Here is a 104,423-nt window from a genome sequence, read left to right as displayed (position 1 = left end):
GCAACCTATGGAATGAGAGAAAATATTTGCAAACTATACATGCATAATATAAATTCTTATATACAACTCAATAAAAAAGAAGGCAAAGGACCTGAAGAGACATTTTTCCAAAGAAGACATCCAAATGGCCAACAGATATATGAAAGATGCTCACCATTACTAGTTAACAGGGAAATGCAAATCAAAACCACAACCTAACATTATAAAAAAGATACGAGAGAAAAGCTGGCACAGATGTGGAGAAAAGGGAACTCTTGTGCATTGTTGGTGGGAATTGAAATTGATGCTGTCATTATGGAAAACAGTATGGAGGCTCCTCAATAAATTAAAAAAAGAACTACCACATGATCCAGCAATCCCATTTATGGGTATATAATAGAAGAAAATGAAATCACTATCTCAAAGAGATATCTGCACTCCCATGTTCATTGCAGCATTATCACAATAGTCAAGATATAAAAATAACCCAAGTGTCCATCAACAATGAAGGAATAAAGAAAATGACACACACACACACACACACACACACACACACACACACACACACACACACTTGAATGTTATTTAGCCATAAAAAAAAGAAAATCATGTCATTTTCTACAACAGTGGTGAACGAAACTAGAGAGCATTATGCTAACTGAAATAAGCCAACTAGAGAAAGACAAATACTTTATATTAAGAAAAGCAAAACCTTTGTAAACTAACCTGTTTGTAATTTGGGGTTTTCTTACCTGCTTTTAAATTTTTGAAGACATGCCACTGAAATTTATGCATTCCAGGTAATCCATGATCCACAAATGGGAGGAATGGAAATACATAATCCCTGCCTTCAAGGAATTGATAGAAGAGTAGGAATTTGATAAGCAGAGTTATAAAGCACTGACCTTTGAGACCTGGATCCCTTGCCTACCCAATGTCACACCTTCCTGATATCCTATAGACACCTAAAGGGTAATGGTTTCAAAGGTACCTAATTAATAACAAAAGACTACTTCAGACGCTAGTGGAATATGGGGTTCATTAAATACAATTTAATAATTAAAACAATAATATTTTTGTGCATGCTTTCTGGAAAAATATCTTATTACTTTATTCTTGTCTTATTCACCTTTCTATTATAAATTATATTTGAACTTATGCACCAAAGGTTACTAAAAAGAAAGGGAGCAATGTTATAAACAGAAACAATAAATTACTTCCCCAAAGCTATTCAGAAAATACTAGTCAAAACTGGAATGAGGTTTCCAAACACACTGTCAGTATTTAAATATTTCAAGGTCAAAGTCACATTAAGCAACTGGTCTTAGATATTTTTAGCAATAGCTACAAGTAAGATTTAACAACACTGGTCAGTTCTAGAAAATGTCATGTCATACACTGATTATTATCTTGAAATTCATTGAGAAATCCATAATCATAAGGGCTTTTAAACTGCCCCAATAAATTCAATAATAATAATAATCCTATCTAATAAAGAGGGAATATGCTAATCGGCTGCCACACCCTCACAAGATGGCAGCGCCCACAGCCACAAGATGGCGGTGCCCAGTCCCTGCAGCATCCAGCCTCATCCAGCTTCAGTCCCCCAGTCCCCTCATCCCCGCCTCATCCAGCTGGAGTCTCCCAGTCCCCTCAGCCCCACAGGGGAAGGCAGTTGGGGGCGATCAAGCCAGCAGGGGAGGGCAGTTGGGGACAATCATGCCAGCAGGGGAGCAGTTAGGCGTCAATCAGGCCAGCAGGGGAGTGGTTAGGGGCCTATCAGGCTGGCAGGCGGAGTGGATAGGGGCAATCAGGCAGGCAGGCAGGCGAGTGGTTAGGAGCCAGCAGTCCTGGATTGTGAGAGGGATGTCCAACATCCCCTGAGGGGTCTCAGATTGGAGAAGGTGCAGGCTGGGCTGAGGAACAATCCCCCCCCCCCCCCCCGCCCCTGTGCAGGACTCTAGTAATAGTAATAATAATAATAAAGGAGCCAACAATGTAAAGACATAGGGGCAGAATATCCCTGCTAGTGGGAATAATATGTGCTCCATCCTGGTACAGCAACATGCCTGGACAGCCAAAGAACAGGGAGTGGTTGAGAGCAGGTGGAGAAGTAGGCAGGAACCAGATCACACAAGAGATTTCTACTAGGATAAGAAGTCTGGATTTTCTGGATTTTCTGTTGAGCACATAGGAAAGCAGTGTGAATTTTACAGGGAATAATATGTGAATGTTTATAAGCTTTTACAGTTTCTTAGAATCATGAATCTTCAGAATTTGAAAATATTTCATTTCTTTTTTTAAAAATATATTTTATTGATTTTTTACAGAAAAGAAGGGAGAGGAGATAGAGTTAGAAACATGGATGAGAGAGAAACATCGATCAGCTGCCTCCTGCACACCCGCTACTGGGGATGTGCCTGCAACCAAGGTACATGCCCTTGACCGGAATCAAACCTGAAACCCTTCAGTCGGCAGGTCGATGCTCTATCCACTGAGCCAAACCGGTTAGGGCAAGATTTCATTTCTTATTTATGTATTCTTAATATGTGTTTTCATTTTAGAGAGAGAGGAAGGGAGAAGCGGAGAGAGAGAGAGAAACACCATGCAAGAGAGAAACTTCAATAGGTTGCTGATCAGGGATTGGACCCAAAATCTGGCCTTGTGTCATAACTGGGAATCAAACCAGTGACCCTTCCATGTATGTGATGACACTCAACCAACTGAGCCATAGGGGCTAGGGCAGAACTTGAAGAGATTCTAGCGTTTACCTGCAATAGTTTACTTACATATGAAAAACAATGAAATCTCAAAGATAGCAGGAGATGTATCTAAGGCCATACATAGTACAGATAGAGCTGGGACCTGACCTAATTTGGGGACAAGAACCAGTTCTTTCTATTCCAGCACTCGGCCTTGCCATTGTAAGCTGGTACTGATGAGGAAGAATTTAGAGCCTTCTTTTAAGTCTCTTTGAAAAACTTTTCCTAAGCTACAAGACAATCTATTAATAGAAATGTGTAGTCATCAAGCTTGAAAACCAATTAGTGCAAAGTCCTTGCTAATGCTCTGGGGAAAGTTAATACTAAATTGGGGTGTAAACTGCACCAGTGTCCCATGAACCCAATTACTTGTCAGTGAGCTTGTGCACCTACTATTGTAAATGCCTCACATATAATCTTGGAGTCAGACTTTTATAACTTACTAGGACCTGGTGCACAGATTCCTGCACATTGAAAGAAAATTAATTAGAAGGTGGGGCAGCGGGGAGTACCAAGAGCAACCACCTAGGGTGATTGGGGAAGCTGAGCTACCGGCCCCTATAGGTTACTGACCACACAAAGCCACTCCATTAACACAGGGAGGCAGCCAAAATGTGGAGACATCAAAGTATGTCACAAGTAGGAGAGATAGATGAAAGCAAACTAATGGACGACACAGTGTTCAGAACCATATTTATAAGGTTACTCAAGAATCTTCTAAAAACCGCTGAGAAACTTGAAGAGACCTTCAAGGACCTAAATGAGAATACCAAAAAAATGGAAAAGGACCAGTCAGAAATTATGCATACACTGTCTGAAATAAAGAATATACAGAGTAGACCACCGCACCCGAAGAGTCAAACCAAAGATCTGGAATATGAGAAAGAAAAAAACACCCAACCAGAGAGGCGGAAAGAAAGAAGAATCCAAAAGTGTGAGGATAGCATAAGGAGCCTCCGGGATGGCTTTAAGCGTACCAATATCCGAATTTTTGGGGTGCCAGAAGAAGAGAGAGAGCAAGATACTGAAAACCTATTTGAAGAAATTATGACAGAAAACTTCCCCCACCTGGTGAAAAAAATAGACTTACAGGTTCAGGAAGCACACAGAACCCCAAACAAAAGGAATCCAAAGAGGACCACACCAAGACAGACACATCATAATTAAAATGCCAAGGGCAAAAGACAAAGAGAGAATCTTACAAGCAGCAAGAGAAAAACAGTTAGTTAACTACAAGGGAGCACCCATACGACTGTCAGCTGATTTCTCAACAGAAACTATGCAGGCCAGACGGGAATGGCAAGAAATATTCAAAGTGATGAATAGCAAGAACCTACAACCAAGACTACTCTACCCAGCAAAGTTATCATTCAGAATTGAAGGGCAGATAAAGAGCTTCACAAATAAGAAAAAGCTAAAGAAGTTCATCACCACCAAACCAGTATTATATGAAATGCTGAAAGGTATTCTTTAAAAGGAGGAAAAAGAAGCAAAAAGTAGGGAGAACATATTTGCAAATGCCATCACTGATAAAGGTTTAATCTCCAACATCTACAGGCAGCTTATGCAACTTAATAAAAGGAAGATAAATGATCCAATTAAAAAATGGGCAACTGACCTAAACAGAATATTTTCAAAAGAAGACAGAAGGAAGGCCAAGAGACACATGAAAACATGCTCAAAGTCACTTATTATCCGAGAGATGCAAATCAAAACAACAATGAGGTACCATCTCACACCTGTCAGAATGGCTATCATCAACAAATCAACAAACGACAAGTGTTGGCGAGGATGCGGAGAAAAAGGAACCCTCGTGCACTGCTGGTGGGAATGCAGACTGGTGCAGCCACTGTGGAGAACAGTATGGAGTTTCCTCCAAAAACTGAAAATGGAACTCCCATTTGACCCAGTAATCCCACTCCTGGGAATATATCCGAAGAAACTAGAAACACCAATCAGAAAGGATATATGCACCCCTATGTTCATAGCAGCACAGTTTACAATAGCTAAGATTTGGAAACAGCCTAGGTGCCCGTCAGCAGATGACTGGATCAGAAAACTGTGGTACATCTACACAATGGAATACTATGCTGCCATAAAAAAGAAGGAATTCTCATCATTTGCAGCAACCTGGATGGAATTGGAGAATATTATACTAAGTGAAATAAGCCAGTCAATGAAAGAAAAATACCACATGATCTCACTCATTTATGGATAATAAAGAATATTATAAACTGATGAACAAAAAGATAGATACAGAGACAGTAAAGCAACAAACAGACTTTCAAATTACAGGGGGAAAGTTAGGGAGAGGTGGGGGAGATAAGAAATCAAACGAAGGACTTGTATGCATGCATATAAGCATAAACAATGGACGCAAAACTCTGGGGGTGAGGGCATGTATGGGTGTGGGGGGGTAATGGTAAGATGTGTACACATATAATACCTCAATAAAAAAAAAGTAAAGATAAAAATTATGAACAACAAATACATATCTATCAACAAGTGATTCTAAAAATCAAGTGAATTAAAAATCTGAGGAACAGAATAAACTGGTGAACATAATAGAATCAGAGGCATAGAATGGGAGTGGATTAATAATTCTCAGGGGGAAAGGGGTGTCTGTGTGGGGGGTATGGGAAGAGACTGGACAAAAATCATACACCTATGGATAAGGACAACGGGGGGGAGGCAAGGGCAAAGGAGGAGGTGGGAACTGGGTGGTGGGGAGATATGGGGGGAAAAAAGGAGAAACAATTGTAATAATCTGAACAATAAAGATTTATTTTAAAAAAGAAAAAAAAAGAAGGTGGGGCAGGAATAGGCAAGATGGGCCAGACATGCCCTGGAGCCAACCTCCTTCGGTCTGCAGAGTGAGCAAGGTCCCTCCAGCAGGTGGGGTCCCTCAGCCTGGTCTATGGGGATCGGGCCGAAACCTGCTCTCGGATATCCCCCGAGGGTTCCCGTAGTGCGAGAGGGCACTCTGCAAAGTTGCTGTCATACAGGGTGTGGAACACAAACGCAAGTGTGCAGTAAACCAGATTCGGGGCGACAGTGCCCCAGCAACAACATAACCCACGGCCCAAGGTGGAATCGCACGGCCCCACAAGGAATCGGGCTCCCTCCTCTCTGGTTTCAGGGTGCGTCACCTGAGAACTGCCGCTGCCAAGTCACTGCAGCTCAGCAGCTCCTGTGTTGAGCATGTGTCCTTTGGTGGTCAGTGCATGTCATAGCGACTAGTTGGATGGTCAGACACTTAGCATATTAGCCTTTTATGTATATAGATAGGACCTCTAGGTTCATTAAATCTAATATTTTTTAATTACTTTATTGATTAAGGTATCCCATATTTGTCATCAACCCCACCCTAAATCTAATATTTTAACAAGGAAATTAATTTATCTGTGTTCCTCTTTGAGGACTCCTTCAGTGGTGTTTTCTTTCTTTCTTTTTTTTTTTTTTAAATAAGATACCATCTACTTATTTACATGTTATTTACATTGCAATTTTGAGTTTGAGATGCTCAGAATATTTGTTGATGGTGGTAGGATTCTTTGTTTGAATGTTATTAACAACTTAACTGATTGATTCATTAGGAAAATATTGAATGAGCATATTTGCTAATAGTCTAACAAGCCTAAAGGATACAGTGGTGAATGAGATAGAGAACGTTCCTATCATCATAAAGCCTGTGTTCTTTTCCATTACATTTATCAGTTAAAGAAACCCAAGGATAAAGATAAGGGGAATATAAGTGTCAGAAGTTTTCACAGCCATTTGAATGAACATCCAATTGTCAAGAACGCAAGTATGCCATAGTTGTAGCCAGCAAGATGGTTGCTATGAGCTCAAAGCTAAATTCCTAATGTTGTAACTATGTGGCTGTAACAAAAAAGTTATCTTTGCTATTTTTTATTGTCCATTTCTAATTTACAACAAGTTTGGACTTAATCTTACTATTCATTATTCTGACAAGCATTTATTGTACACCTATTATGTAAGAGTAGGTATAGCCTGAAATAAGATACTAAACATGTAATTAAAATAATAATGAGAGGTGTGGGTAGGTGAGAGAGGGATAGAGAGAAAGAGAGAGAGAGAGAGAGAGAGAGAGAGAGAGAGAGAGAGAGAGAGAGAGAGAGATGAAAGGCAGGTTGAGAAAGTGATGATGTTTCAGCTGAGACCTGGAGGATGGGTAGAAATGAACTTCGTAGAAAGTGCAGAAAAGTGGTCAGAGAAGGAAAGAGCTCCAGGCAGAATTAAGATTATATGAGGGTGTCTAAGGCATGATGGAGAGTTCCAGAAAGGACAAAAGACCCATGTGCCTAGAGCTGATAGGTGAAGCTAGAGAGGAAGCCAGTGCCAGGCAATGCAGGACCCCATGAGTCCTTGCAAAGACTATGTACCTTATCCTGATATCAATGGGAAGCCATTGATGAGTTTTCAGGAAGTAAATGAGATACTTAAATTTGTACTTTATCGAGAAACCAAGATGGCGGCATAGGTAAACACCTAAACTGCTGCCTTGCACAACAATTTCAAAACTACAACTAAAAGACAAAACGGACATCATCCAGAACCACAGGAAAGCTGGCTGAGTGTAAATTCTACAACTAGAAGGAAAGAAAAAAGCACACGAAGACTCAGAGGAGCTGCAAAAGGCTGAGGTACGGAGACGTGCGCGCGGAGAGGACTGGCGGCTGAGTGTCTGGCTGGCTTTCTCTAGCGGGAGGGAGACGGAAGCTCCCGACTGCACTGAACCTCAGTTCCGACTGTACTGAATCCCAGTTCCGGACAAGACCCTGGGGACTCAGACTCATACAGGGGGAATCTGGACTGTCAGGAAAAGAGAAAAGCACACGGAAACTCAGGGGAGCTGCGAAAGGCAGAGGTCTGGAGGCGCGCGTGCGAGTGCGCACAGAGAGCACTGACTGCTGAGTGTGCCGCTGGCTTTCTCTAGCGGGAGGGAGACGGAAGCTCCCGACTGCGCTGAACTCCAGTTCCGGGCAAGAATCTGGGAACCCAGACTCATTTGGGGAGAAACTGGACTGTCTGGCAGCGGGCAAAACTCGAGGGCGGCTTTCTCTGAGGTGCTTGCAGCGATTACCATGGGACACCGAGACCCAGGGGTCTCATAGCGCAGGGCTGATGGGAAGCCAAGGCTGCTCTGCCCTGAGACTCCACCCCATCCAAGCTGAGCACAGAGGCTTTTGCAATTTTGCAAGTCTTGTCTCATAAGAGTGTTTCCAGCACAGAAGTTCTCTCAGCGTAGACACAGCTGATCCTCACAGCCACTTGGCCTGGAGGTCAATTCCTCCCAGAGATACCAACAACAATCAAGACTTAACTACAACAAGGCTGTGCACACAGTCCACAAAGGGGTGCACCAAGAGTGTCCACCTCAGGTAACTGGGGAGGCTGAGCCACTGGGCCCTATAGGACACCTAGCACACAAAGCTACTCTACCAACTCAGGGAAGCAATGAAAATGCAGAGACAAAGAAACAGATCACAAACGAAAGAAATGGAGGAAAGCAAACGACTGGATATAGAGTTCAAAACCACGGTTATAAGGTTTTTCAAGAATTTCCTAGAAAAGGCTGATAAATTTAGCGAGACTCTCGAGGATATGAAAAAGGACCAACTAGAAATTAAACATACACTGACTGAAATAATAAATATTATACAGAGACCTAACAGCAGACTAGAGGAATGCAAGAATCAAAGATTTGAAATACAAAGAAGCAAAAAACACTCAACCGGGAAAGCAAAAAGAAAAAAGAATCCAAAAAGTTGAAGATAGTGTAAGGAGCCTCTAGGACAACTTCAAGCGTACCAACATCAGAATTATGGGGGTGCCAGAAGAAGAGAGAGAACAAGATACTGAAAACCTATTTGAAGAAATAATGACAGAAAACTTCCCCCACCTGGTGAAAGAAATAGACTTACAAGTCCAGGAAGTGCACAGAACCCCAAACAAAAGGAATCCAAAGAGGACCACACCAAGACACATCATAATTAAAATGCCAAGGGCAAAAGACAAAGAGAGAATATTAAAAGCAGCAAGAGAAAAACAGTTAATTACCTACAAGGGAGCACCCATATGATTGTCAGCTGATTTCTCAACAGAAACTATGCAGGCCAGATGGGAATGGCAAGAAATATTCAAAGTGATGAAGAGCAAGAACCTACAACCAAGATTACTCTACCCAGCAAAGCTATCATTCAGAATTGAAGGTCAGATAAAGAGTTTCACAGATAAGAAAAAGCTAAAGGAGTTCATCAACACCAAACCAATATTATATGAAATGCTGAAAGGTATTCTTTAAGAAGAGGAAGAAGAAGAAAAAGGTAAAGATAAAAATTATGAACAACAAATACATATCTATCAACAAGTGAATCTAAAAATCAAGTGAATTAAAAATCTGATGAACAGAATAAACTGGTGAATATACTAGAATCAGGGGCACAGAAAGGGAGTGGACTGACAATTCTCTGGGGGAAAGGGGTGTGGGGGTGCGGGAAGAGACTGGACAAAAATCGTACATCTATGGATGAGGACAGTGGGGGGGGGGAGGTAAGGGGAGAGGGTGGGGTGGGAACCGGGTGAAGGGGAGATATGGGGGGAAAAAAGAGGAACAATTGTAATAATCTGAACAATAAAGATACATTAAATTTTTTTTAAAATGTACTTTATCAATAATTGTGGCGGTGGAGAATAGATCCAGTATTTGGAGACCAGTTAGGATACTGTTCTATTCTAGGTGGGAGATGATTGTCTGGATTAAAATAATGTCAGTGAAATGGAAAGTGAACCTGAGTGAGGATTGTTTTGGCTTTGGAGCAGGAGGAAGTAGATCTGGAGAAATTGTAAGAAGGCCCTCCAGGTTTCTGGCTTGAGTGGCTAGGTGAGTGATAATAATGCTGTCCAGAAAATAGAAAACACTGAAAAAGGAGTGAGAAAGAGGTGTAAAAAAAAAAAAGAAAAAAAAGGGACTTTTCCTTATTTATCATCTCAAGTACCCTGAGAGGTAGATATTGCTTTCTAGGTTTTAAAAGAAAGTCTAAAAAATAATACAAACAGAGCCACTTTATATGGAGTCAGAGTTGCTATCCCAGAGGAACTATCTTACATGCCTTATTCCTCAAACCTTTAGAATGCTAAAAGTAGGCGAAATAACCTTTGGACTGGGCCTAAAGCAGCATTGCATTCCAAACAATTATTTGCAAAAATAACAGGAAAACAGACATAAAAAGACACATAATAACCTGATAAGGTTATTAATGAAAATAAAGAGAGCTAATCTATATTAAAGATATAGCACAGTACCTGCACCATGGTAAGCACTCAAAAATGGTGAGCTATAATCAGCATCCTTATTATTCTTATCTATAAACTGGAGATAACAAAAGCTACTTTGGAAGCCTAAGAGGATTAAAGGAGATGAAGTATGCAAAGTACTTAGCACAGTGTCTTCCGTGTGGTGAATACTAAATGATTAGCTATTACTATGAAATTGATAAGCAGACCTAAGCATTTAACTTTATAGCAACCTGGGAGTGATAGAGGGATAAATTGTTTTGCTCACATTTATGAAATAAGATAGATTAAATTCCATTTTATTTTGTTTTAATAATATACCACATTTCCTTTTCCCATTCATCAGTTGATGAATACTTAGGTTATTTTCATATCTTGCTATTGTGAATAATGCTGCAGGGAATATTGGAGTGCAGATAGTTGAGATGCCAAAAATATGGTAGTTTTATTTTTTGAGGAATCTCCATACCATTGGCTATACCAATTCACATCCCCACCAGCAGGGTACAAGGGTTCCCTTTTCTCCACACCCTTGTCAACATTTCTTAGCTCTTGTCTTTTTGGTACTTGCCATCCTAACAGGCAACTTATGACTTTGATTTGCATTTCCTTGATGATTAGTGGCATTGGGTGCCTTTTCATATACCTGTTGGTCATCTGAGTGTCTTCTTTGGGAAAATGTCTCCTCAGGTCTTCTGACCATTTTTAATCCAGTTATTTGTTTTTCCACTATTGAGTTGTAAGAGTTCTGGTGAAACTTACCTTATGTATTTTGGTTATTAACCCTTATCAGATATATAGTTTGCATATACTTTCTCTCATTCCGAAGGTTGCTTTTTCATTCTGTTGATGGTTTCTTTTGCCATGCAGAAGCTCTTTAGTTTGATATAGTCCAACTGCTTAACTTTTGCTTTTGTTGCCTGTGCTTTTGGTGTCGTATTAAAAAAAATCATTACCAAGACCAATGTAAAAAAGCTTACCCCTTAGTTTTCTTCTAAGAATTTTATGAATTCAGGTCTTACATTTAAGTCTTTAATCCATTTTGAGTTGATTTTTGTGTGTGGTGTAAGGTAAGGGCCCAATTTCATTCTTTTGAATGTGGTGGTTATCCAGTTTTCCCAACACCATTTATTGAAAATACTATCCTTTCCCCATTGTGTAGTCTTGGCATCCTTGTCAAACATTCATTGACTGTACATGCATGGGCTTTTTTTTCCTGGGCTCTTTATTCTGTTCAAATGTTTTATGCTAGCACCATACAGTTTTGATTACTATAGCTTTGTAATATAGTTTAAAATCAGAACATGTGATGACTCCAGTTTTGCTCTTGCTCTAGATTGCTTTGGCTATTCAGAGTCTTTTGTGGTTCCATATGAATTTTGAGATTTTATTTCTATTTCGGTGGAAAATGCCATTGGGATTTGATTCTGACCATAAATCTAGAGATGTCATTGGGGAGTATGGACATTTTAATTATATAAATTCTTCCAATCTATGAACATGGTGTATCTTTTTACTTATTTTGTGTCTTGTTCAGTTTCTTTCATCACTGTTTTATAGTTTTCACTACATAGATCTTCCATCTCCTTGGTAAAATTTATCCTAAGTATTTTATTGTTTTTTATGCTATTATAAATGGGATTACTTTCTTAAGTTTTTTCAGACAGTTCATTGTGTATAGAAAAGTAACTGCTTTTTGTATACTGATTTTGTATCTTGCAATTTTACAGAATTTATTTATTCTAATAGTTTTTTTGGTGGAGTCTTTAGGATTTTCTAAACATAAAATCATATCATCTGCAAACAGACAATTTACCTTCGTTCTTTCTGATTTGGATGCTTTTTATTTCTTTCTCTTGCCTAATTACTCTAACACTTCCAGTACTATGTTGAATAGAAGTGATTACAGTGGGCAATCTTGTCTTATTCCTGATCTTAAAGGAAAAACTTTCAGCTTTTCACTGTTGGGTATGATGTTAGCTGTGGGTTTGTCATATATGGCCTTTTTTTAATGTTGAGGTATAGTTCTACACTCAATTTATTGAGGATATTTTTTAATCATTAAAGGATGTTAAATTTTGTCAAATTCTTTGTTTCTATTGAGACTATCATATGGTTTATGATAATGTTAATATGGTGTATCATGTTTATTGATTTGCATATGTTGAACCACTTTTGATTCCCAAGGATAAATCTCACTTGATCATGGTGTATGATGCTTTTAATGGGTTGCTGAATTTGGTTTGCTAGTATTTGCTGAGGGTTTTTGCATCTATGTTCATCAAGAATATTGGCCTGTAATTTTCTTTCTTGAAGTGTCCTTATCTTGCTTTAATATGAGTTTAATGCTTGCTTTGATATGAGTTTAAGTTGGAAGTGTTCTCTCATCATTTCTAAATAATAACTCCCCAACTCTGTCTGATTCCAAAGCTAGTAAGTGCTTTTGGCAATTGCTTAACACAGGTCTCAACACTGGTAATAAAAATGGTACCATCGTTTAGGTACCATTATTGTCTGAATTTTTCCAAGAAGGAAATTGAGAAAAGAAGGCTCAGGAGGTTAATTGGTCTAAAAATATGGAGCTGATAAAGGGCAGTGTCAAGACTTCAGCCCAGGTTACTCTGACTCCAATACCTCTGTTCTTAACCTTTATTTACATGATGGATACAATATTGGGTTACGGTTTCTCAATTTTTAAAAAATATTTTTATTGATTTCAGAGAGGAAAGGTGAGGGAGAGAGAGATAGAAACATCAATGCTGGGAATCATTGATTGGCTGGCTCCTGCACACCCCCTACTGGGGGTTGAGCCCGCAACTCGGGCATGTGCCCTTGACTGAACTTGAACCCGGGACCCTTCAGTCCACAGGCCAACACTCTATCCACTGAGCTAAACCAGCTAGGGCAGCTTCTCAATTTTAATAGGATTTTTCAGTCCCTGGATCTTTTCCTTAACAATCATTTTTTTTTTTATCTTGCTAGTACCTGGGACAAAATTAGATAGTATTATGATGACAGTTCATTAAGGTTACTGTTCTTTTTTGTCTTTCAAATAGCAGTATATCATAAAATCAAATATTGATGAGCAGAATTGTGGTTACCAGGGGGCTGGGGGAGAGAATTAGGAGAGTTGTTCAATGGTATAAAGTTATCCTATATAATAAAAGGCTAATAAGCAAATTGTCCCCTTGGGAATTTGACTGACCAGGAGTTCGACTGCTCGGGAGTTCGACTGCTCGCTATGACGTGCGCTGACCACCAGGGGGCGGCACAGTATGAAGGAAGGCCCCAGTTGGCAGCTGGAAGGCCCCAATTGGCCCTGATCACTGGCCAGGCCTAGAGACCCTACCCGTGCACGAGTTTTGTGCACCGGGCCTCTAGTAGTTATATAAGATGAGTAAGTTCCAGAGATCTGTTGAACAATATAGCACCTGTAATTAACAATAAAGTATTGTGTGCTTAAAATTTGTTAAGAAGGTAGATCTCATGTTACCAGTAAATGTTCTCACCAAAACAAAAACAAAGGGACTCAAGGAAACTTTGAGAAGTGATGGATATATTTTTTACATTGATTTTGGTGTTGGTATCACAAATGTATACATATGTCCAAACTTACAAATGATTAATTATGTGCAATTTTTTTTGTATGCCAATTAAACCTCAATAAAAAGGAAAAACGTTGACTGGCTTCTTAATTTAAAAATTCAACAAATGTATTAAGTATGTGTATGTACAGGATACTATGCTAGCTGCTAAGGGAAAACAAAGATGAATTAGGCAGGGAAGCTTCCTTCAAATTGCTTATAATTTGATTTGCAATTTGGACTGCAAATTGAAAAAAGAATCCAAAAAGTTGCTAGAACACAAGAAGAAGGTTTAGAAAAAGAGCTCAGATCTTCATGGATAGGAGAAGACATTTGAACTGGGCCCTGAATAATGGGAAAGATTGGTCATGTAGAGAACATGAGGATGAAGGTGCACCAAGCAAAGGTGACAATGTGAAACAGGTGTGAAGAGTGGAAATCTTGGGGAGCACTTAGGGAGTCATGTTTCTCTCAAGAAGGGGGAAGTAATAAGAGATGTGGCTGGAAAAGCAGTTTCTAATAATACCATGAAGTTCATTAACTACTAAGGAGAGAGTTATTGGAGATAAGAGTTTAGAGGCATGGAGAGGTAACAGTTACTCCATAGTGACAGCCAACAAATCCTGATGGCTTTAACTCTGTCAGGCTCAGCAGGATGGAAGGAGGAAATAAAAATTAAAAACATTTAATGGACAGAATGTATAGCATTTGGCAAGGACAAGATGGAAGTAAAAGAGGAGGTCAGAGATGGTTCAAACTTTGATTTTCAGTTAGGAAGGTATACAAAGAAAATACAGCAAGAGGAATGGATGTCAAAAGCAAGATGATATTTTGGGGACAGGTTAAGAAATAACAGCCAGAAACCATTTTACTAATTAAAAGCACAAAATTATGTTCTGAATCCTACAACTGTGCACGAACATGGGGAATACATGTGGAACCAAAGCAGCAGTATGCAGAGCATATTAAAACACAATTCATATGAAGCAACACCTCTGATGCTGGAGGCTAATTCCAGCATGTCATAAATGCAAGAAGTTCATCAAAAGGGTGGTGGACCTTGAGGCTTCAGCAGGGCTGAAGATACATATTATTGCCTGTTGGAATGGCAGAAGGCATTTCCGCACACCTAAAGATTTGCATATATTATTGCCTGTTGCCAGACAACTGAGGGCATTTTAATCTACATGTTATTGCCTCCTGCCGGCCAAACAACTGAACAGCCGAAGGCAGTTCCCCCAAAACCGACAATGCCTCTGTATACTAAACCTTAGCCTCTGATATGTATATATGCTTTGCCTTAGGGCAATTTGTGTTAATAAAGAGCGAAGGGTCCGAAGATTCAGGAGAACTTGGTTCCTACAGCTAAGCTCCTCTGGCTCCCCCATGGATTACAAATTTATATTATATTTCTAGTCTCTTTATTAATTTACGCCGTAGCGCCTTCTCCAGATTCCTGAACCCTTCCAGATGCCGAGAAACACCCACTGACATTCCTCTGATATATCTAAACCAAGTGACTTTAACTAAACATTTGAATAACAACAGTTGGCTGTCTTTTAAATTTCATCTCCCACTCATCTTAACTTCTCTTCTCAACCCACTATAATCTGACCTCTCCTCCCAGCACTTAACTGAAATTGCACATAAAAAGATTATAAATGATTTTCTCATTGCAAATCCAAAGAGCACTTAAAAATTATTTCTATCAACATTGTATCCTATATAATAAAAGTCTAATATGCAAATCAACTGAATAGTGGAACAACTGGTGGAACGACCAGCTGCTATGACGCACACTGACCATCAGGGGGCAGACGCTCAATGCAGGAGCTGCCCCCAGCCACAAACCCCAGGCCAGCCAAGGCAGGTGCCAGAGGGGGCCCCCCTAAGTTGCCCTGCAGAGGGAGGCGACCAGCAGCGGTGGCAGGGGGTGGGGCCAGCAAGCGGGCAGTGCCAGGTTGGCCAAGGCGGGTGCCAGCAGGGGCTCCCCAACTGCCCCACCGGTTGCCCCAAAGATTGGCCCTGACTGTTGGCCAGGGCTAGGGACCCTACCCGTGCATGATTTCGTGCACCGGGCCTCTAGTTTTGTTATAAAAGTCAAATAGTTCTCCAAAGTATATAAAATAAAAAAGCAGTTCCCAACCATGTCTCCCTATTTCCAATTGTTAGTTCAGAAAGGCAATTATTTTCAACTCTTTTAGAAGCTTCTTCTGAGAACATAATAGGATTATGCCTATTGTTTCTTCATTTTTGTGTGTGTGTTCTGATTGTGTTGGATCTACTCTCTACTGTTCTCTATTCAGAGAAACTCACCTGTATGAACAACATCAATGGGTTTATGAATGGTCCCTTTGGCTTTCAATTGAGTTGTTCTCTAGTTGGGAGAACCTCCCCAAACCTTCCGTCACCTTGCTCCCATTTGGACTGGACACTCTCTAGTTGTCCTGTGACTTCCCATTTCCTGGTTTAATCCTTCAATTTAATGGAATACATCTTACAGTTACTTCCTGATATGACAAATGAAATTTAAATATTTTGAGACTTCAATATTTGAGAAGGTTATACTTCACCCTCACACCAGATTGCTAGATATAGAATTCTAGATGGAATAGTTTTCCTTAGAATTTTAAAGCTGTTTCTCCATTGTCTTCTGGTTTCCAGTGTTGCTGTTGAGATGTCTGAAGCCACTGTGAAATGGGATTCTTTTTATTGAATGTCCCTTGAGAGCCATTGACTTTGCTGCTGGAACAAATGACCTTCTCTTTGGGAACTTTCCTTTGGGCATTTCTTTGACAATTTTCTCCCTTATATTTTCCAAACTATTATAGCTTCTTTAACTCTCTTGTACCTCCTGACCTGAATCTTTAATTTTGTCATTTATCTTCTATTTTATATTTGTTATATTATCTACCATCTACTTTCAAAGAAATTTTTTCTGAATGTTATCTTCTGATTCTTTTGGAACATTTTTTACTTTGTCATATTTTTAATTTTCAAGTAATATTTTTTTTTGTTTTCTGGATGTTCTTTCTTTTGTAGATTCCTATTATTCCATAGATACAGTATCTCTTCTTATTTTGCAAAGATATTAATGTTATGCATTTTCAAACATTTATTTTGCTCCCTATATCCTCAGAGATCCCCCTATTAAAGAAATGCTAGCTATTTTGGTTCTGTCTTTCCATCTTGAAGGCTTTCTTCAACTTACTAGTGATTTGGGGCTCCTGGCTCATACGTTGTATTTAAGGGTGAGAAAACAAAAAGCTGCTTGGAAATTGTGAGGGACAGAGCTAGTTAACTGATGGCTTCATTGTAGGGTGGTCTAGCTGAGCTCTTTTAGTAACTGCTCAGAGAGAAATCCCCCAATAGTATGGCTACCAGTGTTTTTGAGGCACAGCAGAAGCTTGGCAAGGGATCCATGAGTCAGAATGTGGCACTACCTCAATCTCCTTGTTTTTGGTGTACCTCCCTTGCCTCAGGTGTTTCTCCTGCCTCCAAATCTAGTGCCTCCACTAGTAAACTTCTAGACTTCTGCTGGGACAAGGAAGTGGCAATCTCCCAGCTGCATCAGATGTACAAGGAAATTTGGCTTTATAATAGCTCCCTTAAAATTTTTCACTTAGGTCTTCTTCTTCTTCTTTTTTTTTTTTTTTTAGCTCAATTATATTTCCACCTTCAGAAGTACCTGGCATGTCCAATTCCTGTACTTTTTTGGGGGCTGTTGCTCAAATTTACCTTCTTCTAGGTTGTTCCATTCTAGCTGATTTAATAAGTCTCTCTGAAAAGGTGTTCAGAAAGTCGGAATGGACTCCTTATTTTTCTTCCAAAACAAACAGGAACATTCAAAATCCTTCTACTGACCTTTCTGCTGGGCTCAAAGATAGAGTCATTTTTTTTCAAAATATGTATTTTATTGATTTTTTTACAGAGAGGAATGGAGAGGGAGAGGAATAGAGAGTTAGAAACATCAATGAGAGAGAAACATCGATTCAGCTGCCTCCTACACACTCCCCACTGGGGATGTGCCTGAAACCAAGGTGCATGCCCTTGACTGGAATCGACCCTGGGACCCTTCAGTCCACAGGCTGATGCTCTATCCACTGAGCCAAACCGGTTAGGGCGATAGAGTCATTTTTAAAAAGTAGATGTATGATTTGGAGGCCTCACTAAAAATCTGAGTTTAAAGTTTGAACAGAAGGCATTTTGTAGCCCTATTATTTATATTTAGCTTGATCAATCTCCCTCCCCAATCTCAAATATGATGGGAAGCCTGGAAGGGGGAAAAGTTACAAAATATTACCCTGAAAAAGTCACATAGGTGTGTGTTCATACATGCACGTGTCTGGGTATTTTATGTGTATGCACACTTTTTATGTTGGTTGTGGGCAGTCACAGTCTTGTTGCCTGTAGGTATGTTTATGGACAGATAAATATGAGCCCATGGAGTATGAAATTGAGCAGCTTTAAAACATGTCCCCAATTTGTTGGGGAGAGGTGAGGGCTCTACATTCCCTTCTTTTGAATCTGAGATGGCTTTTGTGGCTTGCTGGTAGCTAGTAGAATAAAGTGCAAGTGATGTAGCACGACTTCTTAGGATAAGTCTGAAAAGGCCATGATTCTGGTCCTTTCAGACACTCACTCTGAGGGAAGCCAGATGCCATGTGAGAAGTCTGCCATGCTGGAGGGATTGGGAAGGCTCTGGTTCATAGTCTCAGCTGAGCTTCCAGACAGCCAACAGCCAGCATCAACCGTCAGCCACAGAGTGTACCAGCTTGGATGTCCAGCCCAAATAAGCCTTCCAATGACAGCAGCTGCCGTTGACATCTGATAAAGAGACTCAAACAATAAACTGGCCAAGCAAGCCCTGCCCAATTTCTGAGCCACAAAATCAATAGCAAAATAAACTGGCTACCTAAGCCACCAAGGCTGGCATAGCACATTCACTCACAGAGCAGCAACAGTTACCTAGTTTATCAACCAGTTTAGAACAGAGTGTGAAGCAACAGGAAAGAGATGTGGTAGATAAACGTGCCCAGATAGGGTACAAGCAGAGTGGAAGGACCATAGTACCTACCTTTTGTTTTCTGCAGTGTTCATATGTCCTAACCCTCTCTGCTGTGCCAGTCTTCTCTGCAGATGGTGTAGTTCTAAGGACCAGAGGGAAGAGTGAGTGAGGGGGGTTTAGCAGATTAAAGGAGCCAGAAACCAACATGCATCTCTTCTGTCAGAGAGATGTGAGGACACGTATGTCTGGTCATAACTGTGTCTGGTCATTAGCTGGCTGAGTAGCTAGGGGTTTATCTTGTACAGAGACTGCATGAGGCCATAATGAAGCTATAATGGGTGTCACTAGTAGGTGGCCAATTTAGGGATGACATTGTTGTCAGACTAGAAGTAGTACAATTCATGCCTTCTTAGTATTCAAAGGTCACTTGGTCTACCTCTTTCTATCTAAATATAGCACTTTCATCTTTTCCATCCTTTTTAAACACATATCCATTTATATTATGTGTAACATGTCTCATAAGCAAATTGTGTGTACATTTCAGTTTCTCCTATTTTCTATAGCAGAATGAAATATCCATAAATCATACAGCAAACACATTACAGCAAGTCCCAACGAGCAAGCACTTATCAGATCAGGTTGGTGATGTTCCACTAATTGGCTAATAGCAAGTCATATGGCCAAGCCCACAGTCAATGTGGGACAGGTCTACACAAGGGAGTGGATACCATAAGGCATGATTCATTGGGACCACTACTATAATAGTCTACCACTAACACCCGGCTAGGCCATGGTTTTCAGCAATCTGTTGGGAATGGGTTCTTAGTGAGTAGTTTTTCCAAATCTCACTTCCCAGGACCCCACCCCAAGCCCAGTGAGTCAGAATTTCTTGGGGGTAAGAGATATAGAGGAAGGTGGTGGTAATACCAAGAATTCGAGACTGAAATAACTGCAGAGGATTCCAACACACACGGGGGAATATAGGGTTTCAAAGACAAGAAAGACAGTCTGTGCACTCAAAAAACTTAGTTTCCACAGAGTACATTCTTTAAAAAAAAACCACCAAAAAACATTTCCATTGATATCCGAGAGGGAGACGGAGAGATAGAAACATCAATGTTGAGAGAGAATCACTGATTGGCTGCCTCCTGCATGCCCCCCATCAGGGATGGGGCCCAAAACCTGGGCATGTGCAATGACTGGGAAGGGAATCATGACCTCTTGGCTCAGAGGTCAACGTTCAACCATTGAGCCAAACCGGCCAGGCCAGAGTACATTAATTGTCATTACTATACCAGAGACCTTGAGAATTAAAAGAAAAATTGCTTTCCATGTTTAAGTTAGAGCAGTGGGTCTCAAACTTATGCGTGCATCAGTATTAAGTAGAGGGCCTGTTAAAACACCGACGACTGAGCCCAACTCCCAGTTTCTGATTCAGGAGGTCTGGGTGGAGCACATGAATTTGCAGGTCTAACAAGCTCTGCTGTCCAGGGACCATACTTTGAGAACCACTAGGCAGGGAGGTTTAGTGAATATATTGCACTTACATGTTTACAGCACATCTACTACAACCCAGGGCTTGGTCTGGCTGCAGCAGCAGCAGCAGCAGCGGATATAATAAGGATAGGATTTAGATCTTGATTATACTTGAGCAGATTTAGTCTCTAAGTGGATCTATTCCCTTAATAAGGGAAGCCTAGGTGACAGCAAGACAGGTTCAGATGAAGAGAGAAAGGAAAGCGTGGAGTAGGCGAGTCTGAGCTGAGTCTTGAAAGATGCCTAGAACCTGGACATTTGGAAATAGTGGAGAATCGCGGAATTCTTTGTTTCGGTATAGAGAAATCACACAAACCTTGAGAAAACACCGGGGAAAGGTGTGTGACACTCGCCTCCAGCGCTCCAGCATCAACCATCTGCAAGCTGCTGGCATCGGAACGAGGAAGGGTGTTGTTCTCAGTGTCAAGATGTCAGCCTCAAACCCTCCTTGGGAAGGGGTAGAACTGGCCGCGCCCTCTCTTGGGAGCTCCCAGAGCGGGTGCCTTGGAGACCGAAGTGTCTGTCCGAGGCCACGGTGGGCGCTGGCTTGGCAAAGAGCGCAGCTTGGGCGCTTCAATCTCCCAAACCCTCAGTGGGGTGCTGTGACCCCGCGAGGCTCGGAGCGGTAGCGCGGCTGTCGGGGCGGCCTGGCTGGTACCCTCCCGGCCCACGTCCGGAGAGGGGGGCGCAGGCTGGGGCTCTGTTCGGAAGGAGCCTCGGATTTAGGCAGGGCGCTAGGGCGGGCCGGGTGACAGCTGCACTACCCGGCCGGGCGAGGGGTTCAAAGCTCCCCTTCGCTATTTCCATCCCCAGACTTAAAGGTGACGGACGCCAGCACAACGGGGGCGCGCCCTCTCTGCCTCCATTTCCACGCACCGGAGGGGGTGCGCACGCTGGTGCACGCTCCGCACAACCGAGCGCGGCCCGCGAGTCAGAGGACTACGCCTGCGCGGCCCCGCCCCTCCCGGCCCCGCCCCCTGCCTTGGCCCCGCCCTGTTACCCCTTAAACCACCGCTAGAGGTACTGGCGGCGGCGGCTGCGGCCTGACAGCGCGGCCGCTTCGAGGGCGCGGAAAGCGATCGGGGTGGGAGCGAGCGCTGGGAAAGCCGGCGGGAGGGAAGGGCGGCGCTGGAGGAGGGCGGCGCGTGGCTGACTCATCCCCCTGGAAAGGCAGATCGACAGGCACCAACCCCGCCGAGCCCGCCTGCCCGCGCCGCTCCTGCTCCGCGCGGGAGGCGCCCGCCCGTCCCCGCCCGCCCCCCCGCCCAGCCCGATCGCCTCGCACAAAGTTTGTCTCGGCAGAGGGACCGGAGCCGCCGCGGGCCTTTTGGAAGGGGTCGGGGACGGAAGAGAACGCGGGAGCCGTGCGGGCCCGGGGAGTGCATGGTGCCCGGCGCCTCGGCTGCCCGTCTGGAGGACATCGGGGCGGGGTCGGCGGAGCCCAGCTCTTTCTAGCCTCAGCCTCGCCCGAGATCGCCCTCCCGGACTGCCGCGGGGGTCCCCGCGCCCCAGCCCGCCATGTCCCGGCTGCTGCCGCTGCTGCGGAGCCGGACCGCGCGCAGCCTGAGGCCGGGCCCGGCCGCCGCCGCGGCGCCCCGCCTGCCGTCCTGGTGTGGCTGCGGGCGGGGGCTGCTGGCGATCGCGTTCCCCGGAGGCTCCCCCGGCGGCCCCCGGGCGCTGGGCACCCACCCCAAGGAGCCCATGGAGGCGCTGAACACGGCGCAGGGCGCGCGCGACTTCATCTACAGCCTGCACTCCACCGAGAGGAGCTGCCTGCTCAAGGAGCTGCACCGCTTCGAGTCCATTGCCATCGCCCAAGGTAAAGGGGATGGAGAGGGGGGTCAGCCCGGGGGCCTGGCGCCCTCCCCTGCCCCGCCTGCCCCGCGAGCCCTGCCGCCCCTCGGCCTGGGACCCCAGCCATCGCCGCCGCCGCCCCACCCGCCGGCCCCCCTCGCCGGCCTGGCCCGGCGCCTGGGACGTCCGAGGTGGGGGGAACTTTCCGCCTCTTGAGTGTGCCCGGGGCAGGTGGGACCGGAGCCGATCTAGCCTGGCAGCCAGGGCCCACGCTGGGCTGGCTGGTTCCTCCCCAGTCTCCGAAGCCCGAGCTTCAGCCCAAATGGCCAGCCGATCCTGTTTTGATTTTGTTTTGATTTGCTGTGTGCCTCCCCTTCCCCAGCCCCCTTGTCACTCGAGGCTTTCGTGTGAACCAGCAGCCGCGCAGGTGGCATGCCTGCTTCCCCCGAAAGTGCTGCGAAGCCGAGAGGAAGAAACTTTCTTGAATGGTCGTGGAACGAAGATGTCTGGGGGCCCAAAAGAAGGGATGTTGCTTCCTAAGGCAGAGATGCCCTCGGCTGCTTGTTTGCACACACATCTAGTTTCATTTGAGCAGCGGAAGGGAACATTTCCCCGGGAAATGGAAAGAATGGATCAAACCAGCAACTGCAGATACATACTTGCAAGCCCATATTAAGTTCGGTGCTTCGCGAGTTAAACTCCAGTTTTTGTTGTTTCCCCAGAGGTTGAAAGAATGAAGTAAACAAGAAGGTATTTTTCTGAGAATCTGTGGCTCTACAAGAAAAAGCAGACTTCTGCTCAAAAGTAATCTGCAACGGTGAAAGCAAAGCTATTTTTAAGCCAACACGTTAAAATAGGATATTTTTGCAACCAGTGCAGCATGCTGGTAGGTCAGAATTTGAGTCCAGCTGCAAAAGCTAACAATTCATAAAATCAAAGGGATGAAAGGAGCAAAAGATAAAATCATTCCGTCTTAAAATATTTGCCATTTAAATATGGTAGTATAGACAAAATACATTGCTACTATTTTATATTACATTCTGATGTGTTTGAACATTAAAAGTTTACACACACACACCCCCAAAGTTGGTGGGTACATAATCATTCTGTAGATTCCTTAAGTTTACAGCATATTGCTTTGGAAGACGGTATTTGATTTGCCACAGGCACTTGAAGGTGTTTCTTTGGCCTATGCACAGGAATGGAGGAGAGATTTATCTACCTCTATATGACTTACCTATACTACTTCTTCAAAAACTTTTTATTAGTTGTATCTTTTTAAAAATATATATTTTTATTGATTTCAGAGAGGAAGGGAGAGGAAGAGAGAGATAGAAACATCAGTGGTAAGAGAGAATCATTGATAGCTGCCTCCTGCATACCCCACGCTGAGGATTGAGCCTGCAACCCGGCATATGCCCTGACTGGGAATCTAACCGTGACCTTTTGGCTTAATTGTATCTTTTAACCACTCCCCTCCCTCCCCACTAAATTCAGGGAATTGTGGACCAATTTATACTATTGGGTGATTCAAGACAGTGTCCACCCACAGTGCTTTTACAGGAAAAATGTCACATTGCAATCAATTCATTTTTTTAATGTATAATCACATTATATTAAATCATAATCAAATGCTAGCATATTTTGTAAGCTATGTGTGTACTCAGTATGTGGTTTTAAAATATTCAGTTCTAAAAATGAGCTCCTTGATACAATAGCCACTCACATGCTGAAGTTCTCCATGGGCAAGACTATTTGAACACACATTTGACCTGTCTAAGTAATTTCTTGGAAATTCTATATTATCATTGTTACAAGATTGAAGGGCCCTATTAATATAATTTTATGACAATTCTTGAAAAAGCATGTCCTGGGTAAATTTTACTTCATACCTATTGCACATTGCAATAGATATGCTGCATTTTACAATGAAGATAGTATTTTGAAGTTTAACATAGTTTTATGTATGCTGGAAAGGACCTATAAACTTCAGTCAATGGAGATTAGTTAGATCAATTATACTTAATAAGTATGAATGTTATATGAGAAAGAATGCTTATCTCCTATTTATAAGCTAAAGAACTTCAAAGTTTAAGTAAACTATTTTTGCCAATGTTGATGACTAAATTATTGCTCTTTGACTCAAATGACACTTAAGTGATGCTACTGGTTTCATTTTTAAGACAGTTTTAATGTTCTTTATTGTTTTCAATATCAATACATATAGTTACTATGGAGATAACTGGAATCGAATCGTTACTAATAAATTACCTTATTCATTATTATGTTGCAAATGAATGCAGCTCATTACATTGCTGAAATCAACATTTCTTTTCCCAGACAAACAAAAAATTCCTGTTTTTCTTTTATTGTTGCTTTTTCAATACCCGATTCACGTATTAAATGTGTGTGTGTACTTAGTGGATTTTCTAATGAAATAAATTTTTGTTAAAAGGGCTTTTTCTTATTGTAGGGAATCTTATGTGTTCCTGGGAAGGTTTCTTGTATGATATTATGACATGTTTTGGATTTGGTGTGGAAACATTACAAGAAAAAAATCATCCATGCTTTGATATGTCAGTGGAATCTACTGCTGAAATTTGGTACTTTTGCCCTTATCTTCCTTATGAGTTTATCAGTAGGCAAGTGATATAGTCTGTGACAAGATAAAGCATTAGATTCATAAAATTGATTTATAATAGATAACCCCTACTTTGTGGGATGTCTTATCATAGCTACTTAGGATACTGAGATTTTTAAATTACAAACTGATTTCCTCCCCAATTTAAAAAAAGTTGGTATTCTCAATTTACCTGCTCAACCTGGTCTTTTTCCAGAAACAGTTCATATCCTCAGATAGTACATTGTTATTTGATTGTTTTTACAAGTAGGGCTGGCAAGCTGCCATCATTACAGTTGCCTTTAATTTTAGCCAAGATTTTCAAACAAATTTGTCTCCCACTTTATGCAATTACAATTTCTATTTATAATTATTTTTAAAAACTGGTTCTAGGACCCTCATGGGTACCAAAATCTGTGGATGCTCAAGCCCCCTCTATAAAATGGCATGCTATTTGCATATGACCTATGCCCATCATCCCTGTGTACTTCAAATCCTCTCTAGATTACTTCTCATGCAATGTAAATGCTATGTTAATAGTTGTTACAGTATACTGTATTGTTTAGGGAATAATGACAAGAAAAAAAAAAGTCTGTACATGTTCAGTACAGACGTAACCATCCTAGGCCTAACTACTTTGTACATGACAGCAACCGTAACTCCCTACCCGCGCCCCCCCCCCCCGAATATTTTTTATCTTTGATTGGTTGAATCCCCAGATGCAGAGCCTGCAGATACTATGGGCCGAATGTACAGCAATTTGGTTTTTGAAGGATGGGCAGTGGTATTGCTCATTGTATTAGTTGTACATTGCTGTATTACAAACACCCCTAACTATAATGGCTTAAAACAAACAGGTATTGTCTCACAGCTTCAGGAATCCTGGAGCAGCTTCGTGAGATGTTTCTGACTCGAGTCTCATAAAGTTGTAATCAAGCTTTCAGCTGTGGCTGCATCGTTTGACATCTTGACTGGGGTTGGAAGATCCATTCCCAAAAAGGCTCATTCACTCAGCGGTAGGCTGGAAGTCTCAATTTCCTGCCATGCGGGCCACCCCCCAGGGCCACCTAAGTGTTCTCAAGGCGTGGCAGTTGGCTCCCTCCAGGACAAGAGATTACATAGTCTAAATTGGAAGCCACAGTCTCTTATTACCCAGTCTTAGAAGAGATAGTCCATCTCTTTTCGTAGGAGGGTACTGTACTGGGTGTAAAACCGGGAGGCGGAAGTCGTTGGGTGGATCTCAGAGGCTGCCTTCCACACTTATTTAAGGTGTTGTAATTAATGTTTGCTGGAGAATTACATAGAGATAAGAGTTGGCTTTGGGGAAGGCGCAGCAAAAGATTTGATTTGGAAAAAAAAAAAAGGAGCTTCTTGGGGAATATTTTTGTTAAATATGTACTTAAGTATTTTAAAAATGAGATTCTTTTGACATATAACAAGAGATATATTGCAGTGAACAGAGCAGTTTTTCTATCAATGTTAGATCTTTTTAAAAAAATATATATATATATATTTTTATTGATTTCAGGGAGGAAGAGTGAGGGAGAGATAGAAACATCAGTGGTGAGAGAGAATCATTGATTGGCTGCCTCCTGCACGCCCCACACTGGGGATGGAGCCCGAAACCTGGGCATGTGTCCTGACGGGGAATCAAACTCTGACCTCCTGGTTCTTAGGTCGACACTCAACCACTGAGCCAAGCAGGCTTTCAATGTTAGATCTTAATTAGCTTGCATTTTTTCTTTTTCGCCATATTAAGTGGTAATTGTGTACATTTAGGTTTTTTGTGGGTTTTTTTTTACCATTTATCTACATCCACATAGGCACACCATATATATAATTCTAAACTACGTATAATCTTGTAGTTCCTCACCTTTTGTGATTACTTAAGTAGATGAGGAGCTTCGTTTTAAGAACTTGCCATATAGTAGAAGGGCTTTGTCAAATGAAAGGCTGCAAGATAAAAAGCTGATATTAAAGTGGATATCTAGAATACTTAAAAACAAGATTTTTCATGGCGCTATGACCCAGTAGGGATCTTGGACTCTTAAAGAAAGTATCTCCATTTTTCTCAGCCTATTGTTCAGGATTATGGGAGAAAATAGCCACTCTGTTAAGGTATTAACTTCTGGGATGAATTGGAGATAATTTCAGCTTTTGCTGAAAGAGAATGAGAACAAGGGTAAGGAAAGCAATTCATACTCTAAATTCAGATGCGTGAATAAAGATATTTCAGTGCCTTCCCTGAAATAGTATAAGAGGAACAAGGGAAGTAGCCCCAACTAGACACAGCAAGAAGAGAAGAGCCAGGGTGAGGATGTGAAGTGTGAATTGAGTCAGGAGGAGTGAGAGATATCTAAGAAGCTTGAGAGCTTCTATATCTTGGGCCTAGATAAGTTAAAACGAAGCTTTGCCACAATCAATTATTTTACTAATATGGAAAGAACCTAATATATCAGTATATCCCAACAAGCTTAATTCTGAATACTTTAGAGTTATTGGGCATGTTGGAGTGGCCTCTATTACTAGGGATTACTGCCAGTAAAGAACAGATAACACAAATAAGATTTTTTTTTTCCATTATAAAATGGATATATGCTATTTAACAGTCTTTAATCATCACTGACTGTTACATATAACTTGATGTCCAGAGTTACATGTGATTTAAAACAACAACCATTCTATTATATCTTTTGATTTTTGTGGATCAGGAGTATAATCAGGGCTCAGCTGGATAATTCACCTGGTTCATGTGGTATCTATAGAGGTCACTCTGTAGAATTCAGCTGGAAGATGGGCTGATTACAGAGTCCAAGATGGTTCCGCTCACGTCTGGCACTTTGGTGGAGATGGCGGGAAGGCTGGGCTCCACCTCAACCGGTGGCCAGAGTAGGTGCATGTGACCTCAGCAGCGTATCAATCTCAGCATGCTGTAATAGCTAAGTGATAGACCACGGTCCCAGAGAAAATGTTCCAAGAAAGCTAGTTAGAAACTTTAAGACTTTATATTGGTTTCATATTGCTGCTATAACAGATTACCACAAATTTAGTGGTTTAAAATAATACAAGTTTATTTTCTTAGCAGTCTGGAGTTTTGAAGTCCAAAATGAGACTTAAGGGGCTAATAAAAGCATCAGCAAGCTTCCTTCCTGGAGGCTCCATAGGAGAAGCTCTTCCTTGTCTCTCTTCCAGCGTTTGCCATTCCTTGGTTCCTGTCCACATCACTCTGATCTCTGTTTTTGATTGTTATGTCATCTCCTTCATTGACCTTTTCTTGCCTCCCCATTATAGTGACCCCCGAGATCACATTTAGGCCCTGGATAATCACATTCTCTCAACATCCTAATTTAATCACATCTGCAAAATCTCCTTTGCCATACAAGGTAACATACTCCAAAGTTGGAGGATTGGGTATGGACATTATTCAACCTTCCACCCGACTTGTTATGACCTAGCTTTGGAAGTCCCAGAATGTCACTGCTGCTGGTTGAGCAAGTCACTAAGACCAGTCTGGATTCAAGGGAAGGGAAATTAGGAAGAGGTATTCCATGTAGATGGCCATGCTTAATAGTCGTAATTTATTACTTTCTATCAGTGCATTTAAAAAAAGAATAAATTTCTGTTGGAAATCTTGTATTACATCTTTCTCTATTAATACATACCATTAACATATTGGGTTTTGTTTATTTTAAGAAATTTGAACATTAGTTCTTATGCTGAGTGCTAGTGCAGTGATTTCTTTTATATATTAGGCTACGTGGGACTCCCTCCTCCATGTCAGGATTTCTCAGCATTGGCACTGTTGACATTTTGGGCTGGATACTTCCTTGTTGTGGGGGCTGTCATCCACAGTGGATTTTCAGCAGTGTCCCTGTCCTCTACCCACTAGATGACAGAGCACCCTTGTACCCACCTCACCCCAATTCTGGCAACCAAAAATGTTTCCAAACATTGCCGAATGTTCCATGGAGAAGGTGTGGGGTGGGGGGAAGAGGAGGAGGGTAGCAAAATTGACCTGGTCAAGAGCCATTGCTTTATATGAAATGCTGTAAGCTGCTGCTGCTTCAATCCTCTACCTTGCCTCTCCTCTTCTATCATACATGGATACTTGCTGTTATCAGTGTATTCTCTTTGCTTCTTGCTCATTGCTTTATTTTACATTTATTTGTCTCTGGATAAGGTCAGAGGATAACTCCTTACTTCCCTATCAAACTCCTAATCTCTCTATCAAATAAATGAGCTTTGTGATAACTGTTTTCCTTGATTGCGATGTCTCTTAATTTTCTAAGTTCTTGACTAAATTCTAAATATTAGATACTTAGAAAATATGGCTTCAGGTAAGTTGAACACTGCTAGAGTGTTTGATTCACTAGTAATTAATTTGGTGTTGTTCATCTCAGTAGTCACTTATTGCTAACTTAAGCAATCATGACAAGCAAGTTTTTATAAACAAAGTTGTGGATAGGAAAATTGAAATAATATAAAGTCTGCTACTTTACAGGGGCATCCAGAAGGTCAGTTGCAACTAAAGATAGTGGGTGTTTTTAAATGTTGGGGATGATCTGATATTGAACCATTAATAGTTTCAGTTTTTCTAAAAATAGGGATGAGTTTGCATAACCACACTTTTGACTGGTTTTCTTTGGCACGTCAGTGAAAAGCTAACTGGAACAAATAAAAACCAATCCCTGAGTGAAAAATTTACTAGCATTTTTCTCAAGTCAGCTGAATTAATTAGTATGTAGGTTTATAGGACTCTTCCCTATAAACCTCATAGGTTTGACTCATAGGTTTATGTCTGCTTTAAGTTAATGAAAACAACCACATTAGAAACAAGAAGTTCGATGTTAAAATGTAATAACTTAGTTACCTCAGATCTTCTGGTAAATGAGAGATCTTCTAGACAAAGGACTTTGCAGGTCACGAGATGTCATTCCTCTTAAGCTCTTAAGCATTTACTTTGATAGCTTTTGTTGGAAGCATTTTTCTCTGCCTTAATGAAAGTATAATGAGCACAATTTAGCTTCTGCTAGATGCCAGAGTTCTTAAATACTGTATTTTAATACAGTAATATTTTGGGGGGCTACTTCTATTTGTAGATATACTACTAGTCATCACACCACATGCCATTCCAGTTGGCAGGCTCTTTAGACTCTGTCATATAGTGGTAGTGAAATGTGCTGGACTTATAGTAACCCTCCCCCATCCCTCAGTGCCTGCAGACTATTCTACGCTGTTCTCATTCATCCCTTGTGGTTGTGGTAAACTCTTTTCTGCTGTGTAAGGAGGTTTGCTTCTTGGCATCTTTTTTATTATTTTTAATGTCTGCTCTTTGTTACTCTTCCATGTGTTTTTTCTTTCTTTTCTTTTTCTTTCATTCTCATTTTGTTTTTGATCCCCCTATGCTTCTCAATAGGGTTTAATCCTGATATATGTTTCAAGGTCATAGACCACTATCCTTCTTTGTCTTTCCAGCTAGCCAATTGCTTCTATCACATTATTGATCTTTGATGCTCAGATCTCACATTGAAGATATTGTGAGTACTTTTGCTAATATCTGTATTTTGGCTGTTCAGAGGATCATTGTTTTAAGCACCTGATTAACTGAGATATTACTATTTTGGGATCTTAAAGTTTCAGGGAAATTTATATTAGAACTAGTGGCCCGGTGCACAAAATTTGTGCATGTTGGCGGGGGGGGGGGGGGGGGGGGAAGGGTGTCCCTCAGCCCGGCCTGGCCTGCACCCTCTCCTATCTGGGACCCCTCAGGGGATGTCCCACTGCCAGTTTAGGCCCGATCCGCTTCTAACCACTCACCTGCCTGCCTGCCTGATTGCCCCTAACCACTCTGCCTGCCACCTGCTCGCCCCCACTCCACCCCCCCCCCCCCCGCTGGCCTTCTCGCCCCCAACTGTCCCACTTGCCAGCCTGATCGCCCCCAACTGCCCTCCCCCCCGCCGCCGGCCTGATCACTCCCAACTGCCCTCCCCTCCTGGCCTGATCACCCCTAACCACCTCTGCCTCAGCCCTGCCACCATGGCTTTGTCTGGAAGGACGTCCGGAAGGTCTCCCAGTCTAATTAGCATATTACCCTTTTATTAACCTTTTGCACTCGGATGTCGAGTGTGACTCGACACGGTTAGCATCGGTAGCAGCTCGTATGTCGAGCCACACTCGACATGTAGTTTCACTGCCGGGGGGGAAGGGGGATTTTTGTCTATTTTTCCAGTATCTTTTCTTGTTTTCATTAGCATGAAAGGACAAGTAAAATGTAAATGCCGTCTCAACTGATGCCAAAAAAGAAAAAATGAAAAACCGATAACGCATGTGAAATTTATTAGGAAACTAGTACATGATCTTGTTGGAGAATTCAGAGATGGTACACTAACTTCCAGGGGTAGATTATTATCCACTAACTTAGAGCAACATTTAGATGGAAAGCTCCATATAATCACACCTCACCCTAACAAAAAACACAAAGATTGTGTTGTTTGTTCTAACAGAAAAATCAAAGAAGGAAGAAGAGAGACGATTTATATTTGCGAAACATGTGAATGTAAACCAGGTCTTCATGTGGGTGAATGTTTAAAAAAATATCACACCATGAAAAATTATAGATATTAAAATTACTCTTTGAATGTATCAATAATTTGAAATATAAAAAAATCCAAATAAATAAGTTTGTATGAAAAGAAACTCCAGTTTTTTATTCTACTGCCACGCTTTGTAAAATCTGGGGTATTTAAAAAATTAAATCCCGAGTAGAATAAAGGAATCGAGAAAAAAGCAAGCGAGTGCAAAGGGTTAATATAGATGGTTTTCTTATTTGGGTTAGTTTAGATTTTCTGTTTTCTTTCTGAGTTTTAGGGTAAATTACTTAGTACACTGTATGGTTTAAAACATTCGTACTTTGAAAAAAAGCCTAGTATTTCATAAAACTACTTCTGAATTTCTATTGTAAAATGGTTATTATATTTTATAGAAGACATTCTGCAGCTACAACTCTTGCTGCTGCTAACACCATCTTCACTACAATTACTTAGCAATTATTAAGTATTTGCTATGTGTCAAACATGCTGAACTAAGTGAGTTTTCATGTACTTATTTTATTTACTTCTCATGGAGAGAGAAGGAATGATCTCTATTCTATAGATTAAGAAATTGAGGCCAACAGGAGTTTGCCCAAGATCCTGCAACCTGTGTGGCAGAGTGGAGTTTTTAACTTAGCTTTGTTTGACTCTAAAACTCTGTTCTAATTATTACACCCTTCTGGATATTCATTGCTGGTTTTTTTAACACATGATCGGAAAAAAGGTTACACCTCAAATGCTCAATAAAAGTTACATATCTTAGTCTATCTTTTAACATTCAATACAAAAGCAAATATGGCATTTGCATAAGCAAAATCAAAGTAAAATCAGTGTGCAAAAGAAGTTTATAAGTTGTTTGAGGAATTTGGAAAAGTCAGAAAACTAGTATTTGTGACAGCATAACTGTCATATGTTTCTAACCTTTACTCTAATTTTTCTTTAGATTTTTGAATGAGTTTTATAAAAAATATCTAACATATTATTCATTGGAAAGCTTTACAAGCTTTGAAAGTTTTATTTAACAAATACTTGTTACTCTCCCTACCATCTATAATAATAAAAGGGTAATATGCTAATTAGACTGGACATCTTCTGGACGTCATTCCAGACATCCTTCCTGACAAAGCCGGGGCGGAAGGGAAGCTGGTGCCGGCAGCCGGGGGAAGGAAGGCCCACTCTTGAACAAATTTTTGTGCATTGGGCCTCTAGAATAATAGAATTAATTAACTTGGCATAATACTCTCGTCAGACTTACATTTTTTGAGAGAGGAAAGATATGAGTAATATAGTAAATAAATTAAATCATTATATATAATCTGTGCTGCTAGAATAAACAGAATGACACTTATTTAGATAAGGCGATCTGCGAAGGCCTTTGTGTAGGTAATATTTAAACTGAAAAGAAAGGTTCGAGAAGCCGGTCATTCAGACAGCAGGAGGAGAGCATTCTGAGGAGGAAAAGCAAATACCAAGACACTGAGATAAGAAGGGACTTGGCATAGCATAGGAATTGACACAAAGCATGTATGGGTGGAATTTAATGAACAAAGTGGAGCGTGGAATGAGATAGGCAGGTAGGCAGAAGCCAGATTAGTCAGGGCCTCTGTAGGTAAACCTTAGGAAAGCCGTTTGAAGGTTAAGCCCTGGAGTGAAATAATGGGGTGTAAAGAGCACTGTGGCTGACTAATGGACTAACTGCAGGTTGCAAATGCATAAGCTCGGAGACCACTTAGGAAGCTGTTACAGTAGTCTAGGCGAGGGGTGATGGTAGTTTAGACTAAGTGGCCACGGAGATGAAGAAAAGGAGGTGGATTCAAGATATTTATTTGAGCACGGCCAGCATGGCTCAGTGGTTGAGCGTCGACCTATGAACCAGAAGGTCATGGTTTGATTCCTGGTCAGGGCACTTGCCCGGGTTGCAGGCTCGATCCCCAGTGTGGGATGTGCAGGAGGCAGCTGATCAATGATTCCCTCTCATCATTGGTGTTTCTATCACTCTCTGCTTCTCCCTTCCTCTCTGAAATCAATAAAAAAAAATAAAAAAAATATTTATTTGAGAGTCAACTGATGGAACTTGCTGATGGGTAGAAAGGGGCAGGTAATTAAGGGAAAGAAAATAGAAAGTGAAGACTTAGGGTTCTGACTAGTGATTGAGTAAAAGATTGTCCTAATAATTGTGAGGGAGAAGTCTGGGGGCAAATAGGTTTCAAGGGGATGGAAATTAAAGTCTTAAGTTTGGACATGTCAAGTTTAAGATACCTGTGTGAATGTGAATGGAGATATCAAGTAATTAGGTGTGTGTGTGTGTGTGTGTGTGTGTGTGTGTGTGTGTGTGTGTGTGTTGTATTTATATTACAAATCTGAACTTATAGGGAAGTTTAGGCTGAAGATGTGAGTATGGGTGTCAACAATTGTGTCTAGATGGAAAAGAAGATCCAGGAGAGAACTCAAAAACACCAATGTGTATTGGAAGGGAAGAGGAGGAAGAATCAGAACTAGAAGGAGACTGAGGAGGAGTGTCCACAAAGGCAGGAAAAATACAAGAATGTGTGTTCCAGAAGCTAAGTGAGAAAGACAGTGGGTTGATTTGATGCTTTGACTAAGTCAAGTGAGGGAAAGGCTTGGGGGCAGGGGTGTCGGAAGAGGGTGCTTAGGATTTAACACAAAAGAGATTGGTGTTTTTGTCAGAAGTGTTTCCTTTAAAATATATTTTTATTGATTTCAGAGAAGGATGGGAAGGGAGAGAGAGATAGAAATATAACGATAAGAGTCATTGACCAGCTGCCTCCTGCTTGCCCCACATTGGGGAGCCTGCAAACCCCGGCATGTGCCCTGACCAGGAATCAAACCCTGACCTGCTGGTTCAGAGGTCCACGCTCAGCCACTGAGCCACGCCGGCTGGGCTGGCAGAAGTAGTCTTATAAGAACTATTTGGGAAGAAGCCAGATTGTAGTCAGCAGAGGAGGGAGTATCAATAAAGAAGGATTTGGCTCTTTAAGTTTAAAGGGAACTTTGGATAGTACTACTATAGTAGCTTTAGTATTACTGAGATTATGCCTTTACTCATTGGTCAGAGGTCTAAACTTATTTTAACTACTTATTACTAGTATACTCTTTTTTTTTTTTTACAGACAGTCCTGTGTAAAATTCTAGTTCATCAGAGAAAAATAAAATATCACAGGTTAGCAAATCACACCCCTTTTTAGCAGCACTTTGTAAAAATATGCAGGCCATTTAGCAGGTAAGATCTTTTCATTTTCTTTGGTAAGAAGCTTATGAAATCAAGAAGATGATTTGAACTCCGTTTTTCAAGTTAAAATACCCAAGAGCTAGGGATACATTTTTTTTCCTGGGCTATAGGATTTTCAGTGCTAAAACTGAGCTAGTCCCTGGCAAACTGGATGATTGGTCACCTTCCCCGACAGTATTTTTGCCCTTCTCACAGACTAAAGCCTTTGACGCATAGGAGAGATTGAAAAAGGGATCCAGGTAGAATTTCATGTCCCTTCCGCACGACTGCTTTTCCACTCCTGAAGGTCTGCACCAAAGTGGACACTTTCTCAAGATTCTCTCTCTCATCACTTTTTGTGTCTAGTGGGATTTCTGGTGAGAGAATCTGCAAGGAAGTGCGGACTCCCCCAGTTCATCTGCATGCCAGTGCCTTCCCACTGTCCCCCAGCCCGCGCTCTGCCTTCACCTGCGCCCTCACTATGCTAGCGGCACCCTTCTTAAGGTGCCTGGTTGCATCGATCCCAAGTAAGCAAGTGCTCACGTCCCCTGTCCCCTCTGTCCTTGCAGGTGCCTGCCTCTCTCTTAATTTAGGCCAAGTTGTTTGCGCTGTGACTTCAGCTCTCTTACGGGTTTGGTTCGAAGTAAGTCATGAATTTGAACTTAGTTTCACTGTAAGGGCAGTGGCAGTGATTTTTGTAGCTCTCTGCATCCCACAGTGGAAACTAGAACCTTGCTTCACAGAATTTAAAGTACATAGGACATCATCTGGGAATCTTATGGAAATACAGCTTCTGTTTCAGTGCGTTTGAGACAGGGCCCGAGAGTCTGCATGTCTAACACGTTTCCAGGGATTTCCGTGTTGCAGGTCCAGGGATCCTACCCTGAGTAGCAAGGTTCTAGCAGGTGGTTTTGCTTTCTGTTTTAAGGTGGGAAAGAGGCGAGGTCACATAGAAAAACGTAGGCACGCTTGAATTGTGAAAGGGAACAGGCAGACAGATGTGAGGGTGATAATGTGAGACGTGGCACATTTGGGGAGCTGGCAGGATTTTATGTTTGTGTGGGAGAAAGATCTTAATGGTTTAAAAAACATTATCCTAGCTTTTTTTCCCCCTTCTTCTCAGAGGGCCTCCTTAAAGACAGTAGAAAAAAAATGTGAATTGTTAATACTGATTTTATAGGTATACAATGAGAACTTTTTAGGGTATTTGTGCTTTTCCCACTTCACATTATTTCTTACGTTTTGAAACAATCTCAAATTTATAGAAAAGGTTTAAGTGTAGTACAGTAAGCTCCCCCTCCACTCCCTCCCCGCCTCCCCCAAATCACTTGAGAATATGTTGCTGACATGAAGCCATATCATTCCTGTCATGGGTTACGGTCCTTGGGAAGCAGTCTCTGAGACAGAGATTAGCATAAGACATTTATTGGGGAATACCGTGTCCCAATAAATGGAAGCCTTAGCTGACCCTGTGGAGGCTTCTGGAGATAGGATGGCCCCTCAGTGTTGTCCCGAGTTGGGGGAGAAGTCTCTCTCCCTCTGTGAAACTGAGCTCTTGGGTGTGGACTGCCCTGGGCAGGGGGCAGGGCTGCGGGTGCGGCGGCATTCTCCAGGATGAGGGGGTGTTGGCCCTGCTGTGGAACTGCTGCCGTTTGAGACTCTCCAGACCTGCAGCCGGAGGAGCCTGGCTGGAGAAGGCGCACTCATTATGGACGTAAGTGAGGAGGTTGTGATGAAAAGGATGCAGATGTTCCAGAGGAAGTGACTCTGGTTCAAACTTCACACTAGAGATATTTTATGACATTGAGAATACGAAGGATAAAATGTATACGCTAACCCACGCTCACAAAGGAGTGTGGCAACTCCCCAGGCAGAGAGAGGATGCCGGCTCCCCATCGTGAGAGGCTGAGGAGTGCTAGCCCTGTTCAAGCGGCCTTGGATCACCTTCTCTGCAAAGAGATGACAAAACACGTTAATCAGTGTTTCTAATCTTTTACATCATGGCATACTAAATAAACTAGTTTTATTATTTCCAAATTTTCCTTTATAATTGTCAGTAGACGAGTCTTTAAAATGTTTTATTGTGATATAGTTGACATACACTGTATTAGTTTCAGATATACAAGATATTTATATATATTGCAAAATGATCACTACAATAAATCCAGTTAACATCCGCCACCATACATAATTCCAAACTTTTTTTTCTTTGTGAGAGAGATTTCAATGTTTGGGGAAAAATTTTTTTAAAGGTCACAGAACAATTGTAATTTTCTCCATTGCTTATTAAGATGTTGCAGTTTCAGCTTGCACCGTCATTTTAATGGTCCCACACGACTGTGCAAAGGGAGAACTACCTATATTCAAGCATGCTTCACTTCAAAATTTCATATACCCTTTTTATTTACACATATTTTATTTACTTTATCACTTGAATACATTTTGATTTTTAAATATTTTTAGCATGCAGATTTCCCAAACCTGAGGTAGCCATTATGAAGACGGCGAAGAAGGTATCATCAGCAGAGACCCCTGATAGTTTTGGTATAGTACAATCTTAACAGTATTGATTGTTCACTAGATGTTTATTGCAGATAGCAAAGCATCTATTTAACAGAACTTCTTGACTTCTTGCTGGTTTGAAATAGCATGCTTTAGTTATAATGACAATTTTTTTTTTTGGCATCATTTTGGACTACCTACAAAATATTTTTTATTATCTAATCCTAGATTTTGTGGATATGATAGAATAATAATTGCATGTTTAATTAACTGAAGGATTAAACGTATGACCTTAACAAAAGACAAAATTACTTATATTTAAATAGTGTATTTTAAAAATTGTTGCAGTAACCCCGGCAAGGGACGCATAATGAGCAAGAAAGATGAATGAGTAGGGAAAAGGACCACACAGGGAAACCTTCAGAATATTGTAAAGAGAAACTGTATTTAAGTAACTAAACTTCAAGAAAATATATTTAAAAAATATATTCTTGTATAATTTGAAAGCCTTATATAATTTCACTTTAAGGCCATTCATGAACTTTTTTTTTAAGATTCAGTCTCCATACAGCTTGATATCTAATTTATGTTGCATTCTGTAGTGGTGGTGGTACTGGGAGAATTGTATTGAGTGTGTGTGTGTGTGTGTCTGTGAGAGAGAGAGAGAGAGAGAGAGAGAGAGAGAGAGAGAGAGAGAGAGAAAGATATATATATATATATATATATATATATATATATATATATATATGGAGAGAGAGAGAGAGACAGATGGGGGAGGGAGGAGGTATAAAAATAAATATATCTCTGTTCCTATTTTATTTTTTACTACTGTTTAATATAGATACACTAGAGGCCCAGTGCACGAAATTTGTGCACGGGGAAGGGGTGTCCCTCAGCCCAGCCTGCACCCTCTCCAATCTGGGACCCCTCGAGGGATGTCTGACTGTCCGTTTAGGCCCGATCCCGATCCCCCTCACAATCCAGGACTGCTGGCTCCCAACTGCTAGCCTACCTGATTGCCCCTAATGGCTTTTGCCTGCCAGCCTGATCACCCCCTAACTGCTCCCCTGCCAGCCTGATTGACGCCTAACTGCTCCCCTGCCAGCCTGATTGCCCCTAACTGCCCTCCCCTGCTGGCCCGGTCACCCCTAACTGCCCTCCCTTGCCAGCCTGGTCGCCCCTAACTGTCCTCCCCTGTAGGCCTGGTCCCTCCCAACTGCCCTCCCCTGCAGCCCTGGGTCCCCCCCAACTGCCCTCCCCTTCTGGCCTGATTGCCCACAACTGCCCTCTCCTGCTGGCCATCTTGTGGCAGCCATCTTTGACCACATAGGGGCAGCCATCTTGTGTGTTGGAGTGACAGTCAATTTGCATATTACCGCTTTATTATATAGGATTGCCTAAGAAGTATAACACAGTATATAAAAAGGAATCAGACCTAACTGGTTTGGCTCAGTGAATAGAGCATTGGCCTGCGGACTGAAAGGTCCCAGGTTCAATTCCGGTCAAGGGCATGTACATTGGTTGCGGGCATATCCCCAGTGAGGGGTGTGCAGGAGGCAGCTGATTGATGTTTCTCTCTCATCGATGTTTCTAGCTCTCTATCCCTCTCCCTTCCTCTCTGTAAAAAAACAATAAAATATATATATTTTTAAAAAAGAAATCAGAAATATTTTGTGGACCAATTGAAATTTTAAAAGGATAAAGGGTACATACAACTTAGTTTTCTTAGGCTTTATAGGGGGTAGGCAAAAGTAGGCTTACAGTTGTTAGTATGGGAAAAGACATGCAGGTTAAATCAATGATTTAATACAATAAACTGTTTCACATACTGACAGTGTTTCACATATTCATATACAATTGATTGTTGGTTCTTCTATATTTTTATTGAGAGTTTACTTCTGAAAGGAAAATAGAAGAAGAGAATGAGAATACAGGATTTGGACTTGGCTATGTGTCTTTGAGTAAGTCACTTAACATCTCTGGGCTTAAGTGGCTGCCTCTTCAAAGCGGAGAATTAAGTCAGTATTTCTCAGTGGGCATCCTGCTGGCATTTGGGCTGGATAATTCTTCATTATAAAGGACTTTCTTGTGCATTATAGGATGTTTAGAATTCCTAATGCCAGTAGAATTTCCCAGTCATTATCACATCCCAAATATCCCTGCATTTCTGAGCATCTTGTAGGGTGAATGCGAACCACCCCAAGTTGAGAACCACTGGTGGGTGGGTTTTAAGAATCCTTTTACTGCTCACATTCTATAAAATATTTTTATTTGGGGAATGATTCAAAGGGGAAGAGGTAATGTATTGACTGAAAAATCTCTGCTCATTCCTAGTATAAAGCAATTTTATTTATTTGTTTATTTATTTATTTATTTATTTATTTATTTATTTATTTATTTATTTATTTTTGTTAATCCTTGCCCAAGGACATTTTCCATTAATTTTTAGGGAGAGTGGAAGAGAGAGGGAAAGATAGAGGGAAACATCAATGTGATGAAACACATCGATTGGTTGCCTCCTGCATGAGCCCAGATCAGGGCCTGGGCCGGGGAGGAGCCTGCAACCAAGGTACATGCCCTTGACTGGAATCGAATCCGGGATCCTTTGGTCCGCAGGCTAATGCTCTATCCACTGAAGACTCGAGAGCCGCGGTTTGCCGCTCAGTTGACTAATGAGTTTGCTGACCACTGGGCTAGGACAAAGCAATTTTATTTTTAAATGAATATCTTCTGGGGCTCTGTGTAACTATACCCACAGATATATCTACCACTTACGATATTCCAAGATGAATTATTAATTTGCCCTAACTCACTTTAAGTTTTACATCTATAATATAATACAAAATCCATAATTAAATGATTTTCTAAACTTATTATAGTGCTATCTCTATACCTAATAAGTTACAAGATCTGTTTTTTAAAAGTTGTATTGTTTTAATGTCTTTTTAAAAAGAAATATCATTGTACATAGTAATAATTCTTTTTGTCTTCCTTTGGCATGAAGGAAGGGAAGGAATATAGCCTCTGTATAATAAGTAGTGTAAATAATTACCCCAAGTACACAAGTTAGACATGTAAAAGCAACCACTAATCAATAGTATGTTTGATTATCTTTTTATTTTATATTTTTTAATATATTCTTATTGATTTCAGAGAGGAAGGGAGAGGGATGGAGAGATGGAAACATCAATGATGAGAGAGAATCATTGATTGACTGCCTCCTGCACGTCCCCTACTTTCGGGGATGGAGCCTGCAACCCCAGCATGTGCCCTTGGCCGGAATCGATCCTGGGACCCTTTAGTCCACAGGCCGACACTCGATCCACTGAGCCAAACCAGCTAGGGCTATGTTTGATTATCTTTAAAAACTTTATGGAATGACAGCTATAAGAGAAATAAATTATTATACCCCTAGTATTTACTATTTCTTAAGCCAGAGGTAAACAATTAACAGGTGAGTGTATTAATGAGGTTAGTAAAGATGATGATTCATTGGGCATTATCACCAAATCATTACTACTGGGCAACTCCTGTTCTCTCAACTGTCACACCAGGGGTCTGCCTCAGCCCAGGAACTGGTTCGCTGCCCTTAGGTAAACTGGATTGCAGTCTAGGTTGCAGTGAAGACCCAGGTCGCATGATACATACCCCAGACGGTTAATGAGATGACAGTATTATGTGATCTACATAGAAATTTCTTCACTCCATAATGTGCATGAAACTTTTAAATACTAAGTAAAATTACAAAATCACACTCAAATTCTCTTTTGGGGGACTGGGGAGGGGGCCTTAGCTAAAGCATATATATTTTTAAAAATAATTTAAAAATCCTTTTATAATTATAGTCTTAATTTAAAAAGACAAAACCTGTTGATTGAAATTTAAAAAGTTGAGTTCCTTGCTATTTCTAAAGAGTATTTTTAGTTTTCAATTTTGAATGTCAGTTTTTATATTTCTTAGCCATATTAACTTATTTTAAAATACTGCTGTGTAGCTTCATAAACCTCTTTGGTGCATGTCTTTTTTTGGCATTCAATATGATTTGCTTAAATTGTTTTGCATACAGCATGATTTGTACTTCAAGTTTGTATTTTTTAATGTTATGTATTATAAATTTTACGTTATCCATTGGAACTTTTGGTTCTATTAAAAGTCTAAGCAGTTATTTATAATGTTCAGAAATATAGCCCCCAAATTGTTTCTTAAACATGGTAGTTTCATCTCTGTCTTTTTTATAAATCTCTTATTAGGCCAAATAGTGATTTGTGTGACACTTTATTGGGAAAATGGTAGGGTGGGGCCTGGAGCAGATATGATTAGGTGATCAAAAGGTCAGAAAGTAGATAATTGGGCACTTAAAGAGTATTTGTTTTCTTGTAATTAAAGGACTAATTCGTGCATTAAGCTGTTCCTTTTATGTCATTCAGGGTGAAGTTGCTTTGGTATTTACTACGTCTATTATAAATGATTTTGAATTTTTCCCTTGATTTGTGACCTTATATTTGATGTTTACTAACTTTTTCTTCTGTCACCTCCCTTTTTATTTTAAGCCTTTTCAATTATTTTTAAAATTTCAGATAATTTCTATTTGAGCATATTTTCATTTACGCCTTCAGTATAATTTTGAATATAATTTTATCTGCTACTTCTAATACTTGAGTTACTTTCGATTGGTCTCCATCTATTGTTTTTCCTGAGACTGAGTCATGTTTTCCTGTTTCTTTGTGAAGTAATTTTGAATTGTACCCTAGTCATTATTGTGATTATTGTGTTACAGAGACTCTGGATTCTGTTTTATTATTTAAAATATAGATTTTTAACATTTGTTGTAGCAGGCCATCAATGGTTAGGCTTATACTACAAGCTCTTGGGCTGCAGCTTAAATCTTTAGTTATTTTACCCTTAGCTAGGATTTTTTGGGGTTTTCCCTGCCACATGTGTGTGGCTCATAGATCAGCCATATACTTGAACAGAATGTATATACAAGTTAGGACTCCTCCATTCTGACTGTTTTTTCCAGGATTCCCCTCTTACTTTCTGGTGCTTTGGTTACTTTGTACCCTGTTCACTGCTTCTTCAGACCAGGAAGTGTGAACGTATTAGCATTTAGTTGTCCTACATGCTGTGAATTGAGGCATGCCCTTAGGCCAAAAGCTGCAACAAACAGGCAACTCACTTAATACCATGCCTCCAGAATTCTGAGTGTTGATTCCTTTCCAGAATCAATCTATTTTTGGTCATTTTTCAGTGCTTTCGGTTAGTTATTTGTTTATATTGTATTTTAGTCTATACTTTAGAATTGTTCTCCAGTGGTCGGCAAACTCATTAGTCAACAGAGCCAAATATCAACAGTACAATGACGGAAATTTCTTTTGAGAGCCAAATTTTTTAAACTTAAACTTCTTCTAACCCCACTTCTTCAAAATAGACTCTCCCAGGCCATGGTATTTTGTGGAAGAGCCACACTGAAGGGGCCAAAGAGCCGCATGTGCCTCGCGAGCTGCAGTTTGCCGACCACGGTTCTAGGCAGAAGGATTGGTCTGATAGAAGCTTATTCAGCCAGTGTTAGAAATAGGACTAGAATTTTTTAGGTAAAAATAGTTGGAAAATATGGTGTGTGGTGAAGTACAATCTTAATGTCATATTATTTAAAAATATTCAGGAAAAGAATAGAGAAATTATGATGTATACTAGAAATTATGATGTAGAAATTCGTGCACTGGGGGCGGGGGAGGGGTGGGCGGGGGCAAGGGGGGTCCCTCAGCCCAGCCTGCAATGACGCAAGTGTTCCGCGCCCAGCCTGGTCAGAGGCCCTCTGTGGCCGGGTGCAGAACACTTGCCTCGTCGCCGGGGCAATAACACAAGCGTTCCCCCCCCACCCCCGGCCACTCCATGCCTGCTGCCCAGAGGCCCTCTGCAGCCAGGGTGGAACACTTGACTCGTCACCGCGGCAACAAAGCAAGCATTCCACCAGGCTGCTCACGCTTCCCACTCTCAGTGGCCACCCCCCCCCCCCCAGGAGTGGGGGACTCCAGCGGGCCTGAGAGGACTGGGCGCCGCCATTTTGTGGCTATGGGTGCCGCCATCTTTGTGGCAGAGTAACGGTCAATTTGCATATTCTCCTCTTTATTAGATAGGATAATACACACTGTAATGGAAAAGAATTGGTTTTTCTGACTGCAAAGTCTGCTGCTGACTTCAGATTTGAATACATTTCCAGTGTAAGTGTAGATAGTTTACCTATGTCAGAAGGAACATATGTAAGGAAATAAAGCTTCTAGGGTTTATTGTGACTATTTTCAGGGAGGTTATATTAATAGCCATTGCATTTAAAAACCTGTATATTTTGATGACACCTTGGGTTTATTTTCAAGATTGAGTTCCGTTGTTACATCTAATGTTTTTTTACTTCTGATGTATATATTTTGTTTTGATTCAGTTAATATAGTAAACAAGATAACTTACAGTGTCAAAGTCCTCAAAATGATCAATTTATAATTAAAAAAATTTTGATGGCTACTTTCCATAAAGTTTATATTTTGCATAAAATTTCCACTTCCTAGGAAATGTTCCTTTCATATTTCCTCTTATTATTCCTTTGGCTCTTTGTGAAGCAGGAGGCAGAATCTGGGATTTGATTTTACATTCAACTCTGTGCCAGTGGTTTTCCTTTCTGCTCTATCTCCTTCACTTTACATTTCTTTAAAAAGATTATTTTTCCATTACCTTTAATTTTTTAATCCTTCTGTGCAGTCAGAAAGACTAGGCTACTATATACATTATTTGCTTTTTTTTTTTCCTACTGCTGCACATTATACATTCACCTGGTCCTAAACCTTAGGAGTTGTAAAATATTTTAAATATTTTGGTCAATATGTAGGGAATTTGAAGAAGTAAAGGCAAGGACACTACATACTCTTAGCTACTGGGAAGGTCCTGCTTGATGAATTTTTAGATGTTTCAAGAAGTTCTAGTCCACTGACAAGGACTTCGCGCAGTGTCAGACCTGGAGTGATGCGTAGAGTAATGCAGCTAGCAAATACTTCTATTTACTTCACCAGAAAACTCTGTGGACTACAGTGGTATTCTAAATTCCTTTTTAAAAATTTGGAAAACTATTTGCATACCTTAAAGGTAAATTTTGCGATAATAGGGCAAGTCAAAGTATAAAGAAAATATTTTAATCAAACGTAAAACTCTACAAAGATTAGTATATCTTTATTACTTAACCCTTATAAAAGAGGGAAAAAACCTTAAAGTTGAATTCTTAGAACTTTCTGAATAATACAATAATTGATTAAACTCTAGGTTTTAGTGTATTTCTTATTATAAAGCCAGATGATATTATATGCTTTTTAAATAAAATAGCATTCACAACTATGAACCATACATTTTTATATAACTAATATATAAAGATTTATTTAGTTCTCACATTGTCATAGATTATAAATAAATATTTTAGAAAATGTATGTCCAGTTTGTAATGTGTTTCATTGGAAAATCTGGTTGTATTATTTTACTATTTTTAAATCTGGTTGTAATGTGTTTCATTGGAAAATCTGGAGTAATCCATGGTGTGGGTTCTTCTCTATAGGTTATTGATTAATTCTGTGGGATTGGATGAGGATGAAGAAGGTAGAATTCTCTGCCATTTTACCATAGCCTATTCTTGTGCTTATATAAATGGTGAGGTGGTTATTATTTTTTTAAATATATGTTTTTACTGATTTCAGAGAGGAAGGGAGAGGGAGAGAGAAATAGAAACATCAATGATGAGAGAGAATCATTGATCGACTGCCTCCTGCATGTCCCCCACTGGGGATCGAGTCTGACTGGGAATTAAATCATGACCTCCTGGTTCATAGGTCGACACTCAACCACTGAGCCACACCAGCTGGGCATGAGATGGTTATTATTATGAGATTAGATAGCTTGCTTTTTTGTAACTATTGTTAATTTTTAGATTTAATGATGTCACTTGAAGATATTTACTTTGACATATACTTGGGGAAACCTTGTGTGTTTATTATGACATATATTATAAATAGTATATTGTTACTTGTTGAATAACACCCTGCTTTTTTTTATTATGTAGGATATTCTATATTACCTGGTAGTATAGGTTTCAAAACTCAAAATATTTAGTATATCATCAGGGAGATTAATTAAAGAACAGAACACAATCATTGTTATAATATATTACTTTAAAAATATTATTTTACTATTTTTAAAAGATATTTAGGCCTATTTGAACATTCTTTTTCTTTAATATTTTTATTTTTCTTGATTTCAGGGAGGAAGGGAGAGGGTAGAGAGAGACAGAAACATCAATGATGAAAGAGAATCTTTGATCGGCTGCCTCTTGCACGCCCCCTACTGGGGATCAAGCCCGAAACCCAGGCATGTGCCCTTGACTGGATTCGAACCTGGGGCCCTTCAGTCCACAGCCAGGGGTCCTCAAACTTTTTAAACAGGGGGCCAGTTCACTGTCCCTCAGACCGTTGGAGGGCCGGACTATAGTTTAAAAAAAACTATGAACAAATTCCTATGCACACTGCACATATCTTATTTTGAAGTAAAAAAACAAAACGGCAAAAACACCCGCATGTGGCCCGCGGGCCGTAGTTTGAGGACGCCTGGTATGCTCTATCCACTGAGCCAAAACCGCTAGGGCTGAGCATTCTTTTTTTCCAGTATTAATGCTCATTTGCATGTAAATTTCTTAAGTTACCTAGGATTACCATCTTTAAGAAGGGTAGCTATATTTTTGAAATTTTAAAAAATGTTTTTATTGATTTTTAGAGAAAGGGAGAGGGAGAGAGAGAGGAAAACATTGATGTGAGAGAGAAACATCAATCTGCTGCCTCTCACACGCACCCCTACTGGGGACCCTATCTGGATTGAGCCCGCAACCCGGGCATGTGCTCTGACCAGAATTGAACCTTTTGGGGCACAGGACAACACTCACCCAACTGAGCCACATGGGTCAGGGCTATTTTTGAAATGTTGAAAACTGCAATGAATGTACACAGGCTTGTTACATAGATGCAAGGACTTAAAAAACGAAAAGCAAATGATTTACTCAGGGTTATAGACTCCATGACAGGCTTGTAACTAAAGTTTTCCAACCTTGTATTTAATCCATACTAAATAACATTTTCTGTATAGCTAATTTAGGTCCATTGACCAAAAGATAATTTATGAATAAACTCTGATATTTTCCTAGCTTTGTAAATCTGCTGGTGTTTGCTTCATTGTAATACAAAAAGAGATCATGCCATCGTAACTAATTCTTGCCCCACCCCCTTTTCTTCCCCTTCAGAAAAGTTGGAAGCTGCACCACCCACCCCGGAACAGCTGAGATACGGTAACGGTTCTATAACTGTTAAATAGTGTGCACCTGTATCTGGGACTTGAAATCACTATATCATTTATTGGTAGTACAAGAGTCAATACATTAAATCTTTCTAGACAGAGTGAGTTATCCTATTTATTATGCCAAAGCAAAAAATTTATAAACTCAGTTTAAGACATTTCTAATATTGTTAACCATATCTATTATTGCTTAAATATGTTACCATCTAGAAATAGAAAAATGAGGCTAAATGTATAAAAAACATATAGGTATTAGTTCTTCTTAGTTACACCTCTATCATCTCAGGTTATTCAGATCGTGTACTAGACAGATGAGGTAAGGTGTACCTTTGGTAGGAGGAGGCCAAGTTACATTTTGATTTAAATAGAATGTTGTTTTTTTTGTTTGTTTGTTTGTTTTTTGTGTGTGTGTGTGTGTGCTTTTTTATAGTTTGAGAAAGCATTCAGGGATACTGAAGTATTGTGCAGGGGAAAAAGATTTCTGAATGTAAATGTCTAATATAGATGAAATAATCACATTTTCCTAACATTTGTTTAAAATAATTATTTAGTGAGTAAAAGTGACCAAACAGCTTCCCTAAAATTTGATTCAGAGAATTTTTTATTATTTCTAATGTGGAGATCGGTTTTATGATATCAATCTTTAGGTATAAGAGAGAAACAGATTGATGTCAATATCAATTAAACAGGAAAAACATGGTATTCATAATATGTATTTACTTATTTGTTCTGCTGTTAACTGTATTTACTAGTAATTTGTATGCATTGCCAGTAAGAAAACACAAAAGCCTAACACAATTGTTTTTACATGTTATGGACTTTTTATTTATTTATTTATTTTATTTATTTTTTGCTCAGTATAGCTTCTACTAAGTAGCTAAACTTATAGTAGGAGTAGAATCTTTTGGCTATGGGGACTGGCAAGCAAATTCCAAAGCTTATTGAGGAGACTTTAATCATATGGTCTATTTTTGTCATTTTAAAATTATAGAAATCTTAAAATATATTTTTCTGTTTTTTATGTTTTTCAGTATTCATCCACAATGCGATACCTTTCGTGGGGTTTGGCTTTTTGGATAATGCAATTATGATTGTTGCAGTAAGTTCTTTCTCTTACCCCTTCTATTTTGACCTAATAAAGAGATTTATGTGGTCTAAATTTTTCTAATAATATGCATATTATAGCTGTAAAGTTTTAATTAACATAATGAATGAAGCTATTTTTTTATTACTATGTTTTATGTTAATTAGACTCTAGCTCAATTTTAAAGCATCATGTATGTTAATCATTATGACTTTTGGTAAAGCATTGACAATAATAAACACATATTTACTGAGTCTATATTATTCTGTTCTGGTTTCAACATTCATATTAAAGAAAAATGTATGTAACATTTTCTTATGTTCTTTAATTGTATCAGCAGTTCACATCACATGCATGTTATTTGGTTAGTTCCTTGTTCAATTTTCCCATGAAAAGTGTTGTGGTTTATTTATTTATTTATTTAATTTATTTTTTTGGTTAATCCTCACTGGAGGATATTTTTTCCATTGATTTTTTTTTTTAGAGAGAGTGGAAGGGGGAGGAGAGGAGACAGAGAAACATCAATGTGAGAGAGCCACATCAATTGATTGCCTCCAGCAGGCACCCCAACTGGGGTAGGGAACCTGAAACTCAGGTACCTGCCTTTGATCAGAATTGAGCCCCCGAGACCTTTTGGTTCAAGGGGTCTGTGAATATATACCCCTCTGCCTTTGTTCCATTGTAATGGGTAAAAAAGGATTTTCCTTTGCCATGGTCATTTTAAGGTAAGGGTGCTCTTTAAAAGTTAGTCTCAGGAATGGCCGATTTACTTTTTTACTGTTAGGTGACACCTTTTGTTAATGGACACCAGTATTGGGTTCAGATTCTAAAGTCAGAAATAACTCCATGATTAAAATGCAACTATTTTGAAACTACCCAAATGCTCTATCCACTTCTCTTCACTGACTCTAACTTTAATAAAAATCTATAAATTTTAGCTTTGTGTAGGAGACTTTAAAAAAAGGTAACGATTTTTGGATTATTGAATATGAGGAGAATACATATGAGAGACACAAAGTTTGTTTTTGTTTTTGTTTGTGTGTTTTGTAGGTCACATGTCCTACTACATGTAGACATAAATAGAATATTTGTTTTCAAAATCAGGATAAAAGGATAATTTACATTGTGTAGATTACAAAATTTGCTTAGAGAATATCTAAAATTGGTTCATTCAAGAATTTTTTTTCTTTTGCTATATAGTCTCATTTTATGTCCAGATTCATGGAAATGAGATATCCAAAAAGTCTAGCCATTGCCCTGGTTCACACAGCAGAAGGTATCCTGCTTCGTAAATAGTCACAGAAGATACTCTAACATGCACACAACTTGAAGGTGATAACACCCATTGGATAATTCCTTCGCAGAGTATTCTGGCAAAAGCTTCTAAAATATAATTTCAAAATGCTAGTTTTTTACTGATTTCATCATTTTCCTAATATGTACATAAGAATCAAATTGGCCAATTTATATATCTATGAATGTGAGACACTCAGCCATTTAGAACTACACTGTCTTTTCTGAAATTACTAAAATCCAAGTTGGTTAAATTATTTAAATAGTTAATGTAAGTCAAATATAATTGTAATGAAAACCTTGTTTTGATGAATTTATAAGCTACTAGAGGCCCGGTGCACGAAATTCGTGCATGGGTAGGGTCCCTAGGCCTGGCCCACAATCAGGGCCGATTGGGGCCTTCTGGCTGCTGACCAGGAACTCCCTTCACTCTGCAACGCCCCCTGGTGGTCAGCGCATGTCATAGCAAGCGATTGAACTCCCGGTTAAACTCCCGAGGGGACAATTTGCATATTAGGCTTTTATTTTTTTTTTATTATTATTTTTTTTAAATATATTTTATTGATTTTTCACAGAGAGGAAGAGAGAGGGATAGAGAGTTAGAAACATCGATGAGAGAGAAACATCGATCAGCTGCCTCTTGCACACCCCCCACTGGGGATGTGCCCGCAACCAAGGTACATGCCCTTGACCGGAATCGAACCCGGGACCTTTCAGTCCACAGGCCGATGCTCTATCCACTGAGCCAAACCGGTTTCGGCTGCATATTAGGCTTTTATATACATAGATAGTTAATGTGTTTCTTGAGTAGATTGTCTGAATTAAAGTCTCTGTGGCAAATATTTCTTTCAATTTTACATGACTCAATCTTTTAGATTCTTTTTATTAACAGCTACTAGGCCCCCTACTGCCATCTTAATAATAATTTTTTTCACCTCAGTAGGCAGACTTTAGATATTCAAATGCTGAAAGACTAACCTCACTACAGGGAAGTGTTGAGATGATATATTTTGCATAAAGGGGCTAAGGAGATTTTTGAGATCAGAATAGGAAAACTGGGTAGCTTTTTAGATCCTGAATAAGACCTTCACCATAGGTCTTGTTATTTCTTTGATATAAATATCTAAAGTAACATATATCTGTGTTTAAATAGAGCTACCAACAAAACAAAACACCCACATTCTAGAGTCAAATTACTGTACTAATGTTCACTCTTTAGTGTGACTCAGGCCTGCATCTCATTGGTAGTATAAGTGAGAGTAACCTATTTTTGCAGGCCCCAGATGGCTCAGTAATTTAGTATTGTTTGTTTTTCTAGTTTACATTGAAATCCACTTTCAGGGACTTAATCACCAGGTTATCACTTGTATAATACTAAAATAAATATTTAAATCACTGGCTTCAATACCTGATTGAGAGTAATAGGTACGGCAAAAATTAGTTTCCTGTGATAATTGCAAACTACTTCAGGGACAGTGAAGTTTTCCAAAGAGGCTTTGTAATACACTGCTAAGATTAAAATACATAAGTAATGTAACTATAGGATCTGTGCACAGGGAAACGGTGATCATTATTATCATAAGAATTTTTTAAATGTATTTTCATTGTTGAGAGTAACTATAGATATCCCCCCTTTTTCCTCACTGTCCCCCTCCACCTGGCTCCCACCCTACCTCCATAAGAATTTTTTTTACCTTTCTTAAAAAAACACTGATTGCCTCCTAACACTGTGGGACAGCTGTGTCTGTTGTAAGATATTAAGTTGAGCAGATCTTTGATTCTGCTTTTCTAGCATGCCATAGACATTTGATTCCTCTAGGTGTACTCTCTGGGCTGCTCCTGCCCTAGTTGTATTAATAAAAATTATATAACTTCGTATATAACTGCTTGTAATAGATTTGACCTTTATTGTTGACTGCTAATCATACTAAGGTTTTGGTTTTATAGCTCTGTATTCTATTTTTATGTTATTGGGATTGCTTTTGTAACCTAGTGGGTTTGGGGATTATTTTTCTGGCAATTTAACTAGTATAACATTTATTAGAATTCTAGAGTAGATTAATTATATTCAGGTGGTGAACCAAGTATAACCTTTAAGACAACTAGTATTAAATTTGTTTATGATTTCCAACTCACCTGTTAACATGAAATTGGATGTAACTATGGAAAAAAAGTGAAGGCATAGATGGTCTATTGCCTTCAAACTGACTGACTTTATATGAGGCTTTTTATGCTGTTAGAAGGACCTGCAGGTTCCTTAATTTAATCAAATGATTAAACAATTAAATACTTGTTAAATACATGTCTTGCAAACAGATTCTTCTTGGGTCATTGCTGTTAACGATGCTGTATTTATTTTCCATACTCCGAAACTGTCAGGTGCTTCTCTTGTATATTAAAGCCCCAGTGTTGTTGCTGTTTGCATCCTTATATAAAAATACACATCCTTTTTCTTTGTGCCTGTTCTTTTTTTTTTTTTCCTTCTTCGGAAATCTCTTTCTTTGGATACCTTTACAACCTTGTAATTTTAAGTGCCTGGGAGACTTTTTAGCTGTTTGGGCCATAGTCTATAACCGTGGTCGGCAAACTGCGGCTTGCAAGCCACTTTGGCCCCTTGAGTGTGGCTCTTCCACAAAATACCACGGCCTGGGCGAGTCTATTTTGAAGAAGTGGCGTTAGAAGAAGTTTAAGTTTAAAAAATTTGGCTCTCACAAGAAATTTGAATCGTCGTACTGTTGATATTTGGCTCTGTTGACTAATGAGTTTGCCGACCGCTGGTCTATAAGAATTTATATTAAAGAGGTGGGACCAAAAAGCTCGGGGAAAGAAAAGTGAGGACAACTTAACTCAGCTTCTCTTCAGTTTTAGAAATAATTGATTAATACAATATTTCTACATACCAGATAGAGCATTCTCTTTTTTCTCCACAAACGTCGTGGAGACTTTTTTAATGTTCAAGCATTAGTATTCAAGAGGCTTTTGAAAAGTATGTGCATTTATGGCAGCATTGCCCAAGCACTGGAACTGAGCTAGCATCACAGGGTGTGGATTCCTAATTTAATACCCATTAGCACAGCTTCATCTTCTTCACTTCAGTTCCTTCTCTTTGAAGGGGAAATAAAAATGTGAAATCCACTTTTCTTCAGAGGAGTGAGAGAGATGTGTAGAAAGTCTTAAACTCTCTCAATAAATAAATGCGGTGGAAATACAATAGAGCCTCATTTTTGCTTTAGCTCTATTGTATCAAACGTTGTTGTTACTTATAAATGAATCAGATAGTCCCAGTACTTAATGGCTAAAGAACTAAGTGTTATAAGGGTAATTTTTGAAGTTTATGATATTTTGGGTTCTTAGAAACTGGTTTAGTCTGGCTTTTTAATATTTTATAGGATAAATAACAATAGTATAGATGTAGCATTCAGAATTTAAAATTTAGGTGAGTTTGTTGACTTTGTGCTCAAAGAGCTTTTAAAGCACCTTTCTCTGTGATAAGAAAATATAAATCTTAGATTCTTAATAATGAATTGTATTGTATCTGTGTTGGTATTTTTTATTTTTCTGAAAACCTAATTTAATGAAGAAATATTGATATTATTTCTGCATATTGCATATCCTTAGTAATTAAGTGAATTACTGCATTATATATGCATATTTCTGTGTATTTTTATAATTTTGCTGCAATAACATGTTTGACTATTTTATCTGTTTTTATTAATGCTTCGTTATTCTTTTATAGTAACTAGAGCTTTAATATTTTAAGATTAATTTTTTTGTAATCATTTTTCAGGGAACCCATATTGAGATGTCTATTGGAATTATTTTGGGAATTTCAACTATGGCAGGTATTTAATAATAATAATAATCTATTATCTGTATATTTAAAAAACATTTCAGTAGGTTAAGTATAGAAGGGGATAATTTATTTGAATGCATTTACTCATTGAAATGTCTACTAGTTTATCTCCTAAATCCTATTCCTTTAATTCTTAATTTTGTGTACATAATACTATTTTTTTCTGAGAAATTTTAGGTACAGTATGTTAGTTAATAGGTAACAATAATCTACTACATTGACTATGTTAATAAAAAGTTTCTCTTTTAATTACTGGTCACCCTGAAACCTTTCTACCCCTTTTCTCTATTAAATTACTTATTTTCAAGTTGGGTAGAAAAATCAAAGAAGGAAATACAAGATGGAAAATTTAATTTGGTTCTATCTTCTGCTTTTCCCACAATTAACACTTTATTCTTCATGATGGTGAAATCTGGGGATAGTTCTGTGTTCTGTGTGTTATATGGAGCACATAAGTAGATGAATTAATGTAAGAGACATTTCTTCTCCTTGATTTTCTGGAATTTCAGAGTTGTACATATGGCTTTACTTTTCCCCAAATATTCAAATTCCCTTTATCAAATATTATCTGAAAGTTATAACAACTACAAAATATTGCAACGTGTTTTAATATTGAACCCAAAATGGAAACTGGCTGCCACAATAGAAAAAAAACCTTGCTCCTTGATGAAGGTAGAATACTATAATCTCAGGAGAATTGTGCTCGATTATGAAATCTTGAAATTCAGAGCTATGCAACGAGTTACTTTGGATATAGTTGTTTCAGTTTGAGAAATGTGGTAACGCTTCCAGACCAGTGCTTTATTAATTAGTGATGTATTATAATGCTTTTTATGACTTCCATGTGACAATTTACATGTCCATTTTCCACTTTTTTAGCTGCTGCTTTGGGAAATCTTGTGTCAGATTTAGCTGGTCTTGGGTAGGTCCATACATTTATTCATTTGTGCATGTCTTTACTTACTTGCTCTCTTTCTCTTCTCCATTATCCTGTAATTGAGAAGGCTAAAATTAAAAAAAAAACCACACACACATTTATTTGTGTTTGTGTTTTAGAGCTAAATTTTAAAATTTCTAAATCAGTAGTACTAAATCTTGGGTGCGCATCCACTATTGATGCCCAGGTCACACCCCAGTCATACTTAATGAGTGTTTCTTGGGATGGGGCTTTGACATTTGTGTTTAATAATCTTCTCAAGAAATTCTGACATATACAAAAATTTTCCTAAAGCTATCATAATGTAAGCAGAGTTAATTATTTATATATATGTGTTTTATAGACATTGCTAAGGCTGAGACAGGATTAAAAGAACCCCTATTATTATTCCACCCCAGCCTCCTCCCACTAAGCCCCCAAATAAGAGATGTGGCTCAAAGGTGAGGCTACTGACTGGGCATGTTTTTTCTAGAGAGAGGAACTTTCTAAAGGAATAATGGCCAAAGCATCCACGTGTTTGCTTTCTTTACTCCCTGTGGCAGGAATGATGAAACAAACTGAGGATGTCTACTTAGAAAAGACCAGTTTTCTCTCTTTCTACTTTTACACTCTCACTTCCAAGTGGCAAATGGGCTGGGCTGCTTCCTGAGCTTGGGGAAGCTGGGGAGTATAAATTAGACTAAGATGGCATTAATTATAGTGATAAACATACTCTTCTACTCAGTCTTTGGTTTTGTCCCTTCCTTGGTTCATTGGAGTGGTAAGTTTTGGAATTTGGATTTGGGGCTAATAGAAGTCTACTTAGCCCTATAGTCTAGGCAAAGGCAGCTTTATAATGGGTCTGACCCTACATGTTAGACTTTTGCACTGGAGTTGGGGCCAAAGCTACGGTTAAAAACAGAGTTTCTTTGCTTTGGGGCCAAGGCAAAAATTTTACATTCCTAGAATTTCTGGCATAAATCCATAATGATATCATCCTTCAAACATTACATTTCCCAGTTTCCAATACTAAGGTTAGTAATGGTATTATAGCTGCTGTGATAGCTTTCTATAGTTAATAGAACTAAATGATCTAATAGATTGTAAGGCTATTTTCGTTTTAGATTGCATCATAAAACAATTATTTTTTGTTAGAGATAAAGATTTTGTTGGGAGACTTTATATTTAAGAACTATTTCTTCTTTGCCTTTTAAAAAATATCATTAAATAACAAACACCACATTTTATCCATTCTTAGATGCACAGTTTTTTTAGATTTAACATATCTGACATTGGGATCCATCTCATAATCAGTGGTATGCATAGTTTAATTGGCATTTTTTTCCTTACAGTTCATAAAGTAAGATAGTATCCAATAAGTGAAGGTAAATTAGAATTGATAAATACTTGACATTGTTATGAAAATTCTAAGCTGTTTTTCTTATTATATCTATCTGATAAATTTGGAAATTTTTGCTTTTTGATGACAGTTATTAATTTATATCATATGTTAAAGTGCTTTACTTGGAATGTAGAATAAGTGCATAAATTGAAATTGTTGTAAAAAATTTTCTATACCTTGAAATAGTCTTTTAAAAGTAATGGTAGAGAATAAGTTCGCTAAGTCAATTAATTTACCTATGTATTAAATATAGTAATATGAAAATAGTTTTAAACTGTATACATTTATACATAATAAACATTTATACACAAAAATGTTTACACCATTTCTAGAGTGCCAATTAATTACAGGTATAAAACTATCTTGTTTCTCTTTGTGTTAATTCGTTTTTACTATCTGAGGACTTTAACAACTTATATTCTGTCCTCGTGTATTTTTTTAAAGACTTGCAGGCTATGTGGAAGCTTTGGCTGCCAGGTTAGGCCTGTCAATTCCTGATCTCACACCAAAGCAAGTTGACATGTGGCAAACGCGTGTTAGTACACATTTGGTAAGTACGTTACATGGCTTATGAAAATGAATTTGGGTAGCCAGAGCAAGTTCAGTCCCTTGAGAAATTTGAGACTAAAATTGATTTGAGTGGAGTTTTTAACAGAAATTGTCCAAGGCTTGGCAGTTTTCACAGGAAGAATAATTCTTTTATTGACTTCATATTTTGTAGGTGTACTTCATTTTAAAAAATTCTTCATATGATTCAGTTAATCTTAAGGTATCAGTTATATGCTAGACATAAAATGAATATAGTTCCCTTGAGGATTGTTTAGGTAGAGAACCAGACATTTAAACAAATTCTAATTTAGTGTGACATATGCAGTAATGGAATTATAAACTAGATATAGCAATAACACAAGTACAAGAATTAATACTTTGTGGGGAAAAGTTTCTTTTCATGGGGAGATTTCTTGGTGATTATTAGATCTAAGCTGATTTTAAAAAATTATTGGTGAGACATTTACTAAGTGAACAGGAGAATTCCAAGTATATTGACTAGCAAGTAGAAAAGCATGATAAAAACAGGGTGTGTTAAAAAAAATACAAGAGCTTAGTAATTGCTGGGATATGCTATGTAGTAGTTGTACATCGAAGCAATAATGGAAAACAACATTGGAGATGAAAGAATGGATCAGACAGGAAAGGCATTTTTCTGTCGATGTATAAACTGTGCCAAGGAGCTTGAACCTCATACGTAGGTGATGGAGTGCTATTTTAAATAGGAAGGAAACTGGATGGATCACAATGTTACCAGTTAAGAGCAGGAGGAAGAATAACTTTTGTAAGGGAAGAGAATGAGTTCTATTTTGGACACGTTGAATTTGAGATGTTAGTAGAACACTCAAGTGGTGATACCGAGAAGGCATTTGGGTTAAAGGTCAAGAGTTTAGAGGTTTGAATTAGAGATGGTGGGTGTAATCATTCATCCATTAATTCAACAAATATTTATTGTTTACCTATTATATGCAGGGCACAGACCTAGGAGCTTGGGATATATTGGTTAACAAAACAAGATTTTTTTCTGGTGGATCTTCTGTTCTAGCAGTGTGAGGAGAGAGAAACAATTTAAAAACCTGAAAAGTAAAATATTTAGAATATTAGAAGTTCGCAGTGCTATGGGAAATTAAAGAGAAAAAGAAAGCTAAGCAGAGTAAAAGAGGTTGGGAGTGCTGGAACGGAGACAGATTGCAGGCCACACTGAAAAGGTCGGCGATGGTGAAAGCCAGGTGAGAAGGGGGTTGCATAGGGCAGTGGTTCTCTAAGTGCGATGGCAGGACCAGCAGGATCAACATTACTGGGAACTGATTAGATATGCAAATTCGCAGGCTCTACCTTAGATCTGTCGCTGCATAAAAAATTATGTGTGTATGTGTGTCCGTATCCTGTAATTTGTAGATCAATTGAAGTGGATTAGTTAGCTAATTATCAATCAGCCAGAGTTGTTGAGGAGTAAGAATATTCTAACATTCTAGGAATTTGGCTTAATATTTTAACATAACAGTTGGGATCAAGATAAGATTATTACCTGGGGCCTTCTCTTCTGACATAATTGATAATTCTGTTTTCTTTCTACATTATGTAAGAGCAGGTCCATTTCCCCCCTTCTATAAAAAAAGCATGTCAAATATTAAACTGTCATATATATGCTTGTATGCATGTTTATTGATAAAACCCTATAAGCATATGGATTCTGTTCCTTAGTTGTTGACTCTGCTTGCTACGTCTTAGGGTCAAATCTTCTATTCTGTAACATAACATTTGGTTATAAACAGCCTGTAGTAGTTGAAGTTAGTGATCAGCTATCTAGTTATAACATATGCTAACTCTGAAATTTACCTATAATAGAATATATGCCAGTACACATGTAGTTTCTAACTGACATACGTTGTATTTTAAAGCCTCATTTGTAATTTGGTTGTTTGAAACTCTGAAAATATTTTCTTGTATAACATTACAGATATACTCAAGTCCTCAGTTAGCTCCAGTATAATTAACTATAGGGCCTAATATTATAAGACACGATAATCCTATATAATAAAAGCCTAATATGCTAAATGTCCGACCATTTGTTTGACCATTTGACCAGTCACTATGACATGCACTGACCACCAGGAGGCAGATGCTCTGACCGGTAGGTTAGCTTGCTGCTGGGGTCTGGCCAATTGGGACTGGGCGAGACAGGCCGGACACGTCCTGGAGCCCTCCCACGGTCCCTCTGCGGCCCGATTGTGTACCAGTGGGGTCCCTCAGCCTGGCCTGTGCCCTCTCGCAATCTGGGACCCCTCGGGGGATGTCAGAGATCTGGTTTTGGTCTGATCCCCACAGGCCAGGCCGAGGGACCCCACCGGTGCACAAATCCATGCACCAGGCCTCTAGTAATATATATGTGACTATTCTTATGATGGAAAAATATGGCCCTAGCTGGTTTGGCTCTGTGGTTATAGCATTGACCTGTGGACTGAAGGGTCACAGGTTTGATTCGGGTCAAGGGCAAGTACCTTGGTTGCAGGCTCGATCCCCATGCGGGAGGCAACCAATGGTTTCTCTCTTGCATCAAAATTTCTCTCTGTGTGTCTCTCACACTTTCTCCCATTCTCTCTAAAAATTAATGGGAGAGAAAAAATGTCCTCGGTTGAAATGGGATAGCCTTCCTTTTCTGGCTCCCTGATCCAGGCCTTGAAATATATATATATATATATATATATATTGGGTTAATCCTCTTTCCTCCTTCTCTGCCCTATTGACTTTATGCCCCATTGAGAAAATTGTGTTGGAACTCACTGCCTGGCATTCCTAAAGTGAGGGCAGAGAAAGCCTTGGTTTCCATGGATGACAGTAACAGGCATTCTAACATTTTGGGTGGGAAGTGGAGTCTGTTAGCAATGGTCCTTTCATGAATATGGGGAAGTCAGGAATCTAATATAGTCTCTGTAAATATATATAAATAAATACAAACATTATCTAAGGTCAAAATAAGAATCTAGGTGAGGAGTTTTCTTATCTTCTGACATTAAAATATATGTACAATACTTAATGAGTGTTTTCTACTTGAATATTTCTTTGATGTTATTTTTATGGCAATTTCATAAAAGAAAAATTTCCTGGTTGCTTTGAACTTTAAATATCATTTGTTCTAGAATATTTTTGTAGCCTATTTTTATATTTAAGTTATTATGATCAACAGACATGCAGTCACAGTTGAATTTTATAGTACATAGTAATTGTTTATCATAGATACTTAAGCCAGGCTTTCTCTTACAGCGATAAAATAACTTTCAAAAATGTTTTGTTTTGTTTCCTTAGGGCAAAGCTGTTGGGGTGACTATTGGCTGCATTCTAGGAATGTTTCCTTTGATTTTCTTGGGAGTAGGTGAAGAAGATGAAAAACTGGAAAAGAAAAATTAACCCTCGTAGAGTACCTATAAAAAGATGTAAACTAATGTACCTCAATGATTAAATATGCTGTCACAACATTTAGGAATTAAGACAGTAACAGTGTATAGATATGGGATCAAATAATTCAGCATGTATTATGGAAAACACTAACTTATTGTGGCTTGGTTTTCTTAGGACATCTTTTTAAAAAAACTGTTTAGTATCATTTCGTGTAAATTGTTGAAATGCTTTTTCATCAACAGCAGTCAACATTTTATCTTTTCCCTCTCTTTCTTTATATATCCAAATATCATTTATCAGTCATTGATGTATTGTCCTGACTTGGGGTTTATTTGTTATGTAATGTGTATATGCATGAAAACATTTTCTGTTATTGTGTTCCCTATAGTTACAATTCAACCTTAAGATTTTTCCAAATTACATAAGATGTTTATTGTCAGTTGAAGATTTTTTACTCGCTTTCTGGCAACATCAATTTTGTACTGTTTCACAGTAAACATTCATAATCATATAATTTCAGTCACTTTTTTTTACTCCCACATTTATTCAAAACAGACGCAGACTTTAAGTATTTTAAGTTTCTGTTATCCATTCTAATTTCTTGTCTCAAGTGCCAGAGGTCAATCAGAATGAGCAATTATGTGGTCTTCATACTACATAAAACCATATATCTTAAGTATATTATTTTGAATGGATTGTTTTACTTTTAATTTCTCAATTTTGCATCATTACATGGTGGTTTTTGACTCATGAGAGGAAGAAAATTATTATTGTGGGTTCTTTTCAATGGTGATTATGGAATTAGAGTGAACTAAGGGGTTTGACATGACACTTGAAAATTAAGAGGCTAAACAAAATTTTTCAGAGAAATAGAAAATGGGAACTGTCCAGAAGGTTTGTGGTATAAGTGGTGAAGTGGAAAGGATGTTTATAAGGTTAATGAGATACAAATTATATTGTACAGGAAAGATTTGTTCCCTCCACAATGTCTTTTCATCTGAATTAAATGAGTCTGAGTACTTCCTATTCATAATCCTGATGTTATATCTTGTTTAATGAATTTTACTTCTAGATAACTTTTTTTGAGGTGAAAAATATTATATATATATACACATATAAATGTATATGTATATTTTTAAATTTATTTCAGAGAGGAAGGGAAAGGGAGAGAGAGAGATAGAAACATCAATATTGAGAGATAATCTTTGATCGCTGCCTCCTGAATGCCCCCCTACTGGGGATCAAGCCGAAACACTAGGCATGTGCTGTGCCTGGGAATCAAACCATGACCTCCTGCTTTACAGGTCGATGCTCAACCAGTGCGCTACACTGGCCAGGCAAAAATATTTTATATTTTCCTCTTTGCTACATATAGTCTAATAGTCAAAAGTTACATGAGTTGAAATCTTTTTTTTTTCTTTTTGGTCTTTTTTTCTTCTTTTGTGGTATTTAAATCAGATTCTAGGTTGAAGTTATTTATTCCAATCTTGTATATCTGACTTAAGTATAACCGTGTAGGATCATAAGTTTTAATTTTATGAACCCTTAAAGTTTGTTAGCATGTGGCCTGTTACACATGCCTAAAGAAAACACATCATGGAGGAGAAAAACTGAAATTAAAATTACTATTTGGGCCGCTGAAATTATTAAAGTTGGTAAATAGATGCAAAAGAAGGGAAACTTATAAGATGGCTGTATTTACAGCTGTAACTTATTTTAAAAGTTTATTTGCAAATACGTACTTGGAACTCCTTTTTACAAAGGAACTGATTTCCCCCCACAAGGCAATTTACCATAATTTCGCTTCGGTGCACTTCAAAATAATTTAGTGCTATCCTTTAATCATAGATTTTAGAAGGCAAAACATAAATCAAACAATGAAAAGATAAACATATACCATTCTTATTGTGTACAAATAGTATGACAGTCTCTTTTGATCAAATTAGAATAGAACGTGATGTCTTAAACAGAATTGTGGTTTGTATCTTTCACATAGTACCATACACACACCAAAAAAAAATTTTGGTGAATATTTATGTGCTTTTGTCCCTAACTTGTATATTGCCAGTCCTTTCTGTTTTCTAAAAAAGCATATTATTGTGGTGCTTAAATTTTTCTTTATTAATTAAATCCCATATCCAGAAACTGCCTGTGAGTTTAGAAAGGGCTTTTGATTACTGTTGTGTGATTTTCTTCCTGTTGACAATAACCCAGTCCTACAGAATCTTTCAGTTTAGCTAAACATCTGCAAAGTTACTTAAGGTGTCACAATATGTAACATAAAATCTTCATATTGAAAGACATTTTAATTTATGGACACAATAAAAATTTGCATCATTCAGGTAATTAATTACTTTTCAAAAAATGGCACCCTTTTGTCCTTAACCTAAATACACATTTTTCCAAGATCTTTGTGTTCTGCACAAAGTGATTTCTGAGAAATGGTTCTCTTTAAGATAATTACTTTATGTAACCATTATTTTATGTTACTTGTTACAAAGAACCTTATTTCAGGTTGAAACTGGAATTCTTATTTCTCATATTAGTTATTTTCTTATTGGGAGCACCATAACTGTGGATAAATGCAACATGAGCTACTTTTTAGTACTGTCTGTTTAAAATTCATGTTGTCCATGTATTATGATTTATTGACTTCTTGATGCATGTAAGTTGGGTGCATTTTGTTGCCACTGTATGTTAAATGGTGACCAATGTTTCTACAAAAGAATTGAACAAGAAACATCTTTTAAGAAATTTGGACTGTGGTTTTGACTTTGAAATTTGATTTTCTTCCTAATCTCGGAAGGCCTTGGTTATTGTGTCGATAAAGGAAGTAGGATTAATAGATGCAGATTCGTTGCAGGGTTGTAGCAATATCGCTGAGACAGTAATATAGAACTATTTATCACTTCACTGAAACCCACACTTGAGATACAACATTACAGATTATGAGAGAAGAATGAATCCATATGGAGATAATTTATCTTTAAGGGGATGTAAAAAAAAAACAAAAACCTTTAAAAAGATTGGCATAAATTACACTGATGGGCATTTACAGCAGCCATATCTAAGCCTCTATATAATAATGCAGCATTTACTTTGCTACTTTTCTCTATTACTGCTTCAATTTAATTAGTTGTTTTTAGTCTATTCAGAGTTTCTGATTCTTCCTGAGTCAGTTTTGGAAGATTGTATGTTTCTAGGAATTTGTCCAAATCGTTGGCATATAGTTGTTTGCAGTGTTTTCTTACAATCCTTTGTATTTCTGTGGTGTCAGCTGTTACTTCACCTCTTTTGTTTCTGATTTTATTTATTTAGGTCCTCTGTTTCTTGATGAGTCTGGCTAGAGGTTCATCAATCTTGTTTATCTTTTCAAGGAACCAGCTCTTGGTTTCATTGATCTTCTGTATTGTTTTTTTTGGTCTCGATGTCATTTATTTCTACTGTGATCTTTGTCATCTCCTGCCTTCTACTTACTCTGGACTTTTCTTGTTTTTCTCTTTCTAATTCTTTTAATTGTAGGATTAGATAGTTATTAGAGATTTTTCTTGTTTCTAGAGGTAAGCATCATTTTTATGGACACAGTTATTGTGTTGCAATGCAGTACCTCGGGAATCTGGTTTTTATTTCTCATTTTCCTCCCCTCCCCCCCACACTTTTTTTTTGTTATTGTTGTTGCTCTCACTTCAGGAAACTGCTTTGTCTTCCCTCTCTAATTTTCAGATCCTAGGCTATACGGACTTCAAATTTTATAGGATTACATTATGGAGAGGGGGTATTTAACTTAGAGGTTTTGCATTCACAATATGAACATTCTGGTGTTTGGTACCATGCTTTCCATATTTATATTCCCTTGTGTAGAAAATGGAAGTTCTAAACTTTCCTCATTTATTTCAAGTCATTTCTTTTTCTAAGAAGATTTCAAGAGAAATGATATGTTACAGAACAGCTCTGTCAAAAGCTTAGTAAATTTAGTCTTTCCTAGAAATTGCAGCCAGTGTTTTGGCTATCCGCTATTAACACATTACCCTTTGCATACCATCTGATATTTGGCATATTTTATAAACAGGCTGAAAACTCTAGGCTGGATGCCAGCTATATTCAGGTTTTATAATTATATCTTCCTGCAATATTCTTCCCACTCAGACAGCTAATAAATAGTTTAACTAATTTAAAAATTCATCCTTTTCCTTTGTCTCTGCAAAATTTAGAAATTATAAATGCATTTCAGAAAAATAATATTTTCTGCAGCCACTCCTACCGTTGTGTCTTTGGTGTCCAGTAATGAGCCAAATTATGAGGGAGGTGGGTCAACAGAATCATGAGATTCAATCCCCTCTCTTGAGGATCTTCTAATGCCAGAGAGACGGACAATCTTTGGGGATTCTGCAAACTCCAGAATTCTGTGATTCTGAGTGACTCACGTGGCTCACAATGGTGCTAAGGCTTTATAATGTACTAGTAGCCCTGCACACGAATCCATGAGCCAGTAGCTCGCTGCCGCCCTCCTGTAGCTCTCCGCCCGCTGCCCCGCCCTCCTGTGGTTCCCCCAGCCCCCCTCATAGCTTGCTGCCCTGCTCCCTCCTGTAGCTCTTCCCCACCCCCTTGTAGTTCGCTGCCCCACCCTCCTGCAGATCCGTGATCTGGTTGTTACTCGGTTGGTTATTATGCCTCAGAGCATAACAGATAATTAGCATATTCCTCTCTTATTATATAGGATTATATCATAGTTTATTCTTATATAATTCAACATATTGAGCAATAAAGTCATTTTGACATATTCCTACTCTGCAGGAAGATTTCATGTAAGTAACCTTTTAAATAAAAACATTCAATTTCAGGAAAAATATAAATGAAATATAGCAAAACATCACTTCAGATTAAATTCTCCATGATCCCATGACTCCCTGTTGATACCATTAGCACATTGTTTCACATCTCTTATGTGATAGCTCATCACTGAAGCAAAGGTTACATCTACTTCATTGTTGTGTCCTTGGTATTGATCACAAGTCCATATTACAGATTATCCCTCTTTGTTTTTATTTATCATCAGTATCAATTTTGAACTTTGAAGGCTTGATAAGAGAATTGCAAACTCATTTAATATACATTATAGAATTAAACTACTCATTCATTGTCAATGCTCTTTTTAAGCCTTCAGCCTCTGAGCTGAAGGGGATAGCTGCTGCTGATAGACCTGGCAGTAGGTCATATAGAAAGACCAAGACCTACATTCACTGCTGAAGTCCTTTGCTTTTTGAAACCGTGTTAATAGTATTTGCCATTGGGAATCCAACAGTTCTAAGTCCATCAATTCTTAGCTGTGGGAACTTACACATGAGGACTAGTCTTTCTCAGGCTATCCCCATTTATAAAATTGAGACAGTACTATCCCTATGGAATTTTAAGAATTGAGATGATATATTTATAATGCCTGGTGAATATAAAAAGTGCTAGGAATATGGTAGGTGCTCCATAAATGGTTGCAGTGAAGACAGTAGTTTTTGGGGATCTTTCTCCTGTTTTCCATTTGGTGGTTCAATAGTTGAAAGAAATGGAATCTGAAAGTTTTTGAGCTGAGGAATAATGGGAAAGTGAAAACATTCCATTTTCTGTTAAGTGTTGAAGTTTCTGTCCATCAGACACAACTTTGATGAAAGTTAAGCTACCAAAAGATAGCCTAGATCAAACACATGGTTTTGAAGTTATATGTTCTACGGCTAACCCTAAAATAACTGCGATGAAGTGCAATGATTTGGAACCTCCCGGTATTCTCCTGGCATGTTGTGAACATCTGATAAGGTCCCATGAAACTCAGGACATATCAACCAGGCAGTCGAAGATAAAAATAGCAGCCCGTTGCTAATAACGTCTAGGGTGAGGTGGGCATCAACAATGGAAAATGTGCAGGTGAAGCTTCCCCTTGGGGGAGACCTTCTTGACAACTGTCCCTCTGTGATCCCAAGCCAACTGGCAACCCTCCTCCCACACCTTGGGGCACCCCTATACTTTCACTTCGATTATTTGGCTTTGCAATTCCTAGGATGGTTTTTTGTCTTTTGCTCCTTCTAGACCAGGAGTTTCTTCTGGAGACAGGGAGAAATCCTAGGGAGATGACACATGAATAATACATGGCATTTATTGCATGATTATGACATGGCCCACGATGAGTGATTTTCAAAGTGTTGATTGCATCAAGGGTACTTGTTAAAGATGCACATTTTCAGTCCCAAACCCACATAATCTCATTCATTTGGGTCTGGGGGAATCTGCATTTTAACATCATCTGAGTCACACTGATGCAGTTGGTCAGGTGACTCCTTGTTTTACTAAATACTGGCCTGGGCTTCTCACGCCCCCTCTGGCCTCTTGCTGCTTACCTCTGGGCAGTTTCCCTTCAGATGCCAGAGATGGTAATTTGGTAAAACTCATTATCAGGGGAGTAAAATGTTCTCCCTGAAAGTCAAGGACTAAAATAATAATTATTTCTTTTCATTTTCCCTGACTTCCTTTTCCGCTGGCAGAAAATGGCCATATTTAAAGCTTGGTTGGTTGATTTTTTTTTTTTTTGAAGCATCTTGTGAATAGCTTTTTCAAAGCTAGAAAAAGTCATTCATTTGAAAATTGAATTGTGATGAGCTTATCTGTCAGCTGCATGTTTCCTCAGTCATTCTGTTCTGGGCAGTAAATCCATAATCACTGGAAGCAAGAGCTGTTCATTATACACATTCATATAGTTCAGTTCGGAGGCCCAGAGTATCCACGTGGCCGGTAATAGAAACAGCTACCATTCACTTATCATTTACTTTGTACCTGGACTGTGCTCAATATTTTGCATACATTTTGTTTTTTAATTCTCATTAACATTTTTGAGATAGGTTTTATAGATGAGGAAAGAAGGGCTCAGGAAATTTTAAATAACTTGTCCAAGGGGCAGAACTAGGGTTAAAACATGTATCTGCTTGATCTTCACGTTACATTGCAGGCCAGCTCCTTAGAGCATGCCTCTGTGGTCTGCAGATGGTAGATTGATGCCTCGGACACAGGGCTGGTGAGTTTCAAGCCAGAAGTTAGGACCCAGGCTTCCTGACCCCATCATGAAAGTAGTACACGAATGACTATAACTTAGGATCTATACCTAGAATATAAATCTTGGGGCCCAATGGGTTTCAGAATATCTTGTGCATTACTTTTCACCCCCGGAGGTAACTGGATCAGTACTCTCACACCAAACACATTATTATTTCTGCAGTAAAACCTGAGTATTCACTATAAGTGGGATAAATAAAGTCTTTAAATAGACTCACTCAATTCATTCAGGCCAAGTATTGCAGCCAAATGAGTTACCAAAATACTGCCTTTCAGATGGTTTTGCATTTTGGAATTGTGGATAAGATATTTTTAACCTACAGTAAAAGAGACCTAGAGAAAAAGAAGCGAACCCAAGAAACTTAGGCCTAAGCCATACTTTGTAGTTTACAAAATACCTTTTCTCTCATTGTCTTCCTTGTGAAGTAGACACCCATGTACGACAGAAAAGCAACCTGAGGTTCAGAGAGGTGTAGCAAAGATCACATAGCTCAGCTGGTAACCACCTGGGCCAGGGCCAGAACCCAGGTCCTCTGCCTCCAGGTTCTTGGATTTTTCCACACCATAACCCATATCATATAATAAGTCCTGAAGAGTCAAAGTCGCAGAGGTCGGATTCTTGAATGTGTTCCCTGGAGCACAGGGATGCTTCCCTCCAGAGAAGTGACTTGCCAGACTCTGTAAACTAATTTCCACAGGGAGGCCTCTGGAAGGGAAGGATGAGGATGGAGGACATGACCTTGGCCTTCTAGTGTTGAGCTATAGCTATATCAAGGTGGTTGGATCACTCTCTTCAGTGCATACAACCCAGCCCAAATGCTTGTGGTGGTCCAGTGATATGACCTGCTGCTTCCAGGAATTCTAATAATAGTAAACATTTATTGACCCTCTGCTATATGCCAGATGCCTCCTTCCCATAACATTTTGGGGTATTATTACCACTCCCCCCACCCCAGATGAAGAAATGAGGGTTCAGAGACATTTCTAAGGTCCCATAGCTGGTAAGTGATAAGACAGGGTTGGAATAAGTCTGTTTCTGCCTAGGGGCCACACTCTCACCTGGAACACGGGACAGAGCAATGGCAGAGCCCTGGACTTTCAATCCACCCGTGGGAGGAATGCCTTCTCCGCTGACCCCAGGCTGCAGACAGGCAGGCAGCACAGGCTGGTTGGGGGAGTGGGGACACCAGCACACCTGCCATAGTCATCCTGAGGGTGGCTTCAGATGAATGCAGGGGGTACTCTATTTGCAAAATGCAGATGCGAGGACCTTCGGCCGTAATTCTCATTGTGTTCCAACGGAAGGACTTTTCAAAGAGACCCTTTTACAACTGGGCCCAGGTTTTGCATGCCTCACATCCCAGAAATCCAAGTGCAAGTTGATTCAGCACCTGCTTTTGATGGTGCAGTCCCCAGCAACAGGGAAATATGAGGAAGTGTGCTGTATTCAGGAAACCACAGTAGAAGCATAAGGTTGGAATGTAAAATGAAGGCAGAGTTTGGAGAAGACTTGGGGCCAAAGGTTAAATCATGAAGGGCCTTGTTGTTCTCCCTAAAGAGATTGGGTTTTGTTCTCTAGGCAATGGAGAACCACCCAGTGGCTTTGGGTAGGGGAAGAACATGGTCTCATTTCCATGTGTGATGTCTTATTTGACTTGGAAATCAGGGACTGCTTCCTGGAAGAGGTATCAGTTAATCTAGGATGGAAAAGATGGATAGGATGTCAACCAGTGGAGACGGCTGTTCATCCAAGGCAAAAGCAGCTGTGACAGCCAGGTGTGTTCAGGGTTTGCAATGATATGAATCAAAGCAAACCATATCCACATGTTGAGCACTTACTGTGTACTCTACACATGCACATATATCATCTCTGTCCATCATGGCAGAAGCCCTGCAAGGGAAGTCACAGCTCCTAAGATGTGGAGGGGGGCTTCAGACCCATTCCTGTCGGACCCCAAAGCCCATTCTCTTTCCATCTCACAAGTCACTTCTCCCAGGGAGTTCAGTTTGGGTTCAGCGGTTCTTACTGAGATGGTCATTGGAAAGACCCTTGGACTCCAGCTTTCCATCTTCATTCCTAAAGGTAAGTAAGGGTTGACCTTTCTCCATAAAGACCACTTTTCAAGCGAACAGGCTGTGGATGGAATGTGTAGAAACATGGGCATCAACCGGTCTCTCCAGCTGCCCCACAGTCTATGGTGAGTGACTTGTAGTTCTGAGGACGGAGCTGGCACCTTCCTTGGGGCCTTGGACATGTCTCCTGAGAGGAGTGCCTGGTCATCCTCCTTCCTCACTAAAAAGGAAAAGCCAACCGTTCTGTTTCCATTTTACACCCTCCTCCATTTCTGGGGAGGGAACATCAGGCCTCATCGTTGCTCCTGAGGTCCGGAGGCAGATAGGTCTAACCACATTCACCATCTTGGAATATGCTGTGCATCAAAGCTGAATTTCTGAAGGGTACTTAAAAACTCCAAGTTGGAGGTTTTCTTGGAGAGCAATCTGGTCAGAGCTTCATCATCACCCGGGAGAGTCAATCACTGTCCCCATCAGAGTGGGCACTGGTCAGGCCACAGGGTGCAAGCATTGCCCTCCTCTGAGGACCCACATCCACGGCAGGCCTGCTGCTCCTACAGTTTCCCTTGGGCTTTCTCACACTTTGAATCCCATTTGGGGTTTGGGGTTTGGGGCTGGGTTAGGGTATGGATTGCCACAATCACTCAACAGAACTTCTCTTGGGGACATCACATCTGGCCCTTTCCCCTAAGATGGTGTGATTGGCTTTGCAGAGCTACGAAACACACTTCGCCACCCCCAGGGTAAAGAAACCCACACTTACTGAGTGTTCCATTGTGCCAAGCATCAGGATCAGAATGTCAGGTGCATTGTCTCATTCTCAATAGCGCTCTCTCTCTCTCTCTCTCTCTTCTTTTTTCCCATTAAATTTTTATTGTTGTTGTTAATCCTCACCTGAGGATATTTTCCCCATTGATTTTTTAGATTGGAAGGGAGAGAGAGAGAGAGACAGGGAGATGAACTGCATGAGGCATGGTTTCTACCAGGGCCGCTTTGTAAAGCTGTGTGGGTTGCACACTGTACAATATATTCTCACCGTAGTCTATGCAAGCTCTCTCTCCCCCAGGTTGTTCCATGCAGTATGCGGTATGTGGGGGGCTCTGGCACATCCAGGGAGCTTCTAATATAGTTTGGATTTGAAGGTTACAGCTGCATCGTGGAGCTCCCTACAGTGCCTCCATGTGGAACATCTCACTAAGTGTAGGAACTGAGACTGGAAACTGTGAATTCCTTTTTGTGAGTAATGTGATGCTTGTTCATGAAAGGAGCAGTCCAGGGAAGTGACTAGAAATGAATGTATGAAAGAATCCTGGCCACGGGGAGGAGCTGGGATGCGAATGTGAAATAACCGTTTCAGCCCCACCTTTAGGAGCCACAGGAAGAATGGCAGACTGGAGAAAAATATGCTCTCAAGCGCCGTGGTTCCCTCCTGGCCACTGTTTAGTGACACCATAAAAATAATTAGCTGGAAATAGAATATCCCAAAGCCACCACAGAAACAAGTCAGCAAGGTTTATCTTAACTCATGAGTTGATGTTGTAGAAGTTTCTGGATGTTGAGAAATAGACTGTATTATTCAGCTGGGGCTGCTGTAATGATGTCCTTAAACCACAGAAAGTTGTTTTCTCGCAGTTCTAGAGGCTAGAAGTCAGAGATCAAGGTGTCTGTAGGGTTGGTTTCTCCTGAGGCCTCTCTCGGCTTCCAGATGCCCATCTCCCTCCTGTGTCTTCACGTGGCCTTTTCTCTGTATGCTCACATCCCTGGTGTGATTTTTCTCTTCTTATATGGACACCAATAGATTGGATCAGAGCCTATGTTAATAGCCTCACTTTAACTTAATTACCTCTTTAAAGGGCCTATCTATGAATACAGTTATATTTTGAGGTACTAGAGGTTAGGATTCAACATATGACTTTGGTGGAGACACAATTCAGCACCCATACGCCATCTGAAGTGCTATAGGGGAAAGGGAGAGTGTACTCTGAGGAGTGAATGATTGCCAAATGTGGGCTGCAACGTATCAGAGAGAAATCTAACCCAAGATGCATCAGAGGTCACCAAGAAGTACAACTCCCTGTCCTCTAGCCTGGGCCCTTGGATCTAAGTCAAAACTGTCTGCAGGAATGTGGTCGGACAGGAGTCTGAGGAACTTGCATATATCACAGCAAGGCAGAGGATACCTCCACCTTGAGACCATCACACCAAAGATGAGCAAATGGGAAAGGGCAGGGGAACAAACCATTCCACGTTGAATTTGAAGGCTGCTGGCCCCAGAGAGCTGTCCTTCTGAGACAGAACCAGTCACTGAGGAGCCACACGTGGCATTATCTGAATACAAGTACGTACCATCGCTAGTGGGATGGAGTGTAAATTGAGGTGTCATATGTTTAACCAGTGATATATGTTTAAACTGAGTTTGTTGTATTAATCCTCCTTCTCTGTGATCTTTCCTGTCTGTGTATAAGGAATGTTAATAATGAATAATTATTACATTGATTTATTGAGTGCTAGAACTATGCTAAGAGCTTATGTGCACATATTACCTTCTTGAATCTGTACAACCATTTGAGGTAGGTTTTAATTGAGAGCTGGGACCCAAAGCTAAGCTGAAAGTAGGTGTCAGCTCCAGAATTTGCAGTCTAGTCTGGTACATTCCATAGCCCACATACATCAGGGCCTGGCTGCTGGAACGCATCCTTGTCTCTGGTTGCTCTTTCCATGTCGGAGAAGGGCCCTCAGTGGAGATGGATCCCAAAGAAGGCTATGAAACTCCCTGGGCTCAGTAAGCAAGGATTGGGCTTTAAATCGTTTAAGTGTGTCTCTGCTTGCAGATGGCGTCATGGTGATCGTGGTGGTGGGTGGGAGGATTAATCGGGGTGCATTGATTCTACATTCAATTTTCCTGGTCAGAGAAATTGGGTTACTTGAGAGGTTGAGAAAAGGAACATTGGTAATAAAGTTCAAAGAGATAGATTGCATTTGAATGTTCAACCTTTTCAACGCTAAGCAATTGATTACACCCTGCCTGTTTGACGGTGAAGGATGGCTGAGGAGCTGAAAATTGCAGCCCTATTCCCCAAAGGTGGCTTTTCTTGTAACTAAACGAACCCAAGAATGATCACTGATTAACCTTTCTCTGGAATCTCTGCCAAGTGGCCAATTTTTGATGGGTTTTCTGAGCCCGAAAAAATCTTAGGATAGAGATGCTGATGGCAATTGTCCATGAGAAAGGAGGTCAGCCCTTAAGACTTTAATACCCAATTCATAGAAGATCAGGGATATAATATGAATATAGCGCTAGTAGAAGATGCTGCTACACATTTAAAGAAATGGAGAAAATCAAAGCAATGTATCTAGTCATTAGATGGACAGCTCTTTGAGGAACCAGGGAGTTGAGTTTCCTTGATGGTTTGTAACTCACACATTTAATAGCAAAGATCAGTTTAAAAATTTAAGAACCTTCCCCTAAGACAGTGGTCGGCAAACTCATTTGACAACAGAGCCAAATATCAACAGTACAACGATTGAAATTTCTTTTGAGAGCTGAAAACCGACTTCTGCGCATGGGCCACGAAGTTTCAATTGCATTCTACGTGCACCTACACGTGGTATTTTGTGGAAGAGCCACACTCAAGGGGCCAAAGAGCCGCATGTGGCTTGCGAGCCGCAGTTTGCCGACGACTGCCTTAAGATATTGAAAAAAATATGAATCTGCCCATTAGGAGACCCAACTCTTAGCTCCACTCCCAGCACACAGCAGGCTCTCAACAGATGTGTAGGATGAATGGACAAACCAATGAACCAAATGTGAGACATTGAGTAAGTAAACATACTTATCTGCCTCAATTTTCTCATTTCAAACTTTCATAAAGACTTCTGGGCCTCTCAGGAATGTGGTGAAGATCAGATGAGAGAATAAAGAAAAAAATAATAATCGCCTACCATGTTTCAGCACTTGCAATGTGACAGGCACTATGCTAAGTATTTGCATATCTTGTCTTTTTTTTATTTCTAAAAATGGTTTTCTAGATCTACAGCAAAACTCCAAAATATGTCAAATTATCTTTAATTTCTCTTGTTCCAGTCTTGCTCAAATCCCTTTCATTTAGATTTCATTCCCACCTCTTCCTCAGAAAGGTTCAAGGTCACCAATGACTACATCACTATTGCCAGTCTGTGTTCATCACTCTTAATCTTTCTCGCCAGCATTTGCTCCAGTTGATCACTCCCTAGAGCCACTTGCTGCCACCACAAACCCATACCTCTTCCCTACTCCACACGTCACCAGCCCCACCCTTTGTTACCCAGTTTTCCCCATCCTCAGTGGGGAAGACCTTTCAGCAGGCAGTGGGTCCCTTCCCTGGATCTATGTGGCGGGGACTTAACCCCCATCCCACCTCACTTAACACACAGACTTTATTGTACGTTATAGCTCTACGCCCAACCATGTCAACGTTTTGGGAAAAGGAAAATCATGCCCTTATAAAGCTAGCCCAACCCCCTTATTTGACAGGTGAGAAACTAGGGCCCCAAGGCCATACAGCTAGCTAATGGTAGGGCGGGGACTAAGCCCCCAGCCTCTTGCCTCCTGGCCCGTAGCTCCAGAAACCACATCTACAAGAAAAAATACGAAGACTATAACAATTTAGAAATCAAGGCTTCAAAACTGCTTTCAAATTTGCACTCCAACTTTCAACTAATTTGGGATTTAAAATAAGGTTTGGAATATGTCTAGAGCTTCACATTTTCTATAATGAAAAAAAAAGTTTAACTTTCTTGACAGGTGTCATGACGTCACTCTTGAGCTATGTCTGTCAGGGGCCCAGCTGTTCTTTTAGAATAGGAGAAGGTGAGTCCAGAGGATAATGTCCAAGGGCAACAGAGGTGTTAGAACAATCCAAGTCAACGTCAGGGTGGAGTGCATTACTTTTAAGCTTTCTTCACAGTTATTCTTAGACCTGTTTTCCAATATATTATATCATTTTTTAAGCCTTTATTATGTGCCTAGCATGAACTGGTTATTTTTATACATTCAACACTCACAAAACCCTATGAAGTGATAATAACTGTTGTTTATTGGTCACCTACCATGTGCCAAGAACTTGACATTCATTTACTGCCGATCCTCACAAATCCCCTCCCTTCTTCAGGGTCCCCTCAGGGTCCAAAACCCAAGTCAGAGTTCACTATCCACCACTGGTCCTCCCAGTAAACATGGTCACTAGTCCAATTTCACAACTTCGTGAACTGAGGCATGAAGGGATTCACTGACCTGTCCAACAACACACACCAGTGGGGAGTTGACCCCGGAGCAGTCCAGCCGGTGCGCTTCCTGCTGGGAGCATGTAGCTGTCTGAGTTGCATTGTGGACTGCAGTCAGAGAACCCAATCGGGTGGTCTGAGGTAGTTCCAGGCACTTCTAAGAGGAGGCCACCACGCTTTCAAAGGCTAACCCAGGCTGCCGATCAAGCTTTCATGAACACGTTGCTTTTCCTTGGAGTCCAGCTCCAGTTCATTCCCCCTATGAACTGGAGGGTGGGAGAAACGTCACCCTTTTGAAAGTCCCACAAGACACTGTAGAAAGCTCTGAGTGTTGTTTAGAAACAGATTAGGAAAAGAAAAATGAATCTGGGCTGGGACCAGAGAACAAAGGAGTAATTAACAAGAACAACAAACAGAACAGAGCTGATTTTTACTTGGTGGTTTTTTTTGTTTGTTTGTTTTTTTGTTTTGCTGTTCTGTTTAACTAAATGATACATTTGTGTCAGTCCTTTGCTATAAATATAGGGTAATCTCCATTCTCTCCCCCAAGCACTGGGCAGATTTTTGCCCATGTATGTCAGAAAGGAAGGATATTTATTATGCATGTGAAATAGCTAGAGTCATGGAATTCATTTGCTCAAGTTATCCTCACAGACTCCACTGAGGTTAGCTTCGGCTCTCCTGTTGTCATCTGATCTGGTGGTGCCACTCATTGGCTGAACCGAATTAGAATCCAGAGGAGCCTGGGTGACTCACTGCTTGGAGGTCACCCCCCTGGTCACTAAGAAGGTGTTGAGGTTGGAGAGTGAATTGGAGAGGCAAATGGAGACTGACCACCACAGTGCCCATGCTGACTGCCTTGAGGGGGGCATGATGATCAGGGTGATCTGACAAAGAACTCATCCTGTCTTTGAACTTGGTGCATTGATCCTGCAGATGAAGACTGGGGCTCATTAGCAAGCTCAGGTTCTCTCATAGGACATCCTCAGGAGCATTCCAAGACTGGACAGCTACACTCGCTGGCAAGAAGCAGATTGATAGAGTGGACAGAGAACCGACTAAGAGCCAGGAGACCTGGGGTCCAGGGCAGTTTCTGCCACGTGGAGTGAGCAATCGTGGGCAGGTCTCCTTGCTGAGTCTGATTCCTCATCTGAAATTAGTGGGTTTGACCTGATTTGGGAGTCTCAGCACTCTCTGTGCCTCAGAATCCCCCAAGAAACTTTAAAAACCATCCACCTGCCTGAGATTTACCTCTGGAGCCTTCATTTCACTCGGCTTGGAGCGGGGCCCACACATGGGTGGTTTATAAGCACGCTCCAGTGAGCCTCACACTCAGCCAGGATTCCCAGACACCCCACCAGACCATCACCTCCAGTTCTGGGTTCCACTTCCAGGGACTGAGGTCTTTTTAGTTCTAAAACTTTACTTTTCTATGGAAATAGCACAGGAGGAAATAAGCATTTTATTAGGGATCTGATAGCACATGAGCGATATCATTTGTTTCTCACAACAGTCTCCAGGCAGTCCGTTATCACACCCATTTTCATAGTTGAGGTACCTGAGGTCAGAAAGCTTGACATTCAGTCAGCAGTATGTACTGAGCACCTACTGTAGAGAGCGCCTGGGCAGGCACAGGGGCGTTTCTTTAATTATTGTCAGCTGAATCCAGTGGCGTTGGCAAAGCCACGGCCTGGAAACACGATTTGCCAGAGGCAGGAGTGTTGTCAGCTTGACCTTCAACCCAGGTGCCAGGCAGTGGGTTTTGTTATTTAAATCCAGCCAAGCACCAGGAATGAATACAACTGGGGCCCATCCAAGTATGCACATAATCTCCTTTGTCTTGACTTTTATTAAAACTTCCTGGTTTTTGCTGTATAAAATAAACAGGTTGTATTGGCTGGGTGTCACTGTCCCTGTCCCTGTCCCTGTCCCTGGCTCGGTGTCACTGTCCCTGTCCCTGTCCCTGGCTCGGTGTCACTGTCCCTGTCCCTGTCCCTGTCAGAGGACAGTGGTCCCACCCGGCCCCAGCTTTTCCCTTCCATCTCTGTGTCTGTCTCTTTCTTTCATTTTCTCAATCCCCAGTAGCCCCTACTCAGGAACCAGACCGCTCTCCAGCCGCGCTGGATGCGGAAAAGAGAGAAATATTTACACCTACTGTGTGCTGGGTACTGTTGTAGGTGCTGGGGATGTACTATGAGCAAAACAGACCATGGAGCTCATGTCCTCATGCAGGACACCTATGCTTAGGGTTACCAGAAGTCCCTGGTTTGTCTGGGATCATTAACACCTGTTCATGATTTTTAGCATGCCCTTTCCTTTTCAAAATTGTCCTGATTTGGCTGATAAATTATTTTTTTATTCTGTGGATAATTCATAAACAACAAATGAACAAAATAGCTTCAAATGGTGAAAAAGAAAATGAAGAAAACAGCCATAACAGGTCTTCTAAAACAATGCCATGACTTATATATTCCTTAAAGTCTTAAGCTTCAAAATACTGTGGTTGCTAGGTGCTGGGGGGAGTGGGAAATGCGGAATTGTTGAATGGGCACAGAGTTCTAGTTTTGCAAGATGAAAAAGTTCTAGAGATTAGTTGTACAACAATGTGAATATACTAGATACTACTTAAAAATGGTGAAGATGGAAAATTTGATGCCATGCATGCTTTACCACAACGAAAGAAACAAAAATCACTCTGGCTGCTGAGTGGAGAATAGATTGTTGGGTGGCAACTATGGAGGCAGGGACATTGGTTAGCAGGTTATTGCAGTCACCCAGACTAGAGATGATGGTGGCTGGCTTGTGGTGGGAGACAATGGAGATGAGAGAAGTGGACAGATTTGGGACATCTTTTGGTGGTGGTTTGGATGTGGGAATTGGGCCATATGCCCACGGTCCCTGCTGGTAAATGACAGAGCTGGTACAGGGCTGACTCCAAAATCCACACTCTTGCCTGCTTTCCAAACATCCACACCTTCCAACATCATCTAACAGCATCTCATGCCATTTTGGTCCAGTTGGGTAGGTGGCAATCACTTCACAAGATTGTCCTCTAAAAAAATGCCACGGCGTATTTCTCAAAGCCTCAAGCTTTAAAGCCTTGGTTTCGTTTCAGATTATCGTGCACCGAGCTGGTCTTACCGCCAGCGGCTGCGTTTCGCTGCATCATTTGCAGAGTGCACTCACTCATGTGGCTTTAATTGCGACGGGGCACTGCAGTAATTAGCCTGTGTTTTTATATTTAGCCTGTGGATTGGGATCACAGACCATATCCATGCTGGTGGCCAAAACTCTCAATTCTGCAGAAATCCTTCCAATTGCTGGCAGGGGCAGCCAGCAGGGGATGCTTAGAAACGTTTGTTTTCACCTCTGTTCCCTACTGTTGAGGTTGTAGGAAACCAGCTAAACATCAGAGAAAGAGCTTTCTGAGGTCATCCGAGGCCCAGCTGTGTTAATGGCCATTAGCTGCAATCAGGCGTCCCTGGTTGCCCAGGTCCCCTGAAGAGGTGGGGTGAGAGGGCTGTGGCCGCATTGCCAGCGGCGGTTTCTCCTTTTCCCAGACTTCCCCTTTCCAGGCACAGGAAAGGCCCTCGGGGACCAGGCAACCAGCTCTGGGAGGCCCGGGAACCTTGGTCCTCAGCTGCTCGGAGGGCGTGGTTGGATCTGGACCAAGCAGAAACCTTCTCATCGTCTCTGAAGATTACATCTGCTTGACCAGTCGTTGTGCCGGTGCAACAGGGAAACTAACAACCTCTTTATGAGTTGTTCTTTTTTTAAATATATTTTATTGATTTTTACAGACAGGAAGGGAGAGGGATAGAGAGTTAGAAACATCAATGAGAGAGAAACATCGATCAGCTGCCTCCTGCACACCCCCTACTGGGGATGTGCCCGCAACCAAGGTACATGCCCTTGACCGGAATCGAACCTGGGACCTTTCAGTCTGCAGGCCAAACTGGTTAGAGCTATGAGTTGTTCTTAAGGACTCCCCTCCCTGGTGTCTCATGGCTGACTGAGGTTGATGTGATCAGTGCTGTTGCCCTAAAGCAGGTGTTCTCAAACTGTGGTCGCTGAACCAGCCGCATCAGCTTCACCGGGGAACTTGTTAGATATGCAGATTCTTGGGCCCTGTCTCAGACTTCCTGGATCAGAGACTGTTTAACAAGTCCTCCGGGCGATTCTGAGGGTGCTCGGGATGTTTGGTTTTTAATTTTTTTTCTTTAGATTTTTTAAAAAATTTGTTTTTCAGTTACAGTCGATATACAATATATTAGTTTTCAGGTGTACAACATAGCAATTAGACCAGGGGTCCTCAAACTTTTTAAACAGGGGGCCAGTTCACTGTCCCTCAGACCGTTGGAGGGCCAGACTTTAGTTTAAAAAAAAACTATGAACAAATTCCTATGCACACTGCACATATCTTATTTTGAAGTAAAAACACAAAACGGCAAAAACACCCGCATGTGGCCCGCGGGCCGTCGTTTGAGGACGCCTGGATTAGACATTTATATACCTGAAGTGATCACCTGGTAAGTCTAGTGCCCACCTGGCACTATCCAGAGTTGTTACAATCCTTTAGGTCAAATGGGATTAAGAAGTACAAATTGTCAGTTATAAGAATAATCACAGAGATGTAAAGCACAGCACAGGGGATCCAGTCAGTACCGGGGGTGCAGGTGAGCCCCCAGGAGCCCGGTCTCTGGAACCCAGCACTGACCAGCCGAGTGACCTTGGACAGGTTTCCCTTCAACGAACCTCCGTCTACCTCTGGTCTATGCCAGGGATGCTGAGTTGATCTTCTCCCCATAAAACCCACTTTTCAGGGGCCTACAATTTGTTAGCAGGCAGCTAGAATTGAAACATTTGCTCAACAAGAAGTGACTTCTACTAAAACTTAGAGATGACTGTTGTAGTGTGACTTTTCTTATCTCGATATAAAATCTGAATTACAGAGCTCTGGCTGTGATTCCGAATCTGCACTTCTCAGAACAAAGGAAGCTGGGTCATGCGTCTCTGCCTTTCCTGTCATCTGAACTCCGCCCTGGGTGATGTCTGCACACGCAGGGGTGGGGAGATGGAGAGGCTGACCCCTTGCCCCCTTCCTCACAGCCCCTCAGGTTCAGGAAACCTCCTGCTCCCTGCCCCTGCCCCCCACCCCACGTCTGACAAAAGCTCCTAAGAAGCTCCCAGGGCACACCTTCCAGGGAGGGCTCCTTCTGCATCCCCAGGGACACTGCCCTCCCAGTGGGACTGTCTTCAAAGGCCAATTTGCAGTGAGGACACGGTGTATACCCTTCTTTGTGCCCCACCCCAAATGCTGGCCTGAAGGTGATTGGAGGGAAGAGAAAGAAAGAGAAATTATAGCGAATGCCTCCCTGGTCACCACGCACTGTCGATCCTAGAGCCTCATAACTATGGGGTGGAATACTGAGATTTCGGAAGCCATGACTGGAGCACTCGCTATGTGCCAGGCGGTACGCTAAGTGCCTTCTACACAGAACCTTGCTGAATTCTCACAGTGACCCCCAAAGCAGGTTTAATCCCCATTTTACAGATGAGGAAATGGAGGCAGAGGAATCGCCATCATGCCGGCCACAGTGGAGGCAAGCTCCTGGGAAGCCGGTGCCTGGGAGGAGGCCCTGCCTTCTGGGGCGAGTCTGTAGCTCTCAGCATCAGAAACATCTCCTGTGAGAAGGTGGCGGGGGGGGGGGGGGGTACTGTTTTTACTGTTGGTCACAATTCTCTGGCCACTGTTCAGAACTACCCCATGCGGAAACGTCTGGCTGTCTCTCCTCTGCTTTTGGGAAAGAAGAAAAGGGCTTGTATAGATCCAGAGACATAGAAGCATAGAACAGACTGTAGAATCTCAGCAGGAGGGCGGGGGAGGGTGGGCAGCCGGGAGAGATCAACCAAAGAACTTACGTGCATATATGCATAACCCAGGGCACTGACAATAGGGAGGTGAAGACCTGGGATGGGGCCTAGAAGGGGTCAATGGGGGGAAAAGGGACATATGTAAATTTTCAACAATTAAGATTTGATTTAAAAAGAAAGAAAGAAGAGGACTTGTTGGCCCAGCTTGGGCCAGAGTTTTAAGGGAAAGGAGAATAACCGTGGGGCATAATATTGGGGTGGCCGCCAGAAGCTGAACAGGAGAAAAGTGAGACCCAGAGGCATCAAGAAGAGACTCTTAGCCACCAGGAGAGAGCCCCCCCACCCCCGCCCCGCACCTCATCTCAGCTGAGACCGTGTGTGTGTGTGTGTGTGTGTGTGTGTGTGTGTGTGTGTGTGAGTGTGTGTGTGTTTGTGAGAGAAAGAGAGAGAGGGGGGGGGTGCGTGGGGGGGGCTTGTGTTGCTGTTGCTAGGAGACACTGTTGGGTGGAAGGCCCTCTGGGCTTCTGGAGGACCCACTGAGGTTGCCATAGCTGGTTCTCAGGGTTGAGGAAGACTCCTACCAGCGAGGCAGAGGCCTGGCTTTGAGTCCCTGAGCTGCCCTAACCAGCTGCCTAAACTTGGGCATGTCACTACACCCTTCTGTGCCTCAGTGTCCTAACTCCCAAATGGGCATCCGCCCCGCCCCCCCCCCACTTCTCTCCCAGTCTCTCCCTGTGGGAATCTGAGAAAACAATGGAGGGGGAGCAAAGAAGCTGGCCGGTCAAGCCTTTCTCATTAGACACCCTGGGTTTCCTTCTACGAACAAGCAGAAGAGAAGCTCGCTGTCCACCCTCAGTGACAGGGCCGGAACGGAAAGTATCTGCTCCTGCAGCTGAGATGTGTATCTCCGCACCCAAGGCCGGTCTGGACCCGCACACGTGACTTTGGCCGTATTTGCTGCAGTAACAGTTCTGCAAGTCTCCCTGTGCCTGTCCCCACCGGTGTCCGTCATTGGTTTCAACCTTCAGAGCAGTCACTCGGTGCTTCAAGGCGGCCTGCGGAGTGGACAGCTCTCCTCTCCCTGATCACCTGCCTGCTGAGTGCTTCTAGGGTGGACACTGATGAACTCCCCTTCCCATCCAGCTGCGAAGAAAGGAGCTTGAGCAGGGCGCGGACTGTGATTCGGTTCCACACTGAACTCATGTGTCTGTGACTAATCCCAGGGGTGACCAGTGGTTTCCTTCCCCCTTTTCTTAAAATGACTAATTTGGATAGAGAAGGAAGAACATCCACGTCTGTAAGAGTGGAAGGAGCACTTGCCCAGGCTTCTTCCGGGAGGAGCGAAGTGGAGAGGAAGGGTTTGATGAGAAGTGGGCGCACTGCCATGCCCCAATGTGCCCTGGGCTCTACTCATTGAACCCTGTGAGGGCACGGGTAGGCGAGAGGGCCCAGGACTGTCGCTATACTTGTTGCTTCGTAACAGTCCTAGCTGAAGGGGTGACTATGTCGAAACGATGCAATCTTGTCTATAAAATCGGGGAACGGGGTACTCACCTGGATGATTTCTGAGGTCCTTTTAGTTTGACTTAGTTTAGTGCAATTGTTTGACTTTAAAAGGAGAATGAAAAAAAATCAGACTTTACCAAGGAATTTCTGATCCACGTGGCCTTATATCTAATATCCATAAGATAGACATAAGCACCTTGGGTAACCCCAAAGCAGTGCAGCTTTCTCTATTACCTACTTGTTAATGATAATCTAATATAGTCCCCTGTAAAGGTTTGGACAACCCAAACCACAATTATTGTATACTAAAGGACCGGTGCACAAAATTCGTGCACTGGGTGGGTGTGTGTGTCCCTCAGCCCAGATTGTGAGAGGGCACAGGCCAGGCCGAGGGACCCCACCAGTGCACAATTGGGGCTGGGGAGGGATGCAGGAGGGCTCCAGGGTGTGTCCGGCCCATCTCACTCAGTCCCAATCGGCCAGACTCCAGCAGCAAGCTAACCTACCGGCTGGAGCGTCTGCCCCCTGGTGGTCAGTGCATGTCATAGCGAGTGGTTGAGCTGCCTTAGCATATCATTAGCACATTACACTTTATTGGTTGAACAGATGACTGGACAACCAGACACTTAGCACATTAAGCTTTTATTATATAGGATACTGACAAATTATGTGGCTAATACTACATAGATGGGATTCTACCCTTTTCTTTTCTTTTAAATTGTTGACACTTTGCAGATGTTCCTCATTTTTCCCACCTCCACACAGCCCCTGCTCTCCCCTCCCCTGGCCTTCACCACACTGCTGTCTGTGTCTATGGGTTATGCATATGTGCTCTTTTGCTACTCTCTTCACCTTCTTTCATCCGGTCTCCCCTACCCCCTACCCTCTGACAGCTGTCAGTATGTTCTACATATCCATGCCTCTGTTTCTATTTTGTTCATCAGTTTATTTTGTCCATTACATTCCACATATAAGTGAGAAAAAATATGGAACGCTTTGCGAATTTGCGTGTCCCCTTTGTGCAGGGTCCGTGCCAATTTTCTCTTTGTTGTTCCAAGTTTAGTATATGTATTTTCGAAGCAAGCAGTCTACCCTTTCCATATTAACAATAAAGTTGGAGGAGGAGAGGCGAGATTTCTATACATAAGTAATACAAGGTGAAAAAGAGGCAAAAATCAAGTGCAGTAGGACCCCTAGAGGAATGAATGGCAGCATTTGATGTGTAAGAATGGAGAAGCTGAGTCAGGAGAAGAGCCCTAGAGAATGGAAACTATCTACAATAGTCAAATGTACAGAAGCAGAGAGGTTCCCTCTTTGCACAGCTGCATGTCAGGAACTGCTCTCGGATGGCCCTGTCCACCCCATGGGAACCTACATCCCCGAGCTCCTTCTCAGAGTGAGCAGCCCCCACTGCTTGGGAGCAGGAGCCCTCTGTCTCTTTGAAGAAGAGATGCAGAGGGTAGGAATGGGAAGCATTGAGGGGTCTCAGCCCTCTCCACGGCCCCAGGCCGCTGCCTCTAATGCAGGCTGATCTGGAAGAGTCCCTTCAGGCAAAGCCAGGTGAGAAAATAATGACAGAGAAGTCAAGTTCGTAGGGGTGAAGGTGAGACTTTTTGCCTGTTTCTTTTTTTTTTCTTTTTTTCAGGATTGCCTGCTAGTCCCTAGTTCCTCTTTTCTTCTGCTGCTCTCATTTGACTTTTGGTTCCTTCTTACTACTGTTTGGGTACTCTTTGCTCTCTACTGAATGCTCTTTGCCTAGTAATGCATCAAAATGAGGTGAAAACCGGGTTTCTCAGCTCCCTCCAAACAGAATTCCTGATCTCTTGGGCTCAGCCATTCTACAGCCACAGCATCTATACAAGGCAATTTTCTAAGGCGGCTCAGATTCCAAACAGACCCTTTCTTTGTCTCCATGTGCGCTTGTCACATGTCTGATTTCAGGCTCAGAAAATGAGACCCTGAAATCACAGATGGTGTGGCTGCTAATCTTACAGATAGGTACTGATGGATGTGTTCCCAGGCAAGCTGTGCTTTTCATAGAAACCACCTGGGAGCAGATGCCCTTGTCCAAAAGAGGGTAGGAATCAGAAGCATGGCATGGGCTAGTGGGGGAGGTAGATTCTGGCTTTTAATACCCCTCGAACCCATAATGATGATTGTCACATTTTTAACAATATATTTTTATTTATTTCAGAGAGGGGGAGATAGAAACATCAATGATGAGAGAGAATCATCTATCAGCTGCCTCCTGCATGCTGCCTACCCAGGCATGTGCCCTGACTGGGAATCCAACCATGACCTCCTGGTTCATAGGTTGACACTCAACCACTGAGCCACACCGGCTAGGCCATTGTCACATATTTTAAAAACAAGGATACCTTTCTCTGTACGGCTCAGGCCACTTTATTCTCAACCAGCCCCACCCTTCATGCTGCCACTCACGCCTCCCTTAGGCTCTTTTCCTCTTCTGCCTTCAGCTCTAAATAAATGTGTGCATTTTTTTTATCTTCTCCACTAGATGGGAGCTCTTAGAGGGCTTGCTGACAGTGTGATGCATTCTGTATATGATCAGCCTACTTACTATCCATCAATTTTTATGGAATCACAAAATCTCAGACCGTAAAGGACCATAAAGATATTCCATTCTCATGGTGCCATTAGACATCAGAGACCGTGGTTTGATGATATGGATAGATGGATGAATGGATGACGGTTGAATGGCTAAATGGAAAGGTAGGTGGATTGATGTTTGGCTGAGTGGATAGTCGATGGGTGGATTGATGGATTGGAAGATGAATGAATTGGTAGATGAGTATTATGGGTAAGAAAAATGGGATTCAGAAAGGTTATATGTCTGGTCCACAGTCAAGCAGGGGCTATGTGCTAGAGCTGGTTCCCAAGACTGTGCTCTTAGCGATTATGCTAGATTGTTACTTGTGATGGGTGTTCTCTGGGTAGGAGGCTGATTCACCTAATAGATATTGTATTCCTTTCCTCCTAGCACTTTATTCAACAGCCAGTAGCTACTCAGGATGGGAGAAAGTTTTTCCTTGTGCTTCTTGCTCCCGTCTCTAACTGAAGAAAGAGAAATATTATAAGAGAAGATAAGTCCTTCCCTTGCTCCCCTCCCCCACACCCAATTATTCTGGAAACCAACCATGAGCAGTGTGGATGGTGAGAGTCTGTAACAGTCTCTGATTCTAGCCCAGGATGTCCAGGGGTTCTGAGGGAGCCACCTGGGACAGAGGTACTCCTATAATCCTGATCATCAGCGTTACCTGGTGAGCATTAAAGCTACACAGACATTTCCTAGACCCAATCTCTAGATTTTTCTGAGATACTCCTGAGAAAAGTTTGTTTAAAAAGTTCTCCAAACAATTTTAGTCATTAGATGGGTTTTGAATCTCTGCTCTGGATTATAATGGCAGATAGATATGTGAATAGGATAATTTTATTTGAGTCCATAAGACAAGTAATACAAATATACTAGTATAATACAATAATAAATAGTAATACAATGATAAACTCTGTGTCTTATACACTCACAACTGTAAACTATAAACCCACTTTGTCAACCCCTGTATTTCACATTGATGTTTGTTACCTTTCCTTGCTCGCTAGAAGGACAGAGATTTTTTAATCTGCAGTAACTCCAGAAACCAGAACAGTGCTGGCACACCACAGGCATTCAGTAAACATTTATTGAATAAATATGAGTCATCCCATCTATTGCTCACCAGGACCCGGTGAGGTGAATACTATCGAAAAATGAGTGTGGACAAAAAAATGAGCTCTGTAATTAATCTAACCTAAAGTAACCTCACAGGGTGTTCTGACCATAAATTCCTAACTGGACAGTTATATGGGTAGTCACACCTCAGGCCTAGAACGTCGCTAGTAGAAAGTTATCTTTCCCTTAAGCAAGCTCTGTTCACTGTTTTTGTTCATCTAGGTCAGTGGTCGGCAAACTGTGGCTCGCAAGCTACATGCGGCTCGCGAGCTGCGGTTTGCCGCTCTGTTGACTAATGAGTTTGCCGACCACTGATCTAGGTTAACACACCTTAGAAATGCCTCTTTTCCAGACCCCTGGGAAATGTAACCACACCCTAGCAAGCACATCCTCTTGGTACCTTGCCTATGCCTTGCTTTCCGCCACCTTCATGTAATCTTCCTCATGTTCCCTCCTCAATTCCAAATGCATAAAAGGAACTGCAAAACTTACTCTTGGGAGCATTTGACTTTGGCAGTGACATCAGTTTGGCTCAAGTAAACTTTCATAAAAATTCTCTACAAGTTTGGACAGTTCTTACATCATCACAGGGAAACGAAGACTTGGATCTTAGATACTTTGAAGATATTTTAATTGGGAAGGGCGCATCGTCTGAGACTCATAGAAAGGATGAAGCGTTTCAGCAGCAAATACAAAGAAGAAAATACCTTCTTTAGCTCAGTTAGCTTACAGAAGGCAGTTATATGAGGTCACCATCATGGACTTGTTTTCCTGAACTATATTTTTAATCCTCCATTTACCAGTAGCATTTGTGTTGAGTGCGGAATGGCACCCGTGGGCTCCAGGCAGAGATGGGAAGGAGTGAGCAATGATGAAGCAGGTTGGGTGAGGCAGGCCTTGATGTAAATGTTCTCTCACCTCCTCCTCACCAGCCTGGTTATCATCCCATCTCACAGGTGAAGTCACCAAGACCCAAAGCAGTGACAGAAATTCCTTAGGCCACATGACCAAGACAAACCTGCCCATCTTGCCTCTTCCCCCTCTCTATGAGCCTACTCGCCTGTTCAACGATTGGACAGAAAAGCCTTTGTCACTATATCGCCAGTGCCCAGCAGACTGTCAGATATGTAGCAGGTGCATAATACACCCCAGTTGAGTCAATGGAATTTCCCCCAAATAAATTCATGGGCACATCCTAGCTCCCAAACACTTTCAGTTCCTTTTGCTTGCCTGTTGGTTGAAGCCTCATTGTGCAATCATAGCAGGCCGGAAGACTGATCTCTGTTTGCTGAAAACAATTCACAGATGGAGACTAATTTGGCAATTATTTATTTTGATTTTAGCCAGCATTTTTGTTTTTCTCTAGCCCTTTGATTAATTGGGCGGCTCCCAGCAACATGTGGGTCCATTTCATGTTTCATTGGTGAGTCCCACACAGTCCCCTTCAATCAATTAAGTTGTGGGAGGGGGAGGGAAGCCAGAAGGGAAGAAGGAGAATCTGAGTGACTTAGCTTGTCAGGCAAAGCCGCCCGGTCATGGGGCTGCAATGGGAGGGGCTTCCACCCACACTCTCCTGTGCTGGGGGCTGCGTGGATCAGGCCTGGATCCTGCGTGGACTCTGCCTCCAAGCTGAGCAGCATCCAGCAGAGATAGGATTGGGGTCTCTGAGCACAAAGATGAAACACCAGGGGTGGGGTGTGTAGTGGCACAGGAATGGCGCCCCCAAAATGCTGTGACGGTTTAGAGCAAGGAAAGACTCCTGCTGTGTGTGTGGTGATGGTGGGCAGAGGGGAGCGGCGAAGGTTTTCTGGAAGAGACAGCGTTGGACGTGGGTCTCAGAGAAGCTGGATTGGCTGTCAGAGGAGGCAGGAAGAGCATTCCAGGAAGCAGGTGTTTTCTAAGCCACAGCAGAGCGTGAAGTCAGAGCGGAAAGTGCCCAGAAGGGAAGAACTGAGGTGTGGCTCACAGTCTGTGGCACAGACCCCCGGAAGCCCCAATGCCAGGCTGGGGGGCCTTTGCGCACCCGGAAAAGAGTCCCGGATTTGGAGTCTAAGCTTCTGGGTTTAAATTTGGCTTCCTAATGGGGTGGCCTTGGGCAGCTGCCCTACTGGGCATCAAAACACACCCACCCTGCCCTCCCTTTGGCTCTGTAATGCAGCTGCAACAGGGGTGCAGATAGTCCACAAGCACGCAGGCACACAGCAAGCGTTCAGTAGGTGGTAACAGACATATTGTTGTTATTTTTGTTTTTATTAGACGGATTCCATGAGAGGTTAAATTGAAATGTGTAAGAAAAACAGATGAAATAAATTTGGAAATATCTGGGATCTTCTGGCCTCTGGTGAGCATCTTTTATTGATGAGTTGTTCTTGGGAACAGATAATTTATTTGGGGGAAGGAAAGAGCATAACACCACTTAGCCTGAGTCATAGTGAGCCATTGTGGGGAGAGTGGTATTGAATTTGGTTTTTTAAAATTATATGCTTAAGTAGGAAGAACAGCTCAACTCAGAGCTCACTTAAAAAAGATTTACTGAGCACTGCCTCTGTGCCAGATACAAAATTAAGCAGTAACAATACAAATACAGTGGTTCATGGGTCCTGCTGACAAGGGAAATTAGACATGAAAATAGACACAAAACATGGTAACTTTGGTTTAAAAAAAAAAAAGCTCTGTACAAGGTTCTAAATGTAGGAAATTATTGAAATAGCTCTAGGTAAAGTACCTACTGCTACCTAGAGACAGCATACCTAGTCTATGTTGTTTTAAAGTAATGAACACCCTTTTTATGGCTAAGTCAGTAATTTAACTCTCATGGAGGCATGGCAACAGCTTGTGGAGCAAGATCGCTCTGAGTTTTGTTATATTCTGAGCGATTGGAGTTCAGGTCTAGGAATTCTGGAGCCACCTGAGATGCCATGGGGTGGACGGGTTGACAAGTAATGGAATGCTCCACCTATGTGTCCTCACACAGAACGATTCCCTTCGGACGGGAAAGGAGACATATGGGCATTGTCTCACTTGCTTCCTCTGAGCCTGGCACAGTAAGCACACAGCATGTCACATATGCCAGCTCTTCTGACACGCGGCAACAGTCCTGTGGAGTAAAAATGGTCATCCCCACTTTATGACCAGGTAACAGAACCAGAGACGCTGAGCACCTTTCTCAAGGTCACGGAGCTGGTAAGTGACAGAGCCAGGGCTGGGGCACAGGTGTGTCACACTCCAAAGCCCTTTCCGCATTTCCTTCCAGACTCGTTCATATCACATTTGTTGACAAGAAACAAGGTTTCATCAGCCTAACGCGGATGCATCGAGTCCTCATCAAGACACGCTTTGTGATGAGTCACGGATCAGCCACTACACACGAGGTGGGCAGATGGAGGCGGCTACTGCTTCCCTCCTGCTGGGGGTGGGGGTGGCAATGACTTTCTCAGACAGGCTGTCTCCATCCTTCCCGTTTCTGACTGCCTGGCACCCCAAGGAGAGCCCTTCTCTAACCCTGGCTGCTTCTGGGGCAGCCTCCCTCCGAGCAGCACTGCGCTGAGAGGGCTTGGGCTCCGGGGCAGAGCTGTCCTCACCCCTGGGCCGGCGAGCATCCTCCACGCGGCGCCAGGGATGTCTGACCCAGTGCAAATGCCCACAGGCCAACAGCTCTGTCTCCTAAAACCCACACAAGGAAGCGCTGACTAACACAGATGTGCGGGGAGGAGGAATAAGGGAAACCACATGCACACTCACAGCGGGTGTTATGGGTTATGCTGAGCTTTCTCGTGCCGTCGGAGGGGCAGCCAGGCACTGTATTAGCCTCCCAACAGCGCTACAAGGAACGTGGTCTCATCACCCCGATTTGTCCGGGGAAGGAACAGAGACACAGAGAGACTACGAAGGTGAAAGTGGCAATGCTAGGATTTGAACTCAGGCAGTCCAGCTCTAGTGCTGACACCCTTCACCACTAAACTACACCCTCCGTGCTGGGTCAGGCGGCCCCACATGGATTCTTCTAGCTCCACCGGCCTGTGACTTTGTTGGTCAGTGAAATGCTCCGTTGAGAGTTAGACCATCGATTTGCAACCTTTTTCATCTCATGGCACACATAAGCTAATTACTAAAATTCTGTGGCACACCAAAAAAAATTTTTTTTGCCAATCTGACAAAAAAAATATAGGTATAATCTTGATTGGTTTACAAAAATAATAATAATAGTAATTACCTACCTTTTCTGCTCCAAAATGACTTTTTAAAAAATTGGGTGCTTATATTTGTAACCAATCAGACTCAACCTTATATTTGCCATGACCAATAAGATGCAACTCTAGCCCGGCTAGTGTGGCTCAGTGGTTGAGAGTCAACTTATGAACCAGGAGGTCATGGTTCAATTCCCAGTCAGGGCACATGCCAGGGTTGTAGGCTCGATCCCAGTAGGGGACATGCAGGAGACAGCTGATCCATTATTCTCTCTCCCTTTCCCTTCCTCTCTGAAATTAAAAAAAAAGAAAAAAGATGCCACTCTATTATATGGCCTACGTATAAGACAGGGCATTCACACCCCCACAGCTATTGTTGTATTGGCTGTTGTCATTTTTTTTCTTTTGATAATCTAAGGGGAAAGAGGTCAGTGCCCCTGACTAAATAGTCAGGTGTTGCATGTTTTAAAAATTCTTGCCGTACATCAGTTGAAAATCGCTGGGTTAGACTATTGTATCGACTTGTCCATACAACCTGGAAACTGACTGGGTACTTACAGGAAGGGAGTCAGCCGTGAGAATGGGCCCCTTTCCATATGGAATGGTGGGAGCTGAGGTGAGGTGAGCTGAGGTGAGGTGAGCTGAGGTGAGGTGAGCTGAGGTGAGGTGAGCTGAGGTGAGGGGAGCTGAGGTGAGGGGAGCTGAGGTGAGGTGAGCTGAGGTGAGGTGAGCTGAGGTGAGGGGAGCTGAGGTGAGGGGAGCTGAGGTGAGGTGAGCTGAGGTGAGGTGAGCTGAGGTGAGGGGAGCTGAGGTGAGGGGAGCTGAGGTAGGGCAAGCTCTTTCCTCTCTGGTAGAGGAACCAAGAGGATGTGAGCCTACAGCTCGGGATTTCCAGTTGTCAAACTGGTCGACGTGGACACACTGATATTCTTTCCACCAAATACAAAGGAAAAATATTTTGACAGATGAAGCAGAGGAAACGATATTTCTTAAAGACCCAAAGCCTGGTCCCTTGGGCTCTGGGCCCACAGGACCCTGCTTAACCTCATGGCTGTTACTATGTGGGTATCGAGAGGGTGAGAGGAAAGACACCAGCCAGATTCCTTTTCCCCACCTGTGAGCTGGGAGCCTTGAAATTAAATTCCTACCCTGTCCTCCTGAGTCATGAACTGAATGCTATGCACCTGGCGCTTTTGCTGGTGGGTATAAATAGTCTGGCAGGGGGGCCCCTGCTAAGTTAGTGTCTCCCGACCCTTCTGCTAAGGACATGCTGGAGCAGACCTCTCTGTCAGCTTTCCACCTGCCTCTCTCAAACACACGCCTTTCAAATATGGGAAACTTTTCCTTGTCATATAATTTATGAGCAACTATATGCTGAGTGTTCAGAACTGTTCTGTGAAGATTCACATACTGTAAAACTCGAAATCACTCCAGAAAGCTTGACGTTTGGTGAAGATACACAGATGGGACCATCAGTCAATGCTACACCCATGACCTTCTGCTCCTTATCAAGGATACATCCTTATTTTAGCCTTCTCTTCACGCCTGTCTTTTCTTTTTGGTAATGCCGACTCCACAGCACTCTTCGTGAGATTGCCAAATTCCGGTTTTCCTCTTGTCTCTCATCCTCTTCTGTCTCTCATGGCTGCCCTTCTGGCTCCCTCAGGTAGGGTTCCAAGTGTCAGTCCTAATTATCTTTTTATTTTCTTAATGAAGACTTCTAATTTTGGTGGAGTAATGTGTTTCATTAACCTGATCACTGAAACTAGTGATGTAATCTGGGCAAACTGTTTAAAATACATTTGAAAGGATTGGGGAACAGCCAGCACAGCCAGGAAGTGGAGGCGCTATGATCCTTGAGAGAAGGGCAGCAGCTCAGACCTTCTCCCCTCATTACACCTGAGGCTATTTCTCGTTTTCAGCACGAGCTGGAGTGGGAATCATCCCCTCATTCTGCTGGTCAATAGAGGTCATGAATTCCCTGAGCAAATGGATTCCCTGAAGTCACTGGATGACTCTTCAGCTACACATGCACGGAGTGAGATTCCAGGATATACCCAGAGGAATATAGCAGCAGGGAGGCGACCGTGCTGAGCAGAGATAACAGCCGCTGAACGGTGCAGGGAGATGGAGTTCAAGTCTTGCCAAAGCAGAGGGGCCTTGGTAACACTCTGGGATTTCAGTTAAGACCCCAGGAGGCCCGAGTCACACAAATAAAGGCTACATACACCCCAAAGTAATTCCCTCAGAGTTATGACTATGCCCGAGGAGGGAGGGGAACATTGAAACAAATCAGCAGTAACAAATCCTAAAACCAAACCCGGATGGGTTCAAGGTGCTTTACTGGTCCTTTATCTGCTTGAGGTCAAGAGAACTTGAACCTCTACAAATTCTGATCCACAATGTTAGGCATCCAGTGAAAAATTATAAGGCCTGCTGAAAAACAGGATCCAATGTCCGAACTCCAAGAGGAAAAAGAGACAACATAAAGAGACACACGGGAGATTCAGATAGCAGAGTGAGCAGACAGGGCTTCTTTATGATCTTGCTTTGGAAACAGATATTTTGCCAAGAATATACATAATAGAACAGTAGTCAATATCTGTACCTAAAGTTCCTCTGCTTCTCATGTAGAATGTGAGACAGAGGAATCCACGTTTGTAATGTACTTAGAAGTAAACTGCCACACATTTCATAGGGAATCTATAGTAAGCTCCTCACTCTATAATTGGATGAACAATGGAAGTCCTTTAAAAAATTGAATTGAACACACTCCAGGTCTAATCAGATAAACTATACACAGAGAATTCACAGATTGACAAGGATTGGAGCCCACCAATTTAGAGGAGACTTGGAATATTGGAGGTTTAAGATCTCTGATGGCTTTTTATTTTATTTTATTTTTTACAATCTTAAGGAAGCTCACCCAATTTCTAAACATTAACAATGGCTTTTATGTAGATAGTTCCCAGGTCCTCACTATTCCCAGAAATCCAGGCCCAATTTTTCCGGCTTTTTGATGCACATGTGCACCTGTGTGTCACACTGAAATCTCAGACTCGATATATCTGCACCAAGTTGATCATTGTCTCTCCAATCTTGCCTGCCCTTCTTTTTGTTAAAGGCACCACCGTTCTCCCTCATTTCCAGGCCTAAAACTGCAATCGTAGTGGCTCCTTCAGCTTCCTCAAAGACTACCATTAATTTGTCTCCTCCATATTTCCTCAGCTACAGTGTTGGGGTAGGTCTTTGTGCCTCTTACTGGGACTAGCAATTGCCTCTTTTTATTGAAGAATAAGATGTACTCCACACACCATACTTAAAGGTTAAAATTCAGTGTATTTTAGTATATTCACAAAATTTCTAGCACTGCTATCTACTCCTAGATCTGGGCTCTGAAGGGGGGGTCAGACATGGAAAATGTAAAGTCACAGGAATAAAATGGAAGCCAGGGGAGTGGGGGAGTTAGGGTCCTTTTATGATCAGATCTCCAATCAGAGAGGACAGGACACAAGAGCCCTGGCACCTGTTGTCATGTTGAGCTTACGACTTGGTAGAATTTTACTCTTTATACAAATTGGAGCCTGATGGCACACTGTGAGGCAGACAAGCAGGTTCGAATACAACCCCTTGAGAGAAGAGGAAACAGAGGCTCACTGACAGGTGCCAAGGCTTGTCCGAGGTTACATAGCTGGTTCCTACAGCTCCAACTGGACTCCAGCCCGAGCTCGTGCCACTGGGCCACTCTTTTTTTTTTTTTTTAATATATGTTTACTGATTTCAGAGAGGAAGGGAGAGGGAGAGAGAGACAGATACATCAATGATGAGAGAGAATCATTGAATCATTGATTGGCTGCCTCCTGCACATCCCCTACTGGGGATGGAGCCCACAACCTGGGCATATGCTCTTGACCAGAATCGAACCCAGGACCCTTCAGTCCGCAGGCCGACGCTCTATCCACTGAGCCAAATCGGCTAGAGCTGGGCCACTCTTTCTTCCCAAGGAAAGAGAGTACCTTGGGGCCTATCTTCGGGAATGTGGACACCAATTAGAAAAGGATCCAGAAAGAAGTGCCTTTCTTTTAAAGTGGTCCCCGGGCATAGAATACACACTAAACTTGGACTTGGGCACTTGCATTCTAGTTCTGTTACTTATCAGTTGTACGATCTTGAGGATGTCATTGAATGTTTCTGAGGTTCAGTCTTCTCACTTGTAATTGGAAATGATAATAGTTATCTTGTAGATTTGCCACCAAGATTCAATTAGGAGATGCATCCTTAATGCTATGAAAACTGTCAAGTATTAGACTAATAGAGGTTGGTCTTCTCTTTGACTAGTAACAGGCTCTGTGGATGGGGGTTCCAGAGCTATTTCCATGCACAGGCTGTTTCATGCTGCTGAAGTATTTATTCACTCACTCATTTATTCATTCAACTGGTATGGATCAAGTGCCTATTATGTACTGTTCTAGAGGAGGGGATACAATGGGGGGAAAGCCAGATAAAGCTCCTGCTCTCCTGGTGCTTACATTCTCACGAAGAGAGTCAAACCTAAACCAGTAGATAAATAATTTCAAATTTGTGGTAAGTGCTAAGCAAACTACTCACGGTGCAACCCGCTGAATGCTTGTGTGCTCCCCAAATTCACACATTGGAATCCCAACACCCCATGCGACGCTATTAGGAGGTGGGGCCTTTTGAAGGTTAGTTATTAGGAGGCAGAGCCCTACTAAAGATTAGTGCCTTTATGACAGAGACCCTAGGGAGCTTCCTAGCTTCTTCCATCGTGTGAGGACACGGTGAGAAGTCTGCAACCCAGGAGCGGGCCCTCACCGGAGCATGCTGGCACCCTGATCTCAGACTTCCGGCTCCCAAAATGATGAGAAATAAATTTCTGTTCTCTTTAAGCCGCCCCATGTTTTGTTACAATGGTCTGAATGGACTTAGATGCACACTGTTGCCATAGTGACGGCAGGGTGACTCCTGTAGATAGAGTGATCAGGACAATGAAACTCACTAGGGTCTTGAGCTTCCCCCATATCCCTGCAGTTTCTCACTTGGATTTATTCCTGCAAAATTCTGCAGAATGAGTTGCTCACAGAGCCGGTGTCGAGCAAGGAGTAGCTGGAATGACCATAAATGTGGCTGTCCTTTTCTCTTCCTCCCTGGCTCTCCCACCAGAGACAGCCCATAATACTTGGTTTGGATGACCCTGTAAATTTGGGGGTGGGGGTGGGGTGGTGGAGCTTGGACAGAGGGAGGTGATCCAGTCTATGGCAAATTGATTTCTCTCTCAATATGCACTCACGTCACCTCCCTACGCAGTCCAGTGCATCCTGAATGTGCCCAGCTGGGCCTGGCCCCCGAAGCATCACTTTGCCTCTCTGAGCATCACTTGGTCAGGCTTCCGGACGCAGGGCAGCCCTTCTGAGGACTCAGCACAGTGCCCAGTGCGCAGCAGGCACACAGCAGACGTTTACCGAAAGCATGATGTCTGACTTCATCATTTTGTACTTTACTTCGAGTCTAAGAAATTGAAGGGCCAATATGTTTTGACAATTCAGAGAGATGCTGTAGTATTTTTCTCTTTTTGTGTGATTCTTCTAAATTTGAAAAATATTTTCACAGCTGCTCTTTCCACAAAAGTTCTGTGAAGCTAGTTATTCTTTATTTTTAAAAAGAAAACATGTAATGCTCAGTATATGCCAGTAGGTATTCTACTCACTTTACCAATGGTAACTCGTTCCATCTTCATAACAACGCTATGAGGTAAGTACTATTATCATCTGCATCTTATAGAAGAGTAAACTGAAGCACAGAAAGGTTAAGTAATTTGCTTAAGGTCACACAGCCAATAAATGGCAGAGTTAGAATTTAAACCCAGACAGGCTGGCTCCAAAGTCCATGCTCTTAACTGCTATGCTGTAATGTTTCTTCTCACTCCACTCCTGAGGAAGTGGGTAGCGGAGGGAGAATAGAGGGTTATCATTTACTGAACCTCTGCTAGGTTCCAAGTGCTTTGCTAGGGTCCCTCAGTTAAGACTGAAAATCAGATATTATCCCAATTTTGTAAAATTGAAAAAATGTGACTCAGAGAGATAAAGTAACTTGCCCAATGTTATACAGATAGCGGCAGGTTGGGATTCCAACGCAGATCTGTTTGGTTGCTAAGTCTGCCTATTTCCCCTCTTCCTGCCGAATGGCAGCTAATACAAGCAGGCTCAGAATTAGAACTCCGACTCCCCGCTGGGAGCTTCTCGCTTGTACACAAGACCAGATGCCGTCTCCGTGACTGTGCTGTAATGGGGACCTTTGCTCCGGGCTCTGTGGCTCTCCTCTGCACCCCTGCTTACTGATGGTCCAGCCATTGCTCGTGATGGAACCAGCCCTTGGTCACCTATGAGAACAGACTGCTCCGCGTCTCTACAACTGCTCTCCTTGACTTTAGATTGGAGACGCTGATATTCACGTTTCCTGCCTTGGTGGGCTCGTGCAAAGAACTAATAACATTATGTTTGTGAAAGAGATTTGAAGGTTATAAAAGTGTGTGGAGGAAACACAGAACGGTGTGGTGCTTGAAGAGCAAACCCTGGGGAACCAAGGACAAAAACCTGGCAGAGCCGAATGCTGCGGTAGCTTTGAGTGATTGCTCTGCAGGTGTGTCCTTGACTTAACTTCTCTTTCAAAGTCATGAATTTTCAGGTCCATTTCCCACGGGCCCGTCTATCCTGGAGATGTTTAGTAAGGCAAAAATCACCACCCATCCATCTACTCATCCACTTATTCACTATATAATAAGTATCCAAGTTACTGGAGATAAAACTGTGACCAAAATAATGGAACCCCTCCCCCCCACACCAGAATGTAGTCCTAATGGAAAGACAGACTGCTGCAAGCATATACTGTATGTCTGTGTGTCTGTGTGCATGTGTACACATACATATTTGGTATATGACTGAGCACTTAAAAACCACCATAGTCAGTACTTTATACACATTTTCTTATTATATACTCACAGAAACCTGGTAATGAAAGGATTATTCTCCCATTTTACAGATGAGAAAACTGAGGCTCAAAACAGTTAAGTAACTTGGCTAAAGCCCAGTGATTACAAAGTGTGTGAGGGAAGGGATGGAGGGAGGGAGGGAGGGAGGGAGGGAGGAAGGAAGAGAGAGAGAGAGACGAGAGAGAGAGAGAGAGAGAGAGAGAGAGAGAGAGAGAGAGAGAGAGAGAATTGAAGAAAGCCATTTAGCAACCATCTGGTCATTCATGGCTATGCACTGCCTTGAGGAGATCGTGGCAAGTGGGGGAGGGGAGGCATATCTGCTTTCACACTAGCTCTGTTTAACTTAGTAATTTAAACTTATTAATATTTCACAACATCAATGTTCACAAACCACAAACAATATTTCTTTGGAAAGCAAGCATGCAATGCTGGAGTCAGACGGTTTCTAACGTGGGGTTTGGGTGAGTAACTAAACGATGACGGCTCACATTCATGAAGGCTCCCTGTATGCCAGACCCGTTGCCCAATGCCTCCCATGCCCTCTGTCACTTATTAACAGCAGGTACCACTGTTATCCCCATCTTCCAGAAGAGATGGCCGAGGCACAGAGAAGGCTTGCCCACGAGCACATAGCGAGCAACAGAGCTGGGAATCAAGCCCAGGCCGTCTGACTCCAGAGCCTTTGTCATAACCACGACCCTGTACTTGGCCTTGGCTTTCCCATCTGCAAGTTAGCCAGTAACATCTAACTTTTACTTCTGTGTGAATTAGAAATAAAGAATATTAACAGTACCTGGTATCTAGTAGCTCCTTTATAGATGGTCCTTTGCAAAACACATTCCTACTTCTCTCAGAGCTTTTGTGCCCTATTTATTTATTTATTTATTTTGGTCTCTCGGAGATTCATTAAGGAAATGTATTGTTCCTGCTCCACTTAACTTGTCAAGCCATTTGGCTTCAGTATTTCTTTTGCTGGTAAAGTGGTTCCCAGTCACTTTGCTTGGCTCTTCCCTCCTATAGTGTGAGTGTGAGTGTGTGTGTGTGTGTGTGTGTGTGTGTGTGTGTGTGTGTGTGTTGAGGGCGTCTGTACCAAGGCAAAGGGAGAAGTCTGTGATTTGTTCAGAGCTTAACCAGTCCAGGAGAAGCAGCCGCTGTTCTGGACCTTTGCTGGCCTACCAGCTGTGGGGCGCGTCCAAGCCATGGTCTGTCCTCGAGTGCCCAGGCCTCCCCGTCTCAGCTGCCTTACTGCTCCATCCAGCAGTGTGACTCTCTGAAGAGCACACGCATTGTCATGATTGTGGGCCCTGCAGCGGGCAGCTGGACGCCACACAGGAGGGGCAGGAGGGGCCAGAGTGGAGGGTGCTCCCCGGGGTCACAGAGCTTGATCAGCATCTGTTTACAACATAGGTTTCTCAGTCCAGGCCCCTTAAAAACTATAAAATAGTTTGAGCATACAAAAATAAAGAATTATGTGCTGAACAATTATCTGTATGCCCATCACCCTACGTAAGAAATAATGTAGCATCAATCTAATTGAAGCCCATGGGTCCCTCCCTGCGACCTGCGACCTGCTTTTATGGAGGCTGCCTCTGTCGCCCATATTCGGCCACAGGGCCATGCGCCCATGTTTCAATCACTTGTCTTCTTGGAGGGGCTTGGTGCCCTTTGGTATTAAATTAACCTAGTTTCCTTGTGACAATAGCTCTCTGATGGGCTCCACATGTTTTTCTTTCTTTTTTTTCCTATTGATTTTGAGAGAGAGAGAGAGAGAGAGAGAGAGAGAGAGAGAGAGAGAGAGAGAGAGAGGAACATCTATTTGTTGTTCCGCTTATCCATGCATTCATTGCTGGACTCTTGTATGTACCCTGACCAGTAATGGAACCTGCAACCTTGGCACATTGGGACACTCCAACCCACTGAGCTACCCCACCAGAGCCTCATTTGGACTTTTCAAAAGCAGTTTAGTCAAATGGTGACAGAGCCAAAGTCATCTTGAGGTTTGACCTGGGTGCAAATCCAAGATGGTGCACGCACAGGGCTATCACTCGGTGCTGGCTGCTGGCTGGGAGCTCAGCTGGGGCAGTTGCCATTCCGAGGCTTGGGCTTCTTGGAGCGTGTGGCTGAGCACCAACACGGAGCATGTACAGAGCAAGCAGCCCAGACAACCCAGGTGCAAGCTATTATACCAGATCTTAGCTTTTATACTAGGTTCCGATGTTCTGAATGCTAAGTACAGGCACTGTACAAGGCTCTTCACACATGTTATTTCATTTAATGTCCAAAACAACCCGTGAGGAATATACTATAACTATCCCCACTTTACAGATGAGAAACCTGAAGCTCAGAAAGCTTAAATGACTTGTCTAATGTTACACGTTAAGAAGTAGAAGATCCATCCTTTTAATTACTGCATGATTGTGTATAATTGATTGTAGCTAATTCTTATCTTCCTCAAAAAAACATTGGCAACTTCTTGAGGTAAAGGGTTTTATATGAATAATGCTTACATTCTTCCTAGTGTCCAGCTCGGAGTTAGGCACAGTGTGGATGCTAAGAGAATACTATTTGTTAAGTAGATAAGAGACTAATTGACAGGGAGCAAGGGGATAGAGGAATTCTCAGCCAGTGTAGTAGCCTGCTGTACGGCTCTCTTTTACCTCTTTTGTGCCCATTTGACTAAACTGTAAGGTCTCAGAGAATGGCCCTCCATGGCTCCAGAGGAAGAGGGCCGAGACTGATTGTGGTGAAATCTTATCTGTTCCAACCTGATACCAAACCCCCAATACCCTCTACCTTGACATTTCAGAAACTCTTTGCAGACTTTCTCTCAATATCATCCAAGGCTCTGCAGCCACATTGCCTGTCCTCACAGGACACATTTAGACTCATTAATATTCTAAAAACCTGGTCCCTTGATGCAGATCTCATCTCCTTAGCGCTTTCCCAATTCTCTGAGTCCTAGCTAATTCTTAAAAGCCACTGATCAGGGGAGGTGGTGATAAAGGCTTCCGTGTGGTTAGAGAGCTAGGTACAAGGGAAAAGAGTTATTTACCAGGTCACCCTGTCCCCAAACCACCCTTTGAAAGTCTGTTTTTATGAACTGCCACAACAGGCTTTGGTTTTTTTAAATCAGTCATCTTGAAATGAAAAGAGTAATAACTTCCTGCAGCATCATACATAGTTATGAAGCGGCTGGCCTAGACCAGACATCACTGCTTATGTGTCTAATGTCAGAGGGCAGGAGGAGTTAGCTGGGGAAGAGAGAATCAGCCCTGCAGAAAGGAGGATTTTTCAGAAAACTCTGCCCAGGAAGGACTCAGATGGGCCTGAGACACTCCCTCTATGGGGACCTGAAGCAGGTCAGTTCCCCTGTATGCTACACCCAGTGTTAACACAGGATGCTGTCAGGAAGACGCAACTGGATGCTCATACTTGCGTGACACCATCCTGCCCACTCCATGCCCCTTGATTCAGAATCTAAGTGGGTGAGGGGTGACAAGAACATTGGGGCAACTCGTACCTCCTTGGTGGCACCGGTTATGATGTTAGGTTTAGTAAGGCCATCTAGGAAATTTGGTGGTGGGGAAGGGTCATGGATTCCTAGAACGAGAAGGTAGCAAAGAGCAGCAATTCCCAAAGTGTGGTCCATGGACCTTCCAGGGAGTATGTGATGTCAAACCTATTTTTATAATAACATTCAGAGTTTGTTGGCCCTCCTGCCATTTTTGTTTTTTAGTGTTGACATTTGCACGATGAGGCAAGATGATGGGGGTTAAACTCCTGGCATCTTGGTGCAAATCAAAACTGTGGGCCCCAACTGCTCTGGTGGTCAGTGTATTTGTTACTGCCATGTACTCACCATAAAAATAATACCTGTTTCACATAAGAATGTCCTTTTTTAAAAAGTAAACATAATAATCCCACTGGTAATATTCTACTAAGTATTTCTATGTCAGTAATGGCCTAGTTCTATACACAATCTCAGGTACTGGCCCATATGAATCACAAAGAAGAAATTTAAAATTTAATTGCAAGGAAGTTGCAAAATTACTTTTATAACAAAGGTTATATTTATTTGAGTCATTGATCACCCCTATTTCCTTTTTCAGTTGGAAAGAAACTAATAAACCATTCAAGATAAATAGTCTCTTTCTTCAAGACCTTTTACATATTATATTCTTCTGAAGACCAAAGAATCTGTTAAGTAAGCTTAAATTATCTGTAAGGTCTCTAAATATGCATATAAAAATAAAGTAACATGCTAAATTGTGAATTCTGTGATTTTAGCTTCTAATGCATTTTATATTATTATTGAAACTAGAGGCCCAATGAACGAAAATTTGTGCAAGAGTAAGCCTTCCTTCCCCCAGCTGCCTGCACCGGCTTCCCTCTGGGACCTGGGACCTGGGCTGGCTTCCCTCTGGCCCTGGCTTCCTCAGGAAGGATGTCCGGAATGACATCTGGAAGATGTCTGGTCTAATTAGCATATTACCCTTTTATTATTATAGATGCTATCTTAGAAAAATGTCCTTGATGAAGCAGTAAAAAGTGTTAATTTTATTAAATCTTGACTTTTGAGTACACCTCTTTTTAATATGCTGTGTGCTGAAATGGAAAGTACACATAAAGTACGACTTCAGTATGCTAAAGTATCATAGTTGTCTGGGGAAAAACAATTATGCTGTTCGGCCGGTGTTGCTCAGTTGTTGAGTGTCAGCCTATGAGCAAGGAGGTCAGAGTTCGATTCTGGTCAGGGCACATGTCTGCCCCCCTCCAGGTGGGGCTCTGCTTCGGGGGCTGTCTCATGCCCCGTTTTCAATGTAGGCCACTCAGTAGTGATCTTTCGTAGCAGAGACCATGAGGATGCATTAGGTGACTCAGATAAGACAAACTAGAGAGAGAAATTCACCACAAGGATCCAGATCTGTCTGGTGCCCCCGCCCCCATCTCTCTAGCTCAGCGATTCTCCAAGGGTGGTCCTCAGACCAGCAGCATCAATGCCTTTTTGCCATCACACCACGTCAGCAATGTTACTTTAATAGGCCCCAGTTCTTGTAGGAGTCGTCACAGCTTAGCGAGAGGGCAAAAGCTCTGGAACTCGCTAGAGGTGCCCATTTGCTGCATCAGAAAGGCTGGAGTGGGGCTCGGCCATCTGGTCTTCTAGGCGGACAAGCTGACCCTCAGGAGCAGAGGGAATGCCCCCTGTCGCCCCTCCACCCAGTGCCACTTCCTTAGGGAGCTTTCCCGCTGGTCCTGGCTCTGCAGTGAGGTGAGAGGGTCTGGCCTCAGGACTTGGTCTTGACCTAGTCCTGTGAGGACAGGTCACTGAGGCCTGGGGCATGAAAAGTATTTGAAACTGGTATTTGGGAGAGGGGAGGGGAGAGACTGAAAGGGAAGGAGAAACAAGTCTTCTCTTTATCTCCTTAATGTTCAGCCATGAGAATCCTGTCATTACAGCTCATAATAGCTGTCATTTATCTAGAAGTCCTTAGGAGCCAGGAGCTGTGGGATGCACTTTCCACGTATCATCCCTCAGCAGATTTTGAGAGATATGGCTCTATTTTTCAAAAGAAGAAACTGAGGCTCAGTGAGGGTAGACATCTTGTGGGAGGGTGTTCATCTCTTCATAAGTGTCAAACTTGGGACCTGATCCCGTGTCTGTCTGACCCTCAGTTGGCCATAAGCTGCTTTACTAGCTCCCAACGCTCTTCATCGTGGTGGATGTGGGGCCAGAGTGAGACCAGGCGTGCCGATGGCCTCCACACAGCAGGTGCTTAATGGACGGGAGTCCTCACCTAGCCTTTTCCTACACTCATTCTCTGCTGCCTGCTCTCTCAAGGGTGCCCTCCTCCCCCTGTCCCATTTATTCCCTTTGTTATTGCAGGAGCTCCCTCCTATTGGTGCACAGGCCAAGAAGAAACCTGAGACTTTGCCCCAAACTGGCTCTGTTGCAAGTCTAGTGCCATGTTTAATTTCTCTTTCTGATGAAAAGCTGTCATGTTCTGGGGTATCTTAGACGCTCCAGGGAACAGGAGGTTCTGATGTGAGAACCCGTGCCTAAACATACTGGATAACTATACTCATATGCCATGCAGAGTGATGGGTGGTGGCTAATTAGCTGAAACTGGGTTTGGACAAGAATCATTAGATTCCAAGTAAACAGTGGCGAGAAGGAAAGCAGATTAGGTATCGGGCTCGACACCCAGAAGAATTAGGGTAGAAGTCCATTTGGTCAGGGCTGCGGGGACCTTAGACACCAATTCAGCCTCTGAGTACAGTCGAGGATACGGAAACCCAGAGAGACTGGGTAACTATTACAAGCCCCTGAGAGCCCGGCCCGTGGATTCTGTTGTTCCCTGGAGGCCCTGAAGGCAGAGGGCAGGGGATGATTCAGAAACACTGAGCTTAGAAAGTCCGAGAGGAATTTACCTTCAGAGTCAACTCCTCTGTTTAACTACGGGAAACCACTGCCCGCATTCCATTGGAGAAAGAACCTGTAGCCGTAATAGCCCATTGGTTCAGACCCCAGGCAGAAAGCAAGAGGCATGGTGTCCAGTCCCTGGTTCAATGTGCTAGTTGGAGCATCTTGAATGGCTTTCTACTGGTTGCTGAGTTAGTTCACAAAAATCTGTCTCAAAGGAGGTCCACGCAAAATAAGGTTCAGACGCCCCAAATCCTTTTGTATAATTTAGAAAAAAAATTAAAATAATAGACATAGAAACATAGTGAAGTACAAGTATTACATGAAAACTACCCATTTCCTAAATATATTTTCTGAGGTAACCAAAAAGAAACTCCTCTCACAAGCCTTGAGTAATAATACATTGGCGAAGAAAGAACCGGTGCCTATGAAAAATGCTCGCATGGCTATTGGTGAAGACCAGGGGTCATGACAGGAGGCCCAGCGGCTGAATGGCTCTCGTGATTTCACTGAGGACTGGGTTGGCAGTGGTCACTCAGCCACGGGAGGCCAGGGGTGTGGCAATCAGAGCAAGCAGCCCTGCAGGGGTGGCCCTTGGCATTGGTTGTCCTGGGAAGGACATGCTCTCTGGTGCCAATGGGGCCAGTGAGTCCCTGAGTGTGGGCCTGGCATAGAGCTCATTCTGCTATGAATGCGACAGATATCCAAAAGGAAGCGGCATTCAATGGCCAGAGACCTGCTTTGGACAAAAACAGAAATAGCAGTGGCCTTTACTGTTCCAGGTGCCCGCACCTTCCTGATGTCATTGGAGCCTTACAACATTGGGATGTGGGAGGAGAGCCTCCATCTAGGCCACTGGGGCAACGGAGGAACAGAGGTAAATAACAGCCGTGGTGACACAATTTCTCAGGGCCTGGTTCCGACTGCCACACCTGGAGTCTCTCCACTCCCCCACACCCTCGCCTTAGCCTTCTCTCCGCCAACAAAGCAGCAAAAGGGGGGTGGCAGCTTTTAAGTTTCCTCTCCTTCTCTGGCTTGCCTCCTCCCCTCATCCCACATCCACCCAGGGGAGTTGCCACAGAACAGTGCCTGGCCATGCACCGAGGTAGGGTCTCCTCCTCCCTCACCGGGATTCTTATGCCCGTTGCTACCACTCCATCTGACACTGCTGGCTGTCCTGTGTTTGATTCTGCCTTCTCCAATTCCTTGGGTTGAACTGGATTAGTGAAAAGAGGAATGGGAAGCAGGTAATCCTCTCTTTCACCTAGAGTTGCACCAGAGTCCTCCCATCCACCTAAAAGAGGCGAAAGTCATGTTGGGTATTTGATGATGACCGAGGGTTGGGAGTCCCTGGCATTCCCGGGGTGGGGAGAACCACAGCTCTGATCAATAATCAGCCCTTGTGAAATTAGAACAACCTCTGTCTGATGATCACTGTGGGTTACCTTGTGACTCTCCCTTGGGTGAGGAAAGCTGTTAAAAGGTAAAGAAGAGAGAGCCCTAGCTGGTTTGGTCCAGTGGATAGAGCGTCTGCCTGCAGACTGAAGGGTCCCAGGTTCAATTCCAGTCAAGGGCACATGCATGGGTTGCAGCCTCCATCCCTAGTGGGGGGCGTGCAGGAGGCAGCCAATCAATAATTCTCTCTCATCATTGATGTTTCTACCTCTTTCTCCCTTCTTCTCTGACATCAATAAAAAAATATATATTTTTAAAAAGGTAAAGAAGAGCTATTTTTTTTTTCATGAGATGGACAGTTTCACAACTCTTTAGGGGGGAGCATGGTGGAGCAGACAGGGCAAGGGCTTGGGGTTCAGGGGTGCACACAGCCGTCAATAGCACAGATTCTGAAACCACTCTGTCCGGGTCGATATTGTGGCTCTGCCATTTACTAGCTCTGTGATCTTAGCAGGTCATTTGGTACCCTCTGTGCCTCAGCTTTTACTATTTGTAAAGTAGGGCAATTGTACCCTCTTTTGCTTGCCTGGTACATCGACTAACAATGTACTAAATGCTAGTTGTTGTTGTTGTTGTTATTATTATTATTATTATTATTATTATCACCATCATCTGGGGAGCTTGGGCAGGATAGTTCTTGGCTCTCTGCCTCAGTTTCTTCACATGCAAATGAAGATAATAATACCTACGTCAATGTGTTTTTGTAAGGCCCAATGAGAAAACCTATATAAAGGGCCAAGTATAACACAAATCATGCTCCTAACAACCTTATAAAAGTATTATTCCCATTTCACAGATGGGAAAACCAAGGCACAAAGAAGTTAAGTAACTGGCCACGGACACACCACTAGTAAATAGGAAGGCTGGGGTTTGAGCCAAGGCTGTCTGGCTCTAGATTCAGTGTGCCCAACCATCACAACCGTTAGGTGGTTTTTGTTAGGAAGCAGCTAGAACAATACTTGGCAACTTGTGGGCATCCTGACTGGCAAAGAGACAATTCTGACCTTTAGTCGTGCCCTCCA

General features: G+C 41.8%; 1 protein-coding gene and 1 long non-coding RNA gene across 2 annotated transcripts; one reads left to right on the top strand and one right to left on the bottom strand.

The window, feature by feature from the left end:
* Positions 1–16,877: 16,877 nt before the first annotated feature.
* LOC307114251 lies at positions 16,878–21,101 on the bottom strand. The gene is made up of 3 exons (XR_013814963.1): positions 20,506–21,101; positions 18,723–18,795; positions 16,878–18,472 (listed from the first exon to the last, which is right to left on the bottom strand). It is a non-coding gene; the product is annotated as an uncharacterized lncRNA (long non-coding RNA).
* A 117-nt stretch (positions 21,102–21,218) lies between these two features.
* On the top strand, positions 21,219–63,035 carry TMEM65 (transmembrane protein 65). The gene is made up of 7 exons (XM_079796743.1): positions 21,219–22,008; positions 46,247–46,291; positions 47,331–47,398; positions 52,464–52,518; positions 53,409–53,451; positions 55,292–55,397; positions 58,703–63,035. The coding sequence occupies exons 1-7, from the start codon at positions 21,708–21,710 to the stop codon at positions 58,802–58,804; spliced, it is 720 nt and encodes a 239-aa protein (XP_079652869.1). The 5' UTR covers positions 21,219–21,707; the 3' UTR covers positions 58,805–63,035.
* Positions 63,036–104,423: the final 41,388 nt, after the last annotated feature.

Source organism: Cnephaeus nilssonii (assembly GCF_951640355.1).
Source record: "Cnephaeus nilssonii genome assembly, chromosome: 18".
Taxonomy (NCBI): Eukaryota; Metazoa; Chordata; class Mammalia; order Chiroptera; family Vespertilionidae; genus Cnephaeus; species Cnephaeus nilssonii.
The sequence above is the reverse complement of the archived record's forward strand: the minus strand, read 5'-3'. Positions and strand labels throughout refer to the sequence as shown.

Coding starts and splice junctions, on each gene's coding strand:
- TMEM65 (XM_079796743.1), top strand. CDS start 21,708: ATGTCCCGGCTGCTGCCGCTGCTGCGGAGCCGGACCGCGCGCAGCCTG. Junction 47,399..52,463: donor ATGCAATTATGATTGTTGCA/GTAAGTTCTTTC, acceptor ATCATTTTTCAG/GGAACCCATATTGAGATGTC. Junction 55,398..58,702: donor CGCGTGTTAGTACACATTTG/GTAAGTACGTTA, acceptor TTGTTTCCTTAG/GGCAAAGCTGTTGGGGTGAC.